The sequence below is a fragment of the Falco cherrug genome, chromosome 13 (assembly GCF_023634085.1).
Source record: "Falco cherrug isolate bFalChe1 chromosome 13, bFalChe1.pri, whole genome shotgun sequence".
Taxonomy (NCBI): Eukaryota; Metazoa; Chordata; class Aves; order Falconiformes; family Falconidae; genus Falco; species Falco cherrug.
This window is the reverse complement of record NC_073709.1, coordinates 3,496,810-3,640,988: the sequence shown is the minus strand read 5'-3', so window position 1 is coordinate 3,640,988 and position 144,179 is coordinate 3,496,810. Positions and strand designations below refer to the sequence as shown.

General features: G+C 38.5%; 3 protein-coding genes across 5 annotated transcripts; 2 read left to right on the top strand and 1 right to left on the bottom strand.

The window, feature by feature from the left end:
• Window positions 1-5,575: 5,575 nt before the first annotated feature.
• Window positions 5,576-47,883, bottom strand: ACYP2 (acylphosphatase 2). 3 transcript variants are annotated; one of them, XM_055725388.1, is made up of 5 exons: window positions 47,663-47,883; window positions 47,000-47,016; window positions 45,836-45,945; window positions 12,308-12,465; window positions 5,576-6,538 (listed from the first exon to the last, which is right to left on the bottom strand). In XM_055725388.1, exons 1-4 carry the CDS (start codon window positions 47,730-47,732, stop codon window positions 12,312-12,314), a joined length of 351 nt encoding a protein of 116 aa, XP_055581363.1. In that variant the 5' UTR covers window positions 47,733-47,883; the 3' UTR covers window positions 5,576-6,538; window positions 12,308-12,311. The 3 variants fall into 3 exon arrangements, with proteins under 3 accessions (XP_055581363.1, XP_055581365.1, XP_055581364.1); XM_055725390.1 differs by lacking the exon at window positions 12,308-12,465 and having other exon boundaries at window positions 47,663-47,870; XM_055725389.1 differs by lacking the exons at window positions 12,308-12,465; window positions 47,000-47,016; window positions 47,663-47,883 and adding an exon at window positions 47,139-47,320.
• A 16,930-nt stretch (window positions 47,884-64,813) lies between these two features.
• On the top strand, window positions 64,814-134,015 carry PSME4 (proteasome activator subunit 4). Its single transcript, XM_055725387.1, has 47 exons — window positions 64,814-65,097; window positions 72,538-72,678; window positions 73,240-73,356; window positions 78,248-78,292; window positions 79,691-79,840; window positions 81,023-81,086; window positions 84,324-84,398; window positions 84,856-84,978; window positions 85,463-85,555; window positions 86,470-86,735; window positions 88,294-88,480; window positions 89,173-89,262; window positions 90,974-91,038; window positions 91,132-91,282; window positions 92,924-93,022; window positions 93,369-93,438; window positions 93,900-93,967; window positions 94,525-94,740; window positions 96,768-96,925; window positions 99,064-99,159; window positions 108,241-108,296; window positions 109,395-109,451; window positions 109,643-109,698; window positions 109,781-109,879; window positions 110,329-110,391; window positions 110,552-110,647; window positions 111,458-111,589; window positions 113,082-113,291; window positions 113,995-114,131; window positions 114,468-114,521; window positions 115,343-115,472; window positions 116,100-116,181; window positions 116,720-116,873; window positions 117,398-117,467; window positions 118,180-118,305; window positions 118,654-118,806; window positions 119,576-119,680; window positions 120,527-120,618; window positions 121,004-121,135; window positions 121,789-121,997; window positions 122,301-122,386; window positions 123,334-123,462; window positions 124,576-124,731; window positions 129,282-129,444; window positions 130,755-130,888; window positions 131,632-131,770; window positions 132,431-134,015. The coding sequence occupies exons 1-46, from the start codon at window positions 64,922-64,924 to the stop codon at window positions 131,764-131,766; spliced, it is 5,466 nt and encodes a 1,821-aa protein (XP_055581362.1). The 5' UTR covers window positions 64,814-64,921; the 3' UTR covers window positions 131,767-131,770; window positions 132,431-134,015.
• A 6,293-nt stretch (window positions 134,016-140,308) lies between these two features.
• GPR75 (G protein-coupled receptor 75) lies at window positions 140,309-143,694 on the top strand. The gene has a single exon (XM_027814593.2). It carries the CDS (start codon window positions 140,387-140,389, stop codon window positions 141,992-141,994), a length of 1,608 nt encoding a protein of 535 aa, XP_027670394.2. The 5' UTR covers window positions 140,309-140,386; the 3' UTR covers window positions 141,995-143,694.
• The last annotated feature ends 485 nt before the right edge of the window (window positions 143,695-144,179 follow it).

The window sequence follows — 144,179 nt, the reverse complement described above, 5'->3', positions numbered from 1 at the left end:
CCCCTATGCCTCAGCTGGAATTTCATTGTTATTACTATTAATGCTTTGCAGGGTTCTAAGTATCCGCTTATCTCTGCTCCCACTTTGCAGAACAACTTTTAACTGCAAATTGGTAATTACTTGTTTGCTTGGGATTGTGCAGTATCTGGCATGTTTTCAAGTGGTGAACTTCATGCAAGAAAGTTCAGGCTTTTATAATGTTCCTGAAGCCACAGCGATACTTCTTTAAGTAGGAAAAAACAAAGCTAGAAAGTGACTTAGTGTCTTTATCTTATCTACCACTTTTCAAACACTGTCCCATTAATAATGCATTTCCTTGCCTGGTCGTGTTCCTCCAGTTGCATGACCAATTACTGTTCTCACTGAAGTCCGTGGCAGTGTTCCAATGGAACATGTTAGTGCCTCAAGGACAGAACTTGTGTCTCTCCACTGTTTGTTTTGTTATTTCCCTGCCAAATACAAGTGAATGCCAGGTTACCTTTCAGCTAATGGAGAAACCTCAGGATTCTGGGTATACCTCTAATTCAGCCTGGGCTTAGTGTGCTATGTGTATCATATCCAGGAAAGAATTGGTCTCAAAAAGCCTAAAGGGCATTATCCCTGTTGTCTGGGCTAGACACCAGTGCATGGTTATGACTGACAAAATTTACTTCTTGACATTGGTCAAATGTCTGTGAATCAAAAACATGGCTTAAGGCCTATTGCCCACATTCAGGAAAAAGCTTAAATGCAAAAAGAAACATTTCAACACTTTACTATTTCTAAAATAGAGGAATCATGGGCATTAGTTAACCCCAAGAAGCTACTTGCACAGCTACAAAAGAGCCCACAGCACCTTTTCAAACAAGCAGATCTCTTCTCTGGTGAGACTGGGTCAAACTTCTCATACTCCTCCACATTAATGCCATTTAGAGTGTAATTCTTCATGCTGCCACCTTCTGATGTGGACAGTTACATTTCAGAACTGATTTATGAAGCAATTCATGGGAAGATATTTTTATGTATTTGTGTTATGTATATTGTATATTAACTATTATAGAAATACCACCTAATTGCAGAAGACAACTAGTATCCTCATACATAAAGCATTCTCGAATTTTGACTAGCAGTATCTTTCAATCCATTTCTGCAGTCCTTTCAACCAAATGTGAGGTTGCTCCTTCTCTGATCTTCCATTTCAGTATTTCTTACTCAGTTACGTCAGTATTAGCATCAAATGAATTGGGGCAAGCAGAGTTATTTTGTCTGTGCAACGGCTTTTAGTTTTGATGCAGAAATAACTTCTGACTCTAATACTAGTACTCCTATCCACTACACAAGATACTGTGAGGAGTCTTGAAGAATGAACACTACAGAAATTCCATCTTACAGCATCACCCTTATATAAACAGATTTGTTAAAAAAGTTATAGTATACCCCAGTTTTTGCCCTCTTCATCTTTCATTTCAGCATTCCCTTCACGTTAGAGTACTTTCAGCAGGTAGCAGTACGTAGCTATGCATTAATCACTAAGCTCTCCTGACTAAGCCAGTTCATTCTGTCTAGTAAAAGGATTCCAGCAAACATGCATACCGTTTTCTAAGAAGAAAGCCAGCCAAGAAGAGCAGCTCCAGAGGATATCAAGAAAATAAAAAGTGACAGATTGGTGTCACATAAGAGAAAGTATGGCAGGAGATACTATCATGCTTGGCTCTGTATGAAGACTCAAGAATGAGTAGGTATAAGAGAACATTCCTATTCTGCATTACAACACTAAGTATTGAGGGTAAATTGAGTAATACAAGATTACATCATTCCTGATGAGGCAGAATGCTCTCATTCTGTTCACTGCTTAGGGAAGATTTAATTTTTTTATTCTTTAATCTAATATTAAGAAACCCATAAATTTTTGAAATTGTCTGGCCATTAGGAGTTAAGCTCCAATTTCAATTAACATGCCTGGTCTTAAGGTTTAATGATGTGAACTTTCCTAAATTACAGTAGACTAGAAGTCAGGCACAAAACTTTCCTTCGAGAAAGTCAGCATTGTCTAGCATTCACACATAACTTGGAAATAGTGGGAACAGACTTCCTGAAGTCTCAACTCTTTATGTAAGTAGAAACTGTTTCTACTTACAGCAAGACTGGAGCTGGCCTACATATCATTCATTCTTGCTGCACCGCATTTTAAAAAAACAAGTAAAAATAAAATTAGCAGATCTCTACAGTTATAACCGAGTGACATTAGTGTGTAGTAGAAGAGGAAAAAGTAATCAGCTTAGTTTTGATGTCTAATTAGCCAATTGTTCTTGCATTTTTTTTCTATCTTACCATTGGAATTCCTTCTTGGCTCCTCAAAATCAGTGAGATGTTTCCATTAAATCTAGAGATACTACGCTGATATTCTGTACACGCTGTATTGTCCACAAATTAAGATTATTTTTGGACTCATGATATTTTAACAAAGAGTTTTAACTCTTTATATCTTTATTTATATCTTTATTTATTTATAAATTTATATCTTTATTTATTTATTTATATCTTTATTTAACAAAGAGTTAACAAATTAAGATTATTTTTGGACTCATGATATTTAATCTGAAGATTAAGTAAGATTAGAAGATTAATGCGTACAGTGCAAGAAAACATTCATCAGTAGCAGTAACACAACAACATGTAACTTGCAACATGAAAAAATACTTCCAAGCAACCAAATTCTGCAGAAGGCTCCACTGTCCCCAAATGTGAAGGTGTCTACATGCCCAGACGCATCCAATTCCTCCGACAAGCTCTTCATCCAACTTCAGAACCCCTGAACTCACCAGCACATAGGCCAGCCTCACTAGCCTCCCCAGGAAGCTGACAGATGGAAGTTACCACTATCTCCTGCTATGCCACAGGCTCACCATTAAGCCCTGAGCTGCCTGGACTATAGGGCTGCATCCTGCCTCCATCTGAAGGATCTTTCAAACAGCGAACAGAAGTTATTTTGAACAGTCTTCAAATATCTGGATTGGAAAAAGTCACCCAAGTTATAAAAAACAAACTGGTATCTGTTCACTTATAATAGCCTTTTCAGGAGAGCAACAATGACACACTGTCTTCTAGACTACTTCTTTTCAACGTGTTTTTGACAACACCGTCTCAACTTCAACTACAACCTTCAATCTATTTTCTTTCTTGCAGTCAGTACAACCCTCCATTTTGTGTGCAGCATACCTCCAAGGAGATGCAGGGTTATTTGCTTATTGCTGCTGATCACCTGGGCAAGAGTCCTACAAGTTTGTATTTACCCACAAATAAAGCAGGTGCCACTTCGTGCAAATCAAATATTTCCTGTTCCATAAAGCAAGCTACTTCAAGCTAGCTATATGCCTCGCCAAATACAGGATCCTAACTGTACTGCAGGCACTTGCATGAATAAAACACGTATATGCAACACAGTTAAGAACAGATATATGATGCATTCAAGTGTGATTTCAGTGCAATGTAAAAGGAACTTAAAATGTCTGTAAAGGCATTTCTCCATGGCCACACATCCGGATGCTAGCAGGCCTCATTAAGTCAAGTATTAATTCCTCAGCTTGATAACAGATGGGCTTTGGCCTCAGTAACCCCTAAATTCACAAGGACGTACTTTTTTCCCCCCCTTCTATATTATGCATTATTGTTAACCTTGGCACCATCTTGGGCCGCCACCTTCAGCTAGAATGAGAAAGCATAATGGACAAGATCGCTTTGCCCCTTGGAACTCCATTCACTTCAGAAAATTCTCTGTGTTAGAAGTACAACCAGCTACAAGAGTTTCCAAAACTCTAAAGCTATGGAATATCATACTTATTCCCTTCTCCTCCAAAAAACCTGCCCAGGGTTTCTGGGAAACATCAACACACATGTAATGCTTATTTGCTCAGCAAAACCTTAACTTCTAAGAATGAAAAGCATACTGTGAGCAATTTATTTAGTACTGTTAGGAAACTGTTAAATACATGATGGCACCACACAAAGTACATGTATTTTAGTTTTGAATGTCAAAAACACTCAGAGCTAAACTCACTAGAGAACCTGCATGTATTTTTTGCCCCTTGTCATATCACTGATGTTAGGGACGTGCATTTAAAAACAGAAAACATCAGTATTGCTGACTTACAAACAAAGAGGAAGGTATTCCAGAATCAACCTCTTCATCAAATAGACTCAAATCAAGCATAAAAGCAGATGCCAAGTGTTATCACACAGACATAGAACAAAACCCCACCTTGTGACACAGATGCAACAAGAGATCTAGCCTACAGCATACAGGCCACATATTACAGGAATTATATTTAATAACTTCTGCCAAAATACTACTAGGTTGGCAAAAGCATTCTAAAGTCCTTGGTGTAGAGCTCATATCAAAACTTCAAATATTTTCTTGATTTTCAATATGTCAGAAAGTTAGACACAGTTCTTCATCTTTCAACTTTGAGAAAGTTCTCTACCTGCACATTTTCTCTCCCATAAAATGAGCACTTTAGATGGCTGCCTCCCCCTCCCCAAGCCTTGCATTTCTAGTGGAGTCAGCGTAAAATTACTGAGTCCTCATAAGCATCCAGCTCCACCCATGTCAACACATCAACAAAAGAATTTCATCTTTGGCTGCTCTTCCTGTGTATCTAATGTCCCATTTGTTTTCTGCTTTTCTCTATCTTTGTTGCTCAAAATATGAGCAAAGCAACTTGGCTGGAAAAGCCTTTGACCGAGGGGGTATCTCCTGCCAGGTAGCTTCAAGGAAAATGCAAACTACTGTTCAGCAGGATACAATTTTCAGAGAGGATGTAACAGCTATTGAGCTACCGCTACACTTGAACTTTGCCATTTACCATTCAAGTTGACCAAGAGTTATTGACACTTTAACAGAGGATTCTTGTGTATAATCACAGAAGTCAAGAGCAGTTTGAACTATAACAACTTATAAATAACTCCTGCAAATTCTAGAGGGGAGATTTTACTGCTTAATGCACAAAGGCCCAGTGAAAATAAATCTAGTAGTCAGTTGAAATACCCTTCTATGCACATCTTGCTCTGCACAGATGAAAAAGCACAATGCTTAAGTTAAGTCCTTTCCTAAAATTAAAAAAAAAGTTAACCACAAACTTGAGGATGTTGCCTAAATTGACACTACCTATCCTTAGCAGGGGTACAGAGCAGCTAGCAGAAATACCAGGTTAAATGTCCTCATGAAGGGCATTCTTAGAGGATACAGCCCAGGCTCTGCCCATGCCTGAGCCAACCTGAGGCCATGTGTCACATTCCTGCAGTATTCATGTGCTTTATTATCACACACGCCTCACAGGGACTTACAGTGTAAGCCTCCGTCACAGCATGAACACACCAACCTTGGTTAACTGGGAGTACTGCTGCATCACACTTGGTTAACTGGGAGTACTGCTGCATCACACAGGTGCCCGCTTGGATACATCAGAGATCTAACCAAAGTCTTCCAGTATGTACTAATCCTGACACAGAATTACTCTAGAAGTGAGGATACAGGTCTGTTCCGGCCCTGACAGACTACTTGGTGCCTGTGAAAAGAGCACTACATATGAGAACTAGATCCAATACTACAAAGAATTATCCACTATTTATTGTAAGCACATAACTCAAGTTTCTCAGGACCTTCCATGTACTTGATATCATTCATATATGTGGGTGCATCACATTGAGTCAGGTTCCAACACACATTCTTAACTAGGGCGCAAATACGCATCCACAAGGAAAATAACTGAAATCTTCAATGTTAGTAAGAACATCAAAAGAGCAAAATGATCAAAACATCCTTTATAGTCAGTACATATGCAAGCTGTAGGTAGAAGACGAAAAAGGGGTGAGAGATCACACATTTCATCATCTTGTTTGAAGACTTATCTGCGTTATTATAGAGAACTTTAAACCAGAGCTGGTTAGATAATCTTAGTTTAAGGCAGTATATATTTAAATTACCACTATATTTTAATTATCACAAACAACATGATCTATAATACAGAGCTGCCACAATAGATCTGTGGTCCAGCTCTGTAGTTAAGTATTTTTGGTGAGATTACAAACAGTAGAACAGAAATGCATTATTTTCATTCAAAATTATGAATCACAGTGTAAAGATTAGATGCCATATGGTTATATATAACAAGTCTCATTGTGCACAAATAATCACTGACACTTTTAACCATTTATCTAGCTTTCAAGATGCAATAAATTATATGTTGGCATTTTAGAGACTAGCTATTGACATTCATGGTGTTAAACGTTCAATTACATCAACTAAGAATTCCTACTTCATGTGAACAGGGACCATTTATATTATCTCTAGCACAGAAAGCATCCAAATGCTCTTGTGACACTGTAAGGAGGCACAGAAAATTTCATGCAGCAGAAACGTTTTGTGCTTAGTGATGTTTTCTTCTGTTAGTATCTAGTGCTAAATCCTGAGAAGTCAAGCTTGGAAATCTCCTTTTCATTGGAAAAATTTGTTCGATCTATGCGAGAACTTGGGCTTCCAACTTTACTCAGCCATGATTTCCTGCAAGAAAAATAAGAGAGGGTTAGCATATGAAGAACGGCACATGTGGGATTTCATGTCCTGTCACACCTTTTTTTGTTAAGATCCATAAGAAGCAGCCTTCTGGTGAAATAACTACCTGAAATATGTTTAGTTCTTTTCTGTTTTGCGTCCCTTACTTTTTTAAACAGTTTGTTTTGCTGTTGATGGAGAATCAGCACTACAAAGAGCATTACATAATATTACATCAAAATACATCTGATAAAACACTAAAGCAGATTTACAGTAATGATCCCTCTTAAGTGCTTATTAATAGCATTAAAACAGGTACAAGCACCTTAGCAGATTCAATACTATACTTATAGCAAGGACCTAAAGCCATTCATAACTGAAAAATATTATGAAAAAAAATAATTAACAGCCAGTTTGCCCTTTGACAATGAAAAAAAAAGTGGAAAGTGAAATGAAAATAAGTTCAAAACCACCAAAAAGACATAAAGCAAACAAAAATCAAAATTATGTCAAAGCAATAATAAATTGTAATAAATACTCAATTTTATACAAGCGTTCTTAAGTGGGGATTTTGCATGTATTTGCATTATGATCCGATCTCTAATTATTCTGGGGTTGCCTTCTTCCACAGCACATGAGAAAACTGTATTGAACACAAATTACCATAAAGTAACCAAGGCTGGGAGCTGACAGTATGATGGCTGCTCCTACATGCACATCCACTATATTCCTATCCCTGCAGCAATTTGCTAATTTGCAGTAGTGATAAGCTATTGTGTGATAAACAGAGGTGCATAACACTTCAAGTGCAGCACACAACACTGCTTAGGAGAGGTTTATTTACCAGAAATACTTTCTCAGCATTTTCTGTTGTAGTAAAGTCTCAGAAATTGAAAAGAGAAAGTATTTTAGTATACCTTATTTCAGGAGAAATATATTTCCACATAAATACCTTTATGAAGCATAAACTGGTAGAGATACACAACTATGATTAGTATTAGAAAATGTCATTATTCATTCACATTTCAATTTAAGACCATAAAAGTTGTCTTATTAACAGTTAATTAATCCTTTGCAAAATCACACTGAGCATTCTAAAATGCAATATTCTTGCAGCAGGACTTAATTTTGATGTCTTTATAATGAGAATTGTGCATAGAGGTTGCTTACCTTGAGCTAGTAAATAAAACACACCTTATACATAGAAATGTATGTTGTTAGAAACCCTATGTGACAAAGATTTTTTTAGACAATTTGACACTGCATAACACCACAAGATGTCTCAAATGTCTTACCTGGTTAGCAGAGACAAGTAATTTTCTCCAGACCATGCCAGTCCTTTGTAAGACTGGTCTCATCACTAGCACAGACTGTTCCACACCTGCATTCAGAACCTACGCAAGCAACACTGTTCTTGAAACTCCACACACAGTCTCTTGATCAGGAAGAAATAGATATGCTTAGGAAAGCAGGTATGTCCTCTACTCACATATTCTGAAATGTAACCCTAGGAGAACACTTGGTGGATTACAGTCTTGCAGTGTCAAAAAGCTATGTGAGCTCTTTCCTATTTGACCACTAAAATAGAGGGTCTTTATAGAAAGACTTCCTAGAAAACACAAACCAGATGAGTCTCATGTTCAAAGTATGACAAGCCTTAATATAGTACACAGCAACTAAAATTAATAAATATTTCCATCAGATGCTTATACACCTTCACACCATTTGTTCTTTGCTTCATGTTGTGAACAACCTCCCTTCTCATCCGTTTTAGACGATGAAGCCTTTCCAGCAAGGAGTGTAACACAGGAATAGGAGTACATGAGTGAAAGGCAAGAACCTAACTATCCACTCTGCTGGAGCCCAGTGCAGACCAGATATTTCAACAGAAGGAAAGAAGTCTCATAACAGACCAGTACATTTTGCTCCGTATTATTAAAAAGAAATATCAGAAAAGTCCCTTTTTTATTTAGCATAAAAGTATCTAATACAGTTGGACGTCCTCGAGTGAGAAAAAAGAACATGTACTTGAAATACTTAAAATAATCTGTGCTATTTTTAGAAGACTAATGTGATATCCACAAGTAAATAAACTGCTTCCTTTTCTTCTCATTTTTAAGATGACCTTGTCCTGAACAAAACCAGAAGAAATACATTCCTTGCTCAGCCTTCACAACTGGACCCAAGACCAAAATTCATCCATGGCTGCTTCCAATTCCCAAGTTCCACTGCATGAACGAAGAAACTCCGCAAGCTTTGCACGGAGCAAACTTCATTCATTGCCAACTCCATATATTCTCACATGTATAAGGACAAAGCACAAATTACAAAAAATCAATAAAAAAATTCAGCTCCATGGAAACTATAGGATGCATGTATTTTATTCCTTCGTTAATGTAGGAAGTAGAGAAGGAAGTGTGACAGAACTGCTCCTTACCTGGGATTTGCATGACTATAGGGGCTCACTTCTTCGAGATGCTAACACTTTGCAAGAGGACTTTCTTCATTGATCTTCCCTCACTTTGCTCGAGACAGAACATTCACTGAACAGTATGAAGCAGCACACTTTTTTACAAGCTAAGAAAGCAGGAAATCAGTCTTTGCAAAGAATAGTACACAGTTACAGCTCCCTCATTTATCTACAGAGCAGAAAATGTCACCTCTGATATTTCATTTGTATTCAGATCAATAGGCCTGAATTAAGAAAAGGTTCTGTATTCTCCTCTTCCTTCACTCAGCCTTCTTAGCTTTATTTCACTTGTCATGAATTTCAGATCACCCAATGTATGTAAGAGATTAGCTACAATTACTAGTTTTTTGAAGTTTTTTAGCTTGCCATTTATAGCATCCATTTTAACATTTACTGCTGCTACCCACTTCTCTTCCGGAGTGAGAAAAGACAGCCTCCACCTCACTTGTCACAAGGGGTAGGTCTGAATCAAACGAGGACATTCCTTTACTCTGCGACAGGACAGTATATAGCTTACTCTTCAGTTTTAAAGGATGTTTTACAGCTACGCTGCTTCAAGTATGAAACATGAGCTCATCTCCAACGAGCTATTTCCTACAATGTTTTATTTCTGAAGTACCACATGTTCATGCACCCGCCTTTGGCCATGCTCCAGCCTCACCATTCAAGCTGGCAGTGGGGGGACTAGACCGACCCCCACGCACTTTAATCATGATTTACAATTTACACGGTATACAACCTCGCTGCGCGGGGGAGAAGCCAGGCAGGTCCCGTGGTGCCCCGGGGTCTCTCCTCAGGGCATGCAACGCTCCTGGCACTCCCGCCACAGGGCTGAGAACACCCACCTGATTGGTTCATTCAGACAGGTGGCACCCAACAATTGGCTGTAGCCAGTGTGGGCCACCCACCCCCTTCTGGAAGCTTCTCCACAGCTCACCAGCCAGTAACCACCCCAGCCGGTGCGCTGCCACACCTGGGCGGTCTGCTCACAACAGTACCCCAAAACCGAGCTGAGCAGCATTCCCAAGCAGAGCAGGCACACCAGGCTTTGTTACTGGAGCAACTGGGAGCACCTTCTCTCACCCTTCTGGGCTTTCCTTCCTCGGCCCGGTGAGGACGGCCTGCCAGAGACAGCTTCCCAGCCCAGCCTACCCGCCTGCTCTACACCCATAGTCACGGTGGCTTACTCCTTGGGCTTTAAAACAACCATATCTATCATTCTTTTCCTTTTATCATTTCATTAACTGAAACAAACCTTGCCAAGCGGCTCTGTCTTGTTACCCAGGCAACGGGCTCTCTCCAGTCAACATATTATTGGAAAACAACGTCTGAAGAGCTGGGTTTGCACCATCCCGATTTCGATCCTTGCACAAGTAGCCTGCCTGTGTATATTTTTCCAGGCAAGCATCTTTCTTGCAAGATGCCTAACTTAACTTGTCAGAATGAAACATGACCAGGTCAAATTCCGAAGAGCTCCCTGGAAATACTATTTAAGGAGCCTCACCTCTGTAAGACAAGATAATGATAGCACAGCCCTAAAAACACTGCACTTTGAATACTACAGACAGTAGAGTAGCTTTATGTTTTCCCTGAGTAAGATTTATTAACTAAAATCTACACTATATTGATTTCCCTAAAATAAAAGCCTTGGTTGGCATTACTCTCCAACTGAAATCTTCTGCTTTGATAAGGAAACAGCACCTCTGATGGAGGAAGAAGCAGGCGCTGGCATCTTTACACAGCAGGCATGCCAAGCAAGCACGTGAAAGAACAATGCCATTTTTCCTGTGCTAGACTCTGTATTGAACCATCAGTACAGATCAGACACTTCTGCATTTGTTGTATGCAAAAATCCAAACTATTCCATCCTGAGATTGAAGCAATTTACCATCTATAGTGCTAGAAATGGACCTGAAAATGACCTACAGCATTGATACCAGGAGAGCTGGGCACAGTTTAGGAAAGTTTCTCTTCACCTTAACCACAGTGTCAGTTACAGTGGAACAAGAGAAATGTCTGCTTTTACTTAGCAGGAGAGAAAATAAAGGTACTGGTTTGTTTACACTCTATTTCCCTTTGTTTAGGATAAAATACTGGGGAGAATGTTGCTTTTTGAAGATTGTATTTACATCTGTGACAGCATATAGACAAGGATTGCAAATATTTATAAAATACCTCCAAAACGTTGTCGTATTCTTAAACAGTACTGCCAAGTTTTCATAAATCTTGATATTTAAATGTTTGTATAAGAAATGTGGAATTTTTCATTCCTGTCTGGCTTCTGAGCTTTTGGGAAGAACTTTAGCCATTGTTTTCAAGCTTTTCTCTACAATTGTAAAGGCTAGGAACATTTTACTTGAAACCAATTTTTATAAACCTGAAATTCACATCTAGGTAAAGCTTCTAGTAGCCTGCATAGTAAAGATAACTCATAGCTAACTGTAGAACCATTCCATGGTCCCCTACACCGCTGCTCCTGCTGCCAGAGCCTAATAGTAAAATAGGAATCTGGAAACAAAATGTATAGGGTTTAATGTTGTTGTAGAAAAGTAGCAGGAAGGATAAAAACCTTTGAAGCATGTTTGAAAATACCAGCTTTTGACATGATTTGAATCAGCGTGGCCTGAAAAAACATACCACAATTAGCATTTTAATTTAGCAGAAGCAATCAATGTCTTAGTAAGGTGAAGAAAACTGGTTCTGAAGAAAATACACGAGGGATCCTGGAGAGAATCCTGGGAATAATCACTAATATTCTGGTGCAGGGTTAGGTCAAGAGGACTCAATATGTACAGTCGACTTGCTCCTATTGGGCTTTCATCCTCTGTTCCCTGTACTTTCATTAGCTCTCAAAACTAGGTTCTAGCTTGGGGTAGAAACCTGAAGCCACCTAAGCCATAAAGCTGCTGCCTCTAAAGCTCTGCTCAAGAGCCCTCTGTGCTGCACCTCTTCAGGCAAAGGGCACTGGCTGGTTTTTAAACTGTTGTGCCTGCTGCCTGATACACCACCAAAACCACTGCCAGCAGCAGCCCACACTAGGTCAAGATCAGGGGTCTGCACTTTGTTGCATGGCTGTGCCTTTTGCATATAGATACCTGCAAAGGAAGGGGGAAGGAGCACTAGGAGAACAAGGCCAAGAGAAGGGAAGGAAATTTTAACACATTTATTAGGATGACCCCACCACAGTCAACCAAATTAAAGCCAAGTGACAGGTCACTTCAGAGGATTAAAACAAAAAAGAAAAAGAGAATGCCAGCAGTAGTATAAGGCTACAGGCCAAGAAGTAGGTGGGCTAGAAACGAAGCAACCTGCTCAGGCGTAGGCATGGTGCCCCAGAATAGAGCTGGAGCCTGTAGATGTGGGGAAGACTGCATGCGCTGCTGCTTCTGCCTGTTCACTAGCTCCTCCAGGCATCTTGACAACAGGAATTTCTTGGCCCTCTGAATATTTAGCAGAAGTTCTGTAACTGTTTTAGAAAGGGGGAAAAGAGATATTTAATCAAAACTAGTGTTTGACTTTGCATTTTTAAACACAGCTGTCAGATGAATGTTGTTAATTTGTTTATATTTCTTCATTTTCTATCAAACCCTGCTGCACTCAAGGCCAGTATTTCTCTAGAGAATATATGATGAGCTTTTCTTTGAGGTACGATTTGAAAGTAATATCCACAGCAAGGGCAAATCAGCAGAATCCGATATGTTAAAAAAATTGTGTGACAATACTGAATAAGCTCCAAATACAACTTTGGGTGTCACATTTCTATTTATAAACTTGAGAAAAAACTTGTATGGTATTGTTCACCACATTGTGTATGTTATTGGCAAGATTTTTTCATGTAAAAATGATCATTACTAGTTTGCATTTGCACTGAGTTCAACCCTATGTACCTCAAGTTCACTTTATTGTTCATATCAAATCTATATTAAATGTCTTCACCTCTTAAAGAGTAGGAACTATCCCAGAATGAATGAAACCAAGGCTGAAGTTTTCCTGTATACAATGCAAAGATCTGTGGTGGGTTTTCCCATTGACCATTTTTGAAAACTTCAAGTCGAATTCAATTATTTACTTAAACATGAGATCATAAGAAGTGTATTTTTATTAAAAAGTTATCAAAATACCTCTTTGTTTAAACCATATTAGGCAAGTAACATTTGGCTTCTTTTATAGATCTTATCAGAAAAAAATAAGCAATGTTGCAGAAATTTGTTCCAACAAAGAGGAGTAAAGAAGTAAATGAAAAGTAAAACCAGATTCAGCCATTTCAGTAACTCAAAACAGTTTTTATATCCACACTGACCTACAGAAAGTACAAGACAAAAGAGAATTTCCTGTTAAGCTTGTGTCCTATCTTCCCAAATCAGTAAACATACCAGAAAGCCAGAAGCAGCTAAAAGGCTTATTGTATTTTCCCCTTGTAATATGTCTGCCTCTACAGGGTACAATTTGGCTCACAAGGCAGACTAGGAATTTTGGCTAACCCCACTCCGTTATACAGAATGCAATTGGAAGTTATTTCTTATTCCACATCTATTAAATCTAAGGCCACAGGAAGCTTAAGTGAAGAGGAACCGTTGCTGTACCAATTCAGGCCCCTGGAAAAGATGAACTCATTCTAATGCTTAGAAACTGACTAGCACCCATCACCCACAAACTGTATTTAAAACAAATAGCTGTATTATAGAGTTGAACAAAGAGTGATGTACTATTGCTGCTGACCATCAATTTTATACCTAAAAAAGTTAATGAAACCCTTACCTAGGCCATTTAAAACTAACCCTATTGGATGACCATAATGAATCATCATACCTTGACCAATTCAGTTTTACTTAAAATCCATTTCATTATAAGCCTGGTAAAAATAAAACAGCCACTATAGTAAAGGAAGCCCAGATAACAAATGCAATCAAGAATTTTGAAGACAACACTTTTCTGTTCTCTGGTAACAAGGTTCAGCAAGGAAGACAGACAAAAGCTGCATGAGGCCCAGCCCCTACATTTTACATTACCATGCTTGCTGTATCCTCTATGCAATTCTCAGAAGACAGATTCACACAGAAAAATACAGATTAATTTATTATGCAAGAACTAGAAATAACACCAGACCAAAACACAGCAAATTCCTTCAAGCACCACTGGGATTCTTACTACTTTCCTCAGAAGTCTCCCTTCCTTTACAAAGTACTTAGGATAGACAAAAGACTGAAAAACAAGAAGACTCACTGAGAAGCTGCAATTTCCAATTAAAAAAAAAAAAAAAAAAAAAAGAGAGGTATCTTAAAAGGGAAGCATTACTATTTTTAAAGCACTTCATTCTAGAGCACTGAGCAAGTCTGAGTGAGAATATTTATCATATCCAGCGTTGCAGTGACTGTATATGAATTCACCTTTCCCTAGAATACCAATGTTTGAATATTTCAGAGGCTAAAAGGTTGGCTCACTTCAAAATATGCAGGAGTGACCGTTTCCAAAGAACCTTATATAAGCATCCACATGGGAGCAGATTAGGCAGTTTGTTGTCCAGCTGTTCCTCATGCTGAAGTACATGTACAATTGCTTTTGAATGCACAAAACATCTGCCTGTCTATTTTTATAGTAAAAAAACAAACCCCACCCCCTCAGATTGTCACAAAAATCTCAGCTGTAGCAATTCCAAGCTGAAATACTTCCTTTGATTGTGTTGGTATTTCACATACCTTGATCAGTTGGCCTAATAGTACCAAAGTGTATGCTGGGACTTACAAATTACCTTTAAAGAAAAGATAACTGCAACACACACGTGTCTGCCCTTTAGAAATGGATGCTGTTGACAGAAAAACATGTAACAACTGAGAATTTTATTTTTATTTATAGCTCGCTAAAGTGTTTTGAAATTTTCTTATTAAGCATTCAGTTAGCTCAGCTCCATTTTTTCTCACTGACTTTACATGATTTAATTTGTTAATTTAAATTGCACACTTAAAGGAAGGAGTTACACCCATCTTTTTAACCTGCAATCTCAAGGAGCTTTTTTTTAAACCAACTGTGATATAACATAGTAGACATTTTAGTATACAAATCAAAACAACAGGAAAATGTTGTACTAATGTTAGAGAGCACAACCGTTCAGAAAAATACCAAGTAGGTTATACTAGCTAATAGTCTGCTTAAATTTTACACAATGAGAAAATTTAGGGGTTGTCAAGACTTAACTTTCTATTTTATTTTGCATTATGAATATAGCTACATTAAGGAGGAAGCAAAAGATTAACATAAGGATGTTACAGCTATTACGCTCTTTATTCTTATGGTTTCAAGCACGTGCTCCTGAGGCAAACCCAGCATGGTATGCTTACAATGAAGGTAACCTTGTACCCATCATATACTAGATGCATATATAATAGTCCCTGGAAATTAAATCCCCTTCACAACTGATTATCTAACAAAAACTAGGATTTGTTGATATGTATTATTTATTGTTTCTATAAATAACAGAAATAGATCTTGTATTTAAAAACAGTCACATACTTCCCAAAGACTAGCCTGTCTCATCTACCTTGAGGTAAACCTCCAGACAGCCCAAGGCAGCAGAGGCACAAAAGTGAGACACACCAAGCCTCTGGCATGCTGTCCCTGAGGGAAGGGCACAGACACCTTATGGAACTGACTGCATCTTCCCACATTGTCACATCCCAAAGAACTGTATTTCATTTACAGCAAGAAAATTATTTTCATTCTTTAGCATATTACTTCTTCATGTTTTCCTTATGACTTCACATACATTAAAAATACCATTCCTGAAAGTTCTAATATAAAGACTGCTTTTCTCTACTGGCTTTTTAAGTTCCATAGATATAACATTTCACTTGTGGGCACTTTGGTCTCAAGCTCACAAGACGACACAGGCTATCTTCGCAGGTAGGTATTAAATACATAATCTGAAGAAGCCTTTCAAGCCATCATCCCAAATACCCTGATAGCAGGTATCTTGCATATACTAGCTGAGATTTTGAGTAAGAGAACCAAAAACAATTCTCAAGCACAGGCTACCTGATTTCTTATGTGTCTACATTATTCAATCGGCTTTGTAACATCTCTGATTGTTAGGCTTTACACTTTCTATCAATATCATGAAAAGCTCAATAGAAAAAAGATTTATGTGAGTTGCAACAGTGCTGCAGGCACGCCTATGGCAAAGTCCATTTCTGTGGTATAAACTGTCATTATGAATATACTCATTGGTAGGAATAAACACTTAACATCAAAGCTCCAAGCTATATAAGGAAGCTATCAGAGCACGAACACATATTTTATTTCAATGGTTTTGTGTAAAAATGTTATTTTAACAAGGCTTTTAATGTTTATTGAAATAAGATCCGATGCATGTTCTTGCTATTCAGTGGTTCCTGTGCCACATGATATTTTTATTAAACCCGATTCTTGCAGTATTCATAAAAAAAATGTCTTCCTGTGCAACAATTTGCAACTGTGACAAAAGAGAAGATACTTTTTTCTAGAAAAATTATGTATCTTTTTTTTCTACAGAAATAAACTGAGACTTGAAATCCCAAATTATCACCTTTAAGGCAGCTACGGTACATGCTACTTAAAGTTACCACTTACAGAAAGCAAACCAGCAGATTTATGGATTATTTTGATTTGGTTTTAATTATGAGGTTAATGTGCTTGATCTTTCCTCCTACACTTTCCATTAGTTTTGGACATCTTCCTGCTGACTCATTACAGCCTGCCCTTTATCAGTACTTTTTTTTTTGGTACTGACAGCTTCAGACTTCAAAAACTAGAATAAAAGCAGAGTTCTACTGAAGATAGCATCTTATTTCTACTACAGTCAACATCAACGCTTCTAATGAAGACGGCGAGATCGACTTGATCACTGTTAAAATTTAAACCAAGATCTACAACTACTTACAAAAAATGAACGTCAAAAAAAAGCCCAAACCAAGGAAACCATCTCTAGAAGACAATTGGTCTATAGTATTGTCAAATATTCCTGAACAGGTATTCTGAATAATAATGAGCACCTTGTCTTGCACAGAGTTTTAACTTTGTCACATATGCTTCATGTGATGTAAGGTACCACAGCAAAAGTGTGCATCAGGAGGAAATTTGGAAAAAAGATGCTTTGGGTTAACACACTAACAGACCCAGGAAACACTGCTCAAACTCATTAAATGTGCAGTGAGCTGGGCAATATTCTCCACTACAATGAGTTTCAATTTTAGAAAACACTGATCTGTTTTTAGGGTAACTGCATATTCTTTTCACACGGTTATCACCTAGCTAAATATCTGAGTTTCTCTAATGTTTTCTAGTCCAAATAAATTGTTTGGTTTCCATTCAATTGTTTAAAAACACATTTTCAGAAGAATTATGGACAGTGAGCTAAGAATGTATGCTTTAATAATGAAACACTAAGGTTTTAAGTAAGCAGTAAGAGTCAGGTAAAGTCAGCTCTCTGCTGATTATATAACTAAGCATATCACCTTTTAGATTTTCAAGAGCATTGCTCAGGCAATGACACCTTGCGACCTAACTACTGTCTCTCAGAGGTAGTTAATAATAGCAGAGTAAGAGTAATATGGTGTAATTTCTTCATGTACAGCAGATTTTGAAATTCTGTGAAATGCTTGGTAAGAATTACAGGCAAAGTATAAATATGTTCCTAAACTTGTAAGTCTTCCCATATTTTCATCTTTCCTTCAAGTTCCAGGTGTCATCAAGAACTATCAAGTATCTAATTTGTTTTCTGTAATTTATGCCATTTTCACTCCTTTTCTTCCTGCTCTTTTGATATTTTATTCTGCCCAGACAGTTAAAGCAGACAGATCTGTTTCTGATCACTTTTATAGACTGCTACTGGGACTATGTATGTTTTGTAACATGAATTGAGAACTACAAAAAAAATCATAGTAATTTCACTAGCAGCTGTTTTTATTGAAATGTATTATGTACAAATATGCCATTAATATCATGCTTGACAAAACTTAGATTTTGTAGCTAATTACCAGCGCCTCATAAAGGCACAAAAGGATAAATACTGAATGCTAACAGGCTAGTCACGATTCACCACTCAGAAACAAATATACAATATAACTAACTCGAGGATTAAGTAGTTAATGAAATGTGGATTCAGCTTCTCAGACAAAGAAATCCAGTGTGAAATTGAAGAGGCAACACCTTTTTCAATCCAGACAAAAAGCAGTGCGATTACATTTGAAATTCAGAATATTTAATTAAATATTAATATCTACTGCTTTGTCTTGCTCTTACAGCAGCAGTAAAGTGATAAACCAACAAAGCCAAAAAATCTTGCCCAACTAAAACTGTAATTGATGATTGAGGAAAAAAACCTTAAGACTCCTCTCCATATATTCAAACCTAAGTTACAGCACTGGGCCTATCTACTGCTCCTTCCCTGTGTCTGGAGACAAAGAAAGATCACTCAAGTTGCTAGAGCAGGTTCTCTCCAAAACCCACAGCACTGACGTATCCGAAAGGCTGGACAACATCCAAGAACTGGATAAACGGATGACAAGTTTCTTACCTTTCACAAAATGCAAACCCATGGGTTTTTTTAGGAAGAGAGTCATGAGTTTTTCCCAGATATACAATTGATACACCACTGGTATGAGCAAATGCCAGCTAGGAAACAGACAAAACCCTGAAGCAACAGGGCATTTGGAAGATAATAAAAACTTTCTTTTACCTGAACATGTACACAACCCTTACAAGATTAAGAAAAAAAAATACAGTGGAGAGAAAAAAAAGTAACAGAGAGAACTCAAATGAAGACAAATTACCAGAACAGAAAACTATGCATAAACAATTCAGACCTTGATCTGTATGCATAGTTTTATTACAATTACATTTACTATGAGCACATGGGACAAAAATGGTTACATGGCTGTAGTTTTAACATGAACCATAAGCAGTTCAAAGTTGCTTCATTTAAATAGAACAGCCACACAACTCTGATAGAAACCTGGCTGGACACCAGACCCAAACATAGACGCTAAGGGGGATGCAAAGAGCACTTCTAATTTGGAGTAACAGCTAGCTTTTCAATCCATTTATGTGTGGGAAAATCATTGTCTTTCCAATTTTTCTTTATCTCTATTACTGTTACCCCTACAAATCAAGGCTGCCTTGCCACATACACGCTCCATGGCACAACCTGAGTACTGTGGACACAGCTCTAACTTAGGCTGCTTGCCTTTTGCTCCATGACCAAGTTTGACAGTCAAAAATCATCGGTCCTTGTTAATGCAAAGATGCAGCTGCCAATGCTTCCTTATGAACTAGTGGTACACAAGACAGAAAAGAACTACTTATCAGCAAAAAGGACAGGAAAAACAAGTTGTTTTAAGGAGAATTGCATGTAGCAAAGAGCAATAGGCAAGTATGTAGAGTAATAATGTGCCTAAATATGCACAGTTAAAGACAGAAGAACTCATTACAGCAAAACTCTGCAACACATCAGCATTCACACCCTCTAGTTTTCACTATTATGCTAAAAACAACCACAACCTGCATGAACATTGGCAGAAGAGTCCATGGAGGATGAGGACACCACCTTAAGCCTCCTGATGAGGTTTACTTGGTTTCTGGGTAGTTTGTAGATAACAGGAATTAAGGACACACAGTAAAGCCTCACACCAGGGGTAAAACCTGAAACAGAACATCTCCAGTGTATGATGGAAGATCAAGCGAGAGGTGAAGATGAATAAAAGATTCACTTTGATCCATATGCTCAAATGTGGAAGCAAGAGAAACAAAGAACTATGCACATTTTCAAACAGGACATATATAAACAGAATCACTCATGAGCTCCTACAGAAATCACTTTGTAGGTTGCTCCAAAGTAACATGCTCTTGAAACTGGGGATTTTGTGTAAAATATGATAAAGAATTACTAAATCTGTTCTATGATGCTACTATATAACGTTCAAATTGCACTCCTTCCTTGTATTTTCAAAGTAGATTCAGTTTTAAAGAAAAATCCAAGTCCCAAGAAATTACTTATTATTTACTGTTCTTCAGGGCACCTCAAAATTTCTAAGAGGAGACTGTTTCTAAGGAATGCAAACCACATCCCTTAGGGCAAAATTCTTTCAGATAATGAAACTGTTGCATGACAGACACTGGATAGAGGCCACAAATCATTCCAGCTGATAAAAAGAAGGATTTTAAAGTTCTTTTTCATTAATTACTTTATGTACTTTCACCGCTTTTAATAGGTATTTGAGACAAAACTATGTTAAAATAATATACATTCAACATCTAGTTTTGTCAGCAGTATCCATGGAATATAGCCCATGTGACTCAACGCTCACCCCATATGTTAAGATCAAGGTCTCAGCACAGCAGTGGTTTGCAAAGTTTTTAACAGGGTTGGTATCAGTCAGCTACAAAGTAATAGTAATGGCCCTGTTAAGTTCCTTCCCTGCAAATAGTTACTCAGTGTATAAATTGTCTCTTCAACTGGTATTAAGCCCTATGAAATAACAAAATAAACAAAGCATAGCTACAAAGACCACATTCTACACACACCTTCCAGGAACCTCTAGTCACAGACAGGACTAAGCCACCTAAAAATCACAAATCAAGCAATTTATAATGTTAAAAGAGTTCAGAAGTATTTTGAGCTACAAGTGGAATTAGGCACCAAAAACCCTTTCAGTATTGTAGAACTGAAATCCTAGAATACTGTGTTTTCAGGATGATACATTTCTACACAACAGTTGCAGTCAGAGTTTCAGTTGTACCTGGAAGTACCAGGTATTGCTAGAAATACCTTCTTTAGCTTCAGGTTGCCATGATGAAGTTCCCCCTTCCCTTCCCAGCTAGTCTGCACTCACATCTGGTTTCAGTTACATGCTTTTAAGGTTGGTCCAGGCACCTGTAATGCTGTCAGACTGGCACCTCCAGAGTATTAAGTATTCAGCCTTGAAATTCTAAATTGTAAAGCAGTCAAGGCAGCATCAACTGGGCAGCATTACAGGTCCCTGAAGTCATCCCACCAAGATACTATATACAGATAGTTGAGGATCAGCCAGAGATCTGTTACCTATTGTTACATAAACGCCTCCTCTTTCCCCTCTTTTCACTTACTCTGTTCTATTCACATCATATACTGCAGTTTGTTCTTTGCAATATGGATCCAATCTTTTCAGTTAATGATGTATTTAGTGAAATTCTGATTGTTCTTCATTATAGCATAAAATAATGAAAGATGCTGCCACTCAATTGGGACTACATTCCACTCTGAACTTAAAATTCAATTAATCTTTTTATTCAAAGTCGTAAGTCCTCCCTAACCTTACAGCACTTCCTCTGTGAGCTAAAAGGATTTTCTGACCTTGTAAGAAGGAACATTAATTAAGAAGTTAAAGTTAATTGAGGTTTTTTAGAAATTCAGGTCCACCTCACTCTTCATCTGCAATTAACTTCATAATGAAGAAGAACAAATTCTACAAGGCTCTGCATATTTAAAATTCTTAAATAATTTTCGAATAGGTAACATGAAGAAATTACATTCTAAATTACTATTGAGGTTTATTATATAAGTATGCAAAGCAGCATGGCCTGTCTCTTGGCACTGGGCCCTACCTTGCCTTCACTCTCATTTTTTCTAAGGGTGCTTCATGTCAGTATACAGAGGCAGCAATCACCCAGGTAACTCACTACAACTATAAGCCTGGTGCAAAAAAAGGCAGCTGCAGCTACACATTTTGGTTACTCACACCAGAGATTATGCAAACTGAATGAAAACACAGTTTAGCTATGCCATGATGCTCTGCCTGGCTTTTCTGTTCTACTCTCATGTTGAATGTATTCTTTCACGGCCAAACAATATATATCACATCTCCAAATCAGAGAAACACTGGCCAGCTTGGTTCTTCAGTGATGTTTGAAATGTTTAATCTCTTGAATCTTTTTAAAGAAATAGCAAAATCTTGAAAATTAATTATATTAATCATAAGGTACTGATAGGTACTCAAAAAATCAAAAGAAATCACAGGGTATTTTATTTTGCCCCAAGGCACTGAAAGCTTTGAAGAATTCAGTAGTTAATACAATCAGTGAGGATGCAATTATAAAGCATATTAAACTTAAAAGTACATGAACTTTTACTCATTTATTCAGACATAGAAAAGTATTAACTCTGATCCATACAGGTAGGGACATGCAAAAACCAATATGTTTCTGTAAGAAGATTTTTACCTACATTGGTATACCACTAATACATCCCCAAATTATAACAAGACTCCTGCATGATATTAAGGGCAGAATTACTGTTTGAATGCTTTAATCTGACAGGAGTATAACACAAAACATCTTCATGGTGGAAATAATTTGTTTGACTATTTCCAACTAGGGTCAAGTTCACCTTATACAGACATCAATTAAAACATGTCTAAAACTGCTTGACTAGGAAAAAAAAAGGCTTTTGAACTCTGGGGTTTAAGCTGGGACATGTGGCAACCAGTAGAGGCAGTTCAGGTGGAAGGCAGCTATATGCCATACCTTAAGAGATGCCAGACACTGCTCCAGCCCACCAGGCAGGCTCTCCTGCCCATGGAAAACCTCCACAGCCATTTATAAGAGGTAACTGCATTTTGGAAGCCAGCCAGGATCCAGATGGCAGAGATGACAAAGCGTATTAGCAACAGTTTCATATTGAATCACATTTACCTGTGTCAAGCTATACAAGCTGTTAGACCAATTAGCTACTGCAATGGTATCTAAAAATGTGCTAGGTTTCTTTCAGAAGACAGAGAAGGTCTGCCACAAAACTGGCCTTACAACACAATGGAAGAGGTTAATGTAATGAGGAAGAGTTATATTGTTACAACCACTATTACTCACTCTGTGACTAGAAACTTCAGTGTAACTCACTGAATTCTGCTAGTAGCTTTCATAGCAGTAATTAGTCCCATTTACTTCTGAACAGTTACCCTGAGTAAGATACTAAAGGTATGCAGAAAAACCAGTAGGAGGCCAAAGCTTCTACCTGTACTGCTGCCAGTCTTAAAAGATTTTCCAGTCCTCTTAATGGCTCCACAGCATCAAGGTGGGCAATGCTTTTATGAGTGGCACTGAAGTACTCAAACAGGCTAACTAGAAACAGTGTGGTCTGCATACACCTGCATTAGCCAGGAGCACAGACCAGCAAGAGCAGGTTTGTAGAGTACAATGGTTGGTACTGAGGACCTGACTTCCATACAGTATTATACACTTCAAACAACTACTTTTATTCCCCCCACCATTTCTTAAATTACAACAGAAAAAAGAAGGTACAACAGAAGCAGGATTTGATAAAACATATTAAAACTGAGGGTTTTTGAAGTGTTTCTGTTCTTCCTAATACTCCTACCTCTTCAAAAGCAGTACTTAATCACTGAAAAATTTCAAGATTTCTCTGGAGTTAAGAATAGCAGTTAGCTGCAAACACCCCCATCCAGAACATTTCATCCTTAAATCAGTACAGATGTGAGCTAAGACATCTCCTGGCTTATAGATGAATACCATGTTAAATGGACTTCAAATGCCTCATCATGTCTGATACTGTAAAGCCTAGAACTTTGTTTTGCAAGCACAACACAATATATCAGTGTTCCTCCCTTAATTCAAAAACCTTCCCATTTCGGTAAGACCTTGCAAGAATGGTATTTGAAAAGAGGGCAAGAGATTTAAGCAATTAGCACCAGAACAAGTTTCTCCACATTTTTATGATTTATACATTTTTCTATACAAAATAGTGGACAAGATTTGTTGTATGTATGTTTATAATCAATGTTTTCAGACTTCCAAATGATTCATACTCAAGTTTCCCTCTCATTCTCACCGTTAAAATGGTAGCGTTCCTACTAAGTTCACGTTGGCTCATCTTATATCCCTCAACACACTGCCTGCTACAGGAAAAGAGTAAAAAGTAGACCAGAGGTGGGGTGACATGAGCACACATCTATGATTTCCTCTAGCTTAGCATCCATATTTCTGCAATCTCCATTTTCTGGGAACCTAGAATTTTTCTTCTTGCAAACAGAAGTTTTACACAGCCAACAAAAAATTAGTCACACAAATACTGAACCTTTTTCCTAAATTCAGTACCTACAATGCTCAAATAGCAAGTGACAGCTAACAAATATTAATAGGTATATTAAATAGCTGTTCAGCAATTAGAAAAGATACTTCTACCTAGGTCTTCAAATTGTGCTTCCATGTTGTTGAAACTTTATTTTCCATTTAAGCTGTCAACCAGACTTATTGAAATCAAAGATTTTCATTACATTTGGTAATCCCAAAATTCCTGTCTTATTTTGAAGAAGTGTTCTTCAGTATCAGCCACCAAAAGAAAATTGGTATTTAAAATCATCCCTTTTCTCATGGCATCAATTCCCCTGCAAAGTAGATGGAAAACATTCTACTAGCATAGCTGGTGAAAGAAATATCTAGAAGGCAAAAAACAGACAGCAACTTCTACATACGCAAGAAGATTGACATCTAGTGTGAAAACACTGAACTACAAAGCCTATACTGCATATCAACAATTATTAATTTAAAATAAGTAAAAAATACATATCTATTTAAATGACAAGAGAACCAAACCCTCCAAATAAAAGCACCTTGAATTTTTTTCAAATAGCTACAAAGGGCCAAAAATTGTTACAATGACTGAAGAAGTGCAGCTTCTAAAAGAAGAAACAAGATGTTAGCCATGAGTCCTAAAAGCCAACAACAGAATCAGGGAAGAAACTCAGACCAAGGAAAGTAACACACGCTAGCTGGTTAAGCAGAAGTGTTTTCTAGCCTTGAATAAGGTGAAGTAGAAAAGTTAGACAAAGGCAGAATGACTGCATGATTTATTTTAGAGTTTATGACTGAAAAAGATCTTGAACACCTTAATTTCTGTGATGTAGGCCCAAAGACTGATAAGGAGCGTTGTAAGTAGTTCCTAGGCAACTATGTTCTTTAGCACAATGCATATAGCCATGAAAGACAGTTGATATGTTGTGGAATAAACAAAAGGCTTTTCATAGTTAAGGACTAAAGATTGAACCCTAGTATCAACATCATTATCCTAGTTTAGTTTTTTAAATACCTTTAGTCAAAGGTGCTTTCATTCCTGCAATGTAATCTCAAAAGTGTTTGTGACCTTTTTATTCTTAACAGTATCACATCTAAGGTTACAGTAGCACTGGGTGAGATTTTGGACCTAAGCATGTTTTCCTGGCACTTTCAGTTATTTCAGGCCTATTTGCACCTTCTTGCCTGTAGTAATTTTGTAAAAGTTCCATCTAAAAAATAGTATCTTAAAGAGCTGACAAAAGTGCATTCATACTACAACTCCCAACTCCTTTATGATTCATCTACTGTAACAATATTAAGCTATCTCTTCTGGCCCCTGCCAAAATCTCCTCAAGCCTATTCATCTCATACTCGTAAACAGTATCAGAAACTTTCCAGATAATGTCAGCCTATTGCTATTATCTGTGCTATGGCCCTTGTCTGCAGCCCCGCTTTAGTGTCAGTGTTGCAAACAGCTTTTAACAGAACACACACTTTTAACCAAAAACAGTTTACAAGCTTCCTGCTAAATAAGAGCGGAATTACACAGCAGCAGCTGGAGCCATTTGGGATGTCATCTGCATGTATGTTCTCACTCCAGGTATTTAGAGGCAACGCTCATAGCCTGTCCACCCCCATCCTTATGCTCAGTGTACGAACACACTAGATGGATCACAAACATTGATGTCTCATTTCCCCCTCAATCACAGAATTCTGGAATTAAAAAGCCTTTGAAAAGGCCTCGAGAGAAAGGCGCAGGAGCATGGAAATAATTACACACAGGGACAAGACAACCTAAAGGTACTGATAAGAAAATTTGGTTTACGTATTTGATTGACTGTCTACATTCACACAAGGAAGCCTTCAGGCCACACACACTACTTTATTATTCTGCATTTACCTAACATTACCAAACAGGTATTAAGGAGCAGTCAACAGCAGAGAAGTGGTACATACAAGCATCTAAAATAAAAGTTACCTCCTATTAGTTTCTATATTTCCCATTACTATGCCTCAACTCCTAAATTCTTTCTTTCTGTTAACTGCATCAAATCCAAAAAGCACTGATGATTAAATTGTGTTCTGATAACCACTCAGGGCAATTTGCCAAATTGCCAAAAATAATTCTTTTTTACGAGTAAATAAGATTCCTTCACTTGACTGACTCAATATGTTAATCATTAAACAACTGAAAGTTTCTAATATTGTAGATATGACCAAAGGCTTGCTTTTACTCAGGAAAGCTTAAGACTCAAGGGAACCTCTGCACAATGAGTCAGAAGTGAATGACTACTTCAGGATAAGCTCTGGAAATGGTAAGTACATCTGGAAAAACGAAACAAATAGCTGCTCACTGCTATTTTTTGCAAGGGCACAGAACAGAGAACTGTAAGCCTACACAAAGTAAAACTTTCCTGACAGTAACTACACTGTACATGTCAAGTCAGCCGGAAAATAGTTTCTTGGCATCATTTAAACCCTACAGAGTTCTAAAAGGAAAGCTAAGAAGAACTTGCTCAATATGAAAGACCTCGCCAATCTCCAGTTTTGCACGTCCAGCTAAGAATTTTCAGAAACTGCAGACAAGCAGACCCTGAGGAAAAAATCCTCATCTTGTCAATTTTGGTTTTGCACTAGCAACCCAACAATACAAAACTAACTGGAGAAATGCCCAATAAAGATCCATGACTGCACCCAAGGTAACTGAAAGCAGATGAAAATTACATACTTTGAACAAACAGCTTAATTTTTTTCTTTGAGTATAACAGATCTACAGAGTAAGTTTCTTTATACTTACTCAACTCCATTATATTTTACATATTAGACATGTAATTTATAGTTCATCATGTTACTTTAGAAGTTTATTCCTACCAAATGCAGTTTGCGTCTCACCTCTTCACACACTAATCCCAGCACCTTAAGACCTCCTCTAGCAGCCCTACTCTCTACACATGTATTTTTTCACTAGACACAGGCAGTGTGAAGAATTTTAATCTGATAGATCAAGATATATCTGTATGCAACTACAGGAAGAGAAACACAATGCAAACCACAAATTACACATACCTCCCTACATCCTAAGATACAAACACTCCACAGTTCAGAAACAGACTGCAGGAGATGAAGAAAGGAATACTGAATGGATGGAAGAAGTGAATGCATCCACAAGTGACACCTGAGATTCCCACTGTGGAGAATCGCTAGTTATGAAGCAGTTGATATTTCATACCATACCTTCTTGGGTCATGAACTATGCACACCACACTTAACTTTGTTGTGAGGCTGAGAAATTTAGGGCCCCTTCTCTAGACTCAATTATAGCTCTAGCTAAACATTACCCAGAAAAACCATTCAGAACTCAGTTTCAGGATCTGCTTTTTATTTGTCATTAGTATTACACTGGGTCTGATTAAAAAAATAATTAAAACATATCATGGCATTACTTGATCATAATTGTTTTATTTTTACCATCCTTTTTATTAGGAGAACTAGATATCAGAACAACAAAATGTGCAATGAACCGGAACAGATATGGCATAGAACAAGAAATATCTGGAAACTATTCAAAATACTTAGTATCTCCTTTTCACTAAAGATTAGTAATAATACCACATGTTCAGGTTTATTAATCAAGTGCCAGAAAATCATGAGACCAGCTGAAGTCTTATGAGATCTTTAAAATAAAATCCAGAGGTTTTGCTTGCTTCTGGGTTTTGGCATTATCTTAACAGTGCCAACATTTTCTCTGCCATACACAAGGCTGGAAGCCTTTCTTTAAAACAGAATTTCAATTCCTACATAACAGTTTTCCACCAAGCATTGGGGCTTCAACAAAAAACATCCAAGTACCGTCACAAAAATCTTTAACTAGCAATGCACTCAATCAAGATGCAATCAGTCATTAGTGAATTTAGTATTATCAGTGTACCTGAAGACAAGCTTCACAAAACAGGCTGTTGTTGTTCTCTATAATTAACTAAAAACTAACCTCCCATTCTAGACATTTTATTCACCAAATGAAACACACCAGAAGTTACTTGCTAGTGCAATAGCCCTCAGCATAATTTCTCAAGTCATAGCCCTTTCTCTTAAAGGAATTTAATTTTTCCACCTTTATTGAAAAAAAACCTTTCCACCAAGATCCATATGTTTTGAAAAAACCCTTTATGAGGCTAGCTGGTTTGATTCATGTATCACTAGATTGCTTGAATTTCATCAAGGCAGAACTTCTTTGTCATCCAATCACTTTGTCCCACTATAGTGTCATAAACATAGCCAAAACTTCAACTTAAATTGACACAAGAGGAACTTATTTGCTGTCAAGCTGTAGTAGAGCCAGGACAAGCGGGAGAGCAAAAGTACTCATCGATTTCAATGTCTGGTGGCCTCAAGACAACTGCTTTTCTTTCTATTGGAGAGTGACACAATCAAGGACAAAAAAAAAAATATATATATAACTAAGTACTTCTAAACGATTTCTCCTGCCCATCTTACTCTTTCCTCTGAGCTGGTTACAGAACCAGTACTAACATTTTCTTTTATGTCAGCATTGAGAGTACTTCATCTTATGCCTTCCTCTTAAGTGAACTTCATCTCATTGCCCCCATCAACTCCAAAGCTGAGAAAAAGATCTTTTGCTTACTGTACCAACAATCCTGTAACCTTAGCAGAGGACAAGCTCACAAGGTCCTGTTTGAAATATTATCTATAACAGTAATAATAAATAAGTTAAGGTAAATGTGGTCAATTTTTCTTATATACTAATCAAACATAAATGTTTGTTTTAAACCAAGAGGCTTATGGCACACTGCCATTGACCTCAATTTCATTTTTTTTAAATACATGCACTTTGGAAAAGTTGTTAAGTTCACTGTGAAGACCAGGATGTCTGTACAATAACAACACAGGGTATACATTATGCTTGCCTACAGCAGAGTGGGGGGGTGAGGCGTGTGAAATGTGTAGCACAGCTCTTCCATTTTGTTCTCCTGTATTTAGATATGCCCTTGAGATTAATTACAGAAGTCACTGGCATGTTAACACTGCTGATCCACTTGAAGAGCAGGGAGGCAGCTTAAGAGCAGGGTTTGAGGGTTACTGGCCACAGTGTTCTAAACAAGTGGCAGCAACACTAATTTGAAATGGACTGTGTGTTCCACCTTCCAGCAAGCCTGTGTCACCTCTGTTCATGTTCATTTCACCACTGCTAACTTTCCTTGCGGATTTGCTTAGTCTTGTGACCAGCTGAACATGATGATTCTGGATTGTATTTTAGGAGGTGTAGATCAGAGAACTTATTTCTACATAAAGACAGCTGTTTAAAATTAACACTTGCTACATACCAGATATACTTTATTGACATCAATACATTATTGAAATTATCTGTCCTTTCTCACTTTGTCCTTAGAGGTTCTTTCTAACCACAGCAACAATAAGCAACTGCCTACCAGGGAAACCACCAATGCAAACAAACACTTCACTACCCTAGAACACTGACTCACAGTAACCAAAAGGACTACCTAGTTACTGCCTTCAGTGCTCTGGCATTTCTGTCCCTTTTCTTCACCAAAAATACTGGGCTAGACAGTACGTATCACCTGGCAAAGAATAAGAAAATATGCTATTTCTGTCAAGTCTCCTGTATCTCAAAGCACATGCTGTGATTTTGAACAGGCGATGAAGCAGAGTAAGGCAAATGTTTCCCATAACAAGTGCCATGATGCTATCAGGGAGATATGTACAGACAGACTCTTGCATCTATAGGGTCCCACCGAAGATACCTGGGCTCCATATTCATACAGAAGCTATCAATTTCAAGAATAATGCCAATATTTTAATAGCCACATTAGCTGCAAAAACAATTAGAGCAGTTAATTTTCAAACTACATAGTAACTCAGACCTCTTCATCGCTTTCTACAGGACGTCATGTTTCCAGTAACACGATCCCCTTGGGAAAAGACAGGTTTCCATGTAAGACTCCAGCTAAAGCCGCTAAGTTCATTTTTTTTTATCTCCATTTGGAAGGCTGGTTAAAGCCCAGTCAGGAAGAGAAGAGCCAATAGCACAGCGTGGCTTCCTTAGGGGCACTGTTGTCAGGGTAAAGGCATCAGGCAGGTGCCTAGTGGGAAGGATTCTGCAGTGATCCCTGCACAGGTCATGGCACTGTCCCACAAGCTCCAGCATCCCCTTCCACATCAATCCTATACAGCAATGTGATATTTTAACTCACTGGGCAAGGCAAACACTGGCACCTACCCATCAACATGCTGCTTCATACCCAGGTCCTGTATGTGCTCTGTACTTTGCAATTTCCATTTGTCTCTGGCAGGCATACCTTACATGCCTGACAACTAGAAAACTCAAGATGATTTTTAAGTCTATTAGATTGCTCCCAACACAATCAAGCAAAGCATTCAGCACTTCTCAGAATATGTGGAGGTCGATATTTAGACTGTCAGCCTTCTACATGTTTTGGGTTGAGAATAAGGAGAACATCTCTTAATATTAGCTAAAATAGTAAACCTGACACTAAGTTGAATAAATTTTTGCTAGCCTAAATTCACTGAATAATTAGGACTAAACTCAGGCAAAAGAACAGCTTTCAGAAGATTAAAATAATATACAGTTTCAACAAAAGACTACAGGTCTATCTTTTTAAGTGTTTATCTATGGGTCTGCAAGTCCTGAGAAATCTGCTGTATGCACTCAAACAGCATGTCAGAGAAATCCTGCCTGCTGTTCTGGTGCTACACCAAAACCCTTTAAAGGATAATGAAGACAGCATCACATTTCATAAGAGATTTCCTGAATGCCTGCTGAGCTGACCTTGTTTACAAGTACTCACTGAAACGATTAATTGCTCGTACTTTCCACTCCACACTGCTATGGCTCAGAGTCTTCTGCCTATACTATCCATATGGACATGAGCCAGAAAGAAACTTTCTATGTAATTATCCAATTATTATTAATGCTAGCATTTAACAAAAAATGCCAGCTGGCATACACAACAATCACTTCACTTCTATTCTGAAAGAACTAAAAAAGGCATTTGTTTTCTTATTAATAGCTATAAAATACAGACAAAGTTAAACAGTTTTGTTTTGTTTTAGACTACAGGATCAGAAGGGTGAAGAGAACACAGTGGTGAAGGACTGGGAGTCAGGAAACAACTTTAATTCAGAGACTGCAATAAAATTACCGTGTCATTGAGCCAATCAGTTCACGTCTGTGCTACAGGTTTCCATTTGTAAATGAATATTTCTCATTCTCTGCCTTTATTTCTTAATTTTACTATCTGTTCTTTGGTAGTAGGAATCTCTTGTAACATATTAATAAAGCAGAACAGGGTCCTGACTGATTACAGCCTATTTATTTTTTTTCTTTGTACTGTTCAACACAAAGGTGATTTTGATATCACAAAGATACAATTTCTTCTGAACCCAGCAAAAACTGACTGCTCCAGCTGGTCCAGAGAAACCAGCAGATACAATAATGCAACAATATAGCTTGAAATAGTCCAAATGCAGTCACTAGAACCTAGATAAAAACCTACTATACCCTGAAATTTAGAGCAAGGTGTTACTCTTCAGTGCTTTATTGACATTAGCTAACCAGTGCGCAGAGCCCCCACAACTTAAAGGGAGAAACTTTGTTCTAATGATTAGTTTAGGATGGGGTTATCAGTCCCACACCTCCCTCTCAAATCCATCACAGATTTGCCGTATGAGATTGTACTGATGCTGCTCTGTGCCCCAGTTTTACAGCATGGGAATAATCCATATGTAGCTACTAAGAGTTGTTTTCAATTTTAACTCACATCTGTGCCAGGAATTTAAAAAGACAGTTTACCAAAATTTGCCTCAGTCCTCACTCCAAATACACATAGTACCTTCATGGCTATCCATTTCAGCTCCATTACAATAGCAAGAAGTAAACAGGAGCTCTTAACTGGTTTTTGAAGTTGCACTATACTGCTACTGATGTATTTATGACATCACTTACTGCAGTAACAAGAGCAGCAAGCACCCGCTAGGCTGGGTAGGTCCTGACAATGGAACTTTACAAAACCGTTGATGTGTTGTGTGAATTGATCTTGATCTTCAGAGGATCCCAGTGACATCCCTGGCACACTTAGCATACAAAGCACTTCAAGCTAAAACGAAGCAGAGGTGTATCTCATGTCATTCATGCTAATGTTTAGCACTTTCCCCTAATTGAGAGGATATAGCAGTTAGAGGAAAGCTGAAAACACAAATAACACAACTGTGCTAGCAGGGTTCATCAGTAGGACAGCCAGCATTCAATCAGCTTTGCTCTCCCTAGCAGGTCTCATGGAACACATTGTGGGGATTACTGTTGACTGTTCATGGGGGCAGCAGGATAACATAACATAGCAATTCATGGTCTAACAAAGATCTGGAAAAGCAGCCAAATGGACAGCACTCATTTTGCAAGGCATCATGGGAACCCTGTTCACCTGAACTTTTGCAAAGCTGACCACATCCTAGCTATGACTTTTTTAAACTTAACTAGACATCACTTGTGATGTCTGTGACAAACAGCAGGAAACAGCAAATGTGTTCTCCTGTGGCTGGAGCTGAGTAATACTGCTCAAGCACAGCTTCCCAGCCAAGCAGGCATAGGACACGCAACAGTAAATTGCAGCAGCACAAGTAAAAATTCTGCCTATATACTCCCAACCATGGATAGGTTACAGGTGCGATCCACTGGCAAACAGGCAACTGACATAAGAGCTTGAACAGACTGATCTCCAAAAGACACTGCAGTTGCACTCCAACAAAGTGTTTTTCATCAGAATATGCTGCCAGTTTGTCTATCCAGCTGCTAAGGAGCATGACCTTTCAAAATTCACAGCCCCCAAGACAGCTGTGCTATATGGACTTGCTCAAGATCAATCCTTCCCAATACTCCTGGCTCTGCACTAGCCTCTGCAGGGCTCTCACGGCTGATCTCCTCGCAGCCCCCAGACTGGCAGGGAAGACCTGTTGCCAGGCTCCAGCTCCTGACCCACAGTCTGCAAAAGCAGGGCAGGACAGGGGAGATCTCAAACCACAGTAGCCAGCTACTCTTCTGCACCCCTCCCAGAATACAGAGCCAAACAGTCTCATTTTCCTAAACACTAAGCCATCTAAATTTAAAGATTATTTGAAACCTATATAGACTTGACAGTGGTGCATAGCTGTGCTGTCTGAAAAGTGTCCCAGCACTATCCCTGAAATCTAATTTCAAGGAACGGTTTATATTATGTAATAAGCAGGGCCAGAGGCTCAGGATTAACATTTGTGCAGTGTAACAGCATTTCAGGTGAGTTCCTTTACAGTAGGCCAAACCTGCTCAGATCCAAAAATATGATGACTAAAATCTCATTAAATGATTGCTGGGAGATTCATGAGCTGGAATAGTTTGGGATTTTTGCTCCAGATGGTTTGTGTTCTAGTATGTATTAAAATTCTAGGGTTTATGGAGTTAAAAAGGGGAAGGAAAACTACTTGTCCAGGACCCTCTCCCACCAAAATGGTCATTGGTAGTTCAAGGAATCTTTTTCCAAACATAGTATCAGCTGCCCACTTCAAAGCCTGCTTTTCTTTCATTAAGTTTTGAACACTTTCCAGACTGATTTTCTCTGTTCCTTTAACAGCAGGGAAACAAGCAGGAAGAGCCCACAGCATCATTACACTGGAGCACAAGTCTGAACACCAGTGGAAAGCATTTAAGGTATACAAGCAGCACATTCATTTTAGATTAAAACAGCCAGCTGTTTTACCCCAACTATGGAAAAAACATCACAAAGAATACCAGCTTCAGAAAGAAATCTTCTAATCCAGTAACATAGACTAACTATAGTAAATCAACTCGAGAGTAAAAGGATTTCACATGAAACCCAGTGTCTTCTCCAAGTTTATATAAGTGATTCTCTGTAAAGAGACTTCAGTATTCCCTTCAGAGGGGCCACATTAAAAGAAAGGCAAAGATACAAAAAGTAATTTTAACTCTGCAGGATAGCTGGTAACATCCAGCATAGTTCAAGGGAAAAATCTCAGGGCACTACATTAAGCAAATAAACACTGTATTTCTCTGGAGTGTAAAACAAGGGAGTAGAGGGAGGAGTTTGGAAAAAAAACAAGGTAAAATTGAGTTACATACTATATAGTGACATTACCCAGAAATACTTTTTTTTCTACTGCTGCAAAGCATTAACAGCAGCAGAGAGAAGAGCAATGTATCAGAAGCAATTTTTGATTTTTTTTTTTCTCCTGTTGGCAAAAAATGTGTCTTAAGTACGTAAGCATGAAACACATTCATCTTCTATAAAAGTATTGTAAATAAACTGAACAGTTTGCCCATGAATCAAATCAGTACTAGAGTAATTTGTGGAATAAAACAAAAAGCTATCTCTCAGCAACACAAAAAGGCTTTGAGCTCTTTCCCCATAAACCAAGCTCTTACTAGCTTCCTTTTCCTTTTGGGCTATCTGTGCAGTTACAAAGATTTCACTTAGAGTTCTAGATTCACCTAGCTAATTAAGTGCATAAATCCTAGAGAGATGTTGCTTTTCCAAGTCAGTGTGTTTACCACCAGAATGTTGGTAAGATCAACAGCAGCAAGATCCATATGATATGTGCATAATTACATTAGTGAATTCAGAACTAGATCAAATCCACCCACTCAACACAGAATTCATGGTTAGCTGTCTGCCCCCTCCTTCGTATGCTGTCCATTTGGAATACACAAACTTTGCATTCTTAGAGAAGAGCTCTCACATCTGGTACTAGGCACATAATGTAATACATCTGAAAGATATTCCCTACTGATTTGTCACCAGAAGCAAGGGCTACTACTAGCTTAATCCTCAATCTGTTTGCTGCTGCTTCCCCAAAACAAGTGTTATGAACTAGGCATTCTTGTAGACATCTCCTCATCTTTATATTATGCAACCTGAATTTTAGTTAAATGTTGCTTTCTCCTGTGGACTATAAACACAAATCTCTAGACCCAGAGTAACATCCTTCATCCCTTTTAAGATAGAGAAGTGGTCACAACAGCCTTGTTCCCTACTTACTGGACCATTAACCTCCAAATATAATCAGCACACACAAAAGGAAAACAAACCTCTCCAACCATCAAGTGGGAAGATCAGAGAGCAAAACAGACATCATAGTGCCCTGTAGCACAACTCATTTCTAGTCTAAACTGGCTTTTGAATGGTTGGCTTTACAAATTCACTCATGATCTTTTAACATTGCTCTGCACATTTAACTTCCATTTTTAGACCAGTTAGCTGAATTCTTTTCTTTCTCAGTAAGCTTCTATATGTTAGAACATCAAGTGGACACCCTTATCAAATTATAACTTTGTACAAACACTGTTAGCTACCCTTTCAGCATACAGAAGAATTATTAATTCTTACGCCTGTGCACCTTTGAGAAGGCAAAGATCCACTATGACATCCAGCTACAGCATAGGTATCCTTTGCTATTTCTTGGTTCACGCTAATGTTAGCGCCTACCTAGGAAGAAACATCAGAATTTACATGAATCCAAACCAAAATTTTTCATACCATAATTTATACCATACTTTTGGCATGACTTTCTGCCATGGAAAAAAGTCACACCAATCCCACACAATCTTTGTGCCTAAACTGCTGAAACACATTAGCCTTAAGCAATGCAATTTAAATTATTTTTTTTTCAAATGCCCCAATTAATTTCAGTAGAAAAAACACTTCAGAATTTGAGGTCAATTTGTGTTTTGAATTAAAAAAGCAAACCAATAAGTTACTTTCCTGGAGTTGCTCTTTAAGAACCGCATTAATTGTTTCAGAACTTGTTTGAAACATCACGTGGCCAAGACGCCTGTATATAAACTCACTGCAGTTTATATACAATCGCACATGTAACCCATGTGCATGAATAAATTCAGTCTCACCAGCATCTAAGTCTTTTCTACATAGGAAATTATAGCAAGTTTCTCTGTTTCTTTCCCATTATGTTTATGCAGTTTCATATAGGCAAACATAATGAAACTCTACCATGAGCTGAGATGACTGGAAGCTACAGAGTATCATCTGTGAAGCACCAAGCTCAAGCAAGAAAACCCTGCTGAGAAGCGAAGTAGAGCAGCTCAGGTTCACTGCTGTGAAAACAGAGTCCCACAGCTTTTGGCTGCTTCAACAGGCACAGATAAAGAGTGTGCCTTAGGAAAACAGACATTGTCTCAGTAATCTCAACAGAATAAGCCATATTCTATTGTACAAACATTTAGAACCTTACATCACTCAAGTTCTAGTTTTGCTTCATGCTGCAAAAACCCAGGCAGCCTTGTCAAATACAGCATACAGAATAAGTTTCAAAAAAACCCCTAAGTCCATGCTTTTATTGATAATTACTAGCTGTTGCCAGAGATCTGTTTTTAAGTGGGTACATAGTTACTCCCCTTGATAAGCTGGAGTGCAAAATCCTCATTTAAAAATACTAGTTTACTCATTAGTGTTTCTGTGAATGTTGTGTTGGAGTAGAGACATGTTGAATGCTTTCTTCAGCACAAAAAGCCAGAATAATGGCATTGAAATGTACCACATCTTACTGTATCAATAGTAAGAGAATACTTCCACCTTGAAAATATCAAAACATTACACATGGTCCCAATAATATCAACTATCAAAAGCATAAATGCTTAGAAGGCTCAAATGGCTAAAAAGCTTCCAGCAGAAATAACTCATCATACTGGAATTTGTATTTCAAGTGTCTCCCAAAAAGCTCAACCAATCCTGCACAGAGCTGTTGCAGAAGACTTACTGTGGTTTAATTACAAAGATTAGAGTCAAAATAAGTTTGACTTTTCAGTGTGGATGAAAAAGGTATATCACTTCCTCTTATGCAAGAAAATGCCTAAATTGAGTGCTCAGAGAACAGTTCCACTTGCCTGTTTATAGTACAATCCAATGTAACCTCGCATTCCTACTTGCTTTCAACTGTGCAACAGAGATTTGAGAATTGAATGTTATCACAGATAGCCATCAGCTAAGCAAATGAAAGTCTGGAATTCTGTAGCAAATTAGGACTTCATGTACTAACATTGCTAAAGGTCTTTGAAGCATTAACGCAACATCCCAGGGGAACCATTATTTCCAAAGCAGCAAGCCATCAGAGAGACATAGTACAAAAAAAAAAGAAGTTAAGCACCTTGTCCAAGATCACATACTGGGTTTTCCAAGACACTGTACAGACTAACACTTCTTATTCCAAAAATTCAGTCCTGTTTAAATGCAGGAATAAGTAGATGGTCTATAAACATAAGAGGAAAGCAGTTTTGTCTTCTGTGTATCTAACATTAAAACAAATATTAATAATCCCACTAGTAACAAGAACAGGAGACTAGATATGTACTAGAGGCCAACAGCAACTTCCCCCTGACTCCTTTACAGATACCTACAAATATGCAAAGCATTGAATACCTTAAAATTTTAAGGAACAAAAGGAGTCCTATGGCTCTCAGTAAAGCAAGCATTTCTGGCAGCTTCAGAGGGAGATGGAAGGAAGAAACATTTCTCATTGAATCACTTCAGGCACAAATACCATAAGCTGCTGAGAGGTAGCCCCCTCCCTCCAACAAATGAAAATACCTCAGCAGACTTGTGTTTAGGGTATGAGACTAAACTATAACATGTATTTTGGAATAATTTTGTGGGAATTTTGGGAAATTTGGAATAATACTGTGGGAATTAAACCCTGCCCTAACATAGCAACCCTAAGTGTCAATGACAACATGTGATCTCCAACAGGAACTTTTGTTTTATTCCCAAAACTAACTGCTTAGCCTGCACTCCTTCAAAAATCCAATACTCAAAAGCTAAAGAAAACATGAGTATTAAGCTCTAATAAGACATTACTTAGTAAATCTTAATTAACTATTTGAATTATAAGCCTACACTTAGTGTGAATTGTTAATTTAGAACAAACTATAATTGTTATCAAAATATTACGATGAACACTTCAGTGATTAGAAGTGGAAGCAGATACTTTATAAAGAATTCCAATTCCACTGAGCAACTGCAAATTCACAGCAACTGTAAAAATTACTGGATTTGAAAAAGTCTACAAGGTCATACAAGACAGCTATCTTTATACCCAACAGAAAAAAATGGGGGTGTGGAAAGCATTCTTTTTGCACTATTCCATATTCAGAAAGACATAACCACGGTTAAAAGCTTTAGTGGTTTATGGCATTTCAAAGTAAAGAACAGTGACAATCCAGCACAGTCTAAAGGACAGGACCTGAGCCAGGAGTCCACTTCTATTTCTGGCTCTGCCACTGGTGGGCTGTGTGACCTTCAGTGGAAAGCTACACCTCTCTCCCTTCAACTGCTCCTGGTCCACAGGGAGAGAACTGCCTTTTGCTCTTCCCCCAAGCCACTAACAAGAGCAGGCTTCACTTAGGGGCAGTCAGCACTGCTGTACAGTATAAAATAGCAAGGGTAGAACAAAGGTAAGCCACAGGCCTCTAGTTTTGTGTTGGAAGCATGCAGCTCTCTCCTTCAGCTAAGAGTCATTGATGTCTCACTGGTTTTATTCTCTGAAGACAGTAACAAGAAACTAGTCTTCTGACTTACCTACCCGTTCCTTTCCTTCTCAGCCGAATACACTTGCTACAATAAACTGTAATTAGTTCTTCATTTATCAGTTTTGGTAAGTGAAATCATCTAGTTTTGAACTGCTAAACCCCCAAAGAACAAGGTCCATTCCTTCCCATGTCACCAGCAGTAACATTTCGTAAATTCAATTTACATGACCAAGCTCAGAGCCTGCATAACTTAATAGTTCAGTTTAGCCTGTCAATTTTAAACAATAAACAAATAATCACAGATAAGATATTAATTTGGTATGGAAAGAGATGGTCACACCTACCATTATACTAGCCATAAAAATTATAGCTTAACGCGATTTAGTTTTCAAGTTAGGTTATTTTACCTTTAAATGAATGAAAAGTAGGCTTGTTATACTTGGACCCACACTGAACCACAAAAACCCCATCATATTTCTTGTCATCAGACTGCTATTGAGTCATGAAACATTGTAAATGACCTTCAGCAGTGATTACCATAACAATTGTACTTCATTACGATCATAAATGAGAACACACCCAAAGCTTTTTTCACTATTTTGCATTTTAGCAAAGTAGAAAAGAAAGCTTAAAGAATGGGATTTGAATTTCCCTCTCCCCTTTCCTTCAGAATGTATCACTGTTAGCTTCCCAAGAACAGCACATCCAGGAGATACTTCAGCCATACTATTATGGCACATAGCTGCCTCATTGACAAACACAAGGTAAACATGAAGTGCTCTGCATCAGAGCAGCTGTATTTTCATAGAAAATAAGCATGGCAAAAAGAATTATAACTCACAATTTTATAAGTATTTTCTATAACACTGAAGCATAGCATACAGTGACCAGTGTTCTTTGTATGATCAACTTGAAATTGTTGCTTTAAATGAAGCAGTTATTATTTTGTGTCTTTATGCTCTTCTGGATATGTGGGATGCAAACAAAAAAAAAGATACAATGGAATTTCAGCCAGTGTGCCCATTAAACATAGCTAGTAATTAAATCAGCCCAGTAACAAATTTTTACAACCTTTTAATCATACCACCCTGAAAATGTACACCTGTGAATTTGGAGCCTATTCTGAGAACAACTGCATTCATCTTTGAATAATGGTAAGAGTTTCTCATAGCCTACTTAATTTGTTTTAGAAGTACTTGTATTAAGATTGTCTAACAAATCTCTTGTTAAATCCTCTCTACCATGTTTGACCATAATATTGGTTTCAAACTCCCCTTGGCGTTTCACTTCCACTGCAATTAGCTCATCCCTCTGATATTCTCCTCCCCCACAATAACAAATTTCAGAATTCTGCTTCTATCTCCAGGACCAATCTCCCATCATGATTTTTTTCCATTATAGCACACCTTTAGTTACTGTACCATGCTGCCTCTGCCCCTTAGACATAAAAGGGTCTCTGGAAGTTCTGTACCTTTTCTACTAGTCTGATGTTACTCAACACTTCTTGAATCTATTGATTCCTAGTCCACAATCATTATTTTACTTACCAGCTGTTGCCAAACTCAAGCTGACATCCATATTCTCTTCATAATCTATCAATACTTCCAGCCTCTCTGAACTTCTCACTCAACTGCCTTTGTCTTCTTTTGAGTAACAGGCTTTTGCAGCTTCAAGAGCAGAATATATCAGATGCCTTTAACTTATTTAAAAACCTAAACCACTTTGTTGTCTGTACAGGTGTCCCTTTCAGATTAATTTCTACCATTATGCCTAGCTTTATGTGCAACAAAGTGTTACAGTTTCTTCTCCTAAACATCTAGCTTGAGCTGAAAAATTAAAAATATATCCTCTTAAAATGAGAAAAATCTCAAAATACAGACTAAAATCGTTCTATATCTCAACATAAATTGGGTATTAAGATCTGGGATTTTGCTCAAGGAATCCAGTCACAGTCTAAATATGGAGGGCTTTTCTTACTAGCATTTAGTTCCATTTCATGCCATCAGGACTATTCTCTACTATTGAGAAATAGTATTGAATTATATTTACTCAATGCCAGTTGGCAAAGACAAGAATCTTGGATACACCTGGCTAACGAAAGAGAGAATGAGAGCTGCAATATTAACTGATACAGAGTTCCCTTCTCCTCTTATGTGGTAAAAATCTAGATTTTTCTATGCAGCTACCCACTGAAGTAATTTTCAAGTCACGTATATATTTAATATTACTTCTCGACCAAAACTGATATTAAGAATAAAATTCAAATTAAATTAGCATTAATTTACTAATTAAAAATAATTTCCATGACAAGCAATCTATATTTAACATCATGCCTTTCTACAAAGACAGAAATAATATTTGCTACGTTATTATATACTACCAGAGCCTAAAAAGTGTCCTAAGGTTTTATATTTTAGCATGTAAGCCTGATTTGAAATCTTTGATTTTTGGAATAAATTCTGAAGTTGACAATCTACACATGTCTTATATTCCTCTTTTAATGGATAACTAATATGCCATCACTCAAAGTTAAAAAAATTCTCATATGAAAGCAATTTCTAGCCTGTCAATGCAAGTTGCTATGGCAACAACCACAAAGGCCTTATTTAATGAGGAAAATGGAAAAAATATCGCAAGATACTATAACGAAAAACCCTGTCCTACAAGTCGTCCTGAAAAAAAGAAACAAAAGGACTACCTCCTCTACTCCATTTAACAATATCCAGACTGGCAAAAAGGCTTTCAGCTTACCATAAAACCTTATGTCATTATGTTTTAGAAATGCTGCAACTGCTTTTCTTGTGACTTTAGTATTCTTTGGCTTACAGACAGGTAAAAGACTGGAAATGAGCTTTTAGTATCTAAGGATAATGGGTGTTATCTATGTGGAGCAGTAACAGCAGACAGAACAGAACTATAAAATATAGCAGGGGAAAAGGTAGTGAAGAAAAATATGGATTCTACCACAACAGTCTAAAAATAGATTCACCTCAAATAAGGCATGTATACTTGAAAGTTTCTACAGAACAAACAGCTCCATCTAGAGGTTAAAAAGCAAGAGATATTAAAGCAAGCTTACAGGTAAAAGGTTCTCAAGATTTCTTTAAAATACCCTCTAAAATAAAAAATTGGTTTCAAAATACATGATGTAAAATTTGCCTGATCTTTGAGAATCTAAAAGTTTCAGATTAAAAACAAACTGAAGGCAAATCTTCAAATGAAAATACCCCAAATCAAAAACTGCTCATTCAAATCTTAAGCTTCTTGTATTTCAGTGAAACTCACTGAAATCCTAGCCTCAAGGAAGTCAGTAAATTTTGCCAGTTTTCAGCGTGATCAAGATTTCACCACCACAGAACATAAATTAAAGAAGTCTGCCTCCCAGCACCACTTCAACAAAAATTTATACCCATGTTCAACACTAAGCAAATGGGTCAATAAGGAATACAATCACTAGCACATGCAACATTTTTCAGGCCCCAACCCTTCATGCCTACTTATTTTCCACTTATTTATGTAAAAGTCAGAATGCCCCTGCTAAGTTGTTACATTCTCCAGAGCAAACTATTCTGCATGTCATCTTTCAAGGCAATTCATCATAATCATACTTCATGTCTGCAAGAAAACAATTACTTCCACATTTTAGGAAAAAATCCAGGCTTTGGCACTCTGCTGAAGAAACTACACCACACTTGGGTAAGAGAGGCCAGTTCTTTTCTAGGGCAGGATGGGAAGGAACCAAGCACACAGCCGACGCTAGCAAACACTCTTCTGTGTTGCCTCTGCAGCAGTAGATACTTCGCCTCTGGCTGCCCTCCTACACCTAATTCCACAGTTCTAATGCAGTAAAGTTGTATTTGACTACCCAAAACTCTCCAAAGATCATCAGTTACCTGGCCAACTGATTTTCAGACTAGACCTTCCCTAACATGCTCTCACTTCACTAGAGAGCTTTAAGTATGTGTGGACAGTCATGCTGCCAACTCTCCTGCTTTACATCTTATTTTCTCCACTTTATACTGGTTTGGGTCACTCTTCATCTAAACTCCACACGTGCATTACAATAACACTTCAAATAGATCACCAGGACCATCCTCATAATTCCTCCCAGATTATATTTTACCTTGCAGCCTGTGTAAAAAAAAAATGAATCATTTAACAGCATTGCTTCTTGAGCCTGTACTGGATGCTTCATAGCTGTGCCTCACAATACAAGCAGTGATACAAAATAGAACAAAAAGGGTCAGAAAACAGGGAGCAAAGGACTGCTGCTGGAAAACCATTGCGTTAGAGGTCTGCCGCATTACTGCTCCAGAACAAAGGCACGCTTTGTGATTCACTCCATGCTTCTGGTAACATTGAACTGCCTCATGTTGTTTTTCCCCACATTTGTTACACTTTCCCTATTTTTATCCTCCCCTCAAACTCTTATCCCTCTTTTCTTCCATCCCATATTGCTTTTCCCATTTACCTGTTCTAGAACTATAGCATCTAGAACTATGGCATCTCTACTCACTTCATAGTTTATGGTTTTGATTTTATTTAGCATCATGAAAAGATAAACATTGTTTATGATTGACCAAAACACCCCTTCCACCTTTCCCTAAACAGTACTATCATTAACACGCCAAAAACCAGTAAAACTACTGACAAATAATTTTATTACCATTGATATGTAATTTTTTAAAGTCCAAGTGCTGCACCTCTGAAAATCAGACCTTTTGGGCCTAAAGTTTAAACTAGAAACTTACATAAGTCTGAAAATATCTGTCCAAAAGACACTGCACAAACTATTCTTGAAAGAATTCTACAAGGTAACATACTGCTCCAACATTTGAAATAGCACTTTACCAGGAACCTTTCTTGAAATATCTTGCAACATTGATTCATGTACCATATTTCTCTGAAAAGTGTTCAGTTTCTTTGAACATATGAGATCTCCAAATTTTTAAGTGTCTTACACATACAGGCTCAATTTTAAGTTCTAAATATCTAGCAAATACAAACTAGAGCTTGCATAGGAAGTCGGTGCCAGAATTTCCCACTGATTATCACAGTTTTAATACAAATCTATGTTTAGGATTACCGGTTTATATTAATTTCCCATAGCAGAAGCAAGCCTCATTTTGTTTTTATTTAATATAGCATTTTAAATAACAATTGAATCTAGAACACAGTATTATGAATTCCCAGGGAGCACGACTGAGCATTACAAAAAATGCTGTAAGCTCTGGAAAAAAACTTGAGAAACTCAAGTCTGTTTTGATCTCCTATTAACATGTACTAGCAGAGAGAAATAAGAGCCTTTCCAAGTAGCTATTCATACACAAGAGCTCCTTTTTCATGTGCAAGTTCACCAGTTTAGTGCTAAAAATAAGCTCACTACCCTTGTGATATATAAGAGCACACACAGGGAACAAGGAAAAGTGAACTGTTTCTCCTTCAGCATTCTACTCTAGGTTCTCCAGTTTAATAATCCATATCTCTACGCATACTTCAAAATTGCACTTCAGCATTGCAACATTATTCCTAAATCAGAGGAAAATTTATTTCCAGCATGAAATGAAGCAGCAGCAACTCAAAACAACTTATTATTTGTTCTGAATATCAAATACAATGCACATCAAAAGCTTCAACAACTTTTTTCTTTGGTGTCAATCCCACTTGCTGACCCTATTTAAAATTGTGTAACAATGAAAAATAAAAACTGATTTCCTTTTCGAATAGTCTGCATGCCAACACATCTCTGCAAACAAGCCGAGTCTTGATAGTGTAATTTTGCAGCTCTATTGCAAGATCCCCTATTATGCACAAACTATCTGGTGTTGCGAGTAAATGTAGCTTCCTTTAAATCCCATTGACATAACAGGAAAGGGAAAAGGGTGGATGAAAACACCGCATTCTGCAGCAATCCTAGTTCATGCAAACGCAAGAAGTATCAGCTGCTAAGCTATGCTTTGACTTCAACCTGCTTAATGAAAATAAATCAACTGACTAGAAATTTTCAAGTGAAAAAGTACTCCAACAAACAGAAACCAAATCCTGATTTCTCAGTTGTCCATTTTCAGTGCTCTAAATTAACTAGAGATGGCACCAAGATAACTAAATTTTAAAGATATTTACATCAGGCTATGAACAAAGGTCTTAAAGAAAATGAGTATAAACTTAACCTAAGAGAACAACTGCTATTTCTCTGGCTTTGTAAATGTTTTGCAGCCCAAGATAAGCAATCTAACTTTGAGCTCCACACCAAGAAAATGGCTACAAATACTTCTGTCACATTAGATAATCATATATAAATCTCTTTACCTGAAAGTGTAACACATATTTTCTCTGCAGAAAGCCAACTTCACTTAATCTAAGTTCAGTTCTGAAGCAATTCCCTTATCAGAAAGTGCTGGCAGAATTTGCACTAATAGTTGCCCATCCATAATAAAGCTTACAAAGGAAACTTTTACAATCATTCATTCTTTGTTGAGAGCGCAAACCATTGAAGGATTTTTTAAAACTCTCAACAATCTCCCTCTATACGCTTGCAAAAAACGATAGTTGGAAGCAACTGAATCGGGCTTTGTGTTTTTTTCCAGGCATCATTTCCTCAGAGTGATAGCTTCAAGCTTTTGGAAACTGGCAATTTAATAAAGAAAATAATTACCAATTCTTTTAAAGACATCAAAATACTTCAGAATATATTTCCAGATGGTAGAGAACACTGACATTTGCTGAAATGCGTATTTATGTCTTTTTTAAAAAAAAGCGGGGGAAAAAAATCATATTTAAACTCAGTTTAAATTGATTTAAGTACATGCTGAGCAAGCATTTTGATAAATTCTTCAGTGTTTCGTAACAGAGAAGTTTTGAAGAATTAAACCCCAGGTCTTTGCTCACATGTAGGAATAAAGGCTTTTTCTTCATTTCACAAGAGAAGAGTACGTTAGGGAAACACACTGACAAATTGTGCGACACTAGAAGTTAAAACCGGCTAATGATACACACTATTTTTAAAGCTTAAAGACTTTTTTACTGCTCAAAAAAGAAGGCATCTCCTCAACTCCACAAAACTAAAACTGATTATTTAAAGTACTGTACACTACTGATATATGAATCTACTAGTCACTTTGTATCAAAAACATTTCTGTAAATTACTTTAGTAAGACTAAAAAGCCACAAAAATACTTACATTGCATTTACTTTATCTTCTGGGCCCTGAACTTGGCCCGTTACAGTTCCTTGACTGGTATTTTTAACCCAGCCAACCACTCCTAATTTCCTAGCTTCCTCTTCTGTGTACTGATTGGAAAAAATAATGAAAAATCAGTGTTAACACATACACAACATGTACACCACTTAAAACCCCACTTTCATTTTCATAGGTTTAAGACCTACGCTTAAGAAAAATATCCATGGATGCTGCTCATACTCAGACATTAAGATGTTTCTGCCAGCTCTGAAGTTGCAGCAGAAGCACCCATTTTTTGAATAAGAATGACATTTCACATATACGTAATAAATGCACAAATTAATTACCACTTTCATATTATATATGCTTATTATATACTGCTTATTAGCTCAGGACTGGCACTCTGGCGTATGTTCACATGGCTCCAGGTCAGCTCCAAGTAAGGTAGAACAAACTTGCACCTGCCCACCGCATCATGTGTGGACATACGCTTTCCACCTGATAGTGCAAAATTGAAATAGATAGAGGCTTACAATATAGTATGTCTTGAATGTAATTATTCTATTTCATCATACATATAAACAATGCATAAAAAATTTTAAGTCTAATATTAAGCATGGTACACTAGTTTCAGACAAATAATTGTTGTTCTCTCTTGTTTCTTGGGTTTCTGTGAACTGCACGTGCTGCATGTTCAGAGCTTGTGGAGATATTTGGTTGTGACATGAGCCACAGACTGTGTGTTTGTAGCACATTGTTACAGTAAGTTTCCTTAAATACAGGTACCGTAATTGCCATTAAAAGAATGACACTGGAACACACTGTTTCAGAAGCCAGTATCAAGAAACTTCAGATGTAACCATTTAAAGTTTAACATGTTATAATGCTCTTGTGGCTGTTTTATCACAAGTAATCCAAACAATCTTTAGAAGCTATACAAACAGGCAACACACATTAGTAAACTTTTTAAAATCCACTTTAATACAACCTTAATGTAAAACAAGTATTTTTTTCCTTTAAAATTCACTTGCAATATGTAACCATCTAACCTAGAACTCAAAATTCAGGCTGGATATGTTTATACCCTGCCGACCCGTTGCCATATTTTTAGCACTGGAAATACTATCCTGTAAAGGAGAACTGGTAAACCAGTCATTGCCTTACCATTCTGAAACAAACACCTAGAAAAGAAAGAAAAAAAAAAATCCATTGAAGTAACATGAAATAATACCAGTTCAAGGAATTTCACTTTAATATAAAGTTACCAGAAATTGCACACAAGTCATCTATGGCCTTTTCTTACAGAAGTTTCAGCGAGCGGTTGTGAAATTTTAACACCGGGCAAACTCCACAGAATTTGGGTACGAGCCGGCCTCCAGCCTTCCCCTCGGCAAACCGCTCTCATTAGCGCGGTCAGCGCACAGAGTTTCCCTCACCGGAGGCGCCGCAGTGCGGGACCCGCCTCTGACCGAACTGTCACCTCAGGGTTTTGCCGCCAAATCGCCGGGGCGGAGGAGTGGGGGGGGGGGGGGGGGCGACATTCCCACAGAACCGCGCTCATTCCCACACCACCGTGCTGACAGGACGCGACCATGAATGCAGGTAACGAAAAGCGCCTTTAACAGAACAGCCTGCGCTCCCCAGGTAACCGGGCGAGCCTTAAGGCGGGGGCATCCTCACAACTTTTTTCCCGTCGGGGACGATGGCGGTGGCGGCAGCGGCCGCCCCTGCACCCTCAGCCGCCGCCACCGCCTCGCTCGGCCCCGCGCGCATGCGCGCCCTGCCACCGCCGCGGCAGCCGCCCCGCACCCCCGAGCCCCTCCTCACCTTGCACCCGCCCGAACACTTCGTAATCCACTGATTTGAGCGCGCCGGAGGCCTTCGCTAGGGCAGACATGGCGAAGGATGAGCAGTCAGGCGCCGGGTGCTGCTCTGCAGGCCGCGGCCGAGCGGGGCGCGGACGGCAGCGCGCGAGGCTCAAGCTTCCCGCGCGAGCGGCCGCCTCACGCGGGCCTGCCGCCCCCTGCCGCCCCTCTCCCTCCGCGGGCGGGAACGCGGCGCTGAGGGGAGGCACCGCCCGCCACCGCCGCGTTGGGTGTGGGGTGCGCAGCGGCCGGCCGCGTGTCGTGAGGTACGAATTCAAGGTGTTACTCCCTCATATTTGAGACTAGGAACAATGTTAAGAGAATAAATGGCCGACCGAGACTGTCTTCTCTTTGAGGGCTGGTGCAGTAAGGCGCAGGTGCCCAGCTGGGCTTCCCACCTCAAGCATCCACCACACAGGTAACCAGCCTTTCTCAGGGATTCACAGGAATCATTGAAACAAAGTATTTTCCTGACATGGTATGAGGCAACTGATAAGGTGGAAAGTTGAGTAGTTGAAAGCTAAAACAACAAAAAACCCCTCAACTTTATCTTGGGCATCCTTCTCTGGCAAGGCTCCATGACTGATTTTTCCTCACACCTTGACATTATTTAAGCTTTCACCCAGAATTTTAAAAGCTCATTTCTCTTCCCTGTTCAGTCACTGTGCTGAGGCAAACACCAAGCCAGCAAGGGGCTGGACTCTGCTGGAGCAGCAAGCCTTGGAGGTAATGAAGCTCACCTCAAACTATTCACCAAAGCTTCAGCGGTATCTGTGAGTGCTCATGTTTTTATTAGCAAACCTTTCCAGAAGGGTTAGCACGTAACTCCTTAAGTAGATGCTACATGTGCAAAAACACCAGCCAGAAGTTAGTTATGTAGTAGGCCAAGTCTCCAACCAAACACCAGAAATATTTTTATCTGGAGTGTTCTATGTCTGCTTGCGGTTTAACTCTACACACACACCCTGTATTTGCTTTTTCTAGAAATATCTAAGTGTCTTCATGCAGAATTGTACACTAGAAACAACATTTAACCCACCTTAGAAAATGAACTCAGCCTTCTCTTACCAACAGATAAAGGCAGATTAACTGTGACTTCACAATAGAAATGAAAATTTTATTTGCTCTCTCCATTAGGCAATTCCTTCCCACACACCACGTCACATCGTAGCAGTAACGCAGCATAACCCAAGTTGTTTACATGTTTGGATCTCAAGACTAGAGGGAGGTTAAAAAAATAAAATTGCTTTTCCAAGACACATCAATTAACTAGAGAAACAACCATTCAATTCAGGCAGAACAAACATGCACATAGAAAGCTGCCAGTATCATAAAGAATAGGAACACAATAGGAAAAGTTTCATCATTTTCTTTCCCTATATAATATGGTAAATCAAACCCTTGCCTTTCTCAGGGGTCATACATTTTGCTAGTGTAGAATCAGCACCATTTTGTTTTTAAAGAAGAGGATTCTACAGGAGTAACAGAATGCAGCATAGACTAATATCTCTTGTTATTTGCTGCCATCTATCAGCAGTGAAGAACAAGACAGTTTAAAAAAATTTACAATAGCAGCCTATTTATAGTGTAAGGCATTGTAACACAAGCCTTGAAACTAGAGCTTATTCTGGTACTGATTACACTTTGCTATCTGCAGATTCCAGTACTGGCAATGGCAGCCTTTGTTTATCAGGGGAATCTTTGACCTTTCAAGTGAGTTCTCTCCTTGAGTAGGTCTCCTCACATTTGCACTGACTCATTCTCAGGATAGGAGTCCATTCCTGTTGCTGTCCTTGACAGCTTCCTGGCTCAGAGATACTCTCATCTCCTGTGTTCCTTTGCTGTTGTCTTTTTTTCCAGAAAAATCAATTAAGATTTTTTTATTTGCCACAACAACATTTTGCCACTCTCTCCCTAGGCAGGTCTGAGTTTCCTTATTTCATAACGAGTAGCAGAGATACCGTGCAGAGCCTGAAGAACTCCAGAAGACGATACCACAAAACACCTAATATTTTACAGTCTAAGTAATCAAACAGTATTCAGTTACCCTGATTAGGAAGGGAGCTTTAGCATACACTATCCACTAATGTAGGCAGTCTGTATGAAATCAATGAATTTCTGAATCCTCCCCTCCCCTTTCAGCTGTTTACTCTAGGGTGGTGATACTGGCCTAAGAAGAATCAGCTGGTTGCACATCCTAAAGCTACAGACAATCATAAAAAATGCTAGAATACCTACATCTCTTAAGGCATAAGATATATTCCTCGATGGTACTGCAGAGGAATGCAAGTGATTACAAACATTTCCTGAAACAAAGCATTGTACCTTTAGGATGAACTTCAGGGTGAACAGAAGATGTAATATCATTAACATCTTCAGCTCATCTGGAGATAAAATACAGAGCCTTTCATACTGCTGCCACCATAGTTACTACCACATGTTGGATTAAGTTTCCTACTCCATAAATAAGGGTGACCTTTTTTATTACTAAAACAAAGCAGCAACAGTCATGATTAATATCTGAGTGAGAAATTCCAGGCTGCAGTGAACTCCAACAATGACAGTGCCAGTTTGCTCAGGCTTTTGCTATGCTTACAGTAATTGCTTTTTTTAAGATTAAGCTCCTATTTCACAATACTAATTTAACTTTTTCTTGTCCGATTATTATACATCCTCATGAATTCAAGTATGTGCTAGCCAGCTTGTAGTCTTCTGTCTCTTTCAGAAGCTGTTTTATGGTTTTACTTTTGATAATAGACTGATTTTCACTCCCAGCACAGCATCATCTAGTAACAATTATTACTGTAACTTAAGCTTGTACAAAGGGCTGCTTTGTTCTGAAAGCTACCTAAAGAAAAGATGCTTTGCTTAGCAACTTTCTTTGCAATTGGGGAAAACTATTGTAGATAGGACCAGTTTCACTACTAGGTCATCTGCCTCTGCTCTGTGATTAAGCCTTTAAAAACTCCTCTCAGTAGTTGCTCAAAGTGCAGTTAAGTTTTACCACTATTCTGTTCTTAATCATAGCATAAAGAAAGACTAAAGAGCATTATTATCAGAAAACATCAAAAGCCTGCAATAATTCTATTGCAGCTAAATATCAGGGAATAGCACGAGGTTGACCCTAGCACTTAAATGACCCAATCTCACAGTACCTGAGCAAGGCAGGTAAAGCCAGGAGAAGTAGAAGACCAAAAATACAGCTATAGTATAGAGACAAAGTGTATCCAAGAGGCAGGGCTGAAGACAAGACTAAAGACTAGTCTGCCTATGACTCAGAAGCAGATATGATGAGCCCTGAGCTTAAACGGAGCTTCTGGACCAAGGAGCAGAGAGGGTGTGGTAGGATCCAAGGTGAGACTGTTCAGGATAATTACACCTATTAGTGCCCTTGACATTGACCACTATCAGTAAAAAGGTTTTTTATAAGATTCTATTATTTATTGAGGTTTTGTTTTGGTCATTAAAGCTATTTTGAAAGTTATAACTTCATTAGTTACGCTGTTTGTTCATCTCTGGCCCAGAATAGTGGGAAAACCATTAAAGCCTTTTTCTCTTTCAATACCCACTACTCCTGCTTTCTCTCTACGTGGCTGTCACCTCACACCTCCATATCTACTTAATGTTTTCCGCTCCTAAAATTACTATCTTTGAACTTCACATGGATGTCCTATCAGGCACATAACCTCACACTTTACTGTCTTAATTCATCCTTCAACTTGTAACTATGCTGCTGGTCTTCTGCACCATTTCAATTTAACATGGCTCCTTCTCAGACATTGCATTTCTGCTTTCCTGCTACATTTTTGTAGAGACTCTTGCACCATCTACAAACAATTAACATTCTTGACTTCTCTTTGGAGTTCACCCTTCTTAGCCATCAACTTGTTAGTTGGTATCTTTAGCTATATGTTTTCTTTAGAAATTTTAATACTTGAGTAACTGTCTCAGTTTCATCACTGTTTACCTCAACCAAATTATAAACCTGATTCATATGTAAATGGTCCCCAGCTGATTTTCATGAGTGGTTACCCAAACGATACCAAAGCCTCTAGATAAAAGAAGCTACTGCTCCTCTTGCTTGGTTGTTGGTATTACATAAGGAGCATTACATGCCTAGGAAGAAGGTTGTAAGTTTAGCTTGTTCTCTTTTAGTGTCTTGTTTAAAGTTCTTCCTTTGTGTTTACTTTTTCAAGTGAAGTAATAAGTTTTTTCTCCTTTTTCAGTGTCCTTCTTACTCCCTTATATGTTTTCTGCTTAATTTTAGTGGCCTTTTTTTTTTTCTTGCTCCTTCATCACATTTCTTCTAAATTGCATTTGCTCTTATTATTTTATTTCTGAATGACAATTAAGAGGATTTCCAATTTTGCAGACTTTATTTCAATGCTGTACAAGCTTTTCCAGGGTCTTTATTTTGTAGTCTTTATTTGCATCATATCTAAATACACCAAAACTTTTTGAAGGCTTTTTTTTGACCGACTGGGAAATAAGAGATGGCCTTGCTTCATTCATTTTTTTTTCTCTTTTTTGCAGATCACTGACTATCAGTAGCTGTTGTCTTTTCTTTAGCACTAAAGCTTGAATGACAAGATAGGCACACAACTGGATTCTTGGAATAGCCTTAGTTTGCTTTCTTCAGTATAAGATATTAAAAAATTTGTTGTAGAGCTACTGAATAGAAATGTTGTAATTGTGCAGAAATAAACAAAAAATAACTTTTATTCCAAGCTTTTATAAAGCTTTGAATATAAAGCTATTATAAGCTTTGACACAAGACAATGAAGTCTTCTTAGCCTGTCAGAGCCTGGTTTTGCTGGTGCTATTACCAATATCTATGAGTCAGCTTATTTAGAGGAAATTAAAAATCAAGTAGAACGGATGTAGAAGTGTCAACTGAAGTAAAAATTAAAGCTTTATATCCTTTTCATGTAGTACATTCATTTAGCGCACAGAGTCTAAGCACTCTGTCAAAAAGCATAGAAAAAGGGTATTTGTTAAGGGAGAGCATCTGGATAGAAGTTAACAAGCAAAAAGCAAAGTACTGTCTGGCAAAAATCAAGCCTTATGTTAATATAGAACAACATATGAGGAGGAAACTTTTCTTTAGCTGCATCATAAATGAAAAATTACTTTGTACTGTAGAAATGCAAAACTTGAAGTTGAAGAATATAAATTTTATGAAGTCTTTGGTAATGATCTGCCTGGTAACCTAGAGAAAAATTTTAAGAGGATAGTTGAAAGTACTGCTGCATTTGGTTTTGAAAGAGGATTCGATTACTCTTCTGAAAAAAAAAAACCAAAAATGAAAGATTGTTGAAGTAATAATGTATGGACAAAAAAACCAATTGTTAAAATATTCGTTTGGTGGCTGATTGATTACATATGCTATAGATGAACCTACAGTGTACCCATAACACAGGTAGGTGACCTGGTTACTGTGTTTTGTTTTCTGATCCATTTATAATACAAGATCCAAATCCAGCTGATCTGTGTGGGAGGACCTACACACCTGTGCAGAGGCCCACTTAAGCAAGTGGAGTCTTGTGCAGGGGAAGGGTCATGCCCACACAGATCAGATTACAGGACTACAGCCAAACTTTGTGTGGATGGGACCTAAACTTGTCTCTCTCATGCTTTGAATTCATGGACTGCTTACATAAAGTAACACAAGGCAGATGAGGACATATGAAAGACTGTGAAGCTATCATTTTACTGTGACTAGACCATGTTGTGTACTCTTTGTGTTATATTGTGCTTTTTCAAACAGTTATTCTGAGAGCCTACATGTAGAACAACCATGTTCTTGTGCAGTGAATTGCATGGAAGACTGTTTAATTAAAGCCCTGATTCAGTACATCTGTATTCTATCTAGAGCATGAAGAACTATCAACTTTATTTTTCTCTGAAATTAACTTTATTTTTTAAGTTAAAGTAGTAATCCCCAAAGTTCTTTTGCTTGTGATCCTATTCACAGTTTGATAATTTTGTTTGACGTAATATATAGATAAGAATATTTAATGAAACTAAACTTCTGTCCGCTTATTGACAACTTTTTATAACTGCCATGTCAAAGTCCTTAGTTTGCTTAACACTCCTCCACATAAAGATCTAAGGCAATAAACCACTAAACCTCCACCAAGAAAACCATATGAAAATTCACATTTTTCAGTCTAAATTAAGCTTTAAAAGGTATTTTCAGTCATATATAAAAAGAATCTTCAGGTAAATCAGTTCTAGTTAGTAGTAGTACAAATTTTAATCTGAAAAATAGTAAAAAACTAAACTGCTACATACAAATAAATGCTTGGTATGAGGAAATCGGCCCTGAAAACTTGCATAATCATTGCAAAGTTCTCTTAAAGTGTTGGCAAATAAAACATGAGAATGTGAACTCATGTATCCTACAGCAAAAAAGATCCATCTCAAGCAAAAATATGGCTGATAAAGTTATACTATTGAGTTCTAAAGCATAAGAATCAGAGGGTGCAATTTGGGGTGAAGTCTGTCAGTTCTATGATGGATCAAGTAAGTCTTCACTTCATGATTAAATCTAAACATAAACCCACCTACTGTAATGCCTGCAAGGATTTAAATTCGCTGGGTATGATTTCATTACGGAAGATAAGTATAACTTGTCTTTATAAGCAGTTTGTGAACAAAGGAACAATTTAACCATAATAATATTTTAATTTTGTGAATCCAAGACCTCGGAGTTTTATGTGAATTAGATTAGATCCTAAACTAACAAACATGGAAAAGCAATTTTATTCGGGAAAAAGTTTATTCTACATGCAACCAGAATGTTAAAATTTTTCAACTTGGCAAACTGCTCTTTTGGCGTTGTCTTTATGATCTCTGTTTTACTTGAATTATAACTGGACAGTTTGAAATGTCATACTTCCTGGGGCTTTACTGGAGACATCAGTGAGCTCCAAAGGAAAAAAGTGCAAAAGGATTGGGGCTTATTGAAGAAGGGAGCCCAGGCCATCCTTTTATATGTAGAAGGAGCACATTAGAAGTCTTTAGTCACGTGGTTCAATAGGAAAGCAGAAGGAGCTCTATCTGACGTTTGATTTATGAAATATCCATTCACAGGAAACACGTTGAAATTTGGGGGAAAGTATTGACTGAGATGCTGCTGATAGTTATATTTTCTCTTACGTGACGTGCTGAGGAGGAGGTGTGGTCATTTAAGGCAGTTAGTCCTTTATTCCCATTAAAATACGGGAAATGTAAGCATCACCTTTCCCACAGCCACTTGAACAATGATGTCAGATTTTGTGGAGGATTTAGGGCTCTATGAAAAAGATGTAGGAAAGCACAAAAGAGTGTGGGTTGGTGAAGGGATGGTTTATAATGGAGGTGGGCTGACAGCTATTACATTTTGCAGTTCTGTGAAACTGTTTGATTCATTATCATTAATTGCATTAGCCCACTATTTCTTCTCAAAAGCAACAAAAGAGAAACCCTAATTAGTATTTCAGAATATTGAAATGTATTAGTGCAGCTTGTACCATCAGGTATTTCAGTCAAGTCTTGCTGACTTGATTACCGGTTTAATTCTTGGAAATGGGTAACTTCAAAGGTTTAAGTTACAATTTGTGTTGAAATAGATGAGATGATCTATCTACTATTATTACCAGGATATCTGAGAAGCAGTGATGGCTAAGCAACTGGTGTTGATGGAGTGGGGGGGTCAGAATAGCTTCTTAGATTTAACAATAAATATTGTCTTTTTGTAATTTTAATTCAGATGTTCTCTGGAAAAGTGAATAGTCTGTTCCAAACATTTACTTAAGGAGGCAATATTATGGGAACCTTGAATTGGTACATTGAGTTATTATTTCTGCTAGGAAATTAAATGGTAAATTACTAGCAACAATGAAAACATGTTGATATGCTTGTCTTGCCAAGATAAAAAGAGAAAGCATGAAAGGCAGTGATATCCATATTATATATATATTCATAGATATAGATATATCTATGGATATAGTAATATCCATAGATACTGTCTATACTGTAACACATGAAAACTTTTAGATTGTTTCAGGTAGTCTTTCTGTTCTTTACTCATGGTTCCCTGGTACAGGACCTTATGCTGGTAAAAGCTGATGAGAATAACAATTCTTTCCTGAAAAAGCCATATTTGTCTGCTCATTGTGTCCATCCGCCTGTCAGCCTCCTGTATCTTTCTCCAAGTTGGAATTTGTTGGCCAGCTCCAATCAAATGAGTAGAGTATGTTTCAAAGACATTAACTTGTGATGGTGAAATCAGCATCTGGATGAAGAAAGACACTCTTTTGCCTCTGAAGGGTGGGATGATCTTTAAGGTCCCTTCCAACCCAAACCATTTTATGAAGCTCTAGAAACACTTACATTATCTGGATGCAGCAGGCAGACCTACTGCATGCGAAAGGTAATGAAACAGACCCCTACAGTGGGGCCTTGTGTGCCCTTTCTTTTGTGCTAACTTGGCAGGGTTTATGCTTAGATAAAAAGGTTGCTGCTGTTGGACCCAAACTTCTATCCATTCCTACCTTGATGCCATCTTCCCAATCCAGCCTAGTAAAAGCAGTAGTTGCCCTGGTAAAACAAGAGGAATCGACATGATTTTTATAGCAAAAATTCATTTTTTGAATCAACTTGAATGCTTTTGAGAAATCAGTGATTATGTGGAATGGTTGATAGAGTGTTTATTGCCAAATTCTATATTAGGTTACTGTGGACAATAAAAGCAAGCGACATTGTGAAGAATCACAGAAGTATCTCAGTAAATGACTGGGCATTAAAAAGTCAGACTAAATTTCGTGTTATTAATGTGCAGAGCAAAAGCACATCAAACTGTGCAAACAGGGCAGCAGTTTCTAGATGAGCCACTTATTATTCAAGAAAGAGATTCTGGAATTGTTGTGAACAGTTTTATAAGATCAGTGTAATGTTCAGGGGATGTCAAGAAGAGCTCTTAGGAGAAGAATGTTAACAGGGAACAAAACAGAAGATACCCTCAGGTCACTGTGCAGAGCCTGGCTGCAGCAAATATCCTGCTCTAGCTGTTCCTCACCTCAAAAACAACAGAAAAGGTAGCAGACAAAATCAGTAAGGATGGTCTGAAGCCTGGAACAGCTTCATATGAGGGACAGTTAAATAGACTAATATTCTCCTGTGTCTTCTTGAGACAGAAGAGTATTAGTTTGTCTAGCAGAGGATACCACACAGGTCTGTAGAACCCTAAATGGTGAATAGGCCTCAGTATTTCTCACATACACTTGCAGGCATCAAACAAAATTACTGGGTAACAAGTTTGTGACAAACAAAAGGGAGCAACCTTTCACACTGTGTGTGAATCGGAAATTGCGGCTAAAGAATATAGAAGCCAAAACATAATGAGCTTAAAAAGCAGATAAAGGAGGGGATGAAAAAATAATTTATCACAATTGAGCACAATGAAATAGCCTGTTATTCAGGATGTCTGCCTGTGAAAAGGGGAAGTGTACAGAAGGGAAGTGAAATTGTACATGTGTCCAGTTCTTGGTCTTTAGCTCTTAGTTCTAGTCTTGTCACAGGAAACTATTCTTGGATGCTTCCACAGCAAAGACTGAGGCCAGTCTTCAAGAAAATTAAAGCTTTCCTGGAAATAAGAAAGTTTGTGTGGGCTGGAGAGAGAAAAAGGCACAGAGCTAGGAATCTAATGATAGAAGAAGTGAGTATCCAAGTTAAAAAAAACAAACAAACAAAAAAACAACAACCCAAAACCAAACAAAACCACACCCAAATCCAAAATGAGGGGACCAGGAAGAGATACTAAACAAAGCAACTCTGATGGTACCAGTCACTCTCTGGGGAAAAAAAAAAAACAAGATGGGAGAACTGGGGGATGCTGTCCCATGTTTTGTGTAGAGGCAGGATAGCATTAGGTACACAGGGCTGATGGTCTTAGCCGGTACAGCTGTTCTCATAGCCTACAGTCTTAAGTGCTGCAGCTGATGTGATGCAGAGGTGTTGTGCTCGGCAGCTGAAGCACATCAAGCCACTGTATCCTCTGTTGAGATCAGAAAGCAATCCCTACTTGGTAACATCTCTGGTATCACTGACACCATGCCAAATTCCCTTTCCTCCCAACTTCCCATTTCAAAATGCCCTGCTTTTCAGAGGTGTTCATTTGCTGGGGGTAACCAGAGTGACTGACCTGGTTTCCTCTAATATTGGAACCTGTCAGGCCTCCTACTGATACCATTCCAGATGCTGATGACCAATCCCATTCTCCATTTTACCCAGGCAAAGAGGGCTGGAATCTCCAAGGACAACCATGTCTCATCAGACCTTTGAGTGAGCAGATTAATTCATAGCATGGTTACAGGATTTGAGCATGTATTTGGCAAAACCAAGAAAGCATGAATCAGTTTTTGTATTCATCCATTGCAAGTTACTGAAAAAGAAAACACGTGTGTTGTAGATAGCGGTATCACTATCTGAGGAAATAACAGTTAACACCTGCTGTATTAACCTGCAGAGCTCTCATTTGAGATTACAAGCTATCTTTTCTGCTCTTTTTGTTCAAGACAGATTCTCTTTCCCACTTGAGTTTTTTTAAGCCTCCTAATTTTTTTCACCCAGTTCTTGGTACCTTGCCCAGCAGAAGGGCTTTATACTAAATATGGTTTATTTTTCCACTTATCCTTTAAGTTACAATATACAAGTGTGGCAAAAGTGACTTTTCCCCTCTCCCTGGGCGTTCTCTGTATTTACAGTCCTATTGTGTTCCCTAATTGGAACATTCCTTCTATCCTAAATGGCCTTTTTGGCAGTTACATTTCCAAGGTTGTTATGAAGTGTTAATTTACAGTCATTGTTTCACTTTGAACTCTTCTTAACAGGACACCTGACACAATAATAAAACCCAGCAATTTACAGTTCCTTGAATCGTACTTCTACTCAGCGGGACCTGCGTTGCCACAATTATGCCCCTGACACAATTATATTTCTTATCCCCATGTTACTAGGGCATAAGCACAGTTTGCCACATTAGACAAAATGAATGCTAGATAGCTCAGAGCTTGTTTCATGTGATCCTCTCAAAAGTTTGTTAACCTGCTGAATGTCTTTGCAATACCCTGTGAGAGAAGCTGCCGCTTTCGAAATGTGCCAAAAAGTCTACTATGCAGATACAATGCATAAAACCATGCCAGCCAGAAGCAAAGTATAAATAATTCTTCAGCAGAAGAGAAAGAACTGGTTGCTTAAGGGAATATTTAAGTGAGTTTGCCTCTCTTCCAGAATTCATAAATATTTCTGATCCACATGTCGAATCAGTGAATACACAATCCACCCCAAGAGTTAAAGCCTGAACAACCACCTGAGCTATGGCTGTGATAAACAGAACAGTTATTTGTGCTGAATGCTGCTTGAAACAAGGTTGGAAACCTGAGCAAATATTTTTGGGGGTTTATTTGATTTATTATGGGTTGGGAAAAGAGACTTCATACTTCTTTCTTTTTTTTAAATAGACATTGCCGATATTTTTTCATAACTGGAAAAAAAATGTAAGATCTTACATTTTCAGCTAATGCCCAGTTCAAAAAGGAAAGACTACAGATATTTTAGGATGAAGAGTATGGTTCACAGGTTCCATCCATCAGTGACACCCAAATGGGCTTTGTAAGCTTTTCTGAAAGAAAGACTTACAGTCTCTTAATGTGAAGAAGCACACTGCTGTGCGTAGTCAATGGGACTACTAGTAAAGTAGGATATTATTAATCAAGTTGGTATTTCACAATTTTTTCCTATTTGGAAAGATAAATCCTGTATAGTTGGCATTTTGCTAACCCAGGAATTGGAAGGAGACTGAAATGAGAGAAATGAATAGACAAACGTGAGAACAGAGAAATGCAGATGAAGATGCAACAGATGCATTTACTGCTGAAAAAAAAAAATACCGTTAGCTACTCAAGCACTTGGCGTAAGGTCTGTCACAATTCTGCTTTGGCAAACACAGGGTAGCTGTATGAAACTGCAAAGTCCATAATGAGCCGTCTCTGTGTAAGTGACTGCAGGCTGCCAAGGGACTGTGTTTCCTTGATTTCCTAGAACAGCAGAATCCCTAGAATTAACCTTTGCGAGTTCATTGTTATCACATGCTCCTCTGCAGCTGGTTTCTGTTTGGCAAGACAGTGAGACAGAAAAACCCATCTCAGTGCCTCAAGAGGGGAAGAAAACAAAAAGAGTAATGTCTCTTTCACCAGCATTGGCTGCATGTATTTCGTGTCCGAGAAATTATTATTTATTTCAAATAGCAATGAGTAATTTGGAAAGAAATCAGCACTAAGCTCCTATAATGAGCTCAAGTCTATTACTTTTTCTCCCTGCAGGCGCAGTAGTTTCCAGGGATATCTTCAGGAGTTTCAGATATGTAGAGGAAACAGACTGTCAAAGCCAGATTCTCTTGTGTGGATTTGGGACAATTTAGCTTTCCAAATCTTAGGCAATAAGACACCTAAAAAGAACAAGTGGAGAAGAAAGAACAATTTTGCTATAAATTAATTTATTTCACCAAGGAGGATTTTGGTTCTCTTCTTGTACAGTGACTCTCCATCCTTGTATGAACAGCAACCCACTAATTCTAGCTGGGAAAGAGAGGAGGCCAAATAATAGCTTGTGAATTGGTATGATTGAGGATGGATTTAACCGCCTGAACTGTCATAAACAGATCCACAAAGAATGTAAAATGAAGGATAGCAATGTTGCACAAACTTGGTCAGCCTTGTCTATGTAGTGAAGTTTTACAAATTATACAGGTGCCCATATTAATGCTTCAGCCCTTTCACATGTGCCTTTTATTTCTGTTCAATATAGGCTTAACTGAGAAACGTTCCACTGATGTTAGAACATGTGTATCTAAACAGGCATTAGAGGAACAGAACAGTACCAGTGTTCGGTGCATGTGCTTTAGGCGATATTGAACCCGGCCCCCATCCAAGAAACATGTAATAGAGTATTTAGACAGCCTTACTTTAGACACCTAAAATTAGTTATTCTGAATCATGCTTTAGCAGAACCTATTGTTCTGTACTATACAGGAAGCTATACAAGTTCCTTGGCACCTCATTCAGATGCTGTAATCACTCTTGCCCCCATCCTCCAAACAGATAAGTTCTCTGTAAAATAGAAGTTTATGCAATGGGTAGATTTCTAAGTTGTAGTCTTCTGGCTCATGAAAATTTCATCTATATTTAGGTAAAGCAGTGTTTCTCATATATTTTTTTAAGTAAGGCAAAGGTCACACATCTCCAGATGAGATTTTTCTAACTACAAACCAGCATATGTAAGTTGTTTTTAGAATCAGTGTTCTGTTTCTTGGACTTAAAACTAGTGATTTAAATTGCATTCACACACTTCAGAAGGTTGGTTAGACTGACTAATTCTACTGCCATCTTGCTCATTGTTTCTGAAGAAATTAGTAATTGCAGTTAAGTTCCTAGGTGCAGGAGGAGAGAGAAGCAGCTGTAATTACTGCTCTTCACTGTTTATACCAGACAAGGAACTTCTACTGCCCAAAATCTTTAGAGCAACTCAGTTTCCCAGGGACAGGGGAGTAAACACTTTTGCAGCAGGCTGTAATTACAGGCTCTTCTCATGTCCCCATCCTCAAGGGACAGAGCAGATCCTTGCAATGAAAATGCTCTTGTTAGCTGAAAGACTTGCAGCTAGTAATCGCAGATGCTTTTCTTGGGGAAAGAAAGTTACTGCCATCTTGTCTGAAAGGCAGCGAGCAGGATGGCAGCAGCTTCTTGACTCTTTGGCATCTTTCAGTGCCTGCTTTGGGTGACTGACCAATTCAGAAACACAGGGATGAGAGAAAGTCTGATGATCCTCATCACTGACAACTTCAAAACCCAAGCTATTCTTCTTTAGTTTTGTAGTGGGGCTCGTTGAGATATGGGAGGTCCTGGACCAGGACAGGTATGGTACAGGTAATATGAAGCTCCTGTTGGATTTGGGTGCTCTTTTTCCAAATTGTAAAATATGGAGAAGTCTGTAACTCAGAAAATTACTCAACTTTTAACTTGGGTCCGAAAGGGCAGATGGGTCACTAAGAAAAATGTCTACATAGGAAAAGTAGGTGCTTGAGAGCAACTGTGGTTAAGGTTGAGTGACAAGTTTGCTAAATACTGATGACAGTGGTGGTGTTAGTTGACCTAAGGCAGCAAGCCATCCAGCAAGGGAATGTGTGAACAATGCACAACGTGACTTAAGCCACTGTTAACAGTTGAAATTTCTCATGAATGGAAAGATTGTATTTTTTTCACAACTACAACACTTGGATTCATCAATTCTCAAGATTTGATGCCAAAAACAACAGGTGGCAGCCATATTTGGGTTGCTCTTGATTTATATTCCTCCTACTTAATAAGAGAGGAAAAAGCTGTTGATGCAAGTAGCACAGACGGGTTCCTTGTTATGAAAGCTAGTCCTTCATCATATGACTTGGGAACCAAATGTGCTTTTACACACTGCTGCAGCCAAAACATATTGCAAACTTGAAGAACAAATCTATTTTTGACTCACTTGGAAAAATGTGTATTTTTTTTTTTCCTTTTAAATAGCAGAATGCCAGCATACTGGGGGGAAAGGATTATTTTTTTAAGAATTAGTAAATGTAATTAATAATATGCAGAAAATACTTTCAAAATACAAGTACTATATGTATGCTTACTACTGTAGTTGTGAATGGATGCAGAATCTCCTTTTTCAGGTTTTGAAAATGGGAATCAAGTTTCTGAGAACAAGGAGGTCAGATTAGTACAATGACTGGCTGAGGTGCTGATGGCATACTTCGCACGTTTTTCCCCAAAAGAGAAGTGTGTAATTCTGGTGGAAGGCACTTGTGTGTCTAAGGTACAATGGTCACAGGTGAGGAGGCTTGCTGGTTCGGATAAAATAGGCTCCCAGAGGTCAGAGGTGCTTATTCACATCGCAAGATACTCAGAAATGTGTGAAGAATCAAGCTTCAGTTTTAACTTAGGTTAGAAAGGGCAGAAACTGCAGGAGTATTTTTTTGTGATAACGTAGCTATGAAGCAACAGAATGCAGCTTTGAAGGTCCTTATGTATCTGCCAACTTCAATTTCAGAAAATTGGACTGTAATTTTGGTTTTTTTTTTTCCTCCAAATCCAAACAGACTGCATGCAATTTAATAAACACCTTCCCACGTTGGAAACGGCTGTTTGGACAAACCGCCATTGCAATTAAGTAGGAATAAGGAATTGCCTGTAAGTGACAAACTAGTTTTAGGCTGTTCCGTTTCAAGGCACATGTATTTTCACTTATCTTGAAACATGGATTTTTTTTATTACAGCTTTGGGGCCAGTTATCCAATTTATCCTTGTCTGAATGGAAGGTGAAACTATTCCTTTCATAGTGTCTAGTCACACCTTTTGCTTATGCTCGTTTTCATGCACAAACCACTGAAACAAGATAACACTTTTTCCCCTTAGACATTTGGCCATGATCAAGTTTCATTTTTAATTTAGGCAGGAAAGGACAGAAATTAATGTATAAATTGTTTTGCATAATGTAGATATGAGGCAATAGAATTTAATTGTAAAGCTACTGTGAAAGATGTCAACAAATACTCTCCAAATGGCAATAACAGAGTGACATCCAACCATTTTCTAATAACGCAGAAATTTATATACATAATCTACAAGATTATGTGATACAAAATCTTCTAGGAATGGAAGGGTATTTCCAAAGTATTGAACGCTAAACAAAATTGTCGTGCTTCCTTTATTAAAAGTACAGGTCTAGGGAAGTGAGAGAAGGTAGCACTAACTGTTTCTTTGATACTGCTTGAAAAGGCTCGGCCTCTGTAACACTTCAATCAAGGGAAATTAGCAAAGTATCTGTTTTATTCTAGTCTCATCCTGTAACCCAGAATGGTTAGTCACTGGAGCTTTAGGAAAAGGAGGTAGTTGGTACACTTACAGTGATTATACACTTTAACTTTCCCAAGATATTACAAGAAAAATACTTGATGGGAGAGCAATGAAGTAGCATTAGGCCGTCTCTGGGCACCTGCAAAAACCTCATTTACATGATGCTGATTTATTAGTACGTTTTGTCAGAAGAAGCCCACAGTGCTTGCGCTGATTATTTTACCAGTGACTCTTAAGCCAAAGCCGTGGGTCTCTGCTCGTACAGGTGTACGTGAACGTTAACTCACAGGACCATTTCCTGCTGTGGTGGGCTGGAAATAAAAATAATACCCAATATAAAAGGCATCTAACAAGATGGCATAAATGCACTCTTGAGGAAAATGCCATGACAATATCTGAGCATTATGGTCTTTGGTTATCGTACTGGGTTTTCTGTGGCACTTCTCTGCGTAATGCGTTTCAGCATTTAGTTAGCTTTTTTTTTTTTTAATTTTAAGCGGAGCTAGTTTGAGCATAAAGATCAGAAAACAGGATTTTCCCTTGTCAGTAGCTTTAAATCTAATCAGTTTGCAGCTGTTGTACAGTCACGATGTAATTCTTCAGGGGAAATTCAATTAACAATTACATTTAGGACAGCTGGAGAGAGCAGCCACCAGCGCTGCCAGGGCTTTTCCCACTATTCATGACGAGCTTTACGCCCACAGCCCGCAGGCGCGAGCCCGCCGGCCTGACTAGCGATATTATTTCCAATAAGCCTCTTAGCCTGCTGGCAGCCCCCCGGCTAATCGCCGCCCGGCCGCGGAGCGCTGGGCCGCGGGCCGGCCCTCGGGGCGCTCCCGGGGAACAGCTGGCAGGTGGATGTTTTCGTTCCCGGCTCGGTGCTGGGCTAGTGGCAGCTGCACGGCAAGGGCTCGCTCCAGAACCGCGAGGCTACGGACGGGGGGCTCAGAATGCGAGCGGGGGCTACAGCCTTCCGCCACACCGCCTGCCTCACGTCGGTGCAGCACGGGCGGGCGGCGCCGGTCCTTCCCCCGCAGCTCCCCGGCTCTGCCAGCCGGCCCGGGAGCAGCGGGGCCAGTCCCGCCGCCGCGGCCGGAGGGAGCGGGAAGGGTGCGGAGCCGCGCGCGGCCTCACCCCCGCCTTCCGCCGCCGCGCCGGAAGTGAGCGGGGTGCGGCGGGGCGGCCGCTCGGCCCGTCCCTCGCCGGCCGTTCCCCGCGCTGGCGTCACGGCGCGCCGCTGGGCGCGCAGCTGGGGCGGCGGCGGGACGCGGAGCAGCGCAGCGCCGGCCATGGAGCCGCCGCCGCCGCAGAAGGAGATCGTCTACAACAAGCTGCTGCCCTACGGGGAGCGCTTGGAGGCCGAGGCCGCCCGCTTTCTCGCGCAGATCAAAGAGAACCTGGCCCGGGCCGTGCAGCTGCAGGAGCTCTGGCCCGGCGGGCTCTTCTGGACCAGGAAGCTCTCGACGTGAGTGCCCGGGGCGCCCTTCCCCTTCCCCCGGAGCCGCGGCTCCCCGGCGGGACGCGGCGGCCGGGCCACGCCCCGGGCTAGGGCGCCTCGCAGCGGGGCCCTGCGGGCGAAGGAGGAGGCGAAACCGGGCCCCCGGGCTCGTCCCTTCCCCGCGGGGCCGGTGGGGCGGCCGGGGAGCGCGGCGGGAGGCGGGCCGGCTCCATAACGGTTCCTCCCTGCACCGCTTAGTCAGAGCCGAGCGGGTGCCGGCCGCCCCGGGCCGGGCTCGGGCGGCTCTGCTGGGGCCGGACCGCGGGCCCCCACCGCCCCCCGGCTCCGCGGGGCAGCGCTGGCCGCCCGCGCCTCCCTGCCGGTAGCTCGGCGCCATCCCCGGGCTTACGCAAGGCCCGCGAGTGCTTCGGTATAGGAAATGGGGGCAAAGGTGGCTTCGTTTTCCAGAGCTCGCCCGTCGCCGCTTAAACTTGCCGATTTGTACGAATCGAGCTCTCGTGGGCCGGTTTGTTGACTTGTTGTTTCCTTCATGCCTGCTTGGCCACCTGTTTCACCTCTTGCCTTTTTGAGCGAGTTGTACGAGGTGCCGTCTCTGCGTAACTTCTGCTGTAGGAACATGAATCCTTGCTCAAGGCAGGCTGATAGTTCAGTGCCGACGGGATTAAATTCTGGCTTTATGCTGTGTAAACACTGTTGGTGCCCTTGATATCTTGCCTGTACCGTAGCACGGTGTAGCTCGTGTTGATGTTGGCTCTGCTGCGTGTGCTGGCAAGGTGGTTTTAATACAGATAAACCCATGGTGATTTCACAGCACCGAGTAGAACACAGGTTTCTCTGAGTGAATTTTACAAAGCATACTTCGTTGTCTTGGGCACTCTGGCACTGAAGTGGCATCATGTGACAATGACTCCTGTAGCTTCAATTAGTAGATCCTGTTTCTGTGGATGCTTACCGTGGGGTGGTTTTTTTTTTTCCCTGAACGCTCAGTGTGCCTTCATAAATGGTGTTTCCTGTGTGCTAGAAATGATTAAATATGTGTGTTTTGTACAATTTTGAGATCTTCACTTACAATTTTCCTCCTCACATGAGTAATTTTTTTAATATTAATTCGGATTTTAGTACCTATTTGGCAGTCAAATCTGTTTGATACATATGTATTGAAATGTAAGTGTCTTTATATTTGCCAAGAGGCATTCTTAGATAGAATTACATTGGTGGTTGCAAAATGACTCACATGTTTGCGTTATGTGACAGTTTGAACCTGCTTGGAATGAGTTCAATGCTCTTTCCCTTCCTGCCCCCCCCCTCCCCCCAGCTATCTGCTAGCTCATACTGGTTTCAGTGGTAACTGTTGGCTTTGTACCCGTGGTAGAACTTCATATAGTAATCAAGTTGAAATAAACTGTAGCAGTTCTTACTACCAGTAGCCGAATAGGCTAAATGTGGTACTTGAGTCCTTTGAAAATATGCAGGGATGTGTTAGAATCACCCTGTTACTCTGTAAACTGCAATTACTGCGACCAGTTTAGGCTTCAGGGCAGTGAATTTAGCCTATTGAGAACCGCAGCTATGCTACTTTATGAATCACAGAAAGGTCAGGAGGCTCTAATTTGTGGTTTTCCACCTACTCTTTGAAGTTTGAATTTATTGCCTACGTTTGCAACTTGTCTGATGCCTGTTAGTCCCAAGATTTCTTTGTGGCATGTTACATGCACCAAGACTGAATATGCCGAGATGTAGCAGGGAAGGAAACAGTGGGATTGGTTTAAAAATAAGCTGGTGTAGTTTACATGAGAGATGTTTTACTACTTAGTTTAACTTGACAAGGTACTTCTGTGGAATGACATACATTAATAAAAGTTTAGGCCTAGATGAAACACTTCCAACCATATGGTGTTCTGATGTCATACCTAAGTCTAATTATAGGATAATGATAATAAAATCAAAGTTTTACTGTCTGTTGATAGCAGGTGATTAATCTCATAATCAAGTTAATATCTTTTTCCTTGCTGGCCAGCTATAATAAATAGCACATCTGTTTGATAAAAAAAAAAAAAAAAAAGCCAAAAAAGAAGAAGCCCAGAATCTTCATAATGGTATGATTGCTACTTAACTTTGTTGCAAATGTCTGAATTAGAAGAGCCAGTTGTTCTTGCAATGTTATGTGAAATAATTTGTAGTTCAGAACTGTGGGTGACGTATCTTTTAATTTATTTCTTGCACAGGTATAATTGTTAATACAAAATTGTAATATGTACATACCTATCAATAAGTAAAGGAAAAAAATTGCATGCAGATGATATACTTGCTTAGTTACACCTTTTCAGGTACTCGCAGCTTTATACAACCTGCATTAAACTCCGTAGTTTGAAGAATGAAAGTGAAACTCAAATTATTTTTTTTAGTTAAAAAATTTAGTATCGGCTACTATTTCTTGATGACAGCTGAACCCAAAATCTTTCATTTCTTATACTCCCAACAGCTGAAAACATGACTTGCACATAGTTATCTTAGGGGCAGCTGTTTTAGCTGTCTGATGTCACGAGCTGAATAGGGCGTGGAAAAAAGCAGAATTGGAGTTTATCAGCTATAGTGTTTGTAAGCTGATTTGCATAATTTTCATACACATAATTTTCAGTCATGCAAACTGGTTCTGTGGTTGGGATGGTTGTGTGGAGTACGGTGAGAGAACTTTCCCGTGAAGACAGGAATAGTGGGGTTAGTTAACTCATGACTTAGTGGGACTTCTTAGGCAAGTAAAACTGCTTGTCTCAAAGGTTGCATTTAAATCTGTAATCATCACCCCAAGATTCCTCCAACTTTGGCTAGTAAAATCTGTATCTTATAAAACACTAATCCGATTGTGAAAGCAGAAGACTGAACCTCAGTTGTATAACTTGCTGCAGTGTGTGTGTGGCAAAAGCAGGTTGCATCAAAATAATTTGCTTAAATGGACTTGCGTCATACTCTTTTATGGTCTCTAGGTCAAAACTAGGCTGCTGTTTCAATTTTTCCCTCTTTCACGTTTTACATAGAAACTTTGTGTGTAGATTTTTATTATTTTTTTTTAATAGAACATAGCCTGTAAATGAGCATAATAGTATAATACGAACATGTAATAGTTGCTGTACAAGTAGTTGCCTCTGCAGCCTGGAAAACACACAGATCTCTTTCTGTGCTTTCTACTTCAGTAGGCAAGGCTAGAGCTTTTAGAGCTGAGGGACACAATTTCTGTTCCTGACAATGTTATTTTATGCGATTGTTGGGTATAGGCCTGTTACGAAATGACATTTAAGTGCCTTGCTGTAAGGTGTGGAAAAAATGCAGCTTGACAGTTTTTAATTAGAATGACAGGATGCAAAGTTACAGTGAGGATAAAAACATCTTAGTGGGACTTTGCTGAAATATTTTATTCACTATTGCATATAAATACTGTTTTACATCTATTTCTCTCTCATCTTTATCAGAAAAATACAGGGTTTCCTTTTGGATGTATAAGGGGTCTGTGTGTATACTATATATGTGTACATGTGATTTAAGTAGTCCTGTTGAGCATGATTCATTGATTTTCATATCATTTGTCAAAAACTGAGGTTTAGACCAATCATAATCCTGTCCTGTGAAAACAGATAGCTAGGAATGTAGGAGAGTGCTCTATTTGGCTTTGTAAGTGAAGGCAATTTTGAACTGTGGCAAAGCGGCCAACTTTCTAGGGCATTTTAGGATGTCCACTTGATATGATAGTACATTTCCTAAAAATAGATCTATTGTAAAGGCGGAGCGAGAGATTGGATACCTAATACTTTTAGAACAGGGAACTGGCTTTCCGGTTCTGTTGGGTTTTTTCCCCCTGCGTAATCTCCAGAGATCCTGTACTCTGTATGGAAAGGATGGAGCTCCAAACAGAATTTTCACTTCCTAATCATGATTGATTGGTTGGTTGGTTTTTTAGCGTATGTGGATTTTGGTGGGTTTTTCCTCTGTTTAGTTGAACTCCAAATCAGAACCCAATGGACTAGCACAATGAAGGACAACTTATTTATCCTTTTTGCAACTGACTGTTAGATGTTGACAGCTCATAAAGCCTTTGACAGTTTTCTTCCAGGAGGAATCAGAAGGGCAGTGGAATTAAGATTTCCAGAATTACCTCAGTGTGGCATTACTTGCCTTCATATAAGAAGTCTTATTTTTTGTTTTGCAGCAATTTAGTTTTAGAATTATTTTTTTCCCCAATAATGCAATTAACATTTTCTTTTTATCCTGAAGAGCTATCATTTATATGATGATCATGCATCTGTGTGATCAGCCCCTAGGCATCCTTCAGGATGCTGGAAGTTCTGCCTATATTCTTTAATTTAGTAATGGTGCTGTTTCATCCTTTGTGAGGGGGTATTCTGAAAATACTGCAGCTCCCTTCTGTAGATTTTGCTCATTTGATCTTGAGGAAAAGATGATTAGCCACTTTCTAGAAGTAATTATTTTCTGTCATTGTCTTAATGCACAGCTGGATTAAGACAAGTAATTGACAGTTTTAAAATCTGCCTACCCTCTTACATAAAGAAGCTGTAAACAGTGGAGCAATTTGGCATCTAGTTCTGCTTCTTGGGCATAGTGACATCTTTGTGTTTAGTACATTTCTGTGTACTTTACTCCTTATTCTGTTTCTTAATTAAACAGCATTTTGTATAATAGAGTTGCGGTTAGCAAATGTCAAGAGAGGTAACCAGCCAAACATTTTATTTTTGGTTATATATAGCAACGCTGACAGATTAATTGGCTCTCTTGTGTAGTGTTTCTTTGTAGTTAGGACTTACTTTTCAGGCTCCTGAAGTTTGTGGTTTTTTGGGTTTTTGGGGGTTTTTTTGTTATACATGAAGACATGAATCCAGTATTCTTTGTTACTTTATACCTAGATTTGAGAGTGAAGTACATGCAAGGGCATATGACTGAAAGATAATGGAATGGAAATTTTTAAAGGTTAAACTTATTTCAGAACCTTCTGTTTCCACAGCAAAATGAGCCCTTGGTGCTGCTGTGTAATTGGTGTTTTCCTTTCCAGATGTGTACTGTCATGAAAAGTACAAACACTTTTGTTTACAAACTAACTTTAAAGTTTGGTCATTGCATCAGACTGACTTTCATTAAACAGTAAGTGAAGACTTAAGGGGAATGACTATGTGGGAGTGATAGGACTGTGTGGCTTGTCATCTCTCTCATGGTCATGGGAAGTGATTTGCCTGATCAGTTTAGAAGACTTTTCCAAGTATGTGCTGTTCCTTTGAAAGTCTGGGAATAGCTCTTACGTCTTTTTATGAAATTTTTGTGTTGTCCTGATTATTACCTCATTTATCTTGAAAAAAGCTTCCAGACTTTCACATTGGGTTCTTCCCATACAGCATATGAGCAACATATACTTCTAGAAGGTAAAATACCACAACTAAAATAAGTTTAAGTTATATCCTCACAAAATCAGGTGTCACACCCCCCACCCCCGAGGATTCTTTTTGCTTGTAGTCTGAAGCATGTGAAAAGTGTAGGTGGTCAGCTGTTGATGGTGTAATTCTATAGGTAGATAGTGTTTCTGGCCCATCCAGGTAATTTAGGTTCCTGTGGTAGAGGGGTGGGTTATCCTGTATTTTGTTGTTTCCTTCTGTATTTGAATTAAGTAAAACATGTTGAAATGACCATTAGTGAAAATACTGCCCGTCAAATGTAAAAATCTGCCCTTGAAGTCAATGGGGAAAGAGAAGTGGAAAATTGTGCTGTAGAGTGGGTTGGTTTTTTTCTTTGTTTTTCTGAAAACTGGTGATTATTGGTTTGCCAGAGCCCTGCAGCTGTTTTGCAGTGTCTTCAAAGGAAACTGGAGGAAGAAGGTTGGGAAAAAAAAAATCTTGTGAGGAAGGAGCCAGGGGTCTTGGTATATGTATATTTAAGGAAACTTAACTCCTTTTGGTAAGATTACTAGCTATGGGTGATCCTCAAAGTTCAGAGATGATTTCGTTTTGAATTGAGGAATGGGGATGTGGGGAAGTGAGAAAAAAATACTCAAGCAGTTGAGTTCAGGTCCCACGTGCCCTTGTGTCACTGAGTGAAGTGTGCTTCATGTCAGCATGTTTTATTAGGGGATCTGAATTCTACTTCTCAAGCAGTCAGTCCTCCCACTGGCAGTGCTGCGAGGAGTGAAAGTTTACAGAGGAGCATGAAGCATTTGAAAGTAAACTAGATGTAGTGTTAAACTAAACTTAATGTTACAGGAGTCATTTTCAGAAACCAAATTCAGGAATCAAGACAGTTTGTTTTTATTGTTTGGTCAGTAGCTGCTAATGTTTGCCCCTTTAAAATTAACTGGCCTCTACTACTTCCAAGTAGGTGTCCTTCAAAGATGTTTCTTTCCTAATCTTTTCACGTGGTGGTTCCGCTGTAAGGTTCTGCAGTGTGTGCTGCCCTGCATACCAAATAAGCGCGTGAGATCTGGCATTCTTCACATTACCAGAACAAGCCTTGATGCTCTGTTGGTGTATGTTTGGCAACAAATCAGTCCACCCTCTTCTAAATCTTAAACAAAATCAATGAATAGGCTTCTCAAAAAATTGTTTTATATAGGTTCGTATGTTGTATGCTTTGTCTAACTGCTGCTTGGCGGATAGTATATTAGTGAGGTTTCTTATGAATCTTTAGAACAGTTGGAGCAGTAGTAAAAAGGAAAGTGTGCTTCCCAGGCAAGCAGTAATTTACAGCTGTGTGAGGTGTAAAATGCTGTGGTTCTGCTGGTATGGAATATTTTTTAAGACTTTGAACATGGGGTGGTTTTTTTTTTCAATCTCAACTTGAAAATAGCAAGCACTTCTTCCAGACTTAGTCCTAATGGTTCTATACTTTCTTAAAATAGTAAATGTAAGGGATAGCAGTGGGACACCCCACCAGCAAAGCTCGGTGTCTAAATCAATTGTTCAGCCTCACGGGAAGCTATCAGATTTGGACTTGACTTAATTTATTATTTTTTTTTTAATTATCTTCTGGATTGTGTCTTGTCTCCTCCTTAAAGTGCCCTGGCTGAAAAGGATAGAGTATAATATGGCTAGTTGTGACAGTTGTTGGGTTGTTTTGTTTGTGGTTTGGTGGGGTTTTTTTAAATGAGAAATTTTTTGAGCTGAGGTGAAAGAGTATAATCCTTGGTTTTGTGGCATCTGGTGTGAGCATGAAGTTAATGCTATTTGTAGAATCTTAGAAGACTGTGGACTTTATTTGGACATTCTTTTTCTTTCTGTAGATAAGTTTTCATTGCCAACCTTCCGTTGGCATATATCTTCAGATTCTTACTTGTGGGACTTGGGAACCAGGTTTTAGTTTTTTGTTAAACAGAGTGTCAGATGGAGTCTGGCTCAGGTCTTAAATAAAACAGAAATGTTTAAAAATATTGCTGACTCATCTTTTGTTTGTTTGTAGATATATCCGACTATATGGGAGAAAATTTAGCAGAGAAGATCATGTGCTTTTTATCAAATTGTTGTATGAGTTGGTAACAATTCCAAAACTGGAGATCAGCATGATGCAAGGATTTGCACGCCTGTTGATAAACCTGTTAAAGTAAGTACAGGTTTTGCTGACTACTGAAACTTCCATCTCTTAGTAGTTGCTCACTTCTCTTGCTTAATGTTATATACTGTAATGTAATAATATGTTCTGTTACAGGCTACTTCACTTAAGCTCCTCTGTACAGATGATGTTGGCTAAGAAGAGTTCTCACTATGCAATGACCTTTCAAAGCTTTAGGAGTGTTGTTGAAAGTGAAAGAATGTCAGGTTCCCCCACCCCTGCTCCGCCATTAGGAGAAGGAAACATCACGGAGAGCCAGGTGTTAAGGTTGAATCTCAAACAGGGAGAGGATGAAAACTGTCTCTTGCAACTTGATAATGTTTATTTCACTTAGTCAGACTTTTCCTGAAAATCTTGACAGCTTCTGTTCGTGCAGGAATGCTGCAAATGGCTAGCTTTTTTCTTGCCTGACCTTCCTGCAGTTTGTGCCAAATGCTGAAGATAAGCTTAATTCAGAGCAGTGAGCTGGGGTATTCTGATGTGCACTGTGTCAATGTAAATATTTAATCCTAAAGTGCTCTTTTTTTTTTTTTCTTTTTTCTCTCCTATTAGGAAAAAAGAACTGCTTTCCAGGGATGATTTAGAGTTACCATGGAGACCACTTTATGAAATGTTGGAGAGGATATTATACTCCAAAACAGAACATCTTGGATTAAACTGGTTTCCCAAGTAAGTTTGCTTTCTAAAACATTTGATAGACTATAAGTACGTGTAATGCTTGAAAGTACTTTGTAATTTGCTTTTAATATCTGGAATTTGAGATATGGTAAATATTTTGCTTGTATTTTTGTGAAGTATATTTCAAATAATTGCATGCAAGACTGTACTAAATCTATATCCTTATGCCAATGAATTGTTTGTTGTGATGTTTCTTCATAAATGTGATTGAGTTAACGTCTAAATATGCTGGAACACAGGTCTTCAACTTACTTAGGAAGATAACCCATGGTTTAACAGATTTTATGTTAAATTTTTAACAATATTCACGTTAAGTGTCTACTGTTCTGTTTTATAACACAATAAGGATTTGGGGATAAAACAGAAACGGTACTGTTCTTAAATATATGTACTGTAATTGTTCCCAGTATCTAATCTAGGTGTAAATCAGTATGTACACAAAGAAAAACGAAGTGCCTTCTATAGAAAACACACCTATCTGTATCATCAAAGTGATGATATGATCTGGACAAATCAATTTTTTTCCAGTTAATTTTAAAAATGTTCTACTGGTTGTTTTCTTTGCTTTTCTTAGGCTGCCAATCCTTCCCTGTCTGACAGTTTTCCTCATAATTCCAATTAGAGAATGTCCTGCTCTATAAATAATTACAGATTATAAAAGTTATTGCATGGCTAACTCATTATGTTTGTTTGAATTGAAACTTCAGATAAAGAAATGCAGGTGAAAATACTTAATTAGCTTTAAAAAGAATTTGTTTTGCCCAGGGATATTGAAGTACTACCACTGATTCCTTTTACTGAGTGGAAGATTCTATTGCTGATAAATGACACAAACAGAAAGTATATGTAGCCTTGTAACTTGTTACAGAGCATTTCATGCTGAAATTCTCTCATGCCTACGTAGCTGGAAAAATAATTCTGCTAAACTGCATTATTTTGCTAACTGCAGATACTACTTGTAAGTGAAAATCCGAAAGAGCAGAGCCTATTTTAGTTTGGTTTTGTACGCATATGCCAGCACCTACTGAAACTGCATGCTTTGCTCTGTGGGGATGTTGTCTAGTCGCTTCTCATTTACTGCGTGAGAAACTTGTGTAGTGAGGTGGGACTTTTCCAAGAGAGGCGAGGAGGTTAAGCTGGGAGGAAAGCATCAGTTGTGATGGTCTGTCTGAAATGGTTTACTTTTATTAACTGTATTAGATATCAGACACTCCATCTTACTATGCAGTGCGATTTGTTCTCATACGGTGTTCATTCTTTTTTTAACGTCAATTTTGAGGGGTATCTTTTTGGTGAAAGTCAAGAGATACTTTGATTTAATTTATAGCTGTTAATTTAACTACTGTTTTAATTTTATTCTTTTTCTACATTCAGTTCATATCGACCAGGCTTGTCTTCACCTAAAACATTTGTGCTTAATGTATTACATAGGTGGTAAGAATGACTTTTCGTTTTGTTCAGCTCTGGCCGATGTGTAATCTTCTGCATGTTCTGTTAGATTGTAACACTTGTCACACAGGTGTAATTTTCTGCATAAATAATTGTATTGGAAAACCAATGTTAACATTACACCACTGTTTATGAGAATGTCGCACTGTATGTGAACCTTTCTAATTGGGGAACAAGATAGCGTGTGTGAAGTGGCTGATAAAGTGGCTCTGTGCTAACTAATTTAACCAGCATATATATATTTCAAGGGTCAAATGAAAAATAAATTTTACATTTGAATAATTGCTGTGTCTGAATATGGACAAAATCAGTGTTGGTGTAGGAGTGCATGTTACACAGAGTAAGTGTACCTTACTATTAAAAACGATGAAATCATGGAAAGTGCTTTAGCAGTGAGGTCATAGGTTTTGGAAAATACATCCAGCAACAACCTTGTAGCTGTGAAGTGTGAAACAAAACTTACTTTGTCTCTCAAAGAAGAGTTTAGTGTGAATTTTTGCAGTGAAAACCATACCAGGAGTTTTGGTGTGTATATATCTATAATTTCAGAAAACTGGTACAAGTGCAGTGGAATTGCAGCATTTTTTGCTTTGTTTGGGTTTTTTTAGGAAGAGATTTTTATTTGTACTAATCCAGTGAGATACTGATATTTGGCTCACTGTAGTTTGAAATCCACTAAAATAATTTGTGAAACTAGAGCTCGCTGCTCTTCATTGTCTGAATTTAAACTTTTGTAATGGAGTGCCTGCTGCAGGGTGAGAAGCCACTTGAGGCCTAAATCTGTCCTGAAAAACTTAAAAATGTGCTTTTACTGCTTTTTGACAATAAGTCAACAGTTATCTTTTGATAAAGAGTTAACAATGTTAGTTTATATGTTAATTGTTTTAACATATAAACTAACAAACAAAGAACAAACTAACAAAACAAAAACAAAACAAAATTTTTCTTTGAAAATGCAGGGGGAAAAACTCCCAGATTTACAAATATATGGTCCTGTTCTTCCCAAAAGAAGAAAATAATCGTGTAGTTCCAAAATGAGGACTAATGATAGGGGTTAATAGTATTGTTGGGTGTCTTTTAATATACCCATGCAGCAAGACAATAATAATAATATAATGGTGAGCTAATAATATTTCAGGTAGTAAGGAGGAATTAAAAGAAAAGGAAACTGAATGGGATGAGAAATTTTTATTTATCTCATTAAATATGCTGTTGTTTCAGTAATTAATAGGAGATACCTTCCAGTGTAAGTAGCTTCATTATCTCTTGATTTCAAAAGTTTTAATACCTTATCCAAGTGGTCAACATTAAATACTGAGCAAGGAGTACAAACTACAGTGGGCTGATCAGTCCAGTGTGGTTTATGTATATAGTTGTTTGCTGTTGTGCTCTGTTAATCCATGGATAGGTTCAGTGGTGGAGTACTGTACAGGAATACACGAGTGCGATAACTAGATGAGCAATTAGTTCTGCAGTAATAGTTATGCAAAAAGCCTAGCCAAAAGTGGAACAGAAGCCACTGTGAAAGAGTTCGAGAGTTGGTTCAAAGTGGTAACAAAAGCAGTAACCAGCAGTCTCTTGTTCTCCTCGGCTGTGTTGTGCTGTCCTTTTCTAAGTTGTCATCAAACAGGAATCTGACAAGATGTCTTCTGTAGTCGGTCTGCAGTTGAACTGTGTCTTAGATGGAACTTTCTTTGTGTACAGTTGTCTGCTGTTGTTTTTTCTTTCTAGCTTCCACTGTAAATTTGTCATCAGAAGACAGGAGGGGACATCCCTTCCAGTCCTTCTTTGTTCTTTTACACTAACAAATGCTGAGATCTGACCAGAAGCTTGTGAATTTGAAAGATGATCTCTGGCATCAGTGTTTCTTAAAATTCCTCTTTCTTTCAAGTTCTTAGTAATAGTTTACTTCAGTGGAGTGCAGTAGTATGGGGATAGCTTTTTTGTTTGTTACATTAACTTTTTTCATGTTAATCTTTAATGCTATTAAGGAATGTTACTGGTTCATGCTTTATTTATCAACGCTTGGAACAACTGTTATCTATTTCCTAACTCTTTCAAGAATGGTGTTCACTTTAGCCCAGGATCTTTATGAGCTTCTTGCAGGGTTTAATCTTGTTTTTGTTTAATGAATTGTTATGCATTCTTCTTCAAATTTTAGAAGCTATCAGCCAGCTCATAATTACCATTCTGGGAGAGGTCATGAATTTACTTTGTCAGTGTTGTATGAAATGTATAAATTTTGCATCTTCTAGAGTGCTACTTGAACTGAAATAATGTTATGAGGGCTGGGTGGGCTTTTGTTGGCTTCATTGAATGTTGAGGTGTTGAAGGGAAATAGTGGGTTATCCATTTTATATTTCTCCTGGCTTGCGTGGGATCAGTTTATTTTGTGGAGGACTAGAGAGAGGGTGTGTGCATGCTCATTATTTGTGTCTCTCAAAATTAATTGACCTAAGCTGATCTTTGGTAAAACTCTATAAAGATGATATGTTTGCATCATCTTTTCTGATCAAAATAGCATTTCTGTATGTTGTTTTTTAATGGTGGACTGAAGGATGCAATTTTTCTATTAAGTCTACAGGAGATGTAGGAAGTTCTTCTGCCAGAACACTCTTTTTTCATTCAGGGAATGTTTTTTTCGTAAAAATGCAATTTAGTCTTGAGCTTGTCTTGTAATAAACAGGAGGTTTGAAGAACATGACAATTTACTACCTTTATGGTTCAATTGATATCTCTCTCTCTCTCTTCTCCCCTTCCCTTCTAGTCTTTGAGTTTATTCTGAGGTTTAGTCTTTTTTAGATAGTTTGATGGCATCCTGTAGCAAGTCATGTGAACATGATTTCTCAAGTAAGTTTTTGCTATGTATGACAACACTCTTAAAATCAGCTGTGAATTGTGAAGGAAGCTAATGAAATACCCATTTATTTGCAGATAGTTCACTTCTCTTTCTTAAAAACATGGGACAAAACCCAAAAACAGATTGAAAAGGACAGATGTGGTGTTTGGAGTCTAACAATAACAACTGTCTGAAGTCTGTTGCCTTTATTTATCTTGCAAATATTTAAGAAGTCCATAAACACATTTTTTCTGTTTGTGTTTTCAACTTCCCCAAGAAGCTACCTTGCTGTGTGGTTGTTCATGGATAAAATGCAGGATATTACTTACAAGAAGTGATAATAATTCTTTTCACTTAAATGCAATAGATACAAGAGTAGTATGTGAAAAGTAGAACTGGGAGTTTACCAGAGCAATTTTAATTGTTATGATCAGGTCTGTGTAGAAGCCAATTAGCTACTGCATGTTCACAGAAGACATCTAATTGCATCAACATTAGCTTAAGTTCTTGAGGGAAAAATCAGCAAATATTTATTTTATGTTGTCACTGAAATTTGGTAATGCGCTGTCCCTAATGTTTCCTTTCTTGTTTCAGTTCTGTAGAAAGTGTTCTGAAAACACTTGTGAAGAGCTGCAGACCGTAAGTGTTTGTGGGGTGTTTTTGGTGGTTTTTGTTTTTCTTTTTAAGCCTGTATCTTTAATATTTGAGGGGGATGAAAAGTGTTAAAAAAACCAAAAAAACCCACCCTACTAGTCATTCTTTAGCTGATGTTGTCCCAACTCAGTAAGTTTGGGGTGGAGTGTAGAGACTTTTCTGTTTTACTGCATTATGAATGATCAATACCTCGCGTTCATAGGTTGCTTAAAATGAAAACATAATCACAAGTAGGCTCCATGTTATAATATTTAAACAAAGCGTAAGGTTGTTCACGTCTTTTTTGACAGTCTTGGTTGAAAATCTGTTAAAAGTTAAGCCAGGATATCACTAGATAAGGCCACTGTTGCTTTTGCTCTTTTGGGCTGTTCACTGGGAATGTGTGTGCCTGAACCAGACTTGCTCCCTGCACCAAATGACTTTTTTAGCAGCTTAAGATACTGCAAAGATGCAGAGAAGGGATTTGTTCTCTTTTGTTTACCACTCATATGGCTGTTTGTCATTAGCATCTGCTTTCATGGAAGCAGGTGTTTCAGATACTGATGTTACTCCATTGAGCATTCCTGTAGGAGATGCTGTTCTAAACACATACTGTTAGTATGAGGAACATAAGAATAAAACCACCTTATACTTCTCCCATATAAATAGGGGTTTGTAGCTAAATAAAACCCCTTAGTTTTCCGTGTTGATTTTTCTGTATCTGTAATAAATACGTAAGTCACTGAAACAGATTGTTTTTAAAATGAAAAAGTTGTAAATGCCTCCTGAAAATTCTGATTTAAGGTTGGGACACTGATAATACTGCTTTCAGTTGGCCCTGTATCAACTGCAATAATTATGTTGTGTGAACAGTTGTGTCTGGTATGCATTTTAAATACTGCATTGCATGAATATTTAGTTTATTTTAAAATAAATAACTAGCATTCTTCTAATGTTTTGGTAGATGTCCTTGTGCCTTAAGTAATCTTTTTTTATGTTGCCTCACATGTGGATAGTAGTTGTTTGGTTTTGACCAGCCTTCACACTGAAATGGTTTTGCATCATACATAATCTTTTCTGGTTCAACCAGACAAGAATCATCTAACATTTGTGGTCTTAAAATGATGCATCGTAACGTTCTTTATCTCCCTGAAACACAGTTAGGGTTAAGTGGAGTTGAGGACTGCCTGTCTGTTGACCCTGGGTATGCAGTCTTACTGTAAAACTAAAATTTATGACAAATGCATAGATAGTTTAAAATATATTTTTATATAACATCTGTATGTTAATATATAATATTAACATATATATGTTATTCTTGTATATATTAATATAAGAACATTTTTAAAAGACCCAAGCTCTAAAGCTAAGTCTGCGTATGTTTAATGGTTTCTTTGTTTTCAGATATTTTCCTGAAGATGCCACTGCAGAGATGCTAGATGAATGGAGGCCTTTAATGTGTCCATTTGATGTTACCATGCAAAAGGCTATTACCTACTTCGAACTATTTCTACCTACTACCCTTCCCCCTGAACTTCACCAGAAAGGTTTCAGGTAAGTGTAATTCAATATCTGTTGATACAGTATTCTGTTGCAAATGCAAGCCGTTATCTTTTACAAGATGACTTGAAGTCAACCAACAAAATGAATGGCGGCTTTCAACAGCGTTTTTGGAAGGAGTTCAAGACAGAAATTCTCTCAGCCATTCTTTTGTAAAAGTAACCTGGGAGAATCTTAGTACCTATTCTCTAATAAGTTCTCCCTTTTGTAGAGGAAAGTGCACAGTATACTAACAAAGCAAACTAAATTGAGTTAAGTGCACTTTAATTCTGAAGGAATACTCTCACAAGTAAAAATCATTAACCATAGCACAGCTTTTAAGTCCTGCTTTCTATTAAATTTAGGGTAGCTTCTGATGAGTCCTTCATGTAGGTTAAAGTACAGCTGTAACTAAAAATAAGGGATTGTGAAGCAGAAGTCTTCGATTCACTGTCAAGGTGTGGCAATGTGAGATGGTCAGCAGACCGCTATAGGAAGTGAGTTAGAGAATTAAAGGAGAAGCATTTGCAGGACGGGACAGTATCTGGATCGTCTTTAAGGTAGAACTATTGAACTTAGAAACGTAAACCAGTGACGTTTAGTGCATGTAGTGATTATTTAGGCTGATTACGTTAAAAGTACATTTGTGCTACAGGGCTAGTGAAAGCTTCAAGGAAGGAAGTGAATTTAGTTTATAAAGGTGAATTTAAGCAAGGGACTGGTATAGAGGGTTTACATCCTTGGCTTCAGGTGAATTCAGTATAGAAGCTAATGACACTTGTAACTATTTGTCAGTTGGGACAAACTTTAGGTTTTAAGGTCGAGGGAAATGAAGTGTGATTTATTTTCATTTGGTTTACCTGTGTTGGGATGGCAATATGTAATGAAATGGTGAAGCTGAAGTAGGTAAGGAAACTCCTGGTGAACCACGTGTGTGAAAGGTGGGGTGGGTCAGAAAAGGATAAGAGGAGGAGAAGTAAAAGAAGCAAGGACTGAGACTCAGGATCAGAGCGAGGGTAGGGGGGAATACCCTGCGAGGCAAAGTGATACTAGTCTGTCCATGTTGATCCCTGTTCTTGTTGAATGAATTGAGGGGCAGGTGAGTTCGTGTGACCACCTGGTAGAGTGAGGGATAAATATCCAGTGAGGGAGCTGCTTTTACAACATGAAAATTACTTTGATTCTGTTCTCTTGCAGGCTTTGGTTTGATGAATTTATAGGCCTTTGGGTGTCAGTTCAAAATCTTCCCCAATGGGAAGGGGTAAGTATTTACTCTTCACCTACACTAGAAGAAATCCATTTAAATATTCCTACAATGTGCTTGCAAGGCATTGATGTCAAACAATGATATAATGGATTGTTTTTCCTTCTGCTTTAACTAGTACAAGAAAACAGAGACAATAATTCCATGATTGTTAGCAAGCAGTTACTGATTGAATAAATGAGACTGCGCTTGTGCTTGGTGAACACTGTTTAATGGCTAGCTCAGCCAGCTTTTCTTTCCAGCATTGGGAATGCTGGCATTTTCCAGACTGCCTGCTAATGCTTACAATGATGCAAAGTGCTATTGTGATTTCTGTAAATTATAATTTTGTAAAGTCCCATCTTTTATATCTAAACACATCTTTCCTGATCCCTGATTTTGAATATTAATGCTTTGCCTTGACTGCAATGAGTTGTTGTCATCCTTATTTTAGATACAGTAAAGAATCTGTACTCCCCTTGGCCAAAATATTTTTCAAGGAAAATAGTCTACCATGTACCTGTCTGCCTTTTTTGTGTGTCTCATATAACTAGATACAAACTTGGGAAATAAAATAAAATCTCATGCTTGAGACACCACCACCAGCAGCTTAGGTGCTGTTGTTGTCGGCTGACCTGTGCCTTGGCTTTACTGCAGTGAAACTTGGCATATTACCAGATTTTTTCCATACTCAGTATGAACATAAGCTTATTGACCATCTGGCTCCTCTTGCTAATCTCCTGCCTATATTCACAAGGACGAATTCTCTGAGTCTTTGGAGAAAGTTGATTTCCAAAACACTGTTGAATGCTACCTTTGTAGCACTTTCTGTTTGTGGCAATTTCTTTGTGAAAAGGCTTGTGTGTAGGTCTTTCTGGTTTGAGTTAGTTTCCTCACAAATGAAGGCAGGCAGTCTTTATTCCAACAGTTGGCAATTGTCCAGATTTGAACAGGAGTGATTGCCAAAGTTTTAGTTGAGATTGTCTGTAGGCACTTTTGCATCTTTCTGATGGCTATCCAAAAAATCATAGTTCTGTCTACTCTTTCTGACAGAAGGATGACAGCCTACACTTTAATATCATGATTTGGTTTGTTTCTGTCAAACAGACTAACAAATAACATAAACAATCTTTCATAAGTGATCTCTGATATTTTTTCCCTCTCCCAGTGTATTCTGACAGTTTTCACTACTTGTTTCCTCCTCTGTCTTGTCCACTTCTTAAGGGCAGGCTTGTTCATTTCATCAATCTTGGATGCAGATAATTAGACATATGGGTTCTGACTATGCAAGCCAATTTAAGCCTCTGTATGCTGCAAGCTTTTTCTTAGCTTGCTTTGGCAGGAGTTAAGACTTGCTGTTTGAAGGGAACCTATGGAATCAATTGCCTTTGTGCATGATAAGGGTTTTTTTCAGTGGGTATTTCCTAGTATCAAATGAAAAAGGTAGATCATTTAAGAAAATGTAACGCTTGTCTTCAGGCTGTGTCAGATGTGACTGTCCTGAATTGAATTCATAGGTTTTCCAAAGCTATCACGTTTTCAGACTGAGAAGGGAACTCTTGTGTGAAGATCTGTCTCTGAATTAGGCAGGATTATTTAAGGTTCACACTTTTAGCTTCACGATACTGACAGAAGCATCAAGGTTGTTGGAAGCCTGATAGGTATTTCTGTGTTTGGACAAGTTCATAAAAGGAGCGTTGGTGGATTATGTGCTTTCTCCTGGTTAGGATATGGGAGTGAGACTTCATCTCCTTTTTTATTTATTTCTGAAAACCTTCTTTCCTGAGGACATATTTCAGTTCCCTTTTGTACTCATGAGGCTGTTTTCTAGCGATGGAGTATCTAATTCTTCATAGTCACATACTGCCACCCCATCTGACAGCTACTGCCTGTGACCTTTACAAGCCACAGATAACATATAAACCAAAGTTACAAATGCAACAGCCATCACCACCGGCAAACACACTTTTAAGTGGGATGGATCTTGCAGAAGCTAAATAGTCCTTCAAGATGTGGTGGTTGAATTTCCTTCAGTGTCTATATATAGATGCTATTTTAGGCTGGTATCCATGTTCAGCTCACAGGAGAGTGCTCTACTGGTGAGGAAGCACCGTAAGATGAATTGACAATCATAAGGGTTTGCTAAGCTGCTCCAACTCAGAGTTACTGTAAATTGTGTGCATGGTGTGTCCATTTCTTATGATCGAAGTTATTGAGAACCAGGATGATGCATTGGCAGCCACAGTGGATAGCGCACTTTGGGCCCTTTTCCTTGCCAGAAAGTGGATTGTATTTGGATACCTGTTTATCCTCTTCCCAAACCTCCTAATCTTCTACAGAGCCTCTCTCTCTTATTCTTGCATGTAAGAGGGTTCTTTATGTGTGTGTTGGTAGGCTCACGTTCTTCAGAATACTCCTTGGGGCGTTTTCCAGGAACCAATCCCAATAGTCCTCTATGTAAAGGCTGCAAAAGTAGGTAGCAGGTTTCTGTTAGAGAAGTCAATGAAATCACCAAGCTAGAGCCTGTTCTGAGTTTTTCACTCTATTTAAGCTGTGCTGTGGGTCTGCTGGGAAATCTCTCTTCTGACTGTCACCTGGAGTTTGTGCCAAACCCTCACTGCAGAGATAGTCTGTTACACCCAGTTGATAAAATAGTGGTAGTGTTTGAAGGACTCTGAAGCTTAGTACAGGTGTCTTTCTGTAAGCTACTACCAGGAGTCTTCTGGTCTCTGGAAGCTGTTCAAAAAGGGGAAAAAACTCCAGGCTGCTCAAAAGAAGAAAAGATATTTCTTAGCACAAGCTGGTCTTTGACAACATACAGCTCAGGTATAAGTTTGTCTGTTGTTCATCTATTGTTCTTCAGAGTTGTTCTAACAACAAATGGTTGAGAATTAAAATGGCAGTGAATGCATTCTGCCTTTAATGTTAATTAATAGAGCATGGGGAAAGGGAGAGTATGAATACAACTTCTAAAAGTACTCTTAGTATGTCTTTACATTGGAAGAAAAATTATTTTTTTTTTTAATCTGCCAGTGCTCAGATGAGTAATGAAGTGGACTCCTGAAGGTAGGAATTCAGGTGCATTATGAAATAGGATATTGATGGCTTCTGATAGAGTGAAATCTCCCTTCACAAATTATATACTGGCCATGGGTAGCTTTTATCTTGCATCTGTCAAGTAGCTTGAGATGTTTGTGCATCTTCTATTATGAATATGTTTTAATGAATATTTCCTTCTTTTATGATTGTTTTCAGCATCTAGTAAATCTTTTTGCTCGCTTGGCCACTGACAACATCGGGTACATAGACTGGGATCCTTATGTACCAAAGGTAATATTTCTCATTTTATGAAATTGTTGTCTATTTTGAGACAAGTCTTCAGTGTTACTATGCTAAGAAAAAATCATATTTTGTGTATGGATCTTACACTGCCATGGCCCAATTTTTCAAATTAGGTGTATTCATTTGAAGACCTAAGTTTAACTTCAAAAATGTGAGCCATCCTTTTCTAACAGGCAGCACTGGAAGTTGTTACTGTCATCACCGGACTCCAAAACGAAGCAACAACACACTGAAGTAAATAAGTGCTCTCTGATTGTATAACTAATCCCATGTTCTTGTGGAAGTGGCTCTTAATGATATTCTTTAGATAAATAGTATATATAAGCCTTTGAATCTTTCAGCTTACGAACTTTTTTACAGATGTTTGTGGCAGTTATATTGTTTAAAAAAAACACCAAACATCTTTTGATTAGAAAATTAATTTATGCCAGTATTTTTTTTCCAGATATTTACCAGAATTTTGAGGAGTTTAAATCTTCCAGTGGGAAGCAATCAAGTTGTTGTTCCGAGATTTTTAACAAATGCTTATGATGTAGGACATGCGGTAATGTGGATCACTGCCATGATGGTTAGTATTTCATAAAGTGAAACAAAACCTAATGCAAAGCTTTAAGCAAGTATGTATTTAATATTTGTTCTGTTTGGCTCACTGTAGAAGCATGGTTTTAGGCTATCTTTTGCTGAAGTTTTGTGTTAAACTACATTGTTTCACTGTCAGTTTGGAATGTAGGTGAAAAGGTTTATTTCCCAGCTGCTGTCTGTGGCATTCTGGAAAGGAGTAGCCAGCTGTAAGTGCCACTGTGGATACGCACTTGGGACCTGCTGAACAATTGAATCCCTCTTTTAGGGTGAACCTCGTCAGATTAAATGGAGAAAGCTTGCTGAGGGTGGGGAAGGGAGGGAATTTGCAGGTGTGATTTGATGCTTTGAGGTACTGCTGTGTTTAGTGAGTATGCTCACTTGTACCTTGTACTGCTGTGTTACATGTTCATTTTAACTTATTCCGTGTAATAAAATTCTCTTATTTTTTTTTATTATTTTTTATTTTACAGGGTGGACCAAGTAAACTAGTGCAGAAGCACTTGTCTGGATTGTTCAATAGCATTGCATCTTTTTACCATCCTTCAAATAATGGGCGCTGGCTGGTGAGGTTTTTTGCATGTCAAGAGAATAACTTTGGCTGTCGTTTCAATGGTCAAACCTGTCAAATCAAACTTTGATAGATGCCCTGTGTGCTCCAACAGCCAGATTGTCTGATTGCTGTATAATGTTTTGAGGCTTTAATTTTCAAGATACATGATTGTACTGTCATTCAAATCATACTTTCATTCCGCAGTTTTGACCACAGCTAATAGGAGTATTCTTCAAACATCTAACACAAGTGCAGTTTAGAAGTCCAAAACTAGGTATCCAATTCCTATATAGCTAGGAAAAAGGAGTCAGCACTTCAAAGGAGGGTGATACACCACCTCAGTATTCCTTGTGTAACTTGGCTTTTGTATTACTGACCTACTGTCTCCGAGTTAGCGAAATCTAGCTTTGAGTATACCGAAGCCAAAAAGATTTTTTAATGCGTATCTGGTTTGATGAAGCATAACTTTTTGATGGTGTAGCTTGGAGTCTTCTGCTAGAGAATGTAAGAATCTCCCTGTGATAGCTGGTGGAAAGTACAGATTAAAATAGCATGACTGGTTAAAGCAGTGCCAAAGGAGGTGACTTGTTCTAGAATAGGATATTTGTTTATCTGTGAATGTGCAGAGAATGCTCTCGAAGATGTCTTTAATTACTGCGAAGTAATCTTAATTCTTGACTATATCCTTTGTATGTTTTGTTTTCATGGTGGTTTGTTGTTTTTTTTTAATCTTAAGGTTTAGTGCTGGCAGCATAATTGCTATTTTGGTAACCGAAGTTTAATGACAATTTGTAAACATCTTCTGAATTTTCTTTTATTGCAGTTGTGTAATTTCAAGTTACTGGCTTATTAGTTGTCTATTGTACGCTTAGCGACTCATATTCTGCTACTGCCAATTAACTGAATAGCATTTCTTGTATTCAACAGAACAAACTGATGAAACTCCTTCAGAGGTTACCCAGTGGTGTTGTCAGAAGGCTGCATCGTGAGCGCTACAAGAAAACGACATGGTTAACTCCTGTGCCTGATAGTCATAAACTTACTGATCAAGATGTTACAGACTTTGTAGAATGCATTATTCAACCTGTTCTTCTGGCTATGTTTAGTAAAACTGGAAGCCTGGAGGCTGCCCAAGCTCTGCAGAACCTTGCACTGATGCGTCCTGAATTAGTAATTCCACCTGTACTTGAGAAGTAAGTTCTGCAGAAACATTGCAACTTCCCTGTTCCCAACAAATAAGTAGCAAAGCAGTCATATTAATTGATAAACAATTTCCTTGCTGCAAACAAGTGCTTGCAGTGGGAGGGGCTGCTAATACATGCTCCCCCTGAGTCAAGACAGGGAGTGAGGGAGGACTTAGGTTTTTATTTGGTTTGGTTTGTTTTTTTTAAACATCTGGCAAATAGAATAGTTCTGGAAGCTGTTCATAGCTTGTGCAAGATAGAGTAGTCCTCAGGTCGTTTGCATTTCTGTTAGCATTTTGTATAAGATAGTGGGTGGAACAGTTGAAAAAGCAACTTTGAGGCACCTTGTACTTTTCCACTAGGTTTCAATTGAGCCAGATATAAATGATGGCACTGTGGGTTTATGTAGTAATAAGCATAAATGTTGTATTTCTGTTTTGTGTCTGAGTATGTTACAGTTACAGATTGTTTAAAATCACTGTCATTGCTTCTGACTTCATAAGCGAATCACTGAAGTATGTGCTATTGTAAAATACTTAGTCTGTACTATTACTAATGCCTTGGTGCCTAAAATTCCAAAAGAAAAATGTAACTCCTTCCTGCCCCAATGAAAAGCTTTCTTCCTTGCCCCTATCCATGTTCCTCCTCCTATGCAGACTTTTGTACTTGAACAACTCGTATTGTAAAAATAGTGAAGTGAGTTTGTCTTGAAGAGCCCTTCCTGAATTCCATACCTTACTGACTCAAGTGTTTGTAAAAACTTCATAAACCTGCTCTTATATAAAAACATTTCAAGCATAACAGTTGTAAGAAGGACAGCAACACAGGCCTATATTGGGTATGACTGCTTTTTCTGTTTTGAGAGCAGACTGAATGTCTGCTCTGCTCTGTAGTTCAAGCTATCACTGGTCTGTTTGCCTTGGCTGCAGTTCTGAATTCATTTTGTTCAGTAGATGTAGATAGATCCTTTGTGCTTTGGATGACGTAGAGCAGGGGTAGCACTATGACTCTTGCTTGAGCTGTAGGTTGTGGATTACAGCAGGAACTGTTAGCGGTTTGGTAAAAGTACTTAGTGTAAGAAAAGTGTTTCAAAATTACGGTAACTTAGGGGTTTTTATTAAAGAGGTATGGACTTTAATGCAACATCAAGTACTGTATCCCTTCTCTATTTAGAGGCAGTCAAGGCAAGATCTCACACTTGCCACAAGAACCTTACACTTTGAAGTATACAGCTAGCTTTTGCTTAAAGCTCAAACATGAAAATCATCATAGCTTTGAACGTAGGAGCCCATGTAGCTGTTAATTCCTGTGCTGCAACTGCTAACAAATTATTTAATCCTGAATTTGTTGTAAATAGGACTGACAAAATGAACATTTTCTAATAGAGCAGTGTTAATAAGCTCATTGGAAAAAGATGAGAAAAAACTGTTGGAACCATTTATTAGCTTGAATTTTTCTTGCAGAAATTGTGTAGCCTTACTGTAGAAAATAACACATACAATCCACTTTTCATTGAAGACTTTAGAAACATTATTGTTCCTAATATGACTGCTTTTAAACTTTATAGAACGTATCCTGCACTTGAGACATTGACAGAACCTCATCAGCTCACAGCTACTTTAAGCTGTGTAATTGGAGTAGCTCGTAGTCTGGTGTCTGGGGGCAAGTGGTTTCCTGAAGGTCCAACACACATGCTACCTCTACTGATGAGAGCATTGCCTGGAGTGGATCCAAATGACTTCAGTAAATGTATGGTGAGTATATAAATCTTACCTTTTTTTTAGAAGATAGTTAGCCAACTAGTTCACTCTGATAGCTTTTTTTTACATTTGTATGACAGTGAGTAACTCATCTTTCCAGCAGTTCTTAGCCTGGTTTTGTTCCTGCACAATTTTAGTTGTAAAAAATTAATATTACAAGCCTCTAACTTACGATAGTGCTTTTGGCTTATTCGACAATGCAAAGTGAATCTTTTAACACCAAATTGTGATACTCACTTTACTTGACTTTTTGGGCAGCTCTAAATAAACAAGATAAAATAGATGTTCCAAAGCTCCCAGCAGATATTCCTAGTTTTTTAAGATGAGTAGGAAGACCTTTATCACTAGGTTTTTGTTAAATTAGGTCCTAAAAGCCCACATCTTCTGGAATTCATATTAATTATCTATTCAAACAATGTAAACATTATAGGGTTTTTGAAACTTTAAAGTTCAGCCCAAAATCAGTGTTACTTTACTTAGAAAATGGAGGCATGTTTGCAGTGCTGACTATGAAGTTTTATATATGAAATCAGAAATAACTATTGAATCTTTGCAGTGGAAGAATTAGGCTCTGGAATTTTTTTAATGTAATGATTTGCTTTAGCTCCCATACCTTAATTGCAAAAACTTTTTAATTTGTAGAATACAGTAACACTTACTAAAGAGCTGTTTGCAACTCTCAACAGATTACATTCCAGTTCATTGCAACATTTTCTACTTTGGTGCCTTTAGTAGATTGTTCATCTGTATTGCAAGAACGAGATGATCTTTCAGAGGTAAGAGTGCTTTGCAGTTATAAAAACAAAATTAGCCTAGGTTTGAGTTTAATTTCTAACAACGTAGTAATTTCTTCAGAACTGTAACAGATTTGCTGCTGTCTCTCGTGTGCGTAACTGTGTTAAAGAAAAATGCAACAAAAACCTCGAAGATGTGGCTCATGTTTGCTTCTGGTCAGTGTTGTAGCACTGACATCAGCGTGCAAATTGGCCACGTATTCTTACAATTGCTTCTCAGTCATAGATTGTCACATAAATATTTTTTTAAATTGAAACACTAATATTTTTATGTCAAAACTTAGCTGCACAAGGCCCTGTGTAGTGTGATTTGATTCTGAGCTTGCCCTGCTTTGAGTAGGAGGTTGGATTACATGATCTCCAGCAGTCCCTTGCCATCTAAATTTTTCTGAGTCTAATAAAATAGCAGCTTTGTTACCATTAAATTTTTGAAACTTCCTGTCACCATAAAACATTAAGGTAACAATAAAGAAAAAAATAAAGCAGATGATGTATATACATCAGTTCTAGTTCAAAACTCGTCTGTCTTAGAATGAGTTAAGAGGTAACTTAACTGATTGGGGGACTCTGGAAAGAGTTTGGTCTCCTCTTGAAAACTTCATAGGTGTTTAAAAAAACCCAAACAAACAAACCCAAAACCCCCCCAGCTGTTTGTAGTTATTTTTGAAAAAACTAATGTTCTTTTTCACTTTTCAGGGCTGTTTTCCTCCTGTGGGAAATAATTTCAAAATGCTTGCTCTTCTTTAAAGTGTTCCTGCAGTCATGCTTGTCTTTTCTGATTAAGATTCTACTGTTTTCTCTTCAGATGCTTATTAATCTCTTCCAATCAAGAGATAGTATTGTCATAAGACAGCGAGCCCTCAGCTCCCTTTTCTCCTTTGCTGCGCCTTTGTTATTAGACACAGTCAGCCCACCTGTTTGCTGCTTTGGAGGGCTGTTTGCAGACATCTCGAATTCTAGATCTCCTTGCACTCCTTTTCTCTGGCATTGTTCTGAGAAAAAAATACAGGAGAGACTGGGAAATAGCTTTTGTTTCTACTCATCACTAGATTTTTGCTTCTGCTTTTAATACAGGAGTTCAGGCACAAATAGTGAAGCTATGTCTGACATACTACAAATGAGGCAGCAGCAGTGTCCATGACGGTAGTTGCAACTGCTGTGTAAAATGTCTTGTCTGCTGCTAGAGGACTCTTCTTGTAGCTCAGAGAACAGCTAGTAGCTACAGATGGCACAGATTCTGAATGCTCAGCTACTGGAAGATTAATTTCGTTGTCCCTGAGCTGCAGCACTCAAAAACTCAGAGCAGTTTGTACGCTGAATGTTTAATGTAAATATGTCAGCAGAGCCAAGTCTGTCACCATAGCTGGCACCCACTGACCCTCTGCTGGAAAGCTGGATCAGTAGTAAGAGCAAAGGTTGTATCCGTAGAGGCAGACCCGATTTCACCCTGAGAGGTTATTTGGCTAGAGATCAAGGCGAGGAAATTGGACAGGACAGTGTAAAGAAAATTTAATAATTGTTTCATGTAGTGTACTTGAGACTGTACAGACTTCAATGCGAAAATGTGCTGTAGCCTATATCGCTTAAAAATTGGAAGTGTTTTTGAAGTAGTTAATACAGAAAATAAAATTTATCTTATGTTTCATTAAGAAAAGCCAACCTTTTGTGCTTCTTTTGCATTGGAAAACTGTAGGTGGAAAGAGAATTGTGCTCTGCAACTGCTGAATTTGAGGATTTTGTACTGCAGTTTATGGATAGGTAAGTAAGCTAAGGATAGCTGAAAGCTTGGGAGCAGCTTTATAAAACTTGCAAGTTCTGCTTACTAATATTTCACTCGTTGTATTTGTGTAGATGTTTTGGACTTATAGAGAGCAGCACACTAGAACAAACCAGAGAAGAGACTGAAACTGAGAAAATGACTCATCTAGAGAGTCTAGTGGAATTAGGTCTCTCTTCTACTTTCAGTACAATCCTTACTCAGTGTTCAAAGGATATATTTAAGGTATGTAGAGCATTGGCTTTTCATGTCTTTGAGAGGCTTAATTTTCTGTTTTGAGTTACTGGTACGTTCATATTCTTCCTTCCTTCACTGCCCTGTTACAAACTTTCACTTTTAAGCAAGGAAGAGGAGGGGGCGAATTTTAGGACTTCATGACAGGGGTTTTTTTTATGATTTCATATACATCAGTACCGAGCTCTCAGGTTCTTGGTGCTCTCTTGCCAACTGATGATAAATGTTAGGAGAAATCATTTTAACAGTGTATTTTATCACTTTATGATTTAGACTGTGGGTTTGATGGCAATGTTAACCCAATTCCCTGCTTTCCTTTTCTCTCCCTCTCTCTACCACTTCTTCAGCTGGGCAAAAGAGCCATGTGGCTAATGGGATCAGGAAAATTACCTGGATTAAAATAAACTCTGAAGGATGGGGATTGAGAATCCATGTTGTTACGTGGACAGATTCTTTCCTTGCACGTTGGGTTAACACATTTTATTCTGTTTACATTACATTATGTATATATCTGGAGGTGCTAGGTTTTATACATTTTGAGCCATTACGTTGGACATTTTGGTATGACCTTGTCTGGAATCTTTTGGTTATTGTAAGTCTTAACTTAATTCTTTGTTTATATTTTGTTTATACTTTGTCTAAGTATTTACTTTGTATTTTTCCTGGTGTTTCATTATTAAAGTAATCATATGTAACCTACGCTGTATGTAATTCAGCTTGCCTTGCAAGTTACTGGATGGTAATAAGCTGCTTTAAAACACTTAAATGGTTGATAAGTTAATTCCCTATTTATTCATTAGCTAAGGGGTGTCTTAGCTTTACTTTGTATGTGAAATAGCATAGTTTTCCTTTCAGAGGACTGTTGGCTTACTCAGGGAAAACTGTTCTGTGTAGTTCCTCAGGAGCACCACAAGCTTTCATTAGTCAACAAGATTTATCTGACTTTCTTCCCAAAGCCAACATTTGAGAAGTGTCTCCAGTCTCCAGCTGAAGGCGGTGTCTCATTGTGCCACCAGTTAAAGCATTCAGTGTGTTTTGTTTATAAACTCTTGGGAGGAGGAGGGGAACATAGACCTTCCTGTAACTGAATTATTTTAGTGATAGTCGATGCTGTCATGTATTTTCCTGTTACAATGTGTTGCTGTAACGGAGTGGTGCAGTAAGAAAGAAGAAAAAAAAGTGAAAAATCTGTAAACAAATTATTTTGACAAACCGTGTGTCATTGCGACTTCAGTAGCAGCCTTTATTCTGGTGAAGGCAGTAGTTGTACAATTAGACATAGGTTGCATAAATTGCAAGTCGTGTGTAATGATCTCATTTAGGACTTTTTTCCTAAGCAGTTCCTATTCACATAAGTTTTTAATCCTCCTATTCTATAGCATTGTCAGCTTTTTAAACTGTGATGGTAGTTACATTTTAGTCAGCTTTAGGCATTCTACAGGTCAGTTTTCCCTGTCTCTCTCTTCTGATTTTTTTTTTTTTTTTAATGTGAATCACAGTTGCAGTCTTCTGTTTTAAAAGAATACCATATTATGTACAGATGCTGCCTTCTGTATAAATCAAACAATTTATGATACCTAGTTTTCTTTTTTTTAAAAAAAGTAACCTCTGTCTTTTTGTACTCATTTTTAGGTTGCCTTGGAGAAGGTTTTTAACTTTGCTGTTTCAAATATATTTGAGACTAGAGTTGCTGGTCGAATGGTTGCCGATATGTGCCGAGCTGCAGTAAAAGTGAGAGAAAATGCTCTGACTTCACTTGATCTTTAGTTTAAAAAAGAAAAAAAGCCAATACTACTACTTTTTCTTCTGCACAATCTTTAATTTTTCATGTAAATACAGGTGGTTCTTAATATTATGTCCTCTTAAAATTGGATGGTTGCATATAGTGATCCTTCAAGAGGTTGATTCACAAAGTATTTTTCTTGCATTTATTTTAAATTTGGGTTTTGAGTGTCCAAAAATCATGATGTCAGGTTGACTGTAGAGATGAAATACAATCCTTCTCTCTTTTTCAATAACGTTGTATAGAAGAGTATTAAAATTTTTGAAATTGGTTTATTTATGATGCTGTTTCCAGTGCCGCCCTGAGGAATCCTTGAAGCTATTTGTACCGCATTGCTGCAATGTTATAACTCACCTCACAGTCAGTAAGTTTGTAAGATTTCTAGTGTTACTTGCTTTGTTTTGGGTTGACTTTTGCTAAACATGAAAATAATATTTAAAACTTGTGTGTGTTTTCCACAACTTCATTTCAGCAATGGAAAATTAATTCTGTCCATTATTTAATCTAAAAAAACCCCGAACCAAACCAACAACTGTTTATGTGTAATTTCAAGGCAGAAATCTATCAAGCTACAGGAGCATGCCTCTTTTAAAATGTGGGGATTTAAAATGTTTGCAGACACTCGTCAATTTCATGAAAAGCATTCAAGATGTTCAATTGGCTAAAGTAACTTCCAGCTGGACGTGGATGCAGTGTGATTGGAAGGTTGCAATGGAAGAGTTGAGAATAAACTTCTGGGGTGCAGGCATCAGGTTTATGATTTAGCTTGTTTGGAAGACTTGACTGCAGTATTGTTACAGCAGTGCTTATCACTTGTTCCTCTAGATGATGATGTATTACATGATGAAGAACTAGATAAGGAGCTACTTTGGAATCTCCAGCTTTTGTCAGAGGTATTGCAAAGAATGTTGTTCCGGTGCATGTATGTCCTTTAATTCTGTTTAATGCCCCTGAAAGATGAAGAAAACAAACTTCTGCTTTTAAAACAAAGTAAATGTTGTATGAATGACACTGCATAACTTTTTTTTTTCTCGTCTAAATTTAAATGGGACCTAAGTGGCTGCTGTTTGAAGAAAATTAACATACAGTGTGTATGTGGCATAAAATTAAAGCATTTAGTACAATTAGAGATAAGAGAAAGAAAAGGGATCAGTGCAGGGAAAAACATAAGATGCTTTTGGTAAAGATAAATCTTTTAAAATTAATATAAATATTGCTAGAAAGTTTTGAACGGGGTCGAGAAGCAATGTATACCACAGTTTTTAGTGTTTCTTAAACTTTTCCTGCGGTAGTAGTAGTTCACGTGCACATTCAGTCTTCAGTTTTAATTCCATGTGACATACAGGATGAAACTTGGTACAGGATCAACTGAGCAGTGTAATCCTCTCTTTAGTCCTCTAGAACAAAATCAGTTATGTTTACTTTCGAAATGTTTGTCTTTTCCTATTAGATCACTCGAGTGGATGGAAAGAAGTTGCTACTGTACAGGGAGCAGCTTGGGAAGATACTGCAGCGAACCCTACATTTAACCTGTAAGCAGGGTTACATTCTGTCTTGTAACCTACTGCACCATCTTCTTCGTTCTGCTACACTTATCTACCCCACAGAGTACTGCAGTGTGCCAGGTGGCTTTGACAAGCCTCTTTCTGAATACTTTCCTATCAAGGCAAGGATTTTCATTTATTTAGGATTAGAGGATTTTACTTTCTTTTTTAAAAAACAATCATACACTATATTATTTGGTTTTATTTGGAGATTTTTGAACGTAGGTAGCAGCAATGGAAAGTGTAATTAAAAGATGCTTTAGGCTTTGAAACATACAGCAAATTGCAAGTTAACGTAAAGTTATATTGATAATAAACAATGAATACTGACTGTTGTTTTGAGTAGTTTTGTAGCATGACATATTAGTTTCATGATGTGTGTTTTAGAATGAATGCATGACTACAGTAAGATAATACAAAGCAAAGGTGCCTGCTCATGTTTCTTTATCTTGTAATAGATGATGCATTTAATTGAGACCCAGCTATCATGAATTATGGTGGTATAAACAGTTAAGTTTGGAGTTTAGCAGGAGAATTTTGCTCTTCACTTTACTTAAATATCCAGTCATAGGAAGCATTATTGCACTGGGACAAACTTAGTCTTTCATCTGCTTTTGTGGATAAGAGCTGCAGCCTTTCCTTGTTGCTCTTCATATAAATATGGTTATCAAATATAACAAGTTATGGTGACTGTGTGGAAATAAGAGTACATCAGTGCAAAAAACTGCAAGGAAGGAGATACGGTGTTTTACAGTAGGCAGAATGGCAAATGAACAATGGTTCTGCACTGAGCTTGAGATAAAATGGAAGTGGAAGTGGCGGTATTAAAAATTACTGAAACTGTCAAAAGTAATGTTAGCCTGCTGTTAAGACTTTGAGGTCATTTTATCAGTATTACAGATGAACACTGCAGCAGTTTTCAGCTGGCCTATTTGAATATAAAGTTGCATTTTGCTGAAAAGTGCTTTTACATAACTTTACAATTACAGATAATCTAATGCTTGTTACTAAAAGCTAGTACAGTTTGCTAAACTGATGGGAAGATACAGTTGGACCAGATACTAATTTAAAACCAAACAAAAAAATCTTAATTAAATGCCCCAACACAAAAATAGATTTATTAAATTCCTCCTCTGAAATTGAAAAAAAATCACAATTAATTTGCTATTCCATACCTCAATGACTACTACAGAAAGTCTATATTATATCAGCTCTTAACTGATATTAACAGCTTGAGTTTGTCACTTACATACTTCCTGCGTTGTCCCAGTGTAAAACTCCTGTCACTTTCTTAAGTAATATTCATGGAGGACTAGCCTGGTCTTCCAAGGAAGATATGTTATAGCAGGCTACATTAAGTAAGTGTATTACTGTAGTTTTTTGTATTTTTTGTCAGTCAGATCAGTCCGGCATTTTCGGAACAGATGGTGAAGTTTTGAAATATTAAATTACCATGTAAAATTGGACAAAGACAGGAAATGGAAAGTAAAGACTGGAAGGCCTGTCTATTAATTAATATACTCCTAAGCTTGGACTGAGTATGAATTAGTTATAAATGCTGACTGTTCTCTTCCAAGTACTCAACTGGTTAATTCTATAGCAAGTCTGAGCTCTTAGTAAGCCAAAATATAAAAAGTTGTCTTTGTTATGAGATGACCTAGCATTATATGGAAAGTCCAACTTAAAATTTAGCTTTCCTTTATTACTTTTATTTTAAAAATAGAAAGTTTCCTGATTGTGGTTCAGGACTGAAAGTAAGTACTATTAAATGGGCTAGCTGCTTTGTTCTGTATAGGAGTATCAAAAGTCCGAGTTGTATGTAGTATTTCTGAATTTGTATACAACCAAAGGAATAATAAAGTTATATTTCAGTTAGACCAGTACAGTCCTCTTCCTTTTAGTCCTTTCAGGTATGTGTTATTTTACAGGTACACGTAGACGTTAGAGTAGGTTTGGGATTTCTGTTTGGGTTTATTGTGTTCTTGGGATTTTTTTCCCCCAGAATTGTCAGCGTAATTGCTTTACAGCAGTAGCTAGTTCAAGTTCATGTGTTAGGGGTTTTTTAGTAATATTAAATGCTGTTGGTTTTTTTTTAAAAAAATACTGTCTTCATGTTTTGATTAATAATAAGTGTCTTTATTTACTATAGGACTGGGGTAAACCAGGTGACCTGTGGAACTTGGACATCCAATGGCATGTTCCTTCATCTGAGGAAATAAACTTTGCTTTTTATTTGCTGGATACTTTTCTTCAGCCTGAACTCATCAAATTAGAGCAGTATGCAACTGGAAAACTAGAAATGTCCAGGTTAGTGATGATACGTAATATGGAGAAGGTGCATTTGTCCACTCACGTCTGTTTTATGCAGCTATTGCCAATCATACTGGCATTACAAAAAATGAGTAAAATACTATAATGTTACACTCTGTTTGGTATTACTCCAAGATTTCCATGATTTTTAACTCTTAAGAGTACATGTAGCTTGAAGGTATGTTTTATAAAATGGATGACGTTATTTTGAACAGAAACGCTGTTTAAAATACGAGTAAATGTTAAGCTGCTTTATGTTGGTAAAAAGGTATTTCTGTGCCACATTATTTTTTAATACATACCACAAATTATCTTTCCATTTAACTGTAGTCAGCAATAAAAAACCCTCTTCCTCTAGACTCCTTAACTTGTTATGTTGGCATAACCATTTTTGTTCCTGAGCTATGAAGTAGAATACAGAACTGATTTGGCTTGGAAATCTGCCTCTCTCCGTGTCCTTCCTATGAGTAAATGGAATCAGTACATAGTGTGTCCTTGGAAAAAGTGTCACGGTGTTGAAACTGAGGAGGTAATGCAGAGTCAGTGACGTAACAAATTGGAATGGAGGCAATACTGTTGCCCAATCTTGTTAAACTCTGTTAGTGTGAAACCGTGGCTTCATAAGGGTAGTTTCCTAAGCACAAGATAATAATGTGTACTACATGCTAAAGCATTTATAAGTATCAAATAGCTAAAGCTGTTTACAAGCATTAAATCTTGAACGTTCTTACTCATGTTAAATCTTCACGTGCTTGAAGCTATATATACTTCAGTTGATGTTCATAGCATGTGACGTTATACCTCGTGCTGTGAAGTGCAACCCTACATGAGACAGGGCATGGTGTATCTGACTCCTAGATATTTTTCTGTCTGACCAAGTTCCCACTTCTTTTTCAATCTGAAAAAGACAATATGTGCTTGACAAATCAATGCCACAAAACTGCAATCAAAAAGTATACTTAGACTAAAAGAAGAAAGGATATGCTTTCTATTTAAGTCTTTTGTTTCTTTGTGTGTTTTTCTTCTGTTTGTGGTTTTTTTCTTTTGACACCTTGTATGTAAAGCTGTTAATTTGTAACAGAATTGGACTTTTATTTGGTCAAGGCTTCACTGAGCTACCTAACATAAATGGTGGTGATTTGGGAGAATACAGCCAAGTGCATGAATTGCAAATTAAATTGGAAGGCAAGATAGCAAAGCTGCCAGAGTAGAGAATACCATTAGTTGCTGAGGGAGTCACAGGTGTGAATAAATGGATACTAGATGAGCCTGCTTTTCCATTGAATTGCAGTATTCCTGGAGTTTAAATTCTTGTCAGTTTTTTTCCCTAGTATTCCACTGAGTAACAATTCAAAATCCAACTTTTATATATATATATATTTAAGAGATTCAGAGTAGGATTTTCTAACACAAAAGATAAAATGAAAAATTCTAACAGCCTTTGTTGAACACACGTATTTAGAGAATTGTTAAGTAATGCATGAGTACTAAGAGCTATTAAGTAACCTCTTAAGAGGGTTGAGAGGAATTGTTTTACAATCAGAGCTGCTTACCAGAAAGATGAGAACAAAGGGCGTAATTTGTAACTGTATAATAAAGCCTACTACTTTAGGTGAGATAGCTTTAAAAAAGATACCTTAATTCTCTGAACTAACATGGAAAAACATTGTTTGCATTGTTGCATTATAATTTATCTTCAGACTGTAAAATAGTCACTCATAAAGAAAGTATTCCCTCATGCTATTCCTGGTGGGAAGGACTTTTCTTGGCCTTGGGGTGAGTAGTTATTTCATTAGTTTTATCTGGGATTTAGATAAAATTCTCTAAAACTTTTTTTTTGGGTAAAGCTGATGTTCTGAGATGAGTATATCTCATTGCACTGAAGTTATCTTAACAGTTTCAGATTATAAAAATCTCCCAAGTTTTTCAGGAAACTAAGTTGAATGTCCAAGTTCTGTAATAGAATTAGGTTGGATCAGAGCAGCACAGCTTGATTTCTGTAGTGCTCCCTCTTGTGTTTAGAACTGATACAGCTAAAGAAAAAGGCTTCTGTAAAACTTAAAAGATATGCTTTATCATTTGTATATTTTCAAGCATTTAATGGATAAGTAATCAAGTTTTCTTCTTTGTTTAAGAGATGATGTGCAGCAATGTCTTGCTATAGTGCATAACTGCTTGATCGGTTCTGGGAACGTTCTGCCTCCTCTAAAAGGAGAAAGGGTGGCTCATCTGTAAGTAAAATTTATTTTTATATCACAAATGTTCTTGGCAATTCTATTACTTCATACTGGGTTTTATTGCTTTCTTATTACTGTTAGCACGCAGCTGCTTCTAGTGGCTGTTTTTAAGGAACTCTTAGACTAGTATAAAGGTACAGAAATTTGAAATAGTGATTTACAGAAACACTTGAGTACTTAAAATGTGAAAGAATATTAAGCGCTTTTTTCATGCAAGACTGAAAATGTTTAAGAAAGGTAAGTGCCACATTGCTGATGCTACTTTATGTGAAGGTAATGTAAGCTAGGCATTTACTCAAGTGTTTCCTCTGAAAGAAGCCTTGAAACCATAGTGCGCTGCCATCTTACTAATTTTCATGTCATCCTGAATGAGTAAAGTCATAAACATTCTGAACTTCACTTCTTGCCAGCTGTCTTCTCATAGTAAAATAGGAAATAAATCCTATTTGATTACTCAGACCCCTGTGAATAATGTTGCAACAGAACTTGGCTACTGGTGCCAGCATACAGCAGAACTCTATCAAAAATGCTTGAGTAAACTTCCATTTTGGAAGTAATAGGAACTTTCCATTGCATTACAGTAGTTCAGCTTCTAACAGACTATTTTTAATAGATGGGATTGCTGTTGAGCTTTGTCTTCTTTGAGAAAATATGTTGAAATAGTAGTGTTAGAGGCAATTAAGAGTTTGATCTCAGTATTCCTGTTGTTACTTATCATGTTTAAAATATGGAGGGCTTAAATTAAGCTTATGGCCAGTCTGTGTTTGGTGACTGTGAAGTTGTTCCTGAGATGTATCTTTTTTTTGCCCAAGCGCCAGCTATTAGAAGTGCAAAGGAGCGCTGATACAGTCTCAAACACATTACTTCAGGTGCCTAGCTTTTGTGACCTTCTTGTACAGTGGGAGAGGCTTCTCTTGAGTGTACATTAGAACATTTGTTAAGCTGGAGAGCTTTGTAGAGGCCATAGTTAGCTGTTGGCTATGTAAGAAATTCAGGGAAGTAATTTAGTTAGCAGAGGCAATGCAGGGCATTCAGGCTGATGATGACTATCTTGTAAAATAAGGACTTGAACACCTTTCAGGAGGCATTGACTGTTCCTGTAACAGCAGTGTGCTGCTGGGCTGTATTGCTAATGTGCTTCTGCGTTTTCCCAGCATTTCCTAATTCAGTCTGAATCCTGCCCTGGCATCTGTTAAGCAGCGACTGCTAAACACTTGCAATTCATACAGCTCATGGATTCAAGGAGAGTGTTTCTGGTGTTGATCCTTCAAAGGAGAAGGATTTTTTTTGTCCTTGGATGCCTTGACCTTCAAAATACAACGCTACCTTGGCCCAAAACTGTGTTTACACCGCCAAAAATTAAAAAAAATCTGTTTTAACTGTAGTGATGTATTAATCAAGGAAGAAACACCTGTGTAAGAGTAAGCAGTTTTGTACCCTTGTCTAGGCTGTCCGATTGTCAATAACTGAACCTCCATTTAGTAGAGGAAAGAACCTCACCACCTGTGAAGGAGAGGGAATCGCAGCTGCTGTTAGAACGTGTTAATGTTAACTGTTTCCAGGTTTGGTCTTGTTTTAGAATCATCTCTTTATTTTCAATCGCCTCTTTATTTTACCAGGCAAGGCCTGTAAATTCATAATGTACAGATTAGGATGCTGGCCTATAATTAACTTCTTAATTACTTGTATACTTTATTGAAGATTTGTTTTATTCTGTTAGTTATCTGTGCTGCCTTATTAAATATAGACAATTTACATGGGAACATGCTGAAATCAATTTGTTACTGAAGAAAACAAAATCAGACTTTTCTCCTATAGTCTGAATTTGGGAACTCAATAGTTCATTCTGCTAAATGTCTGCAGAACTTCAGAATCCACCATTATGTGGTTTTGGACAGACTTTACGCATGTTAATGAAACATTTTCTGCCTTTGTGAGCAGGTCTTGCATGCAAACATGTTTACATAAAGGCTTTTTAAAAACACAGTTAAGGCAATTCATCTTTTCAGTGACTTTACACAGGACTCTGGAATTTGCCTACTGAAGTTGAATGAATTTTTTTTGAGTAAACTTTAGTTCTTACTCTGTGTGATCTGAATTATGGCAAGTGGAACGTGGATTTTAAATGGAGACAGTCTGAAGGAGGCAGAGTGCATTTGTGTGCAGTGGATGGTACTTTGGCCTAGTAAGATGGACTAAATACTGAAGGAGATCCTGTTGCACTTAATATAAAATAAATGTTAGATCCCTGTCAGTTTATTCAACTTACTTTGCAAGAAGAGCTATAAAGTCAGTATCAAGTTAGCATTTTGAGAGATGGTGCTGAGTTTATCCGTCCAGGACAGATGGTGTTCATTTTAGTGATGCTTCTTATGAAATTTATATTTTGTTTTAATGGGTGTGTTAGCAAGGGTCACGGAAGGGAATTGTACCAAGAAGGAAGATGTCCTCTCTGTGCTGCCTTACTCCCTCCTCTTCCTTCCCCAAGAAATAAGTGGAATATTTGTAATGACGGAGATATCTTTCTTTTGATTTAAAAAGCAGTGTGAAACAACTTCCTGTGAATGCTGTTTTCTGTCCATATGTTCATAAAATTACATCCAGTTTTGAATGTAGGAGGTGTCTTTTGATGAACTTGCCATTAAAACAGAAAAAAAGTTTGATTTTAATTGTTAGTGTATTGCGAGTTTCTGGGGGTTACTTTGTAAGATCACAGTTTACGTTCCCAAGCCTGTTACATACAGTGAGAATGCACATAACGGACTCTGATTTTAAACAGAAGGACTCTTACTGAAAGTAACTAATCCAGTTACCCAGAACACCTTTACTTTTTAAGTCCTATGTATTCACGGTTAGTAGTTATGACTAGTGGTGATGATATTCACTGTTGTAAAGTAGCAGTATAGGAATATTTTTGAATGCAGGTATTTGATACATGTAGATTTTTTTTTTTTAATTTAAATATGCTTTAAAACAAACTAGCACATGATATTTCTTGTCAGATACCTCCTACACCACTTAACTCCAATGAACCATAGCTGATCATATGCCATGGTAGTACAGCTTTGTGCTGAATGTAAAGTAGAGCTGAGTAGGTGTAACAGCTACATTTCCCTTTATCTTGATGGTTAAGGATACCTGAAGATTCTTGCCAAGACAGACAGATGATATTTGTTCCTTCATAATCCTTGAGCGTGCTCACTGAATGAAAGTCACATAGATGGGGGGAGAGCTTGGAGCTGTGTAATTTGAACCTTGACAAAAGAAATATGTGGGTAGAACAAACTTTAAAACTTTGTGTGTAGCAGGATGATGAACTAGATAAGATGATTCAGTTAGTAGTGTGAACTTGATCTGCACACAGGCTGCTCCTGCTGCTAAGATGTTTTTTTCCCTGAACATATGGGGTTTATTTTTGTGTGTGATAACTGAAATCTACCCATATATTTGCAGACATTGTTTTGAGGGTCTCTTTACAATCTTTCTTGGGTGACAAGCAGGGGAAGGCAGTGGCAGGAATAAAGGAGGAAGGCTACTTTCTTCGTTAGGAGCAGGCTGTAATAGCACAAGACCACTGTACCTGATTTGGTCATTAATTGAAGTGACTCAGTCATTAACAGTAGCTAGTATGGAGCAAGATAACTTGACTGAGGGAGTAAGCGGGGGGGGGGGGGGGGGGGGGCAGGGATTGCTTTAGTAGTAGGGAAAACTAGTTATGAAAACTATGTATTGACTGTATATCATAGATGTGACAAGCTGGCCAAATATTTATTTCATTATTTCATTATTGGTTGTCATAACTGACCTGTTGCGTAAAATCCCCATGCATTAGATGCAAGGTTTGGGGGTTTTTTGATGGATGAATTTTAAATCACAGTATTTCCTAAATGTAGTAGTATTCTAGAAGGATGAGAATATAACTAAAGTTATGAGCACTGTTTTGGGAAAAGAAAATGAGTGTATCTGGATTAAAGTTCTTAACCTTTCTGCTTTAAAATGTAGTACTAATACATTTAATGTAGTAGTACTTTCAACCCTGGATTCTGTTTTGTTTGATTATAGACGATGGTGTGTTACAATTCGTCAACATCATTTTATGAAAATAATGTTTAAAAGTCTGTTGCGCTGTTCACGTACAGAAGCTTTTCATCTTGAAAAGTTTTGTGGGAAGCCTCTTGGTCCATTTCTATGGACTTTTACAGTTTCGGGGTTTTTTTGTTGCTCAGTCAAATGCCTCAGAGTACCCAATAATTTCAAAATGTCTGTCTTCATTTCTCCTTGTCAGGAGTAGTCTGGTTTGTGTCTCTGCAGTTTGTTAGCTACTGAAAATAAATTTGCTTCTTGATTAGTTAATGAACAAAGTTTTTCCTGTTGGTTTCTTTTTTTATTTATTGTTTGATAAAGCTGAAACTGAATAAAATAGCCCAGGATTGGTCTGGTACGGTCTCAGAACCGAGTCATGCCCTTACTTTCATGGCTTAATAAATACTGGTTAGAGTGAAAGTTTTAGAACTCCTGTTTGTCTACAGGTGTGTAAACTGGCATGAGCTGCCTTGAATCTCCTGTCAGTCGTTGAAGTTTTCGTGTTGATTCATTAGTTTCTCTTATTCCTTTTTTTATCTTTTGATGACTGGTAGCATCTGAATTGAAAAGTGATAAATTTTGTACAGAAAACACTGTTAAATTGACCAACACTTGGGTACGGTCAGTATACCCAAAAGCATACACTCTGTGTGTATACATACACACACCCAGTATACCTGTCAGCATAACTGTTGTGAAGTGCTTGAGGAGGGATTTCCTTGTTTAGTGGACTTGAGCGTGAATGGTTTAGGTTTTAAAATGCTCCAGCTTTTTCAGAGACCAAGCAGTTCTTATGTGTAGTTTTGTGAATTTTATTTTTTTTCTTCCCAATTTTGGGAGCAAAATTGCCATGTGTGTTTTATGTGGATGACATAACATATCCTTCTGAAAATCCCGTCATAGCTAATGCTATTTGAAGTGCTTAGTGTTACTCTGTGTGTCATACACAAGCAGGGGTTTAGGGAGGAGATAGGCAATTCACTAAAAAAGACGTTTGTGCACTAACCATGCACAAAAAAACTGCATAATTGAAACTTGTCAGAATTAAAAAGAATAGTTAAATTTCAGTAGAAAATAGACCTTTAATAAATGTCACTTGGTATTGATGTTTTATTTATTAGCCTGCAAGTAGCAAGGAGTTTAAACTTTATCTTTTTTGGAGGATGAATGAACTCTTTTCTGAAGTACCATGCATAACAAATAAATAGAAAATTATTTCATGACTCAATAGTGTGTCTTTATATTATTCCACATAGAGCTCTTTATTTTTAGTAGAGATGCCATTGATTTCAGGTGTGTTCTGTGAATTACTTTTTAATGTAAAATGGATTACAAGTTACAAGGGGAAAGGAAAAAAGGAGTTGAGGCTGCCAGAGGCTGCAAGGAGCAATTTTTTGTGACAGCGGTAGTTTTTTGTGGCTGAATTAAGGTGTTCAAGAGCTGTGGTGAATTATGCTGATGTAACTGGGGAAAAACAAATGCAGTTTTTTCTGCACCTGTGGAAACACAGTGTAATGGTTGCTCTGCTGCACGAGATGTGTGCAGGTATAAGTAATGCTGCTGTGCAGTCTTCCCTTTTTCTTAAGGGACCACTGTAACTGTTAAGTGATATCGACATCCTTTTGTTATGATGATTCTAATGGTGTGCAAATAAAGATTATTTCAAATGCAGACAGTACAAGCTTTCTAAGGTTGAGAAATCTTTCACTGATGTTTTTAAGTTCCCCTTTGCTTTGCTTCCCTTCCTTGCAGTCTACTTATTAATGAGGTAACACTAAGCAGCTGGTTAGTGAAACAAAACCAGAGTTACTCAGAAATCCATTTTTGTTTCTCTCTTAAATACGGCTTGGTTGGTTAGGATGCAGTATTGCTCTACTCTTGCTACAGACGTTGGTAGGAGCTTTCTTAATGTCCTTTCACTGAAGGTGTTCAGGCTACAGGTCAAGGATAAGATGACTTCTTTTAAATGTGTAAGGATGTGATATTATATGCTGAGGGGCAGGGCTAGCTAACCTCTCTTGGCATCTCCAGGAAACTTCCCAGCTCTGCTGGGGGAGCTGCACACAGAAAAGGAAACAGTTACTCCTCCACGGTGAGTAACCCTGTTTTCTCCTTGTTCACCTTCGACTGTTGTCTCTTAACTCTTATGTCAAAATAGGTTGATGCAGCCCTTGATCTAGTCCTTAACGTGGCATGGAGTATATTTTTGCAATTAGAAAAATGTCCTCTGCAATTGGTTCAGTGGAGTGATGCTGGAAGTTATTTGTTTCTGAAAAGCTGTGTCTCCTTGCTGAACTGCATTTATACTGAGGAATACGTACACAGAGACTTGAATAAAAGTGCACTGTAAAGTGTCTGGAAGTTGAAGAACATAGAGCATAATTTTTTCTTGAATAAAGATGCTTTAGTTTTTGTACTGTGGCAAATAAGGGAACAAATTCTTCAGAGATCTGTTTAACTGGAATTTCTGTTCCAGCTATAATTTTGGATGCTCTTTGTTCTGGTAATTTGTATTTAAAACTGTTGATACAAAATGAAACACAGTATTATTTATACACTGAATGAAGCATTGTCATGAGAGTCTTGCTATCAGTATTGACTGAAGTTCAGAAGAACGTTTTATGCCTCTTCCTTTAGTGTGTCTGAAGTAAAATACTTGGTTTTCTCTGGTTCAGTGGCTGACGTAATGCTGAATATTACTAGCATGGATCTTAGTCTGTGGGCCAGCTATAAAACTTCATTGCATTTTGAACATAATATTTCCATCCTACTAGTAGCCTGGTTGAAATAAATGGTTCTGCCTGTGGAGTAGTGTCATGGTGAATGTAAGGACTATACCAGACTAGGTTTTGATTACTGAGTGCTATGTGTTGAGTTGTTACTCTTGGTTTGCTCAGAAACCTGGAGTGTTGAGAGATCGTGGAGCATTGTTTTTCCTTTGTTTTAAGTATTAGAGAAATGGTTCAGAACTTTAGCTGGCAAAGAACTGTTGAATGTATTTTGCTGGGAGTGGGAAGGAAGTGTGAAGATGTGTAATCTTTCTGTAGACTACCTGAGAGAAGACTGGGAAATTGCACTTTAGTTTTCCTTGTCTCATAGGTAGGACAGCCTTACGCGAACTTAGTTTGTGTATTTATATCAGGGAAGGTGTTTAAGTGTAAATATACGTAAAGATACTGTAGAAAAAATTACTATGAGCTCATTTACCTATCAACACATTGAGCATGCTGTAAAAAAAACCAAAAACAAACTGTAGCAGCCTGAGATTGTTGGATTTATCTGTTACTACTCTTTTGAAGAAGTAATACTATTTGGGGTGGTGAGGGTCACAGTTCTTTTTTTGCCAGATGTTAACTGCAGGAACATCCCCTCACTGTATCTTCCCAACTGGAAAGATCTGATCTTGGAGAAATACACAGCAAACACTTTTGAAGTCAGTCATGTAGATGGTTCTCAAAGAGCAAGTGTGTGAGACCATAAAACCTTTATTTATTTATTCAGAACCGAAGTACTGGACTGATGTGGGATATTTTGGAAATTGTATTAGCGGCCAAGTTGTACCCTAAGCACCTATGCCAGTGCTGAGTTTTGGGGGGTGGGGGGGAATGGGAAGACACTAGGAATGGCTTATTTTCAAGTTAACCTGGTGCTACCAGGAATGCAATGAGGAAAATGAAATTAGGTCTTCACTTCTTGGTGTCTAAATCAATTAGGAAAAAAACATTGCCATTTGAGTTTTGTTGGTGCAGCTGTGACTGTCACAAGTGTTGTGAAGTCAGTTTACTTAGTTCTTGGTTGCAAGTTTGTTTCCTTTATCTAGTCAGCACAATAATTGTAGCAGTCATGTCCTACTATGTTCACTTTCACAGGACAAATGTGACCCTTATTTCCGGTTCTGACAGATAGAAGTTTGCCGTTGACTGAAATCTGAAAGTTTATTTTAGTATCTCATAGCACAGGCTCAGATACAGAATCTGTAGCATTTTCTGATGTAGTGTTCAGCATTTGTAACAGGAGTAGATGTGCATTGCTTCACTTAGCTTTGTTCTGATTATACTGTCAATGCAATTTTATGTGAAGATTATTTTTGTAGGGATTACTTGCTAATACTGTTTGTTTAATATAATACACTGGTGTATTTTGTCCTTGAAAGCTTGAACTTATGTACCTTAATGTTTTAGGGGGTGAGATTGTAGGTTTAAAAAAAACAAAAAACAACAAAACCCAAGCAAACAAAAAAAACCCCAAACAAACAAATAAAAACCACCAAAAAAACCCAGACAAAATCCCCAAGTGCATGTAGGATATGTTCTTGCATCTTTTAAATTAATTGGTATGTGATATCTGAGTCTGGTTTGGGGTTTTTTTCCACGATTACATAAAAGCAAATAAAAAAAGATTAATAATTCACTTTTAAAATAAATATTTTTGATAAGTTTAACCCAAATCCTGGAAGAAGCATGGCTTTATTTTTTGATAAGGTTATTAATAGTGAACTTCATATAGAAATAAGTAGGACTTCTGTGATTAATGGGTATGTTATTTTATAAAGGAAGGACCAAAGTCAGAAAAGCTTCATCAGCTTAACTTGTCAGGAAAGGATTTTGCCTCAGCAGTCAAATTCACCTGTCCTTCCTAAACTAAGACAACTAGGATCCACGCTTGATTTAATGAGTATATTTCGAGGTTTGACTATGTAGCCAAATCTCTGGCTATTTAACAGAACTGATGAGGTTCCTTTAAATGAGAAGCTGAGTTACTGGGTTCAAGGTGGTGTCGTTATGGTATACTTGTCTTGGACAAACAGTGTGACCCGCAGGGACAGTTACCAGTTCATCGGTGTTAGAACTGAGGTATACTGTTAGCAAATCCAAACACCTTTGGTGCTACTGGCATGAAATTTAACTTGTTAAAATGAATTAAATGTCAATTAAATTCACACTGTCAATGATTTACATAATGTGTAGTAATACTTGGTTTGTTTTCATGCAGGGTCCCAAGTTTGGTGTCCTTGGAGGAGACGAAACTGTACACTGGTGTTGAATATGGTAAGTAGATCTTAATTCTGTTTAGACAGCTTGTAAGTGGTGGGGGGTTTTTTGGGGTTTTTTGTGTTTTTTTTTTTTCCTGCTGTAAAAACAGTAGGATCTTTCTGAGACCATAGTTTTGATATTTTTGGCCAACACAGAAGTTCTTGTGTACACAGTTTCATCTTCAGCGATGATAATACAAGATACAAATCTGCTGCAGTAATATGGCTGAGAATGGGAGCTCAGGTCCAACCCCTGGGTCAGAAGGGTTGGGACCTTGCACTTCCACACAGATGAGGTGCAATAAGCAACACCTATTGCCCAAGGACTCCACTTGAGAGACAGAAGGAATCAAGGCATAACCTGCTAAAGTTTGTGACAGCTCCGTTAAAAGAAACCTGAATTTTTTAGGCTTTGTCTGGATTCTTCACAGTCTTCCAAGAGAAGATTGGCTATTTAAATAAGGAGCTGAGGCACATGGTAATTGCCTATCAGACTGTTAAATGGTTTTGGGTGCTTTAATACTACTTCTGAAATCTGGTCCCTTAGTTTGCAAGCAGTAAGTTTGTAGCCATATAACATATAATAGAGAATGGGCATTTATTTAGTGGTCTTTCGCAGCAATTAAATTTTTTCTGGTTTAAAACTTTCCAAGGAGAGTGCTTGTGTCGTTTATCCTTATGCTTTTTTTGGTTAGATTGGGGATGTCTGTTCCCTTTCATGTATTGAAGGGGAGTAAGTCCCCTGGCTCTTACTGTCTTCATCACCTGATAATGTAAACTCTCTGTTCTATTGCATTTCTTTTTTACCCTGCTTAATGTGTTACTCTGTTTTCATATGCTAAATAATCTGCATTAGTCTGTGGTTACAAATGAAGCCAACTGTCAAGGCAGGCAAATAAAGTTACGTACCTATAAAAAAAATGTACTGTTTACTTGATAAACACAGGGAGGCCCTGTGAAAGTGGTGTCCTTGGATATTACAGGACAGTTATTTTATAATAGCCCGTACTGCTATTTCTGCATACTCTGTTCTGGCTTTCCACTGGTTTACTTATCTGTAAATTGCTTTTTATGCTATCGTACAATGAAGAGAAAATGTTTCCTTTTTTTGCAGATTTATCAAGGGAGAATTACCGAGAAAAAATTGCAAGGGTTACGAGGAAATTGCTGCGTAAGTTTAGCCACTTCTCTATCTAAAAAGTACTGTGTTGTGCTTTTAAGTATAAATTCATAGATGAGAAACTTGGTTTGTTTACTTTGTCTGTAATTCTTAGATTTAAAGCTTTGTAGGAATAAAATTCTTGGTAATTTTTAAAGCTGTCTTACTGTCTGATATGAAGTTTACTTTTCTTCCAACTGCAGGCTATATACTTGATAATTCAGAAGATGATACCAAGTCTTTATTTCTAATAATAAAGGTATGCTTACAATTTGTAATACCTAAGACAAGATTACTTGTTTAGCAAAATCATCACTCTTTGTCTCTTTTTCTTTCTACAGGTTATTAGTGATGTTTTACAGTTCCAAGGGTCTCACAAGCATGAGTTTGATTCACGATGGAAAAGCTTTAATCTTGTGAAAAAATCAATGGAGAACAGGGTCAGTGATTTTTTCTTTCTAAAGCTTAGGTGAGGGATGGGAATAGTTCCTAGTTTTCCGGAAGACTTTCTTCATACTTTTGTTATTGTCCTAATTGGTTCTCATAATTTTGAAATCTAATTCCTTGATAAGAATATTGTTTTGCAGTGCTTTTGTACCTTTATTTGGAAATCTTATGACTAAATAGCTTAGCATTTCTGAATTGTAGTAATCCTCAGCTTTCATATATCCTTGGACCAGAAATTTCTGTGGTCAGCTTCCTTTTGCTTACAGAGAATAGGCAAATAAGAAACTTAGGCAGGGCAAAAATATCAAGGTTGTCTGCCAAGGAGAATTTCTGCGTGAAATTTGCCTGTTTCTAGAAGAAAAAGAGTCCATGGGGATGTCAGTCAGTATAGGTTGCTAATATGAGGACTGAAACCTAAACCAAATTATGTATTTGTTTACAGCTTCAAGGAAAGAAACAGCATATCAGAGCTTTGCTGATAGACAGAGTTATGTTGCAGCATGAGGTAATACTTTCACTTAAATCTTCATTAACTGCTTTACTTGAAAAGCTGATTTGTTATGTTGTCATTTAGCAAAAGGTGCAATAATCCTGCACTAGTGTTTCTCCTATATGTATGAAATGTAAAAACAATCTGTCCTTTATTTGTTTTCTATGCAATTTAGTTGAGAACGCTAACGATGGAAGGCTGTGAATATAAAACTTCCCACCAGGAGATGATCAGAGATCTTCTATGTTTGTCCACAAGTTCATATGGTCAGGTAAGGAACAACTCCTTTTAAACGGGAATACGTGGAAATTTTTGTTGATCTCTTTCTGTTATGTTTTCAGGATCTTTCCTTTTCAATTTATTTCCATGGCAACGTGAAATACTTACTTATTTCATTTGCATTAGTTGCCAATTTTGGCAGTTTTTACTTTAAGCCCCTTTGTCAAGTAACTGGGTGGAGAGGCTGCCGACTTAGGTTACAAATTGTAAACTTTTTGAGGCACTTAAGTCTAGGCTTATGAAAACAATAAATCAATTTAAAAAGAAAAGAAAATATACCAGGTTGAGATTTTTAGATGTGATGATGTGATTCATGATGCTATTTGGAATGCTAAGTCTGTTTTTAGGAGGTAGCTATGATGGCATCCTGGTTCTTAAAAATACACAAACCAGTTGGATTCTGAACTGTTCACATGGTGAGAGCTCTGTGTGTGTATAGAAATTGTGATCCATCCACAACGTCTGCAGGCTCTTTAGAGTTCTGCTAACTGTATTTGTTACTCTAGCTGTTGGCTTTTCAAATTATCTTAAAAACACCTTGACTGGTTTTGGCAACATAATTTTCTTTAACTTTGTAGCTGTTCTCAAGTAAATGCTAGAAACAAAAAGTAGAGTTTTTATAAACAACTGTGAGCAAGGGTGAGGGGAAGCATGCTGTTTACAACCTTCTAGAAGTAATTTTGTTTCTCTGCACAAACAATGTAAAATCTGTGCATAAGTAACCAAAATAGGTAAGGATGTTGGGTTTGTATAGCATGTATTTGGTTCAGAAGACTTTCTAGTAATATCTCTTTTCCCACAGGTCAGAAGTAAAGCTCAGCAAGCATTCTTCACAGCTCTGGGAACGTACAATTTTTGTTGCAGAGATATCATTCCCTTGGTTTTGGAGTTCCTGCGTCCTGACCGGCAAGATGTCACTCAAAAGCAATTTAAAGTACTGTCTCATTAACTTTGTTTCATGTGTCTTTTTGAAGTGTTTTTATAGGAGAAGTTTTAATGGTGAAAGTGGAATTTGCTTGTTTATCGGTGGTGACTGGTATTTTCATGGCATATAGCTTATGCATGACTAATGTAATGAATTAGTTGGATTAGATCGGTTGTCAAGAGAAATTTTCTGTTTATATATGTTCTTCATTTAATTTTGTGTTCAGATATTACAAAAATGTGTGTTAACACCTATTTTTAAACTATGAAATGGAAATTGAGACGTTATACTCCAAGGTGGTAAAACTCATTAAGCAGTTCTGTCAGCTGTAGCAGTACAAGAAAATAGTGTGAACTGGACAAAAAGTTAATCACCAAAAAAAGTTATACTAAATCACTTGGGTTTTGTTAGAAAGTGGTGGGTACTTGCTGATGTTGTCAAGGCTTGGAAATGGTGCTGACGCAGTGATGCCAGCATGCCGTCTGTCCGTCCAGGTGTTTGAAAGCATCATGTTCCCCTCCTCCTCTGCACCCCTCAGGCCTCCTGGCCACAGAGGCAAGCTGGACTCTTGTCCTACAGTCAGAACTATGGCTGCTTATCCTGCTCCAGCTGCCTGATAGGTACTATCAGACAGCATGTGATTACATTGTTTGCATATCTTATTATCTCTTTTCTTGTTTCTTTATGATTATTTTTCTTCTGCCATCCTTGTACCTCCCTTTCTCCATTCCTGTCTCTTCCCAGTTAAGTAACCCATGCCTACTTACTTTTTCCTGATTGGTCCCAGTTTTGCTACACTTAACAGCATTTGCTACCATACCTGAATTCGTGTTTCTGATACTGCTACCAGGCAGTCTTAGCCTATGTGATGTTACTGGTGTGGTGGCCTAGGCGCTGTGGTTCTTGTAGGACTTGGCTCTCCAAAAGGTCCCGAAGACTTCCCTCCATTTGTCTGTGAAATTGGCCATTTCTCACGTGACTCCCACCTAATCACCTGTGAAATCCAGCCACCCTTTGTTTCACTGTCTGTAACTTCTGTCAGCTTCTCACACAATCACCTGTCATGTCCACCATTTTATTGTCATGTCCAGTAGTTATCCACATCCTGGTCAGTCAGCATCATTTCAGGTGCCTAGTTAAGAGCGTATTTGCCTGGAGCCCAAATATGAGTAAGTTCCCAAAAAGGCCAGGTATGGTACTTGATCATTGAACAATCTCCTCTATAATGTAAATCAGAAATCAGTCAGCCATTCTGTGGATAAATTAATTACCAGGGCTTCCAATCTCATTAAAACAGTTCTTTAGTGTGAAGAGGATTCTGTGAAAAATCTTTAGTATTTTGACAGTGAGGCTGTGTAGCTGAATGTTTATGGTACATTTTAATGATTTGGTAATGTGAAGATTAATTTTTATTCTGTGTGGGTGCGTGCTTATGTAGATAGATATCACTTATATATGAGCAATGCTTTGACTTTCTAAAATTATGTCTTTCATTCTACAGGGTGCCTTATATTGTCTTCTTGGAAATCACAGTGGAGTATGTTTGGCAAATCTTCATGATTGGGACTGTATTGCACAGACATGGCCAGCAATTGTTTCTTCTGGGCTTAGCAAAGCTATGTCCTTGGAAAAACCATCCATAGTTAGACTCTTTGATGACCTGGCAGAAAAAATCCACAGGCAGTACGAAACAATTGGATTGGATTTTGCAGTAAGTGACAGATTGCTGAGTGTTAATGTCTTGGATTCTGAGAACATTTGATTACATAAGTGCTTGGGACTCATATATATTATTTAAGTGTTCTGATGTTGGTCGCATTCTGATTTCTGTTAAGAGGAAGGTGGACATGTATTTTTGAGACTGAATTTACAGAGTTTGTTGTAATACTATTGGAATTTATAACTTCTTGTTAACCTCTAAGGAAGCCTGTTAAGAGAAAGGAAGTTTTAAGTTGCCTTTCAGTGTTAATTAGTATGGGTGATGCTGTTCAGGTGTGAAAATGTGTGTTGAAAGGACAGAATCATCAAATTAACATTGTCAGTATTAGTAGAGTTATCCCACTGTGCTAACGTGCAGCACTCGTTACAGAACTGCCTCTTGCCTAAATCAGTGGGATAAATGGCATGGTACGTACTTTAAAGAATGAGTGCCAATTAATAAAAATCTTTTATTAACAATTATTGTGCTTAATGAAATACTGAAATTGGTCTCTACCTTTATTTTAAAATAGAATAAAACATGTACTTGGATAAATAATACTGCCATGCGAGGACAAAAGCTGTCTTCCCTACTTCTTCACAGACTTGTCTGTGTGGACAGGACGTTCTGCCTTCTGCTTGTGTCAAAACAGAAACAAACATAAAAACTTCTAAGTTGCTGCTTGCTCCCAAATCTTTGTGTTCTCTGTCAATAGGTTCCAGAGAAATGCATTGAGGTAGCTGTTATGCTGCAAAAATCAGAACATCCAAGCTCAAACTTCACAGGTCTTCATTCAGAAGAAATTCAGTTAGGAATTCAGCGACAGAAAGAAAAGAATGCTGAGGCTCTGCGGTAAGCTAAACTTCCCTTAACACCACCTTATGCTACCTAACATTTGTTGTACATGAAGTGTAATAATCCAGAATTGCTAAAGTAAATCTTAAGTACGAATCAGAAATTCGGAATGCCCCAGGATTGTTGTGGTATATCTTCTCTCTTGACTTGGCAGCCTCTGTCCTCTACACTCACATTTCCTTCCTTCTTCCTCCTCTTCTCTGTCCTCCCAGTTGGTGCTGTGTTTACTGCATTGTCTTCACCCGCCTTTTGCTGAGGAACTTTAATTCTATTTTTAAACAGTTCTCTTGGTATCATCTGGTTGATGGTTTCCTCTTTTTTTTTTCCCCTCAGCAACTACGAGAATTTAGTCAACATGCTGCTGGACTGTGTAGAACAAAGAAATCTGTAAGTCTCCCTTTCTGTGCATGAGGATTATTTTTGGGGGGGTGGATTGGAGGTGTCTACATGAATAAATACCAGTTGCATCAAGAACTACACTTGATATGACCAGAACTGAGGAATATGTTTTTTTCACCCTTGAGGTGATTGTCCAAAAGCAGTGTGTCAGTACCAGTCTTGCATAAAATGGATTGTGACTAGCTTCTTGGCAAGCTTTTGCTGAGGCATCTGCAGAAATTGAATTTCTGGAGGTCCTTGTGCATTTGCATGTGGATTCTGCTTGCCCAAACAGGAAGACAAAGGCCAGAATAGTGGAATCTTGCATTACTGTCTCCTAGCTAAAGAAGTGAATGAGTCTTGACTTTATTTTCATTGGGAGCTTGATTTGTTAATAGAAGACATCATCACATCTTGGAGTTAAGCTTTGTCGTTAATTAGTTTGACCTGTTATTTTTTTGATAAAGTTTTGTTCTGGGAAAGAAGCTATGATTCTGCCTGCATAATAGAACATCCAAATAGATTTTAATTGGTGGCATAATATTTGTGTTTAAGAACTTAAAAAAAATATCCCTAAAGGTCTGTGTTTTACATTGAAATGCCAAGATCAGCAAGGCACCATTAACGGACTGGTTGCACTTGTGTGTCCCCAGAACACTGGAGGTTTCCCTAAGTGACACTTAACCTTGATGACTACAGCAGTGGCATAGAACATTCCTTACCTTAGTCCAAACATATTTACTTAATACATAGAATCATTTCTGCGCAAAAGCAGTACATGCAACTGTGCTACTTACTGTCTGGTTTTAATATTATTTTTTTTCTTTTAGTCCCTGGAAGTTCGAGCACATAAGCATTGGTTTTCTGTCTCTGCTCCTGAGGGATGATAGGATACTGCCTGTCCGTGCCATAAAATTTTTTGTGCAGTGTCTCAACCATGATGCAATTGTAGTTCGTAAGGTAAAAGCAACATAATTACACTTTCTGTTTTGCAGCTCATTGGGGTTAGATCAGATGTTTGTGGTGTTTTGCTGTGATGAGGCACAAAAACCAGTGTATGTCCCTCCTCAACCTTCCAGCCATGCATAAGTGCAAAAGTTCCTAACCCAAGAAGATGGCAGTCTTGGCAATGCTGTAGCTGTGACGTATGATGTGAAGTCTGTAAACTGTGAAAATGTGGAACATACCTATTCATTCTTACTGACTTCAGCATTCTTTTGCAGAAGTCTTTGTTTTTCCATCTGCAGCTTATTGCTTGAAGGGAGCCATCCATGTGTTACATTTGTACCTCTTGTGCTGTTGTTGCCTCAGTGAGGCTTGGAACTAATGGCCACCTCCTTTATTTCCTGAAGATGATTAGTGGGAATGTTTTTCTGGGCTATGAAGGTCACACTTAAGTCGTGTCCTCCATCCCCTGAAATGACTGACATTACTTCCTTATGGGAGGTATCAGCCACTGAGGTGACAAAGTTCATTGTAATGTTCGCTGGCTTTTTAGGGCACTGAATAGCTGGCTTAAAATGTGTCTGTGATGAGATGATTAGACACATGGAATGGATACATTAACAAACCGCTTTTTCTTTTTAGGTGGCTATCTCAGCTGTGGCTGGTATTCTCAAGCAGCTTAAGAGAACACACAAAAAAGTGCCCATCTGCCCTTATGAAATAAGTAGGTTTTATTTAATGTAAGAAATGTCTTACTAACATTTATCCTGGGTTTTTTTGAAAACAGTTTTCTGGTGAAATTTAACATAGAATCGCAAGTTTTTCATTTCTCTGTGGTTGTAAATGTCTGAAGGAAACAAAACAGGTGATACAGTTGTTCATTTTTCAGGGTGGTTGGTTTGTTTTCAAGCAGTGTTACACTTGCAAGTGTGTATTAAGCCATTCACTTACTTGAAGTGAGTTAAAACTTCAGAGATACGGTCACTGTCCTTTCGGAAAGCCTTTAATTCGTGTGAATAATTTGTGTGTCTCCTTTTTATTCTTTTTTTAATAATTTCAAGTGGCACATTTATATAAATTACTAAAGGCATCTCTACGGTTACTGTTACTGTTAATCTCCTAGAGCAAATAAATCTGTACAGATTTGACTGGGGGGAGGGAGACACAAAAGCTCTTTAGAATCTTTTATTAAAAGTAAGTTGTAACATTTGCTGGGACTGTAATGAACAAGTCTGATAGAGTATAAATTCCTCTTTAACCAGGTGGAAACCCTAAGCCTTCGAGCATTCAGGCCGGTGACAGACCGGATAACCAGTGGCTGCACTATGACAGTCAGAGTTTACCAAAGACTAAGGAAGCTTGGGAGTCGTGTTGTTTCGTGGAGAAAACACACTGGGGTTATTATACCTGGCCTCAGTGAGTATCATTAAGCCTTGAGATAGAATTGTGAGAGTCAGCAGAAAAAACAACAACCCTGTGGGAAACTAAATAATGTTGGTTAGATTTAATATTTTAATTGAAAAAAAAAATTGGCAATATTTATTGCATCCTTTGTTCTTCTTGCTCGTTTTACCAATTCTGGCTGGGTTTTGAAGCAGTATTTTTGTTGGTTGGTTGGTTTGGGGTTTTTGTTATTTATTTTCTACCTGTTTCTCTTTGGGTTTTGTGGGTACTATAGGCATATATTTCATATAGCTGTTTAGCTGCTGGTTTTAAAATGAAGTATGCGTGTTTGAAATTTCTATAGTTGTGAAATATGCAGAGTATTCTATCGCTAAGAATTCTGGATTGCTTGCTGTATCAAAACTTCTATAATAGAAGAAAATCAACAAAAAAAGTCTGTTAAGTTTTACTCTGTTTTCTGTATTCTCCATATTAAAAAATCATAAGCTTTATTCTACTTTGAAATGTGTTACTGTATTTTTTTTTTCAATATTCAGAACTATGACAGTTTATGCGCCAGTTGAGCATCAACCAAAGCTTGGGCGAAGGAGAGATGAGCTGACAGAGGTAAGGGTTTCAGTGTGTTTCAACGTTGTGGGTTTTTCTAATACTACTTTCTTTTTTTAATATTGTTCACGGATTACTGTGGAGATCTCTTTTAACCTAAGTATGGCTTCCCGTTTAGAAAGTGCTTACACAAAATGGGTGGAAACGGATCTGTTTTGCTTGGTTGTGAACAGAGATGGAGATTGAACTCGGCTACACAGTTTCATGACTGTGTGGATATAATAACACTTCTAACAAGCAATAAGTGGTAACAGTTCTGAAACCTAAATCCCCACAAGACATTTTTAATCTTATTTTTCTACTTCATTTTCATACTTACTGTGTTAGCATACAAAAAGAGATTGTTATTTTAATATATCACAGCCTCTCTGTCAGCAGTGATGGAATAATTGTATTAATGAGCACTTTCTTGTTCCCTTTCAAATCTTTTATCAGAGTTTAGAACGAGGTAATTAATGATGGTAGGAATGACTACTTTGTAGGGGTTGTGCTAGCAAAAGAGTGACAATCCAAAGTCATTAAAATAAAAATCATGAGTCTTGCAAAACTTTACCCACTAGTTCCTATAAAATGAAAGGGATAAATGGGTAACTGAGGCATGATTTTTGCCAAAAATAGAATTAAAATGAAAAATGGGACTTGGAAAGATTGGGATATCACTGTGACAATTAAGCACTTCAAAACTAATCCTTTTCTTTTTTTCCTGTTACAGGCAGAACAAATTATATACGATCACTTTTCTGATCCCAAGTTTGTTGAGCAGTTAATTAAATTTTTGTCTTTAGAAGACAGAAAAGGAAAAGACAAATTTAATCCTCGCAGATTTTGCCTCTTCAAGGTAACTAGAATTCAATAATTAAAGTGCTTCCATTTTGCAGATAATTAGCAAAGCACGAAAATGCCATGCACTACTTGGTGTATACACCTCTTGCTAAATGTTGATTTTTAAAGGTATGCTGCTATGATTAATTCTATTAATCTCTCTTCTGATTAACTACTTAGGGAAACTTATTTAGAGTAATATAAAAGTACATAGGATTCTCAGGTATAAGTCTGTTATAAAAGCAGAGTAATTCCACTTTCTGCATATTCAAATCTCAGGTGCGTCACGACCTTACATTCTTCTGACAAAGACAGTGGTTTAGACTGATAATTACTGAAGACGCTTTCATATCTTGTTTTACAGGGCCTTTTCAGAAACTTTGATGATGCCTTCTTGCCAGTTCTTCAGCCCCATTTAGAGCAACTGGTGGCAGACTCCCATGAAAGCACCCAGAGATGTGTAGCTGAAATTATAGCTGGCTTAATAAGAGGTTCTAAACACTGGACATTTGAGAAGGTGCTGAAGTAATATTTTTTAGTGGTTCATGAAACTTAAGGAAGAAGTTTGAATTATTGAACAAATTAGATGTATGAAGTTGAGGGCTTTTAATGTGTTGCCTATGCCCAAGAAAGGGCTGGAAAATGTTGCAACACCTAGTCCTTCATTGCCAAACTTTGAGCACAATTCATAGTTTGGTTTGGTGCTTGTATAATAGTAGGTGTTAGTAAAATGCTTCAAGATTTAAGAACAGTTTGCTAGTAAGGAGATAGCAGAGCTGTCATGGTGCTTATGTCCATCCTAGACTGTTACATCTTTATTTAGTCTAGACCTAGCTGTCTAGATTATCTTTAAATGAGTTTCTATGCTGAAAAATAATTCTGGGAAAATCGGTTCCTTAATAAAAAGTAAAAAATAAATTTTAAAATGGGGGGAGTCAGGGGGAGCAGGCAGGCAGGGTCAGTCCTTGGGTGTACAAGACTGCTATCCTACCAAAAGCAAAGTGTATGCAGTCTTTGATACACTTGCACTGAAATCACCATGAAAATGGTGCGTACATAGTCCACAAGATTTCTGAACACCTTGTAAACAAACCCAACATGATTCCTGAAATCTTACCTCTGATAGTATTTATTTCCTTTCATAAACGTGGTACTGTAGCTGCTTCCAGAATCAGTATTGTTTTTCCATGTTTTGAAAAGACGGAAGGATTAGGGTTCACAGAGATTTAGATGGCTGTTTTGTCCTTCAATAGCCAAATCTTGTCTTTTGCCTTTTTGCTGAGCAGGTGGAAAAACTTTGGAAGCTTCTCTGTCCATTGCTTCGAACAGCTTTATCCAACATTACGGTGGAAACATATAATGACTGGGGCACATGCATAGCAACCTCCTGTGTAAGTACCCCATATTTAGTCTTGTAAAGCTATATCCAGATGGTAAAATTTTACAGATAACATGTAAATGAGAGTTTTATGAACTGAGGTATGTGGGTATTTTATCAGCTCAGTCTGAGAACTGTAAATACAGTATAAAAATAACATCCATTTTAAATCTCATAGCTTTTTTTGACATCTTACTCTCTTCTGCCCTTTGCAGACGAATACAATATTTTAGAAAGGAAATAAAGTATTAGTTTTCTTTTAAGTATTTTAGAAGAGCTGCATACAGTTAGTGGGTGATGTTAATGTGTGTGTAGTGTGTTCAATTTTTGTGGGAGTTTTTGCACTCAGATTATAGATTTATTCTTGCTTTAATAGTGTGCAGCTTAGCATTATGCTGTGAAAACTAAACCTTAAGTTATCTTCTAACATACAGTAAGATTTCTATATGCTGTGGTGGACTGGAAGTTGTGGTGTTTGAAAAGCAGGGTAAATGATAGCCACAAATCTCTTGATCAGTAATCCTTTGAAATCAGTCAGCAAAATTCAGCATAGTTTGTTAGCCAGAACCCTGACAATTAATTAGCAAAATTCAGACGGTATTATTCATATATGCCAAAAATGAAGTTAAAATTTCTTCTATTATTCTCACTGTATTTACCAAATAATTAAAACTGTAGTTTCATTGGGTTTTCCTTGTGTTGAGGTTCATTGTGGAAAGATACTTAATTTTTCACTTGCTTAATAGAATAAACTGAAGGGTTGCAAAAAAAATCTCTGTCAAAACTGTCCTTGTTTATACATCACTTAATTTTTTTTTAAATCCCTGATTTGCTTATATCTCTACCTGTTTATTTTCAGGAGAGTAGAGATCCTAGGAAACTGCACTGGCTGTTTGAATTGCTGTTGGAATCTCCATTGAGTGGTGAAGGAGGATCATTTGTAGACGCATGGTAAAATTAATTTTTAGTGGTTTATTGTGGCTGAATAAAGAAGGAAATAAAGCATGGATAAAATGCATTGAGAGCATATTGTGCCAGCTGGCTTGTAGAAGCAGGGAACAAAAATGCTGCTTTCCAATTAGCTTTTCCCACACAATGGCAGTTCCTTCATTTTTTAAAAAAACGTAATTAAATCTGCTTAACAGAATGTGAAGGTTTGGAACTGGTGTAGCAGCAGTGCTGTTGTGTCGTTTTACAGCTTTACCGATCTTTGCATGCAACTCACGCAAAGACGCTTTTGTGCATTAACACACACAAAACATTCCAAAACAAGGCGTGGAGGGGACTGGGGAAGGAAGGAACAATTTTGTATGACTAAAGCTGTTCTGATTCTTAGCCGACTTTACGTACTGCAAGGTGGCCTTGCACAGCAGGAATGGAGAGTACCGGAGCTGTTGCACAGACTGCTAAAGTACTTGGAACCTAAACTCACACAGGTTTACAAAAACGTCCGAGAGAGAATAGGAAGGTCAGTGTTCTGTTCTGCAGTTCTTTGGGATTTTTTTCCTCTTCCTTTTATTTGAGTAACTGGATATCTAAATAATTACGCTGAAGTGGATTAATGCTGGTAATAGAAATTACATAGATTATTCTTAACAGACTTGTTTCAGAAACTTCAGATGACTTCTCTGGTTTTGTCTTTTATTGTATGTGGCCTCTTATGTTTATGTATGATATATCTAAAGCTCTTAAAATCCCCAACAAACAAATAACCCACCCAGCACCACCAAAACCTACCAAACACAACACTCCCCTTCACCCAAAAAACTAACCACCCCATCCCACAGCCCACATTTACTGTGTTGAAGCTTTAATAAGCCATAAATATACAGGGGGTCCTTTAGGGAGCATTTTAGTGACTTAAAGCTAGTTGGAAGATCTGTTTGCAGGCGAGGGAGGTTGTAGCTTGGTGATTATCTAACCCTGCTTGATTTAAATATCTATGAAGAGGCTATTTGAAAAACACTTGTTTTTTAAATAACTTCAAAGATAAGAGGAATTTTTTTATAAATATTAAAGTTCCAAGTTCAGTAGATTGATCTCGGATCACTTTTAGCTATGTTCTCTAGAACAGTAGTCATTCTAACTGTAGCTTCTTGCTTTCTTTGTTGGCTTTATTAGTGTTTTGACCTACATATTCATGATAGACGTTTCCTTGCCAAATACTGCTGCAACGAAATCTCCTCGTGTCCATGAATTTACTGCTCGGATACTTGAAAATCTTAAACCCCTCATGGAAGCAGATGAAGAAATTCAGAATCATGTTATGGAAGAAAATGGAGTTGGTGAACAAGATGAGCGAACTCAGGGCATTAAACTCTTGAAAACTAGTGAGTTACTTGATGAGGTTAAGAAGTGGGGGGTATTTTAGGACATGATGATTGCGGTCTGAAAATCATACCATTGCGGTACATAATTTCTCCTCTCAGATCTGTGCTGCAATAAGGTACATGTTTCAGCGTTGAGGGTTATAAAGTCACCTTTACAGGGTCAAACTTAACTATGAGTATAGGTCCACTCTAATGTGTGAAAATCTCACAGGCAAGTCTTGCAGTACATTTGGTCTAAACTTGTTTTGGGATTATTGCTATTTTTATCTTCTTAATCAGTGTTCATTTCTCTCTATAAAACAGTTCTGAAGTGGTTGATGGCAAGTGCAGGGCGGTCCTTCTCTACAGCTGTCACGGAGCAACTCCAGCTTTTACCCTTATTTTTCAAGGTATATGCTTTAATTGCTCCTTTATTAGTTATGTTTGATTAAAAAGGGATACTATGTAACAAAGTTATAAGGGACTGCATAAATTAAAAGAAACCTATAATGGTAATAAAAAACATGCATACCAAAGAAGCCTGAATTATTTTTTTGTGCTTATGTATGTTTGCAGCTGGTAATGTAGCCTGTTAAATGGTTTCCTGACAACGATTTGTAGGTGAATGCCCTGTATAGGTGTAACTTGGGGAGGAAAAGTGTTTAAATCATGAATGAGTTTATGTTGTTTCTATTCTTATCTTTAGTTGTTTTCTTTTGTTCCATGATTATACAATTCTTTCTAAAGGGCAGTACTTTTTGTTTTTCCTGGCACCTCTAATCCTCGTATTCTTTTATGAAGCTAGGTCATTCAATGCTACATATCTGAAATAATATGTTATTTGCATGCTCCAAAGCCTCTGTCTTTGTATAAACATCAATCAATTATCCAGTAATAATGTATGTGACCACAAAATAAAGGGTTGCTTGTGTGAAAGTGAACTTGAAATACTGATAAAGCTTTCTCTCAGTTTTGGACCTACATCTAAAATACTAAAGTAATTGGATTTGTACCAGAAGAATTGCAATGGGGAGCCAAAGTCTTAATGGCACCCATTTAATCCTCCTCAAGACCTTCAGTCTAGCCATACTGTTTAGATGATTAATACATGGTGCAAGGAACAAGGATCTCTTGATTCTATTAAGATTTTTTCCCCGCAGCTTATTGCTCAGAATATTTTAGTGTCATATTGATTGCTTTTTCTAGTTAACTTAATCTTTCGGCATTATATTGATTTTATTTTTCCTAGACAGCTGTGCTTTCATGAGATTGAACTTTCTTTCAGGATTTTGCTGTTAGTAGTGTTTATTTACTAATACTACCCTTTTTTCCCCCCTTCACTTATCTTGTTCTGTAGATTGCACCAGTAGAAAATGACAATAGCTATGATGAGCTCAAAAGAGATGCTAAGATGTGTTTGTCATTAATGTCTCAGGGTTTGCTGTATCCTCAGCAAGTGCCTTTGGTACTTCAGGTGCTAAAACAAGTGAGTATGATGTAAAAAGCTTAAAGCTTCTTGTTATCTGATGCAGTCTGTGCTGCTTTTCTTTAATGTATTTTTTTAAAAGATTATACAATAATTGTGGTTTGAAGAGAATCAAATACTGATTTTCTTAGAGTTGGAAGCAAAGAGTTTATTAGAATAGTGGTTTAAAACATTCTTAGAAACAGTAAATGAGTTTTGTTTAGTTTCCTACTTCCAGACATTTAAACAACTTGCATTTTGACAAGAAATAGAACAGTATATTAATAAATTAAAATCTGGTTCAGTACTGGATGAATTTTAGACAAATATGCCTCCTCATGAGCATAATGCAAAATCCAGTTTCAAAATTATATATCTATCGCATGTATAGATGATATAAAGATCATATAAAGAACAGCACTTGAATCTCTGCCTTTTTATAGTTTTACAGTATATTTATCAACTGCTGCTGCTTTCTGAAAAACAAAACAAATGAATATGCACCCTTGTATTGAAAGGTTCATTCTGTATTCAGCTTGTCATGCAAGAAACACTTTTTTTTTTTTTACTCTAGTTATTAAAGAGTGATCTACAGTAGTAAAACTACCTATTGTAAAATACTGGTGTAAGTTGTACGCACAGCCAGAACACTAACTGCAGTGTTGCAGTCCAGGCTGCACCCATGCCTGACACTGTCAATAATTTGGACTTCCGTTAGGACATGGAAATCAAAATAAACTTGAAAACCTTGGCTTTCCAAATCCACTGTATAATATATATATATTCAAGCAGAACAGAATTTCTGTTTTATTTATGTCTGCTTTGTGACTGATGTCAGGAATGAATCAAATGGAGAAAGTTTCCTAGTCTTTTACAGTATTGGGTATGTGCTAAATAATTAGGTATCTGTTAAATAACAGTATGCTTTGGAAGTTAAGTCTGTAAAAATTATTTTCTAAATAACCTTTGCCTGCTTTGGAAATAAGAAGAGTGTATGAAATAGAAATATCTGAATAAGGCAAGTTATTTGCAGCTGTCCCCAAAAACTTTTTCTCAGATACTGTAGGCTTTACAACAGGTAGCTACTTTCTTTCACATTCTTGCTTTTTCACACTTACTTATTTATACTTGTAGACAGCAAGAAGCAATTCTTGGCATGCTAGGTATACCATATTAACCTACCTCCAGACCATGGTGTTCTACAATCTCTTTATCTTTCTCAACAACGAAGAAGCGGTCAATGACATTAGATGGCTGGTTATAAAACTCCTGGAAGATGAACAGCTTGAGGCAAGTAATACCTTTTCTTGAAATGCTTTGTTTCACATGACTGAATTCATGCCCTTGTCAAGTTTTATGAGAAAGCTAGCAGTTGTAAGTTAATACAGCAAGTATTTCTAGCCTAGCATTCTTCCTACTGTCAAAATACAACCAGCTTTATAGGATTTATTTCTTTCGTATTCCTTTTTTTCTTTTAATATTTCATTCCAGGAAAAAGCTGTTCAGAAAATACTTCATTAGTGATTTTTAGAAGTTCCATTGTTCATGCTTTTTCAACAGAATTGGAATATTGCTTTGTCTCATTCTTGGTTTAAGTACAGCTGAAACAGGGATATTACCATTTTACTTACAAATTCTAGCATGGACGTTGGTTGAAAATTCAATTTTCAACCCTTGTGAAAACTGTATAAAACCACTATTTATTACTCAACAGATCTGCTTCCCATTTAATCACAGCAGCTTATTAATGAAAAAAATACCTTTGTTTGCTCCATCCAGCTTACAAAGGAAGTTGGGTTTTTTTAGTTACAAGTAGATTTTCCTTACTTTTGTGAAAGATGCTTACATAATAGGACAGAATTTGTCTAGCAGATACTGCTACTGATGCTCTTACATGATTCAAAAATACAATACTTTGTAAGCTTACTTGTCAGTCTGGCAAGTTTTTGTGCATCTCTTGAACTAGTGATACTTCAGTGTATAGAAATGGAAGGAGCTAAAATCCAAAATCTTGACTGCGGTACATGTGTACTCTTAGAAATGCTACCAGGATCTGAAGTGTTTTCTCGAGGGGAGGCGGGAAGAAGGCCTGATGTGAATCATTTGATGTGAATCATTGGGCCTTGTTTGTCAGGCTTCCAAAAGCTGGGGCAAAATCACAGAAGTATTCTGTTCTGTATCACTAATTCACAGAACTGAGGGCTTGTATTAAATGATGTGCTTTTAAGTATGTTTGATCGTGTTCAAGCATAGTGAAGAATCTTCAATGTTAACCTTGAGTCTGTACCATTTCCCCTGCACCATCGTTTTCACTGTTTTTTGTGCTGTTGGCAAATATCAGCGAAATGCTACTTTTGGGTGCTTGGATGCTATTTTCCTTCTGGAAGAAAGAGAAGATTCTGAAGTGTGATACACTTCTGCCAAAACAAAGATCCGGGTTTCGGTCTTCCTGCAGCTGCATCTAAAACAGTAGTTATACCTGAGCTGTGAATCTTGCTTTTGTGAACCGTGAATTGGAAACAAATTAAAATTTCTGGCTTCAAAGGCTTGACATTACAGTCTCTGTTAAGTGCATGTAATACTTGAAGAACAGCACTTAACTACTCGCCCAAGCATGCAGATTTCAGTCTTCAGATGAGCTGTCTCGTGTCTTTCATGTCACTGTTTGTTATAATGAGCTGGAAAGCAACAGCTTGCAGTCCTAGATAAGTTGTTTCCCACACCAGCTGGAACACCTCATAATCTCAATAATTTTGAAAAATACCTTTTTTCACTTTAATACAGTTTATCTAGTTATTTTAAATGTACAAAATTATTCCTCTGCACTACAGAGATGCAAATCAAAAAAGCTTATCTATGCACATAACCACTTATGATCGTGTTGTTACCATGGAAGCTTCTACTTTGAAAAGTAGTCTTTTTCTTTCTTGATAATAACTGGCAAGATGCAGTGTTTTGCAGAGAAATTCCTCTGTATTTGTTTAATGCTGGATTTTGAAGATGAGAATCCCTAGCTTTAACTAGTATTTGGTGTCTTCACCCTGCAGAACTGAGAATTTGGTTCTTGGTTTTAAAGATAGGGCTGGGGTTTTGCTTATTTTGATACAAAGATGCCAGACCTGATGATCCAGCCCATCTTGTGCTTTGTTTTAATATACAGTTTGCACTTCTAATATTGCTAGAATTACAGTTCTCAAATATCCTGTTGATTTCATATTTTTTCATAAAACCATTGCAACAGACTTTGGCAAATGACAGTATCAAATGACCGTTCTGAATGTCAAACAGCAACACGACTGCGATACAAAGTGAATGTGGCTCACAGGACAGTTTGGCTTCTGCCAAATGCGAATTTCATGCATCCAGCTTTCAGCATGGGTCTCTAGAATTGAAGGAAGCTGTACCTAAATGGTATTGTGGGAAACGCTCGTTCTGAAAGTCGGAAGAGTCATGGAGCTGATGGAGTACCGTGGATGTAAGAGCTAATGTGACCCTGCAGCTGATACATGGAAGAAGTATAGAGTCCTGATCTGTGTACAGCAGTATAACGCCATTGAGTATCATGTCTAATTCTTATGTCATACGGACAGTTGGAGAGAGCTGCAGGAATGGTTTGAGTTTGGGAAGGCATGTTTTGCATTAAATAATTCTGTTTACTCAGAAGTAGTGGAAAAGTGAAAATTACTATATTCAGCTTGGAGTTACAGTTACAGTGATAACCTGGTTAATCTGAAAGCATCTTTCTCAGTTTTCTCAGTCATAATATGATCTAGGAAGCTGTCAGGGTAGGTGCTTCATATGTTTCTATTTTTATAAATCAGTGTACTGTATACATAGCACTCATGCCTTGATAAACATTTTTCATATTACACTGCAATATTACAGTAATGGAAATATTTTCTCTTTGTATAAGTAGCCCTTTGCAAGTGCTGCAGCGAGGTTTTGCTTGTGCTGTTCAGCGGTTTTTTTCTGATAATTGTTAGTTTTGCGACCTTGGTCAGTCAATTCTGACAAAAAAAAAAAATCCAAAATAACAAACCTAAACTCCACACTTGATTGGGAAACTATTCCTGTGCTGCTACTCTGTAGTTTGTATATTTTCTAAGTCATCATTTGGGTATGATGATCTGTAAATTAGTGTCAGATGTGATGAATTACTAGTTTGTTAACGTGATTTTAAAGGCTTTTCTTCTAGGTGCTCCTTGCAGCAAGTGTTTCTTTTAGTTTATTAATTTAGAAATGAAAGTACTTTTTAATACAGTGAATAGTGATGTAAAATGGGTACAGTTCACTTGGGAGCTTGCTCACTTTACAGCCAAGCTTCTTTCTATTCTGGGTCTTGGGTTAGCACATCATGTTTCATTTAATAGCATAGTTCTTAAGAGACTCACAAATTGCTGATAAACAGTACTGGCAGACTTTCACTTCGTACTTTTTTATGCTGTTAAAAAAGTAGATCACGTTTGAATAATATATTGTGGAAATTTAAATGGAACAAAGTGAAGTCTCAAGAGCTTATTGTTAACTTACTATGTTTAATTATTGCAGCACTTGCAGCTATACTTATTGCTTTGTGGAGGTTCAGAACATTATGTTCAAGAATATAATTTATTATAATGTGCTGCATTGGACTCAGAGTGTTGGTAGGTGTTTCTATTCCAGATAGACAAATGTTCCATTTACAGTTACGTGTAGCAGTATGTTCTTACCAAAAAAATTTGGTGACTGCTGTGAGCATTTCAACAAGTTGATTTGGTTTTCAAGTCTGTGTTTGTAGGGTTTTGTCCACCTGCGGTTATTGAAATTAAAGTGAGTTTGAGGGGCTCCAGTTTAAACATGGTCTTACAGTTCTGTAACTTTATGGTTTTAGGAGATTTGAGTACATGAGATAAATTAGTAATACTGGTGGGGTTTACCGCTAGTATTACTTTTAAAAGTAAGTGACTGAGTTGTCTCTACTTGTGATCAACTAACAATGTCTTGTGGCTCTTGTAGAAAGGAACTGAAAAGGAGATTAATAATGCAATTTAGTCATCTTGTTTGGGGTTTCTCTGTTACAAAAGGAAGAATATTTTTCCAAGCTGGAATTCTTTTCACTACCTCAATAAAAACAGAGCTGCTACTCAGGACAACAAAGTAAATAATGCTGGGGTGTTACAGACCTGAATTGTTGGCTGTAAACCACTGAAGTTAGTTATCATTGCTTATTAATCCAGCATCTGTTGTATCTCTCAAAGAATTCTTGTGCTGCAGGTAGAACAGAATCAGCTTTGTCTCATAAACATACCTTCTGCCTTCTCTTGGAAAAGCTCTTCTGCTTTTGTCAATTCTAATGTCTCCACCTACATTTGAGGGGGGAAAACTAAATGCTTTTGAAAAAAGTATACTTTTTTTTCCTTGGTAAAACTGATGTTAAGACAGAGACTATTACAAAGTCTGTAAAGTGAGTTTGATTATTTGGGCTGCCGCATTTTGATCTCATTCAAAGTCTGTTTTTAAGCCTTCCAAAGCTAAGCTAGTCTGATACATGTCTTGACAACTGAGTTACATTCTATTATTTGCTTGAGTAATAGGTCACTTTCTGACAGATTACTTGAAGGTAGTTCTATATATATTACAACAGAACTATGTTTATGAATTTGTAAAGAGCCATATAGTAAACTACTAGTAGTTAATGAACTATGAGATAACAGGATAGTATTTTAAAAGACTTTTCTTGGGCAGAGTTTGGTAACTTGGCCTAACTGGATGTGCTTAAAAGGATAGTAATAGCATAAACAGTTGTTTCTTGCTGTGCATGTGTGCTTAGTAATTGTGCCATGTACTCTCTCTGCTCATAGGTGAGAGAAATGGCTGCTACCACACTAAGTGGTCTGCTACAGTGCAATTTTCTCACGATGGATGGGCCCATGCAGACCCATTTTGAACAGCTGTGCAAGATGAGGTTACCGAAAAAACGAAAGCGAGACCTGGGTTCAGTAGTGGATACAATTCCTTCTGGTGGTAAGAAAATTGCTTCAGAGACTAAACCCATGCATGTTGATAGCAGGTTATGGAGAAATAGATTTTTTGTGCTACAGTTAAATGCTTATTCTGCAAGCACTCCAGATGGAATAGGATTTGTCCTGTGGTTAAGTAGTATTTAGAAAAATCAACATATACTTAGAGAAACATAAAGAAACGTAAGGCTTGTTGCCCAAGCAAATGTTTTTCCTTCCTAAGTGTTCATAAACCATAATGGTAGATCACTTGTTCTTATGTACCTTATTGTCTGTTTCTGTGTATGGAGTATAGATCCTAATCCTTGTTAAGTGCTTTAAGAATTTGATTTACAGTGTAAATGATTAATAAGAATACACTACTACCAAAAGAAGTGAATAATGTTTTTTATTATTTATTCTTACTAATTTAATAATAAATTAGTTAATTTAATAATAAATTAAACTAATTTTTTACTTTTCCAGAATAACACTAAAGAGATTTCTCTATTTCCCATGTGCACAGTTCACGTAGTTAAGAATGCAGATGATGAGGCATAGCTATTTATTCAGTAAATAAACTTTTTTAGCTGTCATAACGTAATTTCACTCCTTACCTTCTATTTGTTAGCAGTGTGCAGTTTTTATTCTTAAAAAAAAAAAACAAAAAACAACCCAGCACGCACACATACAAACAAAAAAACCAAAACCCCTTAGTGAATCTTAGGAACTTTGGCTTCTGGCCAAACAGTTGGTGCATCTGAGTCATTGATGTGACGCAGAAGGACTGGGTTTCCATATTGTCAAATAGCTCTGGAATTTGAGAAAACATTCTTGCACGCAGAACATGGAGAGGTAGTTCATAAGCTGTTTTACTGAGTAGAGGGGAAGATGCTTTGAGAGAAGGAAGCTCATTTGAAATGTTTATGAAGTATACAGCAGTTGTTAATTCTTTTACACATTCTTCCATTAGAAATGAAAGATAGAATCAGAGAATGAATCTCTGACTCTGTAGGAAAGCAGAAGCAATTTGGAGATCTATACACTTGTGTGAATTTGACTATATGGTCTTTAGAACTATCTGGTTTTCTGCAGAAGCTAGAGATCTCTACTGTGGCAGGGTGGGTTTTTTTTTAATTCAGGGTTGAAACCATATGTTATTTTAATTAGATTGTCTCTGTTTAATATGTTAGACTCTCTTCAGTCATTCCCATCACTTAAAAATAGCCTTATTTTCAGTGATAACCATTTTTAAGTTTGGCTGTGTCCTTGAGGAATGTCTTAGACAATATAGTTGCACCTTGCCAAATGTAAATTAATATCCTGCAATTGCAGACTTGGTTAAACGCCATGCTGGTGTACTGGGACTTAGTGCGTGTATCTTGTCAAGTCCGTATGATGTACCCACCTGGATGCCACAGCTCTTGATGGATCTCAGTGCCCATCTTAATGATCCTCAGCCTATTGAGGTAAAAATACTACTTCTTCTATTCAATATAACACATCTAAAATACACTTCACTTACTCTTAGTTTCCCTTTCCTAGAAAAAAGCCAGGAACCTATTAAGAAAAAGTTTCTGCTGCTTTTTCTTAAATGGCTTCAAATACATTTTACGTCATGGACTGCTTTTAAGTATTTTTCTTGTGGTAGTTCTGTCCTTGCTTGCAAATCTAAAGCATAAACTGAAAGCTGCAAGAACAACTATATCTATAATGAGGAAATAGTCAATAAGTCTTTTTTAATTAAAAATATCACTTCTGTGCATGCCATTCTAGAAAATACCAACCTGAACCAAAACAGTCACTCTGAAATTTTCGAAAAAAGGTTTTATAAGCAGTCCAACAAACAAGTCTGTATTGAAATAGTTACCTGTAACACTTCTTTTTTTTTTTTTTTTTTTCTCTCCCTATTTGGTTTTATTGACCTTTGCTGTTTTAACCAGAGTAGTGAGCTTATGGCTGAAGAATTCCTTAGATTTAACAAACTTTGCTGTGGTGTGCTCTACTGAATCAAGAAACTGAACTGATGGGACTTTTCTTTTGTTAATTTAGTAATATGCTTGGCCTCATTCCCCAGAGCCCATCTAATAGTTGCAACTGCTCAAAGACTTTGCTCTACTCAACAGTTATTTTTGTTGTATTCAACATCTGTTTTGTCCTGGAGCTTAAATCCATAACTGATACAGATCAATGCTGATTGTCTGCTATGCAGATGACTGTGAAAAAAACGCTGTCAAATTTCCGGAGGACTCATCATGACAACTGGCAGGAGCATAAACAGCAGTTCACAGATGACCAGCTACTAGTGCTTACTGACCTCTTGGTTTCACCGTGCTATTATGCTTAGATAGGTAAGATGACTTGTTTTGATGTAAATTGATGGAAATATCAGTCTTAAGAAATCTACTCTAGCTCTCCAGTCTAGCATGGAGAGTGTGGAGGAATCCTTCACTACAGGGAAAATGCTACAGCCAGATAAGCCCCTTGCACCTCCAGTGTTCAAGAACCGATATTTTTTTTGGTTGAATGCTGTCCATCTTTCTGTGTGTCCCTGTACTACACTAATCTTTTGCTAAGACACACTTGTTTTCTTGACGATTGATGTTCCTTTTCTCCATTTTCTGCCAGTTGGCTGCCTTTTAAATGCCTGGCAGTTTCACTAAAGGCAGAAGGTATTTGCTGCTTTGTACTCCTGATGCCTGTGAGGACTTTAGCCTACCACCCAGTCCAGTGTATCATCTACATCTCACGATGGGGAATGACTGCTACCAAACGGTTTTCTCTTCCACATTATGGCTTTTCTACCGGGTCTCTTCACACAGGCACGTCCCCAAAGAGTGAATCCATTCCTGGAGTTTCTCTTTGTTATGCTACAAGATTCTGATCTCTGTTGTATTGTGATGTGTTGTGACAGTATTCCAAGAGAAGTTTCAATTTATATTTTTGTTTTGTTCAGTGGTAATAGCATGAGGCAATAATCTTGGTTTGAATTCTTTCTTCTTTCTTCTCAGGTTTCTCCTGGAAAAAATGAGGATGTAGGAACCTTTCTGTGAAATAAAGGAAACTCAAAGAAATCTATCATTTAGGAAACTCTCTGTTGGAAATCCTGATGCCTAATCAAACCCACTTTTAAAAACAAACATAAATTCAAAAATAATTTCACCTCCCCAGGGAGCAGCTGTGGGAGCCCCACAGTATCCTTTGTAACTGCGTTTGCAGAGCCTGATCATGAGTTTATTGCAAGACCCTTCTTCTTGGCCTGCATTACACATCTGTTTTGTTTCTGCTTTCTTGCACACAGTGACTTAAACTGCACATTTCTTATCCTCTTTTTCTGACCCTTCTTCCCAGATGTTTCTGACATCAAAGATATGCAGAACCAGAGAGTGCTGCAAACCAGAATATTCTGAGTGAAGCTCTCCAAGTCTGTTGATGCAACTTCTTACCTAGTCAGTATATACAAATACCAGGAACCTGTCTTTCTCAGAGTTTATTTTTCACTACTTGGATTTCAGTGCCCGTCAGGTGACGGGCTCCGTATCATTCAGACCACCTCAGGGCAGGATTGCCTTTTTGTACCTTCCTTGTCAAAATGTAAATAGCTGCTCTTCTCCGTGCAGTATAGATGATGGCAGGACAAAACGTGGGGAGTGAAAGCTCTTACTGCCTGGCCAGCTCTTCGTAGATAGCTTGGCCACGCGTGGAATAAAAATCTATGATAATCTGTGTATTTTAAAGGGTGAAAGACTATGGGTGTTTCCACATAATTAGGGCCCACAGATATGAAATTATGGACTATCAAGTGATGGCTGAATTCACGGTGTGGAAAGGCACTGAATGGCTGACTATTTTTGACAGTGTATTCTCATAAAGATTGTCACTGTTTGAGCAAGCATATCTTGTTCGAAGATTGTGGAAGCTCTGTATTTTTTTGCCTGCAGCTTTGTTCAGAGACTGATATGTATTGGCTATTTAACAACATGTTTAATATGTGTTACATAGTTGTAAAAGACTGTATAAATTGTAGAGGCATTGCATTGACAAAACATTGTACAGTTTGCAACCTTTTACATAACACCATTGTGAGATTAATTTGTAAAGATTCATACTTAGATGTTAATACAGTAGTAGTTCTGGCTTTTGTATCAAATCAAATGCCATTATTAGTTTTTTAAATTATTTTCTTTAACAGAATATCTCTTTATGTCTGAAAGGCAGAGGTTTTGTTTTGGTTTTCTGGTATCTCATTATTACTATGTCTCATTCATATTTTAATGCAACACTTGTGGCCATCTCTGAATGCTGACATCACATATCTAGCGTGATAAGCTCATAGAATGTGAGGTACATTGAAATAATTCATGCACTGGTGTGTGTTTCAACTTTCATGCAATCCTACAGGAGCACTGATAGGTTTTGAGTGATCTACCTGCTGAGTCTGTGGCTCGTTCCAAACTTCAAAGCACAGCAGTGACCCTGGTGCAGTATTTAACGAGTGTCAGCACACAGATGTAACCACTGTATAGCGTAGTGCCAAAATTATTATTATTTCAATTGTGTACGTAGTTTAAGACCCAATAAATGGACTGTTTGTAACATCTGCATTTTTTTTTATTATTTCTAAAGTGGAAATTTCTTACTTTTGAGGTGTTAACTTGAGGTTGTTTACTGTGCTTTTTAGCTTTTTGTATGAGGCATGTGTTTATTGTGGGATTTGGCAGCAGGTTAGGGCAACATGAAGGATTAATTAAAGATTTACTTCTAATGGTTGGGAAACTAGCTTTTATATTTATGCAAAAATATCTTGTACCTGGTGAGGCTTGCCAAAAAACTTACAAACTTCTGAGAAGTACACTTAAAATTGGAGAAACTGTTTTGAGGTGGAGGGGCTTTTGCCAATAGAAGTAAAAAAAAAAACTTTAAAAGTAATGGAAAGTATTTGCTGCAGAGGATCATCTTTATGTGTTGGCTGACAAACTGATGGAGCAGATACTCTATGTTCTGTTCTGCGTACACTAAGGGCAGCTAACTGTACGGTCCAGCTCTGCTGCTTTTGACTGTATCTGGGAGTGTCTTTTCTTACATGTCTATAGCCGAAGGATAGCTGGAACTGGTTGCAATGTTGAGGATCCAGTGCTCTGTAGAGAATCATTCTGTAGCTAGAGCTATGGTGACAAGTAGGTGGTATTAATTCACAATAGCTCTTTATAAATCAGCGGTGAATTACTTGATCCGAACAGATTGCCTGGAAAATAAGGGTACCTACCTATGGTAGTGTGAGTGAACTTGTACTAATTGACTTTTTTTGGGCCAAAGATTGTTAGTCTCCCATTCTGAGAATGTGGGAACAATTCTTAGTTCTTCATCAAATACTGTGATTCCATTGCTACTTTTATTCCGTAACTTCCCCCAAGCAAAATACATATGTAATGAGTTCTAAGCTGTCTGTCACTTTGATGTCTTATGCTCTCTTTTCCCTAAAGCCTTAGAGATGAAAAACTGCAGTACCTCAGTCTGGAGAGGGAGGAAATTTCTAGTGTGAGAAGAGAGAATTTTTCCCCTTGGAAAAATACCTTGGAGATGGTCTGGTAGCCTTGATAGCCTTAGTGACCACGTGTCAGTCTGCACAGATAATTTTGGTGACCACCACTGTTTGACGCGCCAAAGAATGACAGTGATGTAAGGTAGAATTCATTTCTTGGGTGGTTTGGGTTTTTTGGTTTGGTTATGGTGGGGGTTTGTTTTGTTTGCTTTGCAATGACTTACTGTTCAGTGACTATCTTGCTGGAGTATTAAGCGAAGTGATCTCCCAGATTTCCATATATATTTGTGCATGTGAAAACCTGCTGAAATCACAGCATAGACATGGTGTTTATTTTGATAAAAGCGTATAAGAAAGTTATCAAGTGAGCAAATAAGACTTCTAACTTGTGCTTTTGGGTGGCACCACAAACTCGATGTTGGTGGATTGTGTTGTTCACGTGTTGAGCTAATTGGTATATGGATTGTTTAAAAAATGAAAAAAGTATGAAGGTCATTATTTCTGATATGGCATATTAGAACTGTATTTTTGTGTCCAGGTATCTGCCCTCTCATCCTTTTTACTTCTTTACCAGGCTGCTGGGAGTCCTGTGCTTGGTACACGTGGATGATGTCTCCTGTCAGTTTTTCACAGTTAGGCATCCCCAGCATCCCACACTGCGTTCAGTCTCGCACTTTCTTCCACAGCTTCAGACTTCCTGGATTCCTGCAGCAGAGACTCCAGCTTCCTTTTCCCCTATGCTGTGGAAAACACAATAATCTGGTAAGATGTAAAAAGGAATATAAACCAATTTATCAGTAGAAAGTTTTGCTGGCCATTGTCCTTGCAGGATTTTAACTTTAACCGTGCTGGAATTACCAGCTAATTTGTTTTACATTCTCACTGGTGGCGTGCAGTAACTGGAAGGCAACTTCTGTGGATTTAAGCATCATAAAATACTCGCTGTACATAGTCACGTTGCAGCACAGGCTCTGGAGACTGAGATTTCCAAGAAGGGGGCAGGGGAGGGAATTTCACTTGAAGCTGGTCTAGGCTTCTGGGTTGTCTGCAGGCTAGAGGTAGCCGTGCTCCAGGGAGGTGGGTGGTTTGTGGTGGTTAATCCAGCAAGGTCCTCAGGGCACTAAGGCAGCAGTAGTTTCAGTCTACTGCAAAGCATTGGTTCTTTGATGACAGAAGAAAATTAAACTGTGTGTGGAAGAGGTAGAATACTGCTGAACTACTTAAGGCAGTGCAAACGGCCGTTGGTTTGCATGGAGGGTTTTTTCTCTCTTGGTCAATAGGTGCTTCTCAGAGCTATTAAGAGATATTTAGAAGGGAAAGTCCATGTGGTGAGTGGGGAAAAAAGGTTAGTAGTATTCTCCCTGGGAAGGAGAGTGACTCTTAGCAAAGCACTCTTGAACCAAGAGTTCTCTCAGCACAGAGAAAAGCTGAGACTGTTGCCTACAAAGATTATCAGCAAAATTATCTTTGATTTCTGATGGATTAGAGCACAGTGCTTAGAGGAGTTAGCTGCATCCTAACAAGGCTGAATTTTTCAAAGGGCAAAAAGGAGAGGGAGCTTTGCTCGCTATGGCTTTTCTAATTCTAGATTATATGGCTTTTTCCACAAAAGGCTTGTGGAAGTTCGGCCTACTTTCCCTGCCTGGGCTCTCAGCACTGTCGCTGCTGCAGGTATTGTGTAGTAATTACCTGAGCAGATTTTGTTGCTAGAGATGGAGCTGGACACCTGCCTGCCTTGGGGAATAGTGAGGGGTACTGGGAAACACGAGGTGCAATCATTTCTGATTGGCATACTGAGGAAAAACAGCAGTAAACCAAATAAATCTGTTTCAGCAATAAGTGAAGTCAGATTAGTGGTAAGTGTAGGTTGATGCTTGGGCCAAGTCACCCAGAAAAGATTCTGTTAAAGAGTATCAGTTAAAAGCTTTTATTTATTCTCTCCTGGCTTTTATTTCTGATTTTCTTTGTTAATTTCCCTTTTTATTATCCCACTTTCTTTTCCCTACAACTCTCTTGTTAAAATCATCAGGTACTGTTGTTAGGCTGAGATGGGGGCAGGTTTCCGCAGTTAAAAGCAATTTCCACTTTCTTGTGGTACACCTCTGCAAAACTTGACACTGTTGTAAAAAATGTTATGGGAACACGCCTTCTCCATGTCTGACCAATATTTGAGAAGCTTGATAGTACTGGAGAGTGCTGGGTTTTTGAATGAATTAGTTTAAAGAGAGGCTTAAGAGCACTGCACAGAAGAAGTTAGTATCTTAGCCTCCTGGGCAAGGTGCTACAAAAGTTGCTCTGGGATTCCTGCCTTGCAAAACAGGCTTTCTTCTACTGCTTTCCTTCCCCACCTCAAGCTTTGGCAGCTCTTTTTAAAAGAGGCAGGCCAGCAAGAGGCTTTGCTGTGCCAAAGGGGCCGTGCAGCCTTTCCTGCTCCCATGGAGATCCTTTTCGCCTCGGCTTGTTCCCTTCTCCCTGAGTAGAGGCCCTGTGTTCAATGACCTCTTGCACTCGCCACCTCCTGCAGCGTTCAGTGGCATGATGCTGAATGCCTGCGGCCACCCGCAGCATTTCTCAGCATGCACCACCAAAGCGCTACCCAGCTTGGGCTTTTCTGCTGAAATGTTTGAGGCTCTTGGGCTATAACAAGGAACACCTTTTCCTTCATTTCGAACTACAGTTAGTAACTATAGAGGGGTAAAACATTGTAAAACCAAAAAACCACCCTTGTTCCTCATGGGCCTGCTAAACACTGCGTTAATGAAATGAGTGACAATCTAAACCTATTACTAATAGAAAAATACAGACTTTTCTTTTTGTTACTTTGCACATAACTAGCTCTAAAACGGCTAACTTTCTGTAAGGCCCAAATCTTAACAGTTTTGACTCAGAAATCCGTTTTTCAGCATCTCAGGTAGGGGTTTCAAAAGCATGTGAGAGATCAGTCTCAGTCTTGGTAGCTCCTCTCAACCCTATGAACTTGCTAAGAACAATCCCGTTAGGCATATGAAGCCTTATTTCTGCATGTGTGCTTCCACCTGCTCATCTAGTAACTGTAGGAAGTTAAGAAGTCTTAACTCTGGTCATCCAAAGCTGAGCGTTTGGCCAAATAACACCTGGAATCACACAGACCTTCCCACCTTTTTTAAAGGGCTCTTGTTTTGCGAAGTGTGTTACTACTACTATGTTGTTGGCCAGTGACACCACAGAAACAGTCATAGCCTGATGTCGACTCGGGGATTAGACATGGCGTGAAACAGAGGTCAGGTTTTATGCGGTGTCTTGCTTACAACTGAAGTGCATTACCTGCTCTGAAAGGAGGTGGATATTGTGTGCACCTAAGTTTCACATGAAGGACAGTCATCACTGTTTCTTCAGTGTTAATCACTTTGAAGTAATTCACTCTTGCATTAGGCTGGTGTTTTGTCAGCCTTGTTTAATCAATCACACAACTTGACGTGCTCTGATGTTTATAAATAAGAAAATTCAAGGAGGGAGATCCCAGCTTGTCAATGAAAAAACCCCTCATGCTCAGTAGGGCTAGGATTCAGCCACAGAATTCAAATTAACCATGACTGGAAAGCACAGATTTAGTAAGAGTGAAAATAAAAGCGGTAGCCAAGCTGAGAGAGAACATAGCTTGAAGCCACAGGAAATCGTGGACATCATGTTTTGGTTTTTGGACTTTTTCCCTCCTCCTAGTTTACCCCTAGGAGTAAACCAGCCCATGTGCAGCTAGTTTAAGAATAAAACAAAGGCAAAACTCAACCTGATGGATGTGCCCATATTGCAAGGCACTGTTGCAGCCGGCTCTCCCGGCTGCTGGCATTTCACTGCCACAGACCTGGATAACGAATCTGGACTGATTGCCAGCTGGGAGTGTGTTTACCATGCATGGCTCATAGGCCAGGCTGCTGTTGTGAGTCATAAGTTTATAAAAAAAAAAAATTGCTCTTAGTTTTAGAAAGAAATGTGTTGAAAAATAAACGAGCAGGTACCGCTGACAAGCTTTCAGATGTCAACCTCGCACTCTTGTTGCTGTCTTGATGGTTCTACAAAGGACTGCTGTGCTTCTGCATGGTTTCTGGGGGTAGGGGAAGGTTATTAGGACAATACACAGATATATGCATATATAATGAATTTATGTAGAAATGTACAGTATGAGTGCCCAGAAATACTGGGTCTGCTGTATTTTCATAGCACTCTTCTGCCTTGCCTGGCTGGGCTTTCACCTCTTCCAACTGTATTTCCAGTGTGTGATACTGATGTCCCTCGGCTGTCTGTCCGTGACAGCCGGACTGGCTCGGGGAACATGCACTCAGTGTTGCTGCCTCATCATCAGGCCCATCTAAGTATTTCAAAACGATCCCTTTAAGTGCTCAGGTATCCAGCACTCTCCCATCGCTTTAAATTGCAGCTACTGGATTTGTGTTGGTAGTAGTTGGCAGTAAACAGATAAATAATACAGATTCCACAGCCCCCGGCCCCATGGGGATATGGAAGACCCTGGGCCTTGGCTCCCACGCCTGTGGGCACAGACGAGTGAAGGGAAAGGGCGTTTCTACCCCCTGTAAGGGTGCAGTGCAGAAGCCAAACTGCATTAAATCCTGGTGCTGAGCAGGGTTTGGTTTGGGGCAGGTGTTTTGTTGGTGTCAGCACGGAGGGGCTGTCACCTTGGAGTGCCCAGCTGTCGGCTCGGTGTCCTGCTGAGGGCACGGTGCGGCACGGCGCGCAGCAGGACGCCCCGCTGCGGTTCCTTGCCCGCCGGGGAAGGCTCGGGGTGAGCCCGGCCCTGGCCGGCGGGGGGCTCGGGGGCCCCTCCCCGCGCTGCAGCCACCCAGAGGGGCCCGTAGGTGTGGGGGGGCCGCGCTCTCCTCCCGAGGCACAGGCGGCAGGGCCGGAGGGCACGGCCCGGCGCTGCGCCGGGGCAGGTCTGGGGGGGCGCTGGGGCAAATGCCCCGCCGCAGGGGCGGTCAGCGCCGGCACAGGCTGCCCGGCGGGGGGGGGGGGGGCGGCCGAGGCCCGCAGGCGTGGCGCTGGGGACGCGGCTCCGCGGCGGGCCTGGCAGCGGCGGGCAGCTCGGCGGGGCCGGCGGTGGCGCCGGCCCGGGCGGTTCTGCGGGGGCGAGCGGGGCCGCCGGGGGAAGGAAGGCCCAACGGCCCCGGGCGGCGGCCTGGCCCCTCCGCTCGCCGGGCCCCCCCCCCGCTCGCCGGGCGCCGGGCCGGGCGCTGCCCTGCGGGCGCAGGGGTGCGGGGCCCGGTGCCCGCGGCTCGGCCCTGCCCCCGGCGGCGGCGGGGCGGGGGCTGGCGGCGGGCGGGCGGGCGGCGCCACGGCGGGGGCAGCCCTGAGGGAGCGGCGGCGGCGCGGCCCGTGCGTACTGCGGGGCGGCGGGAGCCCCCGCTCGGCCTCGGCGCGCCGGGGCGGGGGGATGAACGGGAGCGGGCGGCTGCCGGCGGGGGGCGAGGCGGGGCCCCCCGGCTCGGCGCTGCTGCCGCTGGGCGGGAACGGCAGCGCGGGCGGCCCCGCCGAGCTGCGGGAGGGCACCCACGCCGCCACCCTGGCGGCCTGCGCCTCCCTGCTGGCCCTCGTCTTCTGCCTCGGCTCCTACGGCAACCTCATCGTCCTGCTGTCCTTCTTCGACCCGGCCCTCCGCAAATTCAGGACCAACTTCGACTTCATGATCCTCAACCTCTCTTTCTGCGACCTCTTCATCTGCGGGGTGGCCGCCCCCATGTTCGCCTTCGTCCTCTTCTTCGACCCGGCCCGAGGCGTCCCAGGCACCTTCTGCTTCACCTTCCATCTCACCAGCTCCGGCTTCATCATCATGTCGCTCAAGACGGTGGCGGTCATTGCCCTGCACCGGCTGCGCATGGTGCTGGGGAAGCAGCCGCACCACGCTGCCTCCTTCCCCTGCACCCTCCTCCTCACCCTGCTGCTGTGGGCCACCAGCTTCACCCTGGCCACCCTGGCCACCCTCAGGACCCGCGGCTCCCGCCTCTGCCTGCCCATGTCCAGCTTCACCAGCGGCGAGGGGAAGGTCATCCTCTATCTCTACGTCACCGACTTCATCTGCTGTGTGGCTGTTGTTTCTGTCTCCTATGTCATGATAGCCCGCACCCTGCGGCGCAATGCCCAGGCAAGGAAGTGCCCGCCCGCAGTGGCCACCGAAGCCCCCCGCCCACAGTCCTTTGCAGGGCCACCAGCCACCAGGGCACCTGCCCTGTACAGGAACCAGAGCTACGGTAAGGCACGGCGCGCCCAGGCGCACGGCTATGCCAAGCGTCTCGGCCAGCCGCTGGCGGCCACCACCAGCCGGCTCCAGCTGGTGTCGGCCGTCAACCTGTCCACGGCCAAAGACTCCAGGGCAGTGGTGACGTGTGTCATCATCGTGCTTTCTGTCTTGGTGTGCTGCCTGCCCCTGGGCATCTCCTTGGTGCAGGACATGCTCTCCAGCAGCGGCGGCTTTGTTCTCTACCAGTTTGAGCTGTGCGGATTTACCCTCATTTTTTTCAAATCCGGATTAAACCCTTTTATATATTCCCGCAACAGCGCAGGACTTCGGAGACGAGTCCTCTGGTGCCTGCAGTACGTGGCCCTGGTCTTTTTCTGCTGCAAGCAGAAGACGAGGCTTCGGGCCATGGGGACAGGCAGCCTGGAGGTCAACAGGAACAAGTCGTCCCACCACGAGACTAATTCTGCATACATGTTGTCTCCAAAACCTCAGAAGAAGTTTGTGGACCAGGGCTGTGGCCCCAGTCACTCTAAGGAGAGTGTGCTGAGCCCCAAGGCTTCTGTCGGGCATCAGCACTACGCACAGAGCAGCTCGACCCCCATGAACACGCGGATCGAGCCCTACTACAGTATCTATAACAGCAGCCCTTCCCAGGAAGCGAGCACACCAAATAGCTTACAGCCGGTGAACTCGACTTTGGGCTTTGCCAAGTCCTACGTTGCCATGCATTATCACACCAGCAACAACTTGGGGCGGGACTGTGACAGTGCTGCCACCAAGCAGATACCCGTGCCCTCCGTGTAACCGTAGGGGAGAGGGTTCTGGCCTAGCTGATGCAGCGAGTCCCCTTACTTGCTGTTCGTTATTATCCTGAACTCGGTGATAACGGTACTGCTGCCAATTAAGAAAAACGTCACTGGTGTTAATGTCCAGCTCTTTGCGTTTGAAGCAAATACTCGGATACTTCTGTGAGGTTTTACCAATTTTCCGTGGCAAGTTAAAAAGGGCAGTATTTCAGGTTTCTGTTTGGAACTGTTAACGTGAGGGTGGTTTTGTTACTGAATCTTACTGCTGGACAAGCAGGGGAAAAAAAACAAAGCAAGCGCTATAACTGCAATTCATTATGTCACGTAGCAGGATCCCTCGGACAACAATCTGGGCGCACCAGAAGCGTTACCTGTTAAACTCTATAGTTGCCATATTTTCAAGAAGGAGGAATTGGGAGGATGCTTGGTATTACGATATTTAAGTTTAAAATCTTTCTGTTGCAGGAGGTTGGAAGGATCAGTGGTGTTTCGTTGCAGTGAGTGTCAGTAGTAATAAAAGTCCTTTCTGTTCGCAAGGTGAAATCCTTGTTCCATTGAGGTAAATAGTAAAATTTCCATGATCTTTAGTTGAAGTCTAGGATTTTGGTCTTGGCGTCCTAAAGCAGGATGAGGCATTTCACAAACAGCTGTTCTGTTGCTGCTGGGGAAGGACTTCTGAGAAATCTTGTGGCGCTGAAATCTCTGAAGTATGTGTGTGCTCACACATCTGTGTATATATATATAAATTTCTGCTGTACGTTTAAGGATCGGTGGCATTATGTATCCCAAAATAATATATTTGGAGAAGTATTTTATCTCTGATAGAAGTAACTGTGCAATACCTAATTACAGGTTTTACTCGAGGATAAAGATGAATATGGCAATATTACGGAACTGACACGCTGTTAGTAATGCAGTCTGCTTGGAGTTTCCTAATACGTAAACTGTTAGGCAAAGAGACGTGTTGCCGGTTGCTCTTTTTGTCTGTGACTTTGTATAAAAGTGGGGACTGGGGGGATTCGGCTGTGATATTCCTGGCAGGTAGAACTGACAGCTGTTAACGTTCTTAAAAACAGAATGACCATATAACAGGGTGAGTACAAGTTTTTGCGGTTTTCTTTAAGAGGTCTAATGGCAGTTTGATGTAAGATTAATAATCGGTCTACTTACAGACTGTGTTGGTCTACGCAGCAAGCAAATAACAGAAGTTAATTATTTTTTTTTTTTAAATCTGGCCATTTGTGTTGTGTCATGTGCTGTGGGAATTCCATATGAAACGGAATGATTTGGAGGCATTTAAATTCACGACAATTGCTGCTTTAAGTGGCCAGATCTTTTCAAAATAAGCACTCAATCACCTTTCAGCTTCGATGGGCTTCAGCAGAGCCTTAATATCTCTGAAATAATCATGCTACAGACTTTTTGGTGCCTCATTATAGGAAAATGCCACATCTTTAGCAAAATTACAGCAACAGAAAGATGATTTCTTATTTTAGAAAAAAAAACGACAAACATTCACATCATCACTGTGTGTAAGTTGTTGGGTTTAGGTTATTTAACTAAACTATTTTCAATGTTTTCCTGGAAGACTTACTACATTATGAACACTGTTCTTTGTTTAACACTTTGAATTTTGATTAATTTTGAATAATTCAAGACAGCTTTCTTGCAATAAAATGGGTGTGAACGAGTTTCTAATAGAAATGTAAAATTGAAATTATTTCCATATGTTTTTTTCTCTGTGTGGATATTTTTCTCGATGAACATAGTTCTTTCTAAAGGAATTGGAAAAGGTAACTAAAAGGTCTGTCTTGTTTGCTTTTTCTGTCTTTGCGTTTCTCTTCAGTACGAAGTGTACTGATTTGAAGGGAAAAAATACGTGGGATCCTGTCATTGGGGCTCAGACGCTATGTTGTTAGCAGGAATTGGCTGCAATTGGCAATTCAGCAGTTTCAGATGGTAAGGAGTGTAGGGCAGGACCCCAGGAGTGGTTGCGAGACGGGGTCCTGTGTGTACGTTCAGGGAGGTGAAGATATGCATTAAGGCTGGGTTTAACATTAAGCAGTTTTGGGGTTTGCCGCACGTGCGCAGGACTCCCACTGTGCTTGCGGTTTGGGTCACGTGAACTTTGTCACATGGTGGAAGATTAAATCCCGCGCACCGTACTCATAAAAGTAATTTGC

Coding starts and splice junctions, on each gene's coding strand:
- ACYP2 (XM_055725388.1), bottom strand. CDS start 47,732: ATGTCTGCCCTAGCGAAGGCCTCCGGCGCGCTCAAATCAGTGGATTAC. Junction 12,466..45,835: donor GAAGATAAAGTAAATGCAAT/GTAAGTATTTTT, acceptor TTTCTAAAACAG/TTACAGAACTTCTGCTAAAT.
- PSME4 (XM_055725387.1), top strand. CDS start 64,922: ATGGAGCCGCCGCCGCCGCAGAAGGAGATCGTCTACAACAAGCTGCTG. Junction 99,160..108,240: donor GGAGAAAGGGTGGCTCATCT/GTAAGTAAAATT, acceptor GTTTTCATGCAG/GGTCCCAAGTTTGGTGTCCT. Junction 113,292..113,994: donor CAATTGGATTGGATTTTGCA/GTAAGTGACAGA, acceptor CTCTGTCAATAG/GTTCCAGAGAAATGCATTGA.
- GPR75 (XM_027814593.2), top strand. CDS start 140,387: ATGAACGGGAGCGGGCGGCTGCCGGCGGGGGGCGAGGCGGGGCCCCCC.